This window comes from Pezoporus flaviventris, unplaced genomic scaffold (genome assembly GCF_033815535.1).
Source record: "Pezoporus flaviventris isolate CSIRO_AGI_PZ_B2104156 unplaced genomic scaffold, CSIRO_AGI_Pfla_v1 ptg000145l, whole genome shotgun sequence".
Lineage (NCBI taxonomy): Eukaryota > Metazoa > Chordata > Aves > Psittaciformes > Psittacidae > Pezoporus > Pezoporus flaviventris.
Window position 1 is genome coordinate 1881 of NW_026892693.1, and position 122210 is coordinate 124090.

A 122210-nucleotide genomic window follows, 5' to 3' on the forward strand; every position below is an offset into this window, starting at 1 on the left:
GATGGGATGCCAATGGGGTTGGGGATGGAGTGGGGTGCTAATGGGGTTTGGGGTGGGATGGGATGCCAATGGGGTTGGGGATGGAGTGGGGTGCTAATGGGGTTTGGGGTGGGATGGGATGCCAATGGGGTTGGGGATGGAGTGGGGTGCTAATGGGGTTTGGGGTGGGATGGGATGCCAATGGGGTTGGGGATGGAGTGGGGTGCTAATGGGGTTTGGGGTGGGGTAGGGTGCCAATGGGGTTGGGGATGGAGTGGGGTGCTAATGGGGTTTGGGGTGGGGTAGGGTGCCAATGGGGTTGGGGATGGAGTGGGGTGCTAATGGGGTTTGGGATGGGGTAGGGTGCCAATGGGGTTGGGGATGGAGTGGGGTGCTAATGAGGTTTGGGATGGGGTAGGGTGCCAATGGGGTTGGGGATGGAGTGGGGTGCTAATGGGGTTTGGGATGGGGTAGGGTGCCAATGGGGTTGGGATGGAGTGGGGTGCTAATGGGGTTTGGGGTGGGGTAGGGTACCAATGGGATTGGGGATGGAGTGGGGTGCTAATGGGGTTTGGGATGGGGTAGGGTGCCAATGGGGTTGGGGATGGAGTGGGGTGCTAATGGGGTTTGGGGTGGGGTAGGGTGCCAATGGGGTTGGGGATGGAGTGGGGTGCTAATGGGGTTTGGGATGGGGTAGGGTGCCAGTAGGATTGGGGACAGAGTGGGGTGCTAATGGGGTTTGGGATGGGGTAGGGTGCCAATGGGGTTTGGGAGGCGATGCCAGTGGGATTTGGGTTGTGTTTGAGATGCCAATGGGGTTTGGGATGGGCTGGCATGCAATGGTATTTGGGATGGGATGTCAATGGGATTTGGGATAAGGTGGGATCCAGTGGGGTTGGGGATGGAATGCCGGGGGGGGGGGGGGGGGGGTGTTGGATGGAGTAGGATTCCAATGGGGTAGGGTTCCAACGGGATTTAGGATTAAATGCCAATGGGATTTGGGATGCGGTGGGATCCAGTGGGGTTAGGGATGGAATGCCAATGGGATTTGGGATGAGGTGGAATCCAATGGTGTATGGGATGGAATGCCACTGAGGTTTGGGATGGGGTAGGGTTCCAGTGGGGTCAGGGCTGGAATGCCGATGGGATTTGGGGTGGGGGACTGCTGCTGGGGGACATGGGGCCCCCCTTTGCATGCCCCCCCTCTCCCCACAGAGCCGGCCAAGCAGATCCTGCAGCACCTGGGTGCGCAAGGTGAGCAGCCCGGGCGCCGGCACCCCTGGGTGCAGGCAGTGGGGCAGGGGGTGCTCTTTGGGTCCTGCCCCCCAACCCCCCCCCCCCAACTTCCCCTTTGCTCTCTCTTGCAGGCCTCAAGGTAAGGCTGCAGTGGGGGGGTGCTTGGGGTGCGCGGTGCCCCCCAGCCTTGGCGCACCGGGGCCGTGGTGCTGAGCCCGGTGCTCCCCCCCCAACCCCGGTAGCACGCGGGCAGCGATGGGGCTCTGCTGGCAATGGGGGAGCCCCCCCAGCACCCCCGGGCCTGGGCAGCGCCTGAGGGGCTGGTGGAGGAGGAAGAGGAGCAGGAGGAAGAGGAGGACGTGGGCAGGGACGGTCCCGAGGAGCTGCCTGGGGCCCAGGAGCTGCTGGGGGAGCCCCATGAGGAGCAGGTACCCCAAAACCCAAGGGGGGGGGGGGCACCCACTGGGAGCGGTACCACAGGGCACCCATATCACTCCCAGAGCACCCCATGTCACTCCTGGGGCACCCCATGGTGTCCCTAGGGCACCCAGCATCAGCCCTGTAGCACCCAGCATCACTCCTGGGGCACCCCATGTTGTTCCTAGGGCACCCAGCATCAGCCCTGTAGCACTCAGCATCACTCCTGGGCACCCCACATCAGTCCTGGGGCACCCAGCATCAGTCCTAGGACAACCCATGTTGTTCCCAGGGCACCCACATCATTCCTGGAGCATCCCCCGTTGCTCTGCGGAGCATCCTGTATCACTTCTGGGGTACCCAGCATCGCTTCCAGAGCGCCCTGCATCGCTCTTGGGGCACCCCAAGCGCACTCTGGGGTCCTCAGCCATGGTTTGGCTGTGACTGATCCCCCCCCCCCCCCCCCCCAATTTGTTGTCCCCAGGCCGGGGAGCACCCACCGGTACCGGAGCCACCCAAGCGCCCCAGCAGCTGGGGCCCGGGGAGCCGCGAGAAGGTGGGTGCAGCCCCACAGCCCCGTGCCGGGGGTCCCGATGGGCCCAGCACCCACCCCGTGCCCCCTCGGCAGGCCGGCAGCGCCGGGGAGCCCCCCCACCCCGAGGTGTCGGGGGCACCCAAAGCCCCATCCTCGATGGGGACCCCGGCGCCGCCGCGGGGTGCAGAGGATTTGCAGGTGCTGAGCAGCGAGGAAGAGGAGGAGGAGGAAGAGGAGGAGGAGGATGGGGGCCCGGGCAGCATCCTGCCGCCCTCGGTGCTGGACCAGGCCAGCATCATCGCCGAGCGCTTCGGAGGCGGAGGGAGCCTGTCCCGGCGGAGCAGCGTGGCCATGGAGGGGCCGTTGGCGCGGCCGGGCAGCCCCGGCGGCAGCGGCCTCGGCCCGGATGGATGCGGACCCCCCCCCATTGAAAGCGGGGAGCCCGGGGGGGGCTCCCCCAGGGCCGTGCCTTCCCCAGAGCCCTTGCCCGGAGCCCGCCGGGCCTCGCTGCTCTCCAACCGGGACCGTTTGCTCCTGGATAAGATCCGCGCTTACTACGGCAGCGCCGAGCACCGCGACGGCGGCGGCTTCAGCGTCCGGCGCAGGGAGAGCCTGTCCTTCATCCCCAAGGGGCTGGTGAGGAGCTCCGTGTCCCGCTTCAACAGCCTCCCGCTGCCCCCCGGCAGCCCGGAGCCCCCCAAGCATCCGGTGCCGCTGTGGGCCGTGGTGGGCCCGGGGGAGCTGTGCCACGAGAATGGGGTCCAGAGCCCCAGGACTGGGAGGCAGAGCCCTGAAAATAGGGTGCAGAGCCCTGAGCGTGGGGTCCGGAGCCCCAGAAATGAGATCCAGACCCCCAAGAACGGGATGCAGACGCTGGGGAGCAGGATCCAGACCTATGAAAACAGCATCCAGAGCCCTGAGCGTGGGGTCCAGACCCCCAAAAATGGGATGCAGACGCTGGAGAACAGGATCCAGACCCCCAGGAATGGGATCCAGACCCCTGAGAACAGGATCCAGAGCCCTGAGCATGGGATCCAGACCCCCAGGAATGGGATCCAGACCCCTGAGAACAGGATCCAGAGCCCTGAGCATGGGGTCCAGACCCCCAGGAATGGGATCCAGACCCCTGAGAACAGGATCCAGAGCCCTGAGCATGGGGTCCAGAGCCCCAGGAATGGGATCCAGACCCCTGAGAACAGGATCCAGAGCCATGAAAACAGGATCCAGAGCCCCGAGCATGGGGTCCAGAGCCCCAGGAATGGGATGCAGCCCCCTGAGAGCGGGATGCAGACCCCTGAGCATGGGGTCCAGAGCCCCAAGAATGGGATGCAGAACCCCAGGAATGGGATGCAGATGCTGGAGAACAGGATTCAGAGCCCCGGGAATGGGATGCAGAGCCCCAGGAGCGGGATGCAGCCCCCTGAGAGCGGGATGCAGACCCCTGAGCATGGGGTCCAGAGCCCCAGGAATGGGACCCAGAGCCCCAGGAGTGGGATGCGGCCCCCTGAGAGTGGGATGCAGACGCTGGAGAACAGGATGCAGCCCCCCGAGAGCGGGATGCAGAGCCCCAGGAGCGGGATGCAGACCCCTGAGCATGGGGTCCAGAGCCCCAGGAGCGGGATGCAGCCCCCGGAGCCGCTCCTCATCCTGGAGGACGATGACTTGGCCCCGGGGGCTGTGCCCCCCGCCCGGCCGGCCGGCACCAGGGTGTACCGGCTGGCTCGGCAGTACAGCCTCCGCATCAAGAGCCGCCGCTGCGGGCCCCACCGCTCCCCGCTGCCCCCGTCCCCGGACGGCGCCGGCTCCTCCGAGCCTTTCCCTTGGCCGGACGTGCGGGAGCTCCGCGCCCGCTTCGGTGCCGCTCGGCCGCCGCCCGTAACCCGGAGCCGCTCCGCACCGGAGGGGCCGGACCGGGCCGGGCGCCCGGCAGCGAAGGAGCGCGGAGGCGGCGGCCGCAGCCGCAGCGCCGAAGCCGGGGAGGGACCCAGCGCCCACGGCGGCCGTGGGGCCCTGTGGGTGGCGGCGGAGGCGGCGCTCGGGGCCGGGCAGCGGGTGCTGGTGCTGGAGAAGGGGCCGGCGCCCCACGCCGAGCCCCACAGCTACGTGCAGATCCGGTCCCCCACCACCAGGGAGAAGATCTGCCTGAAGGCCGTGGTGGAGCGGTGTAAAGCGTACCAGGGCTCCCAGGAGTACCGGCGGCGCTGCGCTGAGTCCCACGGAGCGGCTCGGAACCCGGGAGCAGCACAGACCCATGGAGCAGCACAGACCCATGGAGCAGCACAGACCCACGGAGCAGAACAGCCCCATGGAGCAGCACAGCCCCATGGAGCAGCACAGCCCCATGGAGCAGCACAGCCCCATGGAGCAGCACAGCCCCATGGAGCAGCACAGACCCATGGAGCAGCACAGACCCATGGAGCAGAACAGACCCATGGAGCAGCACAGACCCATGGAGCAGCACAGACCCATGGAGCAGCACAGACCCATGGAGCAGCACAGACCCATGGAGCAGCACAGACCCATGGAGCAGCACAGACCCATGGAGCAGAACAGACCCATGGAGCAGCACAGACCCATGGAGCAGCACAGACCCATGGAGCAGCACAGACCCATGGAGCAGCACAGCCCCATGGAGCAGAACAGCCCCACGGAGCAGCACAGCCCCATGGAGCAGCACAGACCCATGGAGCAGCACAGACCCATGGAGCAGCACAGACCCATGGAGCAGCACAGACCCATGGAGCAGAACAGCCTGCTGGAGCATCACCTCCTCCTGGAGCATCACTGCCCCATGGAGCATCACCTCCTCCTGGAGCATCACTGCCCCATGGAGCATCACTGCATCCTGGAGCATCACTGCCCCATGGAGCATCACTGCCTCCTGGAGCATCACTGCCCTCCGGAGTATCTCAGCCCCACGGAGCATCACAGCCCTCCGGAGCATCACAGCCTGCTGGAACATCACTGCCCCATGGAGCAGCACAGCCCTCCGGAGTATCTCAGACCCATAGAGCATCACAGCCTGCTGAAGCATCACTGCCCCATGGAGCTTCACAGCCCTCTGGAGTATCTCAGCCCCATGGAGCATCACAGCCCCCCGGTGCCCCGCAGCCCCCCAGGCATGGCCTTGTCAGGGACCTAAGGCAGAAGTTTCAGAGCCTCGACGCCGCCAGCTAAGGGGAGGAAAAGGGGAGATGGGGAGAAACGTGGACCGGAGGGAAGGGGCGCCCAGCAATGGATGCTCAGGGGAGCCCCATGGACCTGTAACGTACGTGGCAGAAGGGGGACCCCATGGAGGTGCAGCTCAGCAAGGAAAAGGGATGCCCTATGGACCTCCATCCTACCTGGAAGAAGGGGCACCCCATGGACCCCAGCCTGCCCAGGAGAAGGGGGACCCCGTGGACCCTGAGCTCACCTAGGGGAAACAGCATCCTATGGACCCCCAACCTGCCCAGGAGAAGGGGGACCCCATGGACCTCCAACCTATGTGGAAAAGGGGGTACCCCATGGATCCCCGACTTGCCCAGGAGCAGGGGCACCCCATGGACCCCCAACCTACCTGGAAAAAGGGACCCCCAGGTTACCCAGGAGAAGGAGCACCCCATGGACCCCCAACCCAGCAAGGACAAGGGGCAGCCAATGGACCCCCAGATTGCTTGGGGGAAGCAGGACCCCCAGGGAGTGGGGTCACCCCATGTCCCCCATCCCCCCCCTCAGCGCTGCACCCCCGCTCGCTTTCACATCTTTATTATCAAAAATCCAACAAAAAAACCCAAATCTGAACCAAAAGTTCCTCTCTGGTCACCCCCATCCCCTCGGGGTGCTGGGAGGGGGGGGTCCCCATACCCCAATGGGGGGGGGGGGGAGAAGACACGGGGAGGTGGGGTGATGGTGAGCGGTGCCCCCCATGCCGATGCTCTTTGGTTGGTGCCCATGGGTGCCCCCTCTGCACCCATGCAGTGTGTGTGTGGGGGGGTATGGCTTGAGGGGGCACCCATGGGAGCCCCCCAAGTGGGTGCTGGGGGGGGGGGGGGGGCATGGCCGTGGGTGCTCCTGCATGCGGGGACACGCGTGTGTGCATGCAGGGACACGTGTGCAATGGAGGGGGGGTGTGGGGGGCACACGCGTGTGCCTGCCGTCAAGCATGTCGAGGAGGAGAGATGGAAACGCCTGTATACACGCGTGTGCGCGGACGCGTGTTGCACGCACACGCGTGTGCTGCTGTACATGGAGGGAACCCGCACACGTGTGTGCTGCTGTACATGTAGGGAGCCCGCACACGCGTGTGCTGCTGTACATGGAGGGAGCCCGCACACGCGTGTGCTGCTGTACATGGAGGGAGCCCGCACACGCGTGTGCTGCTGTACATGGAGGGGGGGAGCCCACACACGCGTGTGCTGCTGTACATGGAGGGAGCCCGCACACGCGTGTGCTGCTGTACATGGAGGGAGCCCACACACGTGTGTGCTGCTGTACATGGAGGGGGGGAGCCCACACACACGTGTGCTGCTGTACATGGAGGGAGCCCGCACACGTGTGTGCTGCTGTACATGGAGGGGGGGAGCCCACACACACGTGTGTGCTGCTGTACATGGAGGGAGCCCACACACACGTGTGCTGCTGTACATGGAGGGAGCCCGCACACGCGTGTGCACCGAGCGCCGGGGCTGCAGGAGCACTTGGGCTGTCCCCAGGGATGCGGCCGCAGGGATAACGCGCGTGTCCCCATCACACGCGTGTCCGTGCCCACGCGTGTCCCCATCACACGCGTGTGGGTCCGTGTTCCCCCCCCGGGGATGGGGGGGGTCATTTCTTCTTGGGGAAGAAGCTGAAGCGTTTCTCCTTGTCCCTGCGGGGCAGGGGGCCCGCGGGGGGAGCCGCGGCCGGGGGCAGGCTCTGAGCCTTGCCCCGCCAGCCCTGGCACTCGCCGATGGCCGCGCTCAGCCCCTGCAGCCAGGCCTGCAGCTCCTCCTGGGGGCACGGGCACCGCGTTAAAGGGGGGGGGGGTCCGGCTGCCCCACAGCTCCCACAGACACCCCATGGGTACCACCAGCCCCACACCACATCCTGATGGCGTCCTTGGTTACCCATGGTTCCCTGGGTACCACCAGCCCCACACCGCATCCTGACGGCATCCTTGGTTCCCCCATGGTTCCCTGGGTACCACCAGCCACCTGTGTCCTCCCAAGCATCACCAGCCCCACACCATGTCCTGATGGCAGCTACTGACACCCCATGGCCCCTGGGTACCACCAGCCCCACACTGTATCCTGATGGCATCTTTGGTTACCCCATGGTTCCCTGGGTACCACCAGCCCCACACCGCTTCCTGACGGCATCCTTGGTTCCCCATGGTTCCCTGGGTACCACCAGCCCCACACCGCTTCCTGACGGCATCCTTGGTTCCCCATGGTTCCCTGGGTACCACCAGCCACCTGTGTCCTCCCAAGCATCACCAGCCCCTTCCACGTCTTTATGGCACCCCCGGCCACCCCATGTTCCCCTGGGTACCACCAGCCCCACACCACATCCTGATGGCATCCTTGGTTCCCCATGGTTCCCTGGGTGCCACCAGCCCCACACCGCATCCTGACGGCATCCTTGGTTCCCCCATGGTTCCCTGGGTACCACCAGCCCCACACCGTGGCCTGATGGCATCCTTGGTTCCCCATGGCCCCTGGGTACCACCAGCCACCTGTGTCCTCCCAAGCATCACCAGCCCCTTCCACATCTTTATGGCACCCCCGGCCACCCCATGTTCCCCTGGGTACCACCAGCCCCACACCACATCCTGATGGCATCCTTGGTTCCCCATGGTTCCCTGGGTACCACCAGCCCCACACCGTGGCCTGATGGCATCCTTGGTTCCCCATGGCCCCTGGGTACCACCAGCCACCTGTGTCCTCCCAAGCATCACCAGCCCCACACCATGTCCTGATGGCAGCTACTGACACCCCATGGCCCCTGGGTACCACCAGCCCCACACCATGTCCTGATGGCATCTTTGGTTACCCCATGGTTCCCTGGGTACCACCAGCCCCACACCGCTTCCTGACGGCATCCTTGGTTCCCCATGGTTCCCTGGGTACCACCAGCCCCACACCACATCCTGATGGCATCCTTGGTTTCCCATGGTTCCCTGGGTACCACCAGCCCCACACCGTGGCCTGATGGCATCCTTGGTTCCCCATGGCCCCTGGGTACCACCAACCCCACACCATGTCCTGATGACATCCTTGGTTACCCCATGGCCCCTGGGTACCACCAGCCCCACACCATATCCTGATGACATCCTTGGTTACCCCATGGCCCCTGGGTACCACCAGCCCCACACCATATCCTGATGGCATCCCTGGTTACCCCTTGGCCCCTGGGTACCACCAGTGTCCCCTGGGGACCACCCCCCCCCCCATATCCCCCTGGGCACCACCGGACCCCTCTGCATGCCCCAGCTCAGCACCGAGCACCCCGTGTGCCCCGGGTACCCCTCACCTCATCCTTGCCATGGAAGAGCCACTCGCTGCCATTGCTGAGCCTGGGGACAGAGCACAGTGTGTGCCACCCCACAGCACCCCAGAACAGCCCAGAGCACCCCTTAACACCCTGTACCACTCCGTAACAGCCCATAACAGCCCTTACCACCCCATAACATCCCATAGCACCCTATAACACCCCATAACACCCCATAGCACCCCATAACACCCCATAACACCCCATAACACCCCATAGCGCTCCATACCACAACACTCCATTTCACCTCATACCACCCCGTAACACCCCGTAGCACCCCATACCACCCAATACCGCCCCATAACACCCCATACCATGCCATAGCACCCCGTACCATCCCATACCACCCTGTACTCCCCCATAGCACCCCATACCACCCCATAACACCCCATACCACCCCATAACATCCCATAGCAACCCATACCACCCCATACCATCCCATAGCAACCCATACCACCCCATAAAACCCCATACCACCCCATAACATCCCATAGTAACCCGTACCACCCCATACCACCCCATAACATCCCATAGTAACCCATACCACCCCATACCACCCCATACCATCCCATACACCCCATACCACCCCGTACACCCCATTCCACCCCATACCACCCATATGACCCCATACCACCCCATAGCACCCCATAACGTCCCATAGCAACCCATACCACCCCATACCATCCCATACACCCCATACCACCCCGTACCACCCTGTACCACCCATACGACCCCATACCACCCCATAGCACTCCATAACACATCATAACAGCCCATAGCACCCCATAACACCCCATAACAGCCCATACCACCCCATACCATCCCATACACCCCATACCACCCATACGACCCCATACGACCCCATACCACCCCATAACGTCCCATAGCAACCCATACCACCCTATACCATCCCATACACACCATACCACCCCGTACCACCCCGTACCACCCATACGACCCCATACCACCCCATAGCTCTCCATAACACATCATAACAGCCCATAGCACCCCATAACGTCCCATAGCAACCCATACCACCCCATACCACCCAGTACCATCCCATACACCCCATAGCACCCCCTGCACCCCACCCCACAGCACCCGGGCTGTACCTGAGCTTGAAGACGTGCTTCTTCTTCTTGTAGCCGGCGGCCACCTGGCAGGAGGCGTCCTGCAGCCCCAGGGGCTCCTCGCCGTGGCAGGGCAGCCCCAGCGCCCGGCTCTTGGCATCCTTGAAGAAGGCGAGCTGCCCCCCCCGCAGCACGCAGTACCGCGTGTTCCAGGACCTGCGCCACGGCGCTCCGTCACCGCCATTGCCATCAACGCCATCAACACCATCATCATCATCATCAACACCATCGCCATCATCACCATCATCAGCACCATCATCAACACCATCATCACCACCATCACCATCATCGTCACCATCAACACCATCGCCATCATCAACGCCATCACCACCATCACCATCATCATCACCATCACCACCATCACCATCATCATCACCATCAACATCATCACCATCATCAACACCATCACCATCATCATCATCACCATAAACACCATCACCACCATCATCATCACCATCATCAACACCATCGTCGTCATCATCACCATCATCAACACCATCACCATCATCAACATCATCACCATCATCACCATCATCATCATCATCACCATCAACACCATCACCATCATCAACACCATCACCATCATCATCATCACCATAAACACCATCACCAACATCATCATCACCATTATCAACACCATCGCCATCATCACCATCATCATCATCATCAACACCATCACCATCATCACCATCATCATCATCACCATCATCATCATCATCAACACCATCGCCACCATCACCATCATCATCATCACCATCATCAACACCATCACCACCATCACCATCATCAACATCATCAACATCAACACCATCACCATCAACACCATCACCATCATCAGCACCATCACCATCATCACCATCATCACCATCATCATCATCGTCACCATCAACACCATCATCATCATCATCATCACCATCATCAACACTATCACCACCATCACCATCATCAACATCATCAACATCAACACCATCACCATCAACACCATCACCATCATCAGCACCATCACCATCATCACCATCATCACCATCATCATCATCGTCACCATCAACACCATCACCATCATCATCATCACCATTGTCACCATCACCATCATCATCACCATCATCATCACCATCATCACCATCATCACCATCATCAACATCATCACCACCATCCCCATCCCCACCACCACCATCCCTACCGGTTGGACGCCCGCTTGGTGGCTGCCTCCAGGTCGTGCTTGCGCCCGAGGTACCCCTCCAGCTGGACGTTGCTGGCGCGGGCCGGGAGCGTCGCCGGCTCCTCCGGCCCTTCCCGCCGCGGCGATGCCGGCTCCTCATCGCCCACCGGCCCCGCCAGCTGCCGCCAAGCAACAGCCCCATCACCACCACCACCACCACCAGCAGCAGCAGCAGCCGCGGCGGCGCCGTGCATGCCGCCCTTGGACCCAACACGATGGGTGCCGGGTGGTGGCGATGGGCACCCATTGGCTCTGGTGTTCACCGCTGACATGGGGCACAGTGGAGCCATGGGACAAGGAGCACCCTGGGGCCAGGGACCCCCCAGCTGCGCGGTGATGGGGCTGAGCCCCCGCGGTGCTGAGCACTCCCCAGGGGGCTGGGGCACAGCAGGGGATGGCAGTGAGCGATGGAAGGGCTCAGGGATGCCGAGGTGCCCTCGGGCACCCATGGGTGGGCACGTGTCTGCCGTGCGGGGATGGGAGCAGGGGCAGTGCCCCCAGGCAGGCAGGGAAGGAAGGATGGTGTCCCCAGGGAAAGGGACACGTCAACAGGCAGGCAGAGGGGAGCCTGTCCCCATGGAGCCAGAGGGTGCCCACGTCCCCATGGAGCCAGAGGATGCCCACGTCCCCATGGAGCCAGAGGATGCCCATGTCCCCATGGAGCCAGAGGATGCCCATGTCCCCATGGAGCCAGAGGGTGCCCATGTCCCCATGGAGCCAGAGGGTGCCCATGTCCCCATGGAGCCAGAGGATGCCCATGTCCCCATGGAGCCAGAGGGTGCCCATGTCCCCAAAAAGGCAGAGGGTGCCCATGTCCCCATGGAGCCAGAGGATGCCCATGTCCCCAAGCAGGCAGAGAGGACCCTGTCCCCATGGAGCCCGAGGATGCCCATGTCCCCATGGAGCCAGAGGATGCCCATGTCCCCATGGAGCCCGAGGATGCCCACGTCCCCATGGAGCCAGAGGATGCCCATGTCCCCATGGAGCCCGAGGATGCCCATGTCCCCATGGAGCCCGAGGATGCCCATGTCCCCATGGAGTCTAAGGATGCCCATGTCCCCATGGAGCCCGAGGGTGCCCATGTCCCCATGGAGCCAGAGGATGCCCATGTCCCCATGGAGTCTAAGGATGCCCATGTCCCCATGGAGCCAGAGGATGCCCACGTCCCCATGGAGCCAGAGGATGCCCATGTCCCCAAGCAGGCAGGAGGAGCAGAAGAGGTTCCTGTCCCCAGGCAGGCAGAGCAGCCCGAAGCAATGCGGTCCCCAAGCAGGCAGGAGGAGCAGATGCCCATGGCCCCAAGCAGGCAGAGCAGGCAGGAGTGGAGCGGGTGGCAGCAAGCACAAGGTTGGTTGGCACATGGGGGTGACGGTGCCCTGATGGTGGCAGTGCCCTGTTGGGTGCTGATTCCATGTGGGGTAGTGATGCCCTACGGGTTGTTGAGGTCCTATAGGGTGACAATGGCTTGCAGGTTGACAATGCCCCATACAGTGATGCTGCTCCTCGGTGTGATGATGCCTCACAGGGTGACATCCCCATGGGGTGACCATGTCTATACAGTGATGATGCTCATTGGTGTGATGATGCCTCCCAGAGTGACATCCCCATGGGGTGACCATGGCCCTATACAGCGATGATGCTCATTGGTGTGATGATGCCTCACAAGGTGACATCCCCATGGGGTGACCATGGCCCTATACAGTGATGATGCTCATTGGTGTGATGATGCCTCCCAGAGTGACATCCCCATGGGGTGACCATGGCCCTATACAGCGATGATGCTCATTGGTGTGATGATGCCTCACAAGGTGACATCCCCATGGGGTGACCATGGCCCTATACGGTGATGATGCTCATTGGTGTGATGATGCCTCACAAGGTGACATCCCCATGGGGTGACCATGGCCCTATACAGCGATGATGCTCATTGGTGTGATGATGCCTCACAGGGTGACATCCCCATGGGGTGACCATGGCCCTATACAGTGATGATGCTCATTGGTGTGATGATGCCTCACAGGGTGACATCCCCATGGGGTGACCATGGCCCTATACAGTGATGATGCTCATTGGTGTGATGATGCCTCCCAGAGTGACATCCCCATGGGGTGACCATGTCTATACAGCGATGATGCTCATTGGCGTGATGATGCCTCACAAGGTGACATCCCCATGGGGTGACCATGGCCCTATACAGCGATGATGCTCATTGGTGTGATGATGCCTCACAGGGTGACATCCCCATGGGGTGACCATGGCCCTATACAGTGATGATGCTCATTGGTGTGATGATGCCTCCCAGAGTGACATCCCCATGGGGTGACCATGGCCCTATACAGCGATGATGCTCATTGGTGTGATGATGCCTCACAAGGTGACATCCCCATGGGGTGACCATGGCCCTATACGGTGATGATGCTCATTGGTGTGATGATGCCTCACAAGGTGACATCCCCATGGGGTGACCATGGCCCTATACAGTGATGATGCTCATTGGTGTGATGATGCCTCACAAGGTGACATCCCCATGGGGTGACCATGGCCCTATACGGTGATGATGCTCATTGGTGTGATGATGCCTCACAGGGTGACATCCCCATGGGGTGATGATGCCCAAGGAGTGACAACACCCCCGGTGCCACAAGCCATGACGTGAGCCAGAAGCCCCAGTGCTGTGTGCCCAATGCCTGCTGTCCCCCCCATGCCAGGGTGCCACAGACCCATGGGGTGTCCCCATGGGCCTCTCCAGGGGTGCACACCAACAGCAGGGGATGGTGACCGGGATCTGCCCGCCCCGTGCGGGTAACCCACGGATGCCAGCCTCCCACAGCCTCGTCCCGAAGAGGAGTGATGGGAAGGGAAGGGGAAGGTGCAGCACCCATGGGTGCAGCACCCACGGGCCCAGCCGGCCTTTGTGGGGTGATTTCTAGCATTTATTCAACTCAAGGCAAGGAACAAGGTGAGGACGAGGGGGGTGCAGGAGCCGTCGGCACGACACGGTGATGGGTTTGCCCGGAGCCGATGGGACATGCGGGGAGACCTTTCCATGCTGCCGGGGAAGGAGGGAGCTAAAGGTGAGAACTGACCGGCTCTGGTCCGTCGGCGGCGGGCGCGGAGGTGTCCTGCGTGCTCGTGTCCTTCCTCTTCTCCTCATCCTCCTCTTCCTCAGACCTGCAGCAGGGAGGAAGGGGCTTGGAGCAGCCTGGGCTAACGGCAGCGGGTTGGAACCGGATGGGCTTTAAGGTCCCTTCCAACCCAAACCCTTCCATGGATCGATATCCCCATCCCAGCCAGGGCCCCACCGAGGCCTGGAAGCACCGGAATGCTGCCACCCAGCCTTCCCCTTTCCCCTTTCCCCGTGCTGCTTCACCGCTCCCAGGCCAAACCCTTGCAGAAGAGGGATGCTGCACATGGTACCCGCGTGCCTGCCCGAGGCGCTGCCGCATCCCCCCCAGTGACAATGCCGGCGCCTCTTACCCGGGCTCCAGCTCCCCATCCAGATCCAGGCGGTATTCCGGAGCCTCGGAATGCGCTGTCCCATCCCGCGCCAGCCCCTTCCCCAGGAGCTCCAGCTGCCGGAGAAGGGGACAGGGGCGTTAAGGGGGCGATGGGGACGCGGGACGGGGACCGCGCTCGGTGCCGAGCCGCGCTCACCGTGGTCAGCTTCCGCAGGGCGGCGATGCGCTCCTCCCACGTGGCCGAGGACTTCTCGAAGGCCTCGTGGCGCTTGAGCAGCTTCTCCACGGCGTCCACCGTGTGCCCGTAGTCGCTGCTGGCCAGGTAGGGCTCCTGCGCCATGAGCCACGACTCGGCCACCGAGGCGTCGCGGGAGAACTGGCACACCTCCAGCACTGCGGCGGCGGTGGGAGCGCTTAGACCTTGCCACCAGCCCCAGCACCGTCAGCACCGTCACCACCCATCACCACCATCACCGTCACCACCCATCATCACCACCACCCATCATCGTCACCAACCATCACCACTCATCTCATCACCATCACCACACGTCATCATCACCACCACCCATCATCACCACTCTCATGACCATCACCACTCATCATCATCACCAACCATCAGCATCATCACCACCCATCATCATCGCCACCATCACCATCATCACCATCACCACCCATCATCATCACCACCATCGCCACTCATCTCATCACCATCACCACACGTCATCATCACCACCATCACCATCATTACCATCACCCATCATCACCACTCATCATCATCACCAACCATCAACCATCATCATCGCCACCATCACCCTCACCATCATCACCACCCACTGTCATCACCACTCATCATCATCACCTCCATCAGGACTCATCGTCATCTCCAACCATCACCATCATCATCACCATAATCACCACCCATTGTCATCACCACCATCACCACCCATTGTCATCACCACCATCACCACCCATCGTCATCACCAACCATCACCATCATCATCACCACCCATCATCAGCATCATCATCACCACCCATCATCATCACCAACCCTCATCACTATGACCCGGGAGAACTGGCACACCTCCAGCACTTCAGGTGGGGATGCAAGGGCTTAGACCCTGCCACCACCAGCACCACCACCAACCACCACCAGCATCATCACCACCATCAGCACCACCAACAGAGAACTGGGAGAACTGGCACACCCCCAGCACTGCGGGCAGGGAGAGCAGTGCTCAGACCCTGCCACCACCACCATCATCACCAGCAGCATCGTGACCATCATCACCACCTCCCTATCACCACCACCACCCAGGAGAGCTGGGGTGCAGGCCTGCACTGCAACAGGGTTGGCAATGCTCAGACCCTGCCACCACCATCACATCACCACCACCACCACCATCACCATCATCATCACCACCCATCATCATCACCAACCATCACCATCATCACCATCATCATCACCACCACCACCTGAGAGAGTGGTGGTGGGAGAGCACAGCGAGCTCAGTGCTCCACCCTTGCTGACCACAGGAACCCTTTTACCTCCCATTTCACCCCGTTACTGCACGAGCAGGATGGAGCCCTGCGTGCGACACTCGACCCATCACTGGCACAGGACAGAACCTTTCCTCTCCTAGGTTCCAGCCATCCAACAACCGAATTTGCGCCACGAAACTTTAAAAAGGTTCATTTTTCATGGTGATCGCTCAGTTACACACGGTCACTTGGACCTGTCTCTCACAGGGGCTGCCTGAGCAGCCGGCAGATCAGTTTTGCTCTGCCCATGGCTGGTTGCTGGATTCTATAAGCAATCTTTCAGTCAGTTTGGGCAGTATTTCGGTGTTTTGGCACACCTGACAGTGCTCAGCCCCACCGTCATCACCATCATCAACCATCATTACCATCACAACTACCATCAATATTTTCCCAACACCACCACATCCCCATCACCACCACCATCACATCGCCATCACCACCACCATCACATCCTCATCACCACCACCATCACATCCCCATCACCACCACATCTCCATCACCACCACAATCACATCTCCATCACCATCCCCATCACCATCACATCTCCATCACCACCACATCTCCATCACCACCACCATCACATCTCCATCACCACCACATCTCCATCACCACCACCATCACATCCCCATCACCATCCCCATCACCATCACATCTCCATCACCACCACATCTCCATCACCACCACCATCACATCCCCATCATCACCACCACATCCCCATTACCACATCTCCACCACAATCACCACATCCCCATCACAACCACCCCATCCCCACCACCCCATCCCCATCCCCATCACATCCCCATCACCACCACATCTCTGTCACCACATCTCCATCACCATCACATCCCCATCACAACCGCCCCATCCCCATCACCACCATCACATCTCCATCACCACCTCATCCCCATCACCACCTCATCCCATCACCACCTCATCCCCATCACCACTGCATCCCCATCACTACCACGTCTTCACCACCACTGCATCTTCATCACCACCACCAAATCCATATCACAACCACCCAGTCCCCAGTGCCACCAGCCCATGCCCATCACCACCACATCCCCATCACCACCAGATCTCCATCATCACCTCATCTCCATCACCACCACCCAGTCCCCAGTGCCACCGCCCCATCCGCATCACCACCCCATCCCCATCACCACCACATCCCCATCACCACCAGATCTCCATCACCACCACCCCATCCCCATCACCACCACCACCACATCCCTATCCCCATCCCCACCACATCTCCATTGCCACCACATCCCCATTGCCACCACATCCCCACCACCACCACATCCCCACCACCACCACATCCCCACCACCACCACATCCCCACCACATCTCCATCGCCACCACATCTCCATCGCCACCACATCCCCACCACCACCACATCCCCACCACCACCACCACATCTCCACCACATCCCCACCACCACCACATCCCCACCACCACCACATCTCCACCACTATCACATCTCCACCACTATCACTCCACCCACCACCACCACTCACACAACAGCAGCTGGTCCCGGCGCTGCTCCCACATTTCCATCATGGTTTTCCTCTTCTCCACCAGCTCCACCAGCTTCGCTTTGATCTGCGGGGGGACACAGTCAGGGGCGGCCCCGGTGGCACCGACCCTACTGAACCCCACAACCAAGGTTGGCCTCACCTCGGGTGACTCCTGGTGCTTGCGCTGCAGCAGCTTCTTGCCCAGCTCCATGCAGGCGCTGAAGCTCTTGTCCCGGGTGTCCACCTCGGCCTTGATGCCCTGGTGGTATTTAATGAGCAGCTCCACTGAGGAGACGTCCCTGGGGACACAGAGGTGATGGTGTTGGTGATGGGGCACAGAGGCATGGGATGGGGGGAGCTTAAAGCTCATCCAGGTCCAACCCCGACACCTGCCACTGGAGCAGCTTGCTCCAAGCCCCTGTGTCCAACCTGGCCTTCACAGGGAAGAGCTTCTGCCTAAGAGCTCAGCTCAGTCTCCCCTCGGGCAGGTTCAAGCCATTCCCCTTGGCCTGTCCCTACATCCCTTGTCCCAAGCCCCTCTCCAGGTTTCCTGCAGCCCCTTCAGGCACTGGAGCTGCTCTCAGGTCTCCCCTTCAGGAGCCTTCTCCTCTCTCTCTGCCCCAGCCCCGCTCTCACCCCATTTCCCCACCGAGCAGCCCCAGGACCGCGCTGGCCGCAGCCGTACCGGGGTTTCTCTTGGGTCTCCATCTGCCGCACGATGCTCTCCATCCAGCACAGCAGGTCCCGGGCCGTGCTGAAGAACCGGTGCCTGTCGGCCGTGTCCTCCAGCCGTGCCCGGCGCCCGCTGCACGCCTCCAGCAGCTCCCGCAGCGCTCGGGCCACCTCCTGCTCCTGCTCCTGGATGCTGCTCGCCTGCTCCCCGGCATAGGCGGTCTGCAGGCGCGCGGCTGTGTCCTGGAACTGCTGCACCTGCACGGCGGAGACAGCGGGGAGCCAACCGGGTTGGGAAAGAGCCTCAAGCACATCCAGTCCAACCATTGCCCGGCACTGCCATGGCCATCACTGACCCACGGCACCAAGAGCCACATCCGCACATCCTCTAAGCACCCCCAGGGATGGTGGCTCCAGCACTGCCCTGGGCAGCCTGTTCCAGTGCCTGAGCACCCTCTGGGGCAGGAATTGTTCCTCAGCTCCATCTAAACCTGCCCTGGGGCAGCTCAAGGCCGTTTCCTCTCGTCCCATCCCTTGTTCCTTGGGAGCAGAGCCCAGCCCCTCCTGGCTCCATCCTCCTCTCAGGCACTTGGAGGCAGCCATCAGGTCCCCCCTGAGCCTTCTCTTCTCCACACTGAACCCCCCAGCTCCCTCAGCCCTTCCCCATCACACTTGGGCTCCAGGCCCTTCCCCAGCTCCGTTCCCTTCTCTGGCCCCGCTCCAGCACCTCAAGGTCTCTCTTGCAGTGAGGGGCCCAGAGCTGAGCACAGGACTCGAGGTGCTCAATCCCTGCCCTGTCCCCGCTGCCGCAGCGGTGCTGGTCCAAGAGGATGCTCTTGGCTCCCGGTGGCCCAGCACCGCCCTCCCCTCCGCAGCCTCACCTGCGTCTCCAGCAGCCGCAGGTCGCGCTCGAAGGCGCTGTGCATGCGGTGGAAAGCCTCCACCGAGCTGGGGTCCTCGCCCAGGTCCTGCGGCAGCTCCTGGCGCCGGGCGCCGATGAGGGCCAGCAGCTCGGCACCATCATAGAAGTACTTGTGCAGGTCGTAGGAGGCGGCCAGGAGCTGCATGCGGGTGTCGATCAGCTCCAGGAGGTCAGCCCAGCTCTCGTTCAGCCCGTCCTTCCACTCCGCCATGGTGGCCGCCTCCGTGTGGCCCGCGTCGATGAGGTCCTCGATGGTCAGGTTCACCCGGTCCACGCGCTCCTGCCCCACGCCGCCCGTGTCGCGGGCGAACTCCCGAAACTTCTCCCTTAGGAGCTGCGCAAAGGAGTCCAGTTCATCCCCCCCCACGAAACCTCCCGGCGGCAGCATCGCCGCACCCGGCCCTGCATCCTCACCGTGACGTGGTCCAGGTCCTGCCCCATCTCCTGCGAGGAGGCCGCCACGTCGCGCTCCGCGATCCATTGCTCCAGGTCTTCCACCTCCCGCTTCAGCTGGAAGAGGTGGGCCATGTGCTCCAGGCGCCGGCGCCGCTCCTCGCCCGCCTCCTTCAGCCCCGCGTAGTGCTTGTCCACCTGGCCCTGCAGCCGGATGATCTGCTCCCTGCACGGCCCCGCACACAGACAGCGCCGTTCGCACCCGGGAGGGCAAACGGGGGGGGTTTGGGGGTGAAGGACCCATGGTAACCCCCCTCCCCGCAGCCCTCTGCCGCCACCGCCCCGCTGCAGCCACGGGGTGAGCAATGGCACCGGCGCTCCAGCCAGAGCACCCATCCCCGGTGCTGAGGGCGCCCTGGGGACACCCTCGGGGCAGGGGACAGCACCTACCCCTCGGGGTGGCCGGCGGAAAGCAGCTGCTGCGCCCTCGCCGCCAGCTCCTTGATGGTGACGCCGTAGTCCTCGATGGACCGCTGCTGCCGCACGTGCCTCTTGAGCATCACCAAGCTGCTCTCCTCGTCCTGTGGCGTGACAGACAGCAGCACCCATCAGTCCAGCCCCAGCACCCAATGCTGTGGGTGCGCTATCCAGCGCGGCCAGGAGCTCAGGAGGGCACGGCCGTGGTGTGGGTTGGTGTGCAATGGGCATGGCTTGGAAAAGGATGGGACGGCAGGAAATGGGTTAGCATGGGATAGGCGACAATGGCCAACAATGGTATGGCATGGGACGACCTGTGACGGAATGCCATAGGGTGGCACGGATGGCACGGCACGAGACGGATGACATGTAATGGCACAGCGCGGCACCGGACGCTCCAAGGTCTCCCCTTCGGGAGCCTTCTCTTGTCCAGGCTGCCCCAGCCCCTCTCTCTCAGCCCCTCCATAGATGAGGGATGCTCATGGCGCTGCGCTCCGGTTTGCCACGGGATGCCCCCAAGGCACGGGAGCGCCGCATGGAGCCCCCCCTCCTCACCTTGGGCTTCTCCTCTTCACCCATGAAGAGCTCCTGCTCGCTGATCCAAGCCTCGGCCTCCGCAGCATCCACGTAGTAGAGCTGGGCCTCCCCGGCCTCCCGCAGCCGCTGCTGCCGCGCCGACACCTCCTCCTGCAGCCTGTCCCACTGCTCCCGCAGCGCCCGCGCCCGCGCCTCCAGCTCCGGCCTCGGCTCCTCTCCTGCCGTGGCCTCCTCAGCCCTGCTCAGCACCTCGGCCAGGCGCGGGCCGTGGCCCCGCAGCTCCTTCCGCAGCGTCTGCAGCGGGGAGGGCGGCGATGGCGATGCCGTGGCGGGGACGAGGAGGGCTCCAGCCATGGGATGCGCGATCCCACGGGATCCCAATTGGTGACGGGGGCTTTCCCTCACCTCGTTCCTCTTGGCCAACCGCTGCACGCTGGGCAGGTCGGTGCCGTGCTCCGTTGACCTGGCCAGGGGCAGCCGCTCTTGCACCCAAAGCTGGAGGTGACAGCACCCAATGAGCACCGCATGGCACCCATGGGTGCCCACCCCCCACCTCAGCACGCCGGACCCCTCCGTGGTGACGATGCTCACCGTCTCGTCCTCCAGGTCCCTCTCGAGCTGGTACGTGGCCTTAGCGGTCTCCAGCTCCTTCCTCCTCCTCTGCAGTGGCTCCAGCAGCTCAAGGCACCGCTGCCGGAGCCTCTGGTCGTGCCTGTCACCATCCGGCACATCCCCGGCAGGGGATGGACCCTGCAATCCCAGCTCCTCCAGCTCCTTCATCCACGCTCCCACTTGCTCTTCCAACCTCTGATAGAACCGTTTGGGTTGGAGAGGACCCCAAGACCACCCAGGTCCAACCCCCTGCCATGGGCAGGGACGCCAAGCTCCAAACCGCATCACCCATGGCTCCATCCAACCCGGCCTTGAGCCCCACCAGGGGATGGGGCAGGGGATCAGAACAAGGACGGGGACCAATGGGCTCCGTATGGGGACCCCCTCCCATCACCCCCTTTCACCCCATAGACGGCAGCGCCCCCCCGACCCACCGTCAGCCTCTTGAGCAGCGCCCTGGTGGCGGGCAGGTCCTTGGCGCGCTCGGTGCCGCGCAGCTCCTGCTCGGCGCGGCTCAGCCACGTCTCCAGCTCCCCGTAGCTGCGTGCGTACAGCGCCGCGCGGTCGGCCTCGAAGAGCTGCCGGCCCTTGGCTTGGGCCGCCCCGCAGAGCCCGGCCCAGCGCCGCCGCAGCTCCTCCAGGCGCCGCGTCACCGCCTCCCCGTGCCGGGGCTTGCGCCGCGCCAGCTCCTGCCCCTCCTGCGGCGCCGATGGGTTGGTGGTGAGCGCAGGGACGCTTGGTGAGGGCACAGGGACCTCCCGCCCGGCCCATCGGCACTCACCGCCTCCGTCTTCTCCAACCAGCCCCTGTTGGCCTCCAGCTCGGCCATGAACGCCTGGTGCTTCTGCCACCGACCGTGGAGACCGCGGGCGTCGCCGTAGGACGCGTCCTGCGCCGTCAGCATCTTCTCGTCCATCCAGGCTTCAAGCTGTGGATAAGGAAGGGGGGGGGTGTGTGTCAGGGCTCGGCCGGTGGGACCCCCCCGGCACCACCGGCAGTGCCATGTGCCTACCTCGCGGCAGCTCTGCAGGAAGCTCTGCAGCTCGTGGTTGTCCTGCAGCAGCTCTGCTGCCTCCTCCGCCTTGGCCACGACGGCTCCGTGCCTGGCGGGGCAACCGGAGATGGGCGTGGGGTCAATGATGCTCATGGCACGATCCCCACCACCACGAAGCCCATGACGCCCGCCGAGCCCAGGCCGGACTCACCGCTCCTGGAGGCTTTGGCACTTCTCAGCGATCTTCTCAGCAAAGATATTGCCCTCGGCCACCAGCATGGTGCCGCCAGTCACCGCCTTGGGGACCTTCTCAGCGTTGCTCTCCATGCCGGCACGGAACTCCTGGAACCGGCGCAGCGCGGTGGCCGAGCCCTCCGGCGTGCCGGGCAGCTCGAGGTGTGCCAAGGTGTACTCCTGGTGAGGACACCCCGTAGGGTCAACACCTCGCCATGCCCCTCAGCCAGGAAACCTCCCCTAGCACCCGCTTCCTCTCCCACCTGGTTGGTGAGGAGGATCTCCGCCTGCTTGGCATCGTGCAGGAACTCTTGGAAGCCGCGGCACTGGGTGAGGAAGCGCTGCCGAGCCTCGGCCATCCTGCCCAGGGCAGCCCAGCCGTCCTCCACGCCGCGCAGGCGCTGCCGCAGCCCCTCGTACTGCGGGTCCGCCTGCTCCCCGACCACCCTCCGCCCGGCCTCCATCAGCGCGCCGAAGGCGGGCTCGTGCTCCTCCGCGTCCCTGCGCGCGGCCTCGTGCCGCCGCAGCAGCTCCTCGGCCTCCGGCAGCGACGCCGGCACCTCGTCGGTGGCCGCCACGGCTTTCTGAGCCCCGAACAGCCACGCTTGGAAGTCATCCAGGTCCTGCAGGAAGCGCCGCAGCTGCCCCGCTTCCCCCAGGGACGCTGCCTGCTCGCCCAGGGCTGCCTGGAGCTCGTCCCAAGCGGCCACCGCCGCTTCCAGCCGCTCCGACACCTCCGGGGCCACCTCGGGCTGCTCCTGGGCTACTTGGTCGGCCTCGGAGCGCAGCGCGGCCAAGCGCTCCTTGGTGAGCGCCAGCTCGCGCTCGATGCCGTAGAGCTTGCGTTGCGTGGCCAAGACGCCGGCCAGGTCCCGACCCAGCTCGGCGGTGGCCTGAACGACCTGGGTCTTGCTCTGCAGCCATTCCCGGGTCTCCTGGCACTCCAGGCGGTAGTTGAGGATGCGCAAGGCTGAGCCCACGGCTCGGCGGCGCTCGGACACCAGCGCCCGGAACCGGTCCCACCTGCGGGGAGATGGCGGTGACGGAGGGGACCGGCCTCATGGAGACACGGGATGGGTTGGGATGAAGGGAGCTTAGAGCGCATCCAGGTCCAACCCCAACCCCTTCCACCGGAGCAGCTTGCTCCAAGCCCCTGTGTCCAACCTGGCCTTGAGCACTGCCAGGGATGGGGCAGCCACAGCTTCTCTGGGCACCCTGTGCCAGCGCCTCAGGACCCTCATAGTGGCGAATTCCTTCCTTCCATCCAATCTGGATCCCCCCTGTTCCAGTCTGAACCCATCACCCCTTGTCCTGTCACTGCAGCCCCTGATGAAGAGCCCCTCTCCAGCATCCTTGTAGCCCCTTTAGGCACTGGAGCTGCTCTAAGGTCTCCCTGAAGCCTTCTATCCTCCAGGCTGATCAAGCCCAGCTCTGTCAGCCTGGCTCCATACGGGAGCTGCTCCAGCCCCTGAGCATCCTCGTGTCCTCCTCTGGCCTTGCTCCAACAGCTCCATGGCCTTATACTGAGGACGCCAGCACCGCACACAGTTGCCCACCGCTCACCCCGGTGTCACCCATGACCATACCTCTCGTTGAGCTGCTCCTGGCACTGCCGGACCTGGGGGCTGCGCGGGTGCCCACTTGCCAGCAAACCATCGGCTGCTTGGTTGACGGCAGCGATTTGGGAAGCCACCGAGGCCATCTCCTGCTCCAGCCCATCCAGCCTGCAGAGACACCACAGAACGGGTTGGGTTGGAAGGGAGCTTAAAGCTCACCCAGCTCCAAGCCCAACCCCTTCCACTGGAGCAGCTTGCTCCAAGCCCCTGTGTCCAACCTGGCCTTGAACACTGCCAGGGATGGGGCAGCCACAGCTTCTCTGGGCACCCTGTGCCAGCGCCTCAGCACCCTCCCAGGGAAGAGCTTCTGCCTAAGAGCTCATCTCAGTCTCCCCTCGGGCAGGTTCAAGCCATTCCCCTTGGCCTGTCCCTACATCCCTTGTCCCAAGCCCCTCTCCAGGTTTCCTGCAGCCTCTTCAGGCACCGGAGCTGCTCTCAGGTCTCCTCTTCAGGATCCTTGTCCTGCCCACCCGCAGCTCCCCAGGCTGACACCGGCAGCAGCTCAGCACCCATCACGGCCCCCCTTACCTGTGCTGCGCCACATCCAGGTCCTCCAGCGCCTGGGGCACCTCCAGCTGCCCCAGCCAGGTCTCCTTCGCCCCCATCCACAGCTGGCAGGCATCGCTCTCCCCGAACACCGTGTAGAGGTCGAGCGCATCCCTCAGCCGCCTGCCCCTGCCCTCGGCCAGCGCGGCCGCCTCGGCGAGCAGCTCCCGCAGCGCCAGGAGCCGGCTCTGCGCCTCGGGGCCGGCTCGGAGCTCGGCCGGGAACCCCTCCGCTCGCTGGCCCAGCGCCTCCAGCTGCCGCCGCGCTCCCTCCAGCTCCTCCAGCAGCTCCTGGTGCTGCCGCAGCAGGGCGCGGGTGCGGGACTCATCCTGCCCCAGCTCCTCCGCGCCCGCCCTGCGCCGCGCATCCCGCAGCGCCTCCGCCAGCTCCTCCGCGTCCACCTGGAACTGGAAGAAGCCCTCGGCCTGGCCCAGCCCGCGCCGTCGGAACGCGGCCAACTCCTCCAGCTGCGCCCACAGCGCCCGCACCGCCGAGCCCCGCTCCCGCAGCCGCCCCGCCGCCGGCCCCGACAGCCCCTCGCCGGCCGCCAGCGCCCGCTCCAGCCGAGCCCCGCGGCTCCGCAGCTCCGCCTCGAAGGCTTCGTGGCGGCGGCGGAGCAGCAGCACCCCCGGCAGGTCCTTGCCGAAGTCCAGCGAGGAGTAAAGCTGCTCCTGCTCCTTGATCCAGCCCTCGGCCTCGTCCAGCTCCCACAGGCACAGCCACAGGGAGCGGGACTGCTCCAGGGCGGCTCTGCGGCGGGCTGCCAGCGCCTGCAGCTCCCGACGGCACAGCTCCAAGTGGCTCACTCGATCACGGATCACTTTGGGGTCGCAGGGGCGGTAGCCTGGAAGGGAACGGGGTGGGTGCTCGTCACGAGGGTGCATCCGTCCCGGCGTGCCGCGGTCCCGGAGCAGCCCGGTTTTCCTACCCTCGGCGTCAGCGAAGCGGAGGGCGGCGGCGCTGATGGCCCGAGTCTTCTCCGCCTGCAGGGCCATGTCGGTCTCCAGCATGCGGTGGGTCTGCAGCAGCTCCTCGGCCTCCAGAAGGTGCTTCCCAGATTCTGGTGATGCCAACTGCACCTATGGGAGAGCTCGGGGTGTCACCCACTGCCAGGGCCAGCAGCTGCACCCAGCATCGCGTCCGCATCCCAAGGTGAGTCCCACCAACGCCCTGCCTGGCTGGACCAAGGGATACAACCCATGGCGGCATCCAGCCCTTAATGGCACTCAGCCCATGATGGCATCCAACCCATGGTGGCATCCAGCCCATGGTGGCATCCAGCTCATGGCAGCACCCAACCCACAGTGGCACCCAACCCATGGTGGCATCCAGCCCTTGATGGCACCCAACCCATGGTGGCACCCAACCCAAGGTGGCATCCAGCCCATGGTGGCATCCAACCCATAGTGGCATCCAACCCATGGTGGCATCCAACCCATGGTGGCATCCAACATGGTGGCACCCAGCCCATGGTGACATCCAGCCCTTGATGGCACCCAGCCCATGGTGGCATTCAGCCCATGGTGGCACCCAACCCAAGGTGGCATCCAGCCCATGGTGGCATCCAGCTCATGGCAGCACCCAATCCACAGTGGCACCCAACCCACAGTGGCACCCAACCCATGGTGGCATCCAGCCCTTGATGGCACCCAACCCATAGTGGCACCCAACCCATGGTGGCATCCAAGCCACAGTGGCACCCAAGCCACAGTGGCATCCAACATGGTGGCACCCAACCCATTGTGGCTCCCAACCCATAGTGGCATCCAATCCACAATGGTACCCAACCCATGGTGGCACCCAGCCCATGGCAGCTCCCAACCCAGTGGCACCCAGCCCATCGTGGCACCCATGGTGATACCCAACCCACGGAGGCACCCAGCCCTCCGTGGTACCCAACCCTCGGTGACTCACCTTGACCTCATCCATCCAGTCAATGCAATGGAGCATCTCCTGGAAGAGGTGCTGCAGGGTGAGGTTCATCTCCAGGCGCTGCCGCCGGGCAGCCAGAAGCTCCTGGAGCTGCTCCCAGAGCCGCAGGATGTTGTCCTTGCGCTTGTTGATACGCTGGATGTCGTGGTACCCCTCTGCCTCCAGCTCCTTGGCCACCGCCTCGATGGCCTGCACCCTCTCCTTGTAGGCGGCCGTGTCCGTCTCGATGGCCTCATGCTTCTTCTTGGCCGCCTCCACGGCGGGCAGGTCGTGGCCGAAGTTGTCCTGCCCATCACAAAGCCCGTGGTGAGGCTCCGGTTGGGTGTCCCGCTCCCCGTCCCCCCCTCCCCAGCCTTACCTGGGCCACCAGGCGCTGGTTCTCGCTCAACCAGGCCTCCCTCATGGCTGCCTTGCGGTCGAAGCGCCGCGCCAGCTGCTCCAGCTTCTCCTGCCGGATGAGCTCGTTGCGCAGCGCCAGCTCCCGCTCGTGTTCCGCCTTCTCCAGCTGCTCCCAGGCCTGGGGATAGGGACGGCACCGGTGTCCTGCCATGGCCCTACACCCACCCATGTGGCTTGTTCTGCTGGGGAGCCCCAGAGGGGCGCATGGGTGCTGGGGCGCAACCCGTCCTGGGATGGACCGGACTGCACCAGGGTGGACCGAATGGGTCCTGCGATGGACTTGAGCTGCTCTGGGATGGACTCAGCTTGACCCAAGGGATGGACACAAGCTGCCTTGAAACCCATTCTGTGATGGACCCGAACTGCTCTGGGATGGACCCAGACTGCCCCCAGGAGATGGGCCCAAACTGCCTTGGGATCCATCCTAAGATGGACCTGAGCTGCTCTGGGATGGACCTAGATTGGTCCAGGAGGTGGATCCAGTCTGCCCCCAAGAGACAGATCCAACCTGCCTTGGGACCCGTCCTTGGATGAACTTGAATTGCTCTGGGATGGGCCTGAACTGCTCTAGGAATGACACAGCTTGACCTAGGAGATGGACCCAACAAGCCTTTGGACCCATCCTAAGATGGACTTGAATTGCTCTGGGGTGGACCCAGCTTGACCCAAGAGATGGACCCAACCTGCCCTGGGCTAGCCGGGAGAGCAAAATCACCATGGATACCAGGGCAAGAACTGTCCCCGGGTCATAGGGTGCCATGGGAGCAGCCACATGTCCCCATGGCAGCAGGACGTCCCCGTACCCGGTTGATGTCGGACACCAGGCGCCCCTCGTGCGGGGTGTAGACGCGCTGGTTGTTGGCTCTCATCCGCGACTGGATGGTGAAGAGCAGCACCTCCAGGTTCCCCTTCTCCTGAAACCTGCCCGGAGCAGATAGCTGAGCCTGGGGCACCCATGGGTGCTCCACACCAACACACGGGCACGGTGGGGCTGGGGGACACTCACTTGGGGGGCTTCTCCACGGTGCGGTAGGTGCTGAAGGCCTGGAGCTGGTGCTGAACCCCAGCCAATGAGTTGGCGAAGCTGCGGCTGTTGAGGGAGGCGATAGTCTGCTCGATCCAGGTGAGAAGGTCCGAAGCCAGCCCCCCATAGCCCTCAATCATCCTCTCGGTCTCCTTGGCGTGCTCAATGACCTGTGGTGGGGATGGCGGTGAGCATGGCTCGATGCCGGTACCATAGAAGAACCCGTCCCACCTCAATGCCATCCTTTTACCTTGCCCAAGCGCCTGCCCTCCACTTCCAGCACCTTCATCTTGGAGAAGTAGTGGTAGAAAGCCACCACGTAGGTGATGATGGACTTCTCATCGGGGTTCTCCGTGAACACATCTGCTCGGCAAGGGCGAGAAGCATCAAGCGTGACCCAACGTCAATGGGCCGCATGAGGTCCCTCACTTCTTGCTCCCATCCAGACCCTCCTTCCATAGGATCGGGAGCCTGTCCCCAGGCTGTGATGGGGGAACCGAGGCAGGAGGGGCAGCAGGAGGAGCTCACCTTCAGGGTCAAGCAGTGGGGTGATGCCAAGGTGCCGCTCGGCCACGCTGAACGCGTGCTCCAGGTTGTGCCGCGCGTTGGATTTGGTCAGGTTTTGGAAGTCAACCAGCTCAGGCCTGGGGACAACGGGGGTGGGATGCACCCATGGGACACCCCCCGGGGATATCGAACCATAGAACGGGTTGGGTTGGAAAGGACCTTGAGCTCATCCAGTTCCAGCATCCCGGTGCCCACCTACCTGTGCTTGTGGATGAGGGCGTTGAAGGCCAGCCCGTCCTTCCAGCTCGAGGTGAAGTTGGTGACGTTCACATGGGGGTACCTGTGATGGGGACAGGACGTCACCGTCACCCTCCGGCCACCCCACGTGCCCAGCACGGAGGGGTGCGTGCCCCACCACTCACCCCGCTGTCTTCATCTGGCACCAGAGCAGCAGCGCGTCCCGTGCAGAGCGCGTCTCCCGGCCCTCCTGCGTCTCCACTATGATGTCCTGGATCTGGGGGGGGCAGAAGGACACCTCGGGGTCAGACGTGGATGTCCGTAGAGGAGGGATCCCTCTTGGGGTGCTGAGCTGGGACGTGCCCCACCTGGAAGCGCAGGATGATGGTCCAGATGAGGCCGAGGACCAGGCGGTGGTTGCCATCCACGATGTCATGCGAGCCCATGTTCTCCAAGTGCACCCTCTGCTCCTTCAGGAACTGCAGCGCCTTGTCCACGTTCTCCAGGCAGTGGATCCGCATCCGGCCTTTGGTGGGCTTGGGCTGGGACACGACGGAGCTCAGCACCCTCCCTTCTGTGCCAGGCACCCCGTTCCCTACCCCGGGACACCCCTGCACCCTGGCTACCACCCTGATGGAACCTTGGTCAACGGCAAGGTCAACAGGCTTGATGGGGCATGGGATGGGGTGGGGTGGGATGGGATGAGATGGGATGGGATGAGATGGGATGGGATGAGATGGGATGAGATGGGATGGAATGGGATGCAATGGGATGAGATGGGATGCAATGGGATGGGATGCAATGGAATGGGATGGGATGGGATGGGATGAGACGGGATGGGATGGGATGAGATGGGATGGGATGAGATGGGATGAGATGGGATGGAATGGGATGCAATGGGATGCAATGGGATGGGATGCAATGGAATGGGATGGGATGGGATGGGATGAGATGGGATGGGATGGGATGAGATGGGATGGGATGGGATGGGATGAGATGGGATGGGATGGGATGGGATGGGATGGGATGGGATGGGATGGGATGAGATGGGATGGGATGGGATGAGATGGGATGGGATGAGATGGGATGGGATGGGATGGGATGGGATGCGATGGGATGGGATGGGATGGGATGGGATGGGATGGGATGCGATGGAATGGGATGGGATGGGATGAGATGGGATGGGATGGGATGGGATGCAATGGAATGGGATGGGATGGGATGAGATGGGATGGGATGGGATGGGATGGGATGGGATGGGATGGGATGGGATGGGATGCGATGTGATGGGATGGGATGCGATGGGATGCGATGGGATGCGATGAGATGCGATGTGATGGATCCTGGGGTCTCCATTTGCGTAAGATTCCTACCAGAAGCTCTCCCGACAGCACCTCCAGCAGCTTGATGAGCACTCGCCCGTCCCGGAGGTCCATGTAGAGGTCCGAGATGCGGCAGGTCACCCGAGCCAAGTGCGAGTTCACCCACTTGGTGAAGGTTTTCTTCTGCACGGCCTCCCTCTCGTCTGCAAAGGGGAACGGAGGCGGTGGCAAAGGGCAGCGGGGCCAAGCCGAGCAGGACCCAGAGGGCCCCGTCACGGACCTGCCAGGGCCTTGATGCGGGAGCGCTCGAAGAGGCGCGCGGAGCTGTTGTCGTTGTCCAGCTCGTCATCGGAGGCGTCCCAGCGCACGTTGATGCGGCCGTAGGGCTGCTGCTGCACCTCGTAGTCGGTCACCGACGTCATGGTCCCTCCTCGGGCCCCCGGCCGGGGGGGCCGTCGGCTGCCGGCGAGAGGCCCCTGGCACAGAGCGGGAGCCGGGGCCATCACCGTCGGCCTCGCCGCCGGCTCGCGGGGATTTGGGGCTTAGCCGCCGCTTAAGCTGCTCAAAGGGATTTAACCGCGGCCCCGTAGAGGTGTTGGGGGCACCTGGGCGCTGAGGGCTCGGGGGGAGCAATGATGGCACACCCAGCATCCATCCCAACCCGGGTCCCTGTGGGTGTCTCTTCATCCTTGGGTGCCCCGGGGACATGGGTGCTGTTGCACCCATCCTGACACTGAGCTATGGAGGAGGTGGCACAAAGTGGGTGACAAGGGCACCCAGCATCCATCCCAACCCGGGTCCCTGTGGGTGTCTCTTCATCCTTGGGTGCCCCGGGGACATGGGTGCTGTTGCACCCATCCTGACACTGAGCTATGGAGGTGGTGGCACAAAGTGGGTGACAAGAGCACCCAGCATCCCAACCCAGGTCCTCGTGGGTGTCCCCTCATCCTTGGGTGCCCCAGGGACATGGGTGCTGTTGCACCCACCCTGACACTGAGCTATGGAGGGGGTGGCACAAAGTGGGTGACAAGGGCACCCAGCATCCATCCCAACCCGGGTCCCTGTGGATGTCCCCTCATCCTTGGGTGCCCCGGGGACATGGGTGCTGGTGCACCCATCCTGACACTGCACCACGGAGGAGGTGGCACAAAGTGGTTGACAAGGGAACCCAGCATCCCAAACTGGATCCTCATGGGTGTCCCCTCACCCTTGGGTACCCCAGGGACACAGGTGTTGCACCCATCCTGACACTGAGCTATGGAGGGGGTGGCACAAAGTGGGTGACAAGGGCACCCAGCATCCATCCCAACCCGGGTCCCCATGGGTGTCCCCTCACCCTCGGGTACCCCAGGGACATGGGCGCTGCTCGCACACCAGCACTGTGCCCTGAAAGCAGTTCCCCAGCACTGGTGGCACAAAGTGGGTGACAATCACACCCAGTGCCCCAGCCCAGACCCCCATGGGTGTCCCGTCACTCCTGGCACCCCCAAGCACATGGGTGCCGATTGCACCCCAACACCAGTGCTAGGGAGGGAGTTCACAATCACCGGTGGCACAAGGTGGTGACAATCACACCCAGCACCATAGGCCAGGTCCCCATGGGTATCCCCTCACCCCTGGGTACCCCAGGGACGTGGGTGCTGTCGCACCCATCCCAGCACTGCACTATGGAGGGGGTTCACTGGCACCGGTGCCATGAAGCGGGTGACAATGGCCCCCAACCCAGCTCCCCATTGGTGTCCCCTCACCCCTGGGTACCCCCAAGGACATGGGTGCTCTTGCACCCATCCATCACTGCACCATGGAGGGGTCACCACCATCACCAGTGGCACAGAGCAGGTGACAGTCACATCCAGTACCACGGCCGTGGTACCCCCATGGACACGGATGCATCACTGCCCCATGGAGGGGTCACCGGTGGCACAGAGCGGGTGACAATCACCCCCAGTGCCACAGCCCTGGTACCCCCGTGGACACGGCTGCTGTTGAGGGGTCACCACCATCACTGGTGGCACAGAGCTGGTGACAGTCACATCCAGTACCACAGCCCTGGTACCCCCATGGACACGGCTGCTGTTGAGGGGTCACCACCATCACTGGTGGCACAGAGCTGGTGACAGTCACATCCAGTACCACAGCCCTGGTACCCCCATGGACACGGCTGCTGTTGAGGGGTCACCACCATCACCAGTGGCACAGAGCAGGTGACAATCACATCCAGTGCCACAGCCCTGATACCCCCATGGACACGGCTGCTGTTGCACCCACCCCATAGAGGGGTCACCACCATCATCGGTGGCACAGAGCGGGTGACAATCACCCCCAGTGCCACAGCCCTGGTACCCCCATGGACACGGCTGCTGTTGAGGGGTCACCACCATCACCAGTGGCACAGAGCAGGTGACAATCACCCCCAGTGCCACAGCCCTGGTACCCCCATGGGCACGGCTGCTGTTGAGGGGTCACCACCATCACCAGTGGCACAGAGCAGGTGACAATCACACCCAGTACCACAGCCCTGGTACCCCCATGGGCACGGCTGCTGTTGAGGGGTCACCACCATCACCGGTGGCACAGAGCAGGTGACAGTCACCCCCAGTGCCACATCCCAGGTACCCCCATGGACACGGCTGCTGTTGAGGGGTCACCACCATCACCGGTGGCACAGAGCGGGTGACAGCTGCCGGTGCCGGTCCCCCCGCCCCGGGGACATTTGAGACCCGGTCGGGACTCGGTTGGTGTCTATAAATGCCTCTGAGCAGCTGGCGGTGGGGCGGGAGGGGGGGGGTGCCGCTGGGGCCCCACAGGGGAGCAGGAGGCAGCACCCGGCCGGGATCCCCCCCCCAAGCCCGGCCATGGGTGTCCCCGGACCCCCCGGGGCACCGGCACGGGGCGTTATCGGTGCCGGCAGCGCTGGGCCGGGCCCGGCTCCGTGCCGTAATCGTGGCCCCGCAGGCAGGGATTTGGCTCCGGGGCCGGGCTGGGGTTGGACGGGGAGCAGGGATGTGGGTGAGTGTGATAGAGCGTGGGCATGGGGGGGAGCAGGGGAGGAGGGGGCACGTGTGAGCAGGGACATGCAGGAGTGTGCCAGAGCGTGTGCATGGGAGCAAGGACATGGAAAAGCATGCCAGAGGATGTATGTGTGAGCAAGGACATGCAGGAGTGTGCCAGAGCGTGTACATGGGAGCAAGCACATGCAGGAGTGTGCCAGAGCATGTACGTGTGAGCAAAGACATGGAAAAGCATGCCAGAGCATGTATGTGTGAGCAAGGACATGCAGGAGTGTGCCAGAGCGTGTGCATGGGAGCAAGGACATGGAAAAGCATGCCAGAGGATGTACGTGTGAGCAAGGACATGCAGGAGTGTGCCAGAGCATGTGCATGGGAGCAAGGACATGGAAAAGCATGCCAGAGGATGTACGGGTGAGCAAAGACATGGAAAAGCATGCCAGAGGATGTATGTGTGAGCAAGGACATGCAGGAGTGTGCCAGAGCGTGTACATGGGAGCAAGGACATGGAAAAGCATGCCAGAGCATGCACAAGTGAGCAAGGACATGCAAGAGTGTGCTAGAGCATGGTCATGGGAGCAAGGACATGGAAAAGCATGCCAGAGCATGCACAAGTGAGCAAGGACATGCAAGAGTGTGCCAGAGTGTGCACATGGGAACAAGGACATGGAAAAGCATGCCAGAGAATACACAAGGGAGCAAAGATGTGTAGAAGCGTGCTCGAGTGCGTAAGGGCATGTATGTATGAGCAAAGCCATGCAAGAGCGCGGCAGAATGTGCCCGCACAAGCAAGGACCTGGAGAAGCCTGCCAGAGCATGTAAAAACACACACGTGTGAGCAAGGACACGCAGGAGCTTGCACACGCAAGCAGCAAGGACCTGGAGAAGCGTGCCAGAGCGTGCAGGAGCATGCACATGTGAGCAAGGACCTGGAGAAGCGTGCCAGAGCATGCAGGAGCATGCACATGTGAGCAAGGACCCGGAGAAGCGTGCCAGAGCATGTAAAAACACACACGTGTGAGCAAGGACATGCAGGAGCTTGCACACGCAAGCAGCAAGGACCTGGATAAGTGTGCCAGAGCATGCAGGAGCATGCACATGTGAGCAAGGACCTGGAGAAGCGTGCCAGAGCACGTAAAAACACACGCGTGTCAGAGCACACCCGTGCGAGCAAGGCCACGGGAGCGCACGCAAGGACACGCAATGAGCCCAGGGGAGCGCTCAAGGCCCTGGAAGCGCTCAGGTCCTGCAGCAGAACCCCCGGGGAAGGCCAGATGTGGGCACATCCCCCAAGCCCAACGCCAATCCCAAAGGAGCTGCAGGCCTGGGATGCGCTGCACCGAGCGTGCCGGGTCTCTGCCGCGCCGGTCCTGGCTGGGCCTTTCCCACACCATCACCAGCGCTGCAGCGAGGGCTGCATCCGAGCGAGCATCCGAGGAGGAGGAGGAGGAGGAGGAGGAAGAGGAGGAGATGGGACCCAAGGGAGCTGCCAGCGTGCAGCAGGCGCGGGCGCTCCCGCAGCCTTTAAATCTCCCTCTGCCTCCCCAGTGCCTCCCCCAGGGCCGCGCTCGCAAAGCCCCCGGCATTCCCACCCCTTGGAATTCCGGGGCGCCGTCGCCAGCACCAGCATCCTGCGGCCGGAGCCAGGGCAGCGCCGTGAATCAGCACTTCCCGGTGAGGGGCTGGCACCGTGCCGCTGCCGGTGTCCCCCCCACGTCGGGCCTGGGTGGCGGGGTGACACTCCCCACCCCCCTGCACCCCAATGGTGGCCGGGGCACCCCCGGCTCACCCTTCACCATCGCAACGTGCTGCCGAAACACTGCCTGCTGCTGCCTGAGCGCTCATGGGGACCCCAAAACACCCCGAAATCACCCCAAAACAGCCACTCCGTCACCTCCATAGTGGGACTGGGGAGTCCCGGTGTGAGCCAGGGTCACCCCGGCTGCTTCACCTCACCGTTAACACTTCCAGCTTCCCCTCCATCAACCTCCATCTCCAGCCCCGTTGGGAAGAGGCAGGAATTGAGGGGTATTCCCACATCCCCCCCCTCATCCTCCTGCATCCCAAGCGCATGGGAAGGGCCTGGAGCAGATGGTCCCGCTGGGCACGGCGCAGCCCTTTGGCACGGCACGGCACGGCTCCTGCCGGCAGCGCTGGGCCTCGCTGCCCTCCCCACCCATGGGTGAGGGTTTGGGTTTCCCTAGGGCTGGAACGGGCGCGGGTCGGATGCCGGCCGTGCCAGGGCTGTCCCATGTCCCCTAACGCGGGCGCGCTGACACGCACACGTGCTGACGCTCCACACACATTTCTGGCTATAAATAGGCCTCCCCTTGGCTCCCTTCTTAGGAGCTGCCCCCCCACCCCGCCCCAAAAGCACTTCCATGGGGCCCGAAAACCACCCCATAGCGACAAAACGCACCCTGGGGGGAGGCTGGGCCAGCACCCACTGGGTTGGGGGGGGGGCTCCTTTCCTTATATCCCATTGGGAGAAGCCAACGGGGAAACAGCTCCGCAATTCCCTGACTCCAGGAGCCGATTTACAAAGGCAAAAGGTGCCTTGAAACAGGAATCTGGCTTATGGGGGGGGGAACCCTTCATCCCAACACCCATCCCTGAGCATCCTCCTGCTGCCGGGACAAGGTGGGGGGGACACACAAGGACACAGGAGGTGGGGAACTCCTCCCAGTAACTCCAGTTTGCCCCAGTGGCTACGAGCAGGCTGGGGGGGACGCATCCCACCGGAGCCCGCTGTCCCACCGCGATGCTCGCGGAGCCCCCCAGGACCCCTCTCCTTGTTGTTGTTGTTGCTGTGTCCCCGTCGTCCCCCCCCCCCCCCCCTCCATAGGGACAGCGTCCCCAGGCTGTCCCCACAAAGTCACCGCCGCTCGCCCGCCCCGTCCTTCCCGTCCCCGTTGGGACCCCCGGTGACACCGGCGAGGGGGATAACGGCGAGCGCTGAACTTTACCCGGTACCCGCAGCCCCCGCGGCGCTGCTCCGCGTCCCGGTACCCCCCCGCTACCACGTTCCTCCCTCTCCATCCCCATCCCCGCATCCCGGCTCTCACCTGCGCGGGGCTGCGGGCGGACGAGCGGCGGCGGCGGCAGCGGGCCCGGGGCCGGAGCCGGGACCGGAGCGGGGCGGGGGGAGCGGAGCCGCCGTGTGCCGCGATATAAATAACATTATCTGTGCGCGCAGGGACATTCCTGCCCGGGGCCACGGCGCTGCCCGGCCCCGATAGCCCCGCTCCCCCCCGGGAGGGCCGGGCCGAGGCGGGCGGGGACGAGCCGCCCGCCCCGCAATGCAGCACAGCGGCCCCCCCCGGCCGCCGCCACCACCACCGGCTCCTACCGGGCACGGAGCGGCGCAGAGCCCCCATGAACCCCCCCCCGGCTCCGGGTACCCCGTTAGGTCCGGGGGGGGGGTAACAGGGACACGAGTAGCCCTGGGTGGCCCCAACCGGTGCTGGGTGCCATGTGGGAGGGGGGGTAACGGGGGTAGTGCACCCCCCGAGGGAGGCATGGGTGTCCCCCAACCAGCCCTGGGTCCCCCAGCGAGCCCCGGGCACTCCTGGACAGCCCTGGGGGTCTCTCCGTTAGCCCCAAGCACCCCCCCACTGGCCCTGGGTCTCCCCCACTAGCCCTGCGGGTCCCCTAGCTGGTCCCAGCGCTTCCTCAGCTAGCCCTAGGGTTCCCCCGCTAGCCCTAGGGCACTCCCGGCTAGCCATGGGGGTCACTCCGTCCCAGGCACCCCTCGGCTAGCCCTGGCTGTCCCCCACTAGTCCTGGCCATCCATCCCTCAGTCCCATTATCCCCGTTATCCCTGCTTGTTCCCCAGCGAGCCCCAGGCTCTCCTGGCCACCTCTGGGAGGCTCTCAGCTGGTCCCAGCGCTCCCCCAGCTGGCCCTAGGGGTACCCTCGCTAGCCCAGAGTGGCGGCCCCCAGCTCGACCCGAGTAGCTCTGCCTGGCCCCGGGCACTGCTGGCTACCCATGGGGGTCACCCAGGTAGTCCCAGGCACCCCTCGCTAGCCCTGGGTGTCTCCCACCCACCAGCCCTGGGGCTCCCGTAGCTGGCCCCAGGGGTCCCTTTACTAGCCCGAGGTGTCGCTCAGGTAGCCCTGAGTGCCCCCCAGCCAGCCCTGGTGCTCCTGGGGGTACCCTGGCTAACCCCAGGCACCCCCATCCAGTCCTGAGGGTGCCCCACTGGCCCTGGGGCTCCCTCAGGTAGCCCCAGGCACTCCCCAAAGCACTCAGATGACCCCCATCTAGCCCTGACCCCCCCACACCAGCCCAGCTTGCCCCAGGCACCCCTCGCTAGCCCTGGGTATCTCCCACCCACCAGCCCTGGGGCTCCCGTAGCTGGCCCCATGGGTCCCTTTACTAGCCCGAGGTGTCGCTCAGGTAGCCCTGGGTCCCCCCAGCCAGCCCTGGTGCTCTTGGGGGTACCCTGGCTAACCCCAGGCACCCCCATCCAGTCCTGAGGGTCCCCAAAGCGCTCCGGTGACCCCCATCTCGCCCTGACCCCCTCCAGCCAACGGCGCTAGGACCCCGCAGCCCAGCGCAGCGGCTCCGGTTGGGGGGGGGGGTGATCCCGCTTGGCCACGCCCCCTTCCACAAACCACGCCCATATAGCAACAGACCCCCGCCGCCTTGTAGGCGGGGCTAAGAGGCTTGACCACGCCTCCCTTGAGCTAAGCTCCGCCCCCCCCTCGGCGGAAGTCTCGCGAGAGCTGCGGCGGGATGTGCGGCGGCTGTGTGGGCACCGAGTACCCGGAGCGGGTAGGCCGGAGCGGGTAGGCCGGGGCGGGCCGGGCGGGCCCGGTGCCGGTACCGGTACCGGTGCCGGTACCGACCGTGTGCGGGTGCCGTAGGGCACCACGTGCCTGGAGGGAGGCTCCTTCCTGCTCAACTTCGTGGGGTGCGCGCAGTGCGGCCGCCGGGACCTGGTGCTGCTGAGCAACCGCGCGGCGGGGCTGCACGGAGGGGAGGAGATCGTCACCTACGACCGTGAGAGGGGACCGGGATGGGGGGGGGAGCATTTGGGGATGGGGGGACCTTTTGGAGTCTGGGGGGGGGACATTTGGGGCTATGGCGGGGTGCCTGTGGGGGTGGGGGGGACCTTTTGGAGTCTGAGGGGGGGGGACCCTTTGGGGTCTGGGGGGGGGACGGGACATTTGGGGCTATGGGGGGGACCTTTGGGGATGGGGGGACGCTTTGGGGTCTGGGGGGGCATTTGGGGCTATGGGGGGTGCCTGTGGGGATGGGGGGACCCTTTGGGGTCTGGGGGGGGGACGGCATTTGGGGCTATGGGGGGGTGCCTGTGGGGATGGGGGAACCCTTTGGGGTCTGAGGGGGGGGACGACATTTGGGGCTGTGAGGGGGGGCTTTGGGGATGCGGGGACACTTTGGGGTCTGAGGGGGGGGGAACATTTGGGGCTACGGGGGGGGCCTTTGGGGATGGGGGGACCCTTTGGGCTCTGGGGTTGGGGGAGCCTTTAGGGCTATGGGGGGGTCCTTAGGGCTGAGCAGGGCCTTTGGGGATTGGGGGGTGTCTGTGGGGATGGGGGGACCCTTTGGGGTCTAGGACTGGGGGGGGCTTTTAGGGCTATGGGGGAGACCCTTTGGGGTCTGAGGGTGGGGGGGGCTTTAGGGCTGAGTGGGGTCTTTGGGGCCGGGGGGGGGCCTGTGGGGATGGGGAGGACCCTTTGGGGTCTGAGGTTGTGGGGGGTCTTTAGGGCTATGGGGGGCCTTTGGGGATGGGGGGACTCTTTGGGATTTAAGGTTGGGGGAGATCTTTAGGGCTATGGGGGGCCTTTGGGGATGGGGAGACCCTTTGGGGTCTAGGGTTGGGTGGGGCTTTTAGGGCTGAGGGGGCCTTTGGGGATGGGGGAGACCCTTTGGGGTCTGAGGTTGGGGAGGTCTTTAGGGCTGAGGGGGTCTTTGTTGTTTGGGTCTCGGGGGGGCCCTTTGGGGTCTCATGCTCTGGGGTTTGGGGCTTGAGGGGACCTTTGGGGGCTGGTGGGGGGGCTTTAGGGTCTGGGGACGTGGGAAACCTTTGGGGCTTGGAGGGGGGGGGATAGTTTGAGTCCTATGGAGCTGAGGGAGGGTTTATTTTGGGGTCTGATGCTAAGGGGGGCTGGGGGTGATGCTTTTGGGGGGGTCACGGGCTGGGGAAGTGATGCTTAAGGGGGGGGATCTCAAGGTTTGGGGTTGGGGGTGTCAGGGAGCTGATGGCTGGGAAGGGGTTTAGGTGCTGGGGGGGGGTCATCCCTTTGCCCCCAAGGGGCTCAGGGCATCGGGATGGGAATGGCCAGGGTTGGGAGCAGCCACATCCCTTTATCCCGGTGTCCTCTCCCCCCCCAGACCTGTGCCGGAGCTGCCACCACCTCATTGCTCGCCACGAGTACACCTTCAGCGTGGTGGACGACTACCAGGTACCCCCCGCACCCCGCTTTGTGCCCCCCCCCAGCCCCACAGCAATGGGGACACCCCACTGATGGTCCAGGCTCTCCCTGTGCTTCCAGAAGCCATCCGGATGCTTGCGCTGGGCCCGGCTCCCCAGCTCACCTCGTGCTTGCCGGTGGGGCTGTGGGTGCAGGCAGGCATGGCTCTGCCCTCCTCCTCCCTGGCACGTTCCCTGGGCAGCACTGAAGGCTGGAAAACGGGGGGGGGGGGGGGAGCTGAGCTGGAAACAGGATCCTGCTGGAGGATCCGATTGCAGTCGGGGATCGGGTGGTGGAGCCGGGTTGGGTTTCCCTGCGGGAGAGCAGAGGAGCTGCAGTGGCAGCCCCCCCTCTGTGTCCCACCAGGAATACACCCCCCTGTGCTCATCCCTCTGTATCCCATCAGGAATACACCCCCCTGTGCTCATCCCTCTCTATCCCACCAGGAATACACCCCCCTGTGCTCATCCCTCTGTATCCCATCAGGAATACACCCCCCTGTGCTCATCCCTCTCTATCCCACCAGGAATACACCCCCCTGTGCTCATCCCTCTCTATCCCACCAGGAATACACCATGCTGTGCCTGCTCTGTGGCCGGGCTGAGGACTCCATCAGCATCCTCCCTGATGACCCCAGGCAGATGACTCCTCTCTTCTGAAGCCAGTTTGGATCCCACTCTGAATCCTTGGGTGTCCCAGGACCTCCCTTCCCACTCCCCATCAGCACCAGGAGATCCCTGGCATCGGGATCCCTATGGATAACGTGGTCCTTTACCTGATTCCTCTCCAACCTTCCAGCCTGGATGTGGTGGATGCCGAATGCTTCCATGCTCCCATACCCGCATCCCAGCTCCAGGAAGAGGCAGGAGCACCACAACTGAGCCTCCCCCCATGTGCTGAAAACATGAAGGGGTCCCCAGCTTGTTATCACCCCACAAAGGGGTCCCAAAGGGTGCTCACCCCACCTCAGGAACCCACATGTGTGGGGCAATAAACGTGACGTGTTACAGCCTTCACCCCCATGGGCCCCCATAGCTGCCTGGGGGGCTTTTCCTTCCTGTGAGGCTATGGGATTCCTTCCCTTTGAGTGGATCCAGCCCTTCCCAGCACCTCAGCCCCCATCCTGCTCTCCCAAACCCTGCTGAGAAGCTACATGGGATCCTTTGGGATCACTGCACCCCCCAGGGCCTGTTTCCTTGGGTTGTGTCACCCAATGACACCCCAAAATCCCTCCCTGGGGTGCAGTGGTACCCTTGGCACCCAATGACACCCCAAATCACTCCCTGGGGTGCAGTGCTCCCTTGGCACCCAATGACACCCAAAATCAGTCCTTGGGGTGCGATGCTGCCCTTGGCACCCAATGACACCCAAAATCAGTCCTTGGGGTGCGATGCTGCCCTTGGCACCCAATGACACCCAAAATCACTCCTTGGGATGCAATGCTGCCCTTGGCACCCAATGGCACCCAAAATCACTCCTTAGGGTGCAATGCTGTCCTTGGCCCCAATGACACCCAAAATCACTCCTTGGGATGCGATGCTGCCCTTGGCCCCCATGACCCCCAAAATCAGTCCTTGGGGTGCGATGCTGCCCTTGGCACCCATGACCCCCAAAATCAGTCCATGGGATGCAATGCTGCCCTTGGCCCCCCATGACCCCCCTAGGGAGCCGGGCACCGCTCCATCCACCACCCCATCCAGCATGCAGGTGCTTTACCCCCTGCTCCCCGTTGCCCCAGCCCCACCACACCAGGCACACTTTGGGGTTCGCTCCCTCCTCCTTTATTGCCCCCCAACCCGCAGCCCCACGGTGCCTCCCGCTCTCTGCCCCCATCCAGCCCCCTCCCCGCGGCCGTTTCGGAGGGGACCGTCACCCTGCGGAGAGCCGGGAGCGTGCCGGGGACCGCGGCGCCTGGGCCCCGGCTCCTACTTGGCCAGCTTGAGGAGGCGCTGGATGTCGGGCTCCAGCTGCGCCGTGGCCGTGCGGGGGCTGTAGCGCCGGAACGGTTCCCCCTCGGGGCCCACCAGGAACTTCTCGAAGTTCCAGGAGACGTCGGAGCGCCGCACGGGGCTCCAGGCCAAGAAGCGCGGCTCCACCATGAGGGTCCCCGCCTCGTCGGCCGGCGCGGGGAGATGGAGCTTCAGGTAGGCGAAGACCGGGTGCGTGTCGGCGCCGTTCACCTGGCACTTCTGGAACAGGGTGAAGTTGGGCTCGAAGCCGCCGCCCGGCCGCACGTGCTTCAGGATGCTGAGGATCTCCTCGTTGGTGCCGTTCTCCTGGAAGCAGGAGCCCCCCATCAAGGACAACGCTCACCGACGGGTTGGGGATCGGCAGCACCGGCGAGCATCCGCGCTCCCGTCCCGCCCGGCGCTCTTACCTGGCAGCCGAACTGGTTGCAGGGGAAGCCCAGCACCACCAGCCGCCGCGGGTAGCGGGCCTGCAGCTGGTTGAGCTGGGTGTAATCCCGCACCGTGGAGCCTCAGAGCGACGCCACGTTCTCGATGAGCACCACGCGGCCCCGGAACACGTTGAAATCCACCCTCTCCCCTTGCAAGGAGGTGGCGCTCAGGTCGTAGAAGGACTTGGCGATGGGGATGCTCATGGCTGCGGGGTGCTGCTGCCTCGCCTTGCCCCCCGCGCCCGCCGGCAGCCTTAAGGGCTTCGCGGGGCCCCACGTGATGGGCTGGAAGCCGGAGCCGTGCCGCTGGAAACCGGAGCCGTCCGCCCCGGCGCGGGCAGGGAGCGGTGGCGCGGGGCCAGGGCCGCGGATGCTCCAACCCAGCTCAATAATTGATGGCGCGGATGCTGTTCCCTGTGCCCGGGGGGGGGGGGGTTCAGACCCACATGGGGTGGGGAATGGGGGGCGCGGTGTGGATCCCACCCCGAGGCTGCCTTGGCATCGCCTGCGGGCTGCCGGTGTTCGCCGTCCCGGTGCCTGCTGCCTGCCCACCAGCGCTGGTGCCCACTGGTCCCAGGGCCGGTGTTCACCCTGGCATCCATCTGCTTTGGGCCCAGCACCGTCCTGGTGCCCATCCATGTCAATGCCCACCCAGCCCAGTGCCCATCACCAGCCCAGTGCCCACCAGGATCCCAGTGCCCATCCATGCCAATGCCCACCACCATCCAATGCCAATCATCATCCTGCTGCCCACCCAGCCCAGTGCCCATCCATGCCAATGCCCACTAGCATCCCAGTACCCATCACCATCCCAGTGCCCATCCATTCTGATGCCCACCAGGATCCTGGTACCCATCATCATCCCAGTGCCCATCACCATCCCAGTGCCCATCCATTCTGATGCCCACCAGGATCCTGGTACCCATCATCATCCCAGTGCCCATCACCATCCCAGTGCCCATCCATTCTGATGCCCACCAGGATGCTGGTACCCATCACCATCCCAGTGCCCATCACCATCCCAGTATCCATCCATGCCGATGCCCACCAGGATCTGGTACCCATCACCATCCCAGTGCCCATCACCATCCCAGTATCCATCCATGCCGATGCCCACCAGGATCTGGTACCCATCACCATCCCAGTGCCCATCACCATCCCAGTATCCATCCATGCCGATGCCCACCAGGATCTGGTACCCATCACCATCCCTGTGCCCATCACCATCCCAGTACCCATCCATGCCGATGCCCACCAGGATCCAATGCCAACCATCATCCTGCTGCCCACCCTTCCCAGTGCCCATCACCGAGCTGTCTGACAACAACATCCCTGTCCATGCCAGGGCCAGCTCCTGCATCCCTCTGGGGATGCTCCCACAGCTGGGGCTGAGCTGGCAGTGGTGATGGGCACAGCACCCATAGACCCAGCACCCCATGGGCACAGCATCCATAGACCCAGCACCCCATGGGCACAGTACCTCATGGACCCAGCACCCCATAGACATAGCACCCCATGGGCACAGCACCCCATGGACACAGCACACCATGGACACAGCACCTCATGGACACAGCACTCCATGGGCACAGCACCCCATGGGCACAGCACCCCATAGACACAGCACCCCATGGGCACAGCACCCCATAGACCCAGCACCCATAGACCCAGCACCCCACATCCCCATCCCCTGGCCTGGAAAGAAGACACCAGCCCCGGCACAGCCTCAATTATTGATACCCGCTCATGTTGCCGTGCCCTGGCCCTGCCCCATGCCCGGTGCCAGGGGCTCCAATGGGGCACAGCCACCCATAGACCCCCCCCACCTCCCCGGGCCCCATGGAGCACCCCCAGCAGCACCGAGCCCCGGCCACCTCCAGCATCACCTTTATTGTACGTGTTTAAAACGGGGGGGGGAGTGTCCATGGGCATGGGGGAGGTCACCAGCACCCATCGCCCCCCCCCCCCCATAGGCGCTGTGTGGGCTCACCCCATCTGTCCCCATCACCCCCCTCCATGGGGCTGCCCCATCCCGCACCCCCAGCACAGCCCAGGGATGGGGGGGGGGGGATCCAAAGAGGGGTCCATGGGGGGTGGGGGTGTCCATGCTTCAACACCAGCAGGTTTGGGGGTGTCCTCGCTGCACAGGGGCTGCTGCTCGGCCTCCTCCAAGCGGGCCAAGGGGGGGGTGCGGGGGGGGGCCCGCAGCCCCTCCAGCTCCTTGCGGTGCGCCTGCAGCACCAGCTCCGTCAGCCGTGTGAAGGACTGCGAACGGGGGTGAGAATGGGGGACCCCCCGAACCCCCTTTTATTGACCCCCCCTTTTATTGACCCCCCTGAACCCCCTTTTTATTGACCCCCCCTTTTATTGACCCCCGACCATCCTTTTATTGACCCCCCTGAACCCCCTTTTATTGACTCTCCTGAACCCCTTTTATTGACCCCCTTTTATTGACCCCCCGACCATCCTTTTATTGACCCCCCTGAACCCCCTTTTATTGACTCTCCTGAACCCCCTTTTATTGACCCCCCTTTTATTGACCCCCCGACCATCCTTTTATTGACCCCCCTGAACCCCCTTTTATTGACTCTCCTGACCCCCCTTTTATTGACCCCCCTTTTATTGACCCCCGACCATCCTTTTATTGACCCCCCGAACCCCCTTTTATTGACCCCCCTGAACCCCCTTTTATTGACCCCCCTTTTATTGACCCCCCGACCATCCTTTTATTGACCCCCCCGAACCCCCTTTTATTTGACCCCCCGAACCCCTTTTATTGACCCCCCTTTTATTGACCCCCGACCATCCTTTTATTGACCCCCCTGAACCCCCTTTTATTGACCTCCCCTTAAGCCCCTTTTATTGACCCCCCCTGAACCCCCTTTATATTGACCTCCCCTTAAGCCCCTTTTATTGACCCCCCCGAACCCCCTTTATATTGACCTCCCCTTAAGCCCCTTTTTATTGACCCCCCCTGAACCCCCTTTATATTGACCCCCCGAGCCCTCTTTATTGACCCCCCGACCCCCCTTTATTGACCCTCCTGAACCCCCTTTTATTGACCTCCCCTTAAGCCCCTTTTATTGACCCCCCTGAACCCCCTTTATATTGACCCCCCGAGCCCTCTTTATTGACCCCCCGACCCCCCTTTATTGACCCTCCTGAACCCCCTTTTATTGACCCCCTCTGACCCCCCTTTTATTGACCACCCGAGCCCCCTTTTATTGACCCCCCGAATCCCCTTTTATTGACCCTCCTGAACCCCCTCTTATTGCCCCCCCGAGCCCCCTTTTATTGTCCCCCCTGACCCCCCCTTTTATTGACCCCCCGAACCCCCTTTTATTGACCCCCCTGAATCCCCTTTTATTGACCCTCCTGAACCCCCTCTTATTGCCCCCCCGAGCCCCCTTTTATTGTCCCCCTGACACCCCTTTTATTGACCCCCCCTTTTATTGACCCTCCTGACCCCTTTTATTGCCCCCCCCCAATACCTCCTTGATGTTGAGGTTGCTGCAGGCGCTGGTCTCATAGAAATCCATCCCATACTCCCTGGCCAGCTGCAGGCGAGGGGTTGGGGGGGCACCAGCACCCCCAATGTGTCCCCCCCCTCCCCCCCCCCCCCCCCCCAGGGCACATGGAGGGGCTGTGCTGGCTATGGGGGGGGGGGGGGGGGGGGCTGCAATAGGGGCACCCAGTGGGGCTGGGCAATGGGAGCAAGGGGGACTCGGGGGGGGTCTGGGTGCTTTGGGGGTGGCAGGGGCTATGTTGGGGTGCAGGGGGTGGTTGGGGTTATGGGGGGGGCACAGGGACGTGTAAGAGTGGTCCTTTGGGGTGCGCAGGCACTGGGGGGGGGTGGCTTGAGTATGATGGGGGGGACTGGCAATGCTGGAGAGGGGGAAATGACACAAATAGGGGTGCAGGAGGGTTATTGGGGTCCCTATGGAGTACGGGGAGGGCTCATGGGGGGCTCTGTCTATATGGGGGTGCAGGGGGAGGATTTGGGGTCACACTGGGGGGGGTCCTTTGTCATGCTGTTGGGGGGGGTATGGACACACATAGGGCTGCAGGCAGGCTGCTGGGGTCCCTATGAGGTACAGGGGGGCCCATGGGGGGCTCTGTCTATATGGGAGTGCAGGGGGAGGATTTGGGGTCACACTGGGGGGGGTCCCTGGTCATGCTGTTGGTATGGACACACATAGGGCTGCTGGGGTCCCTATGGAGTACAGGGGGGCCCATGGGGGGCTTGTCCATGTGGGGGTGCAGCGGGGGGATTTGGGGTCACACTGGGGGGGGCAATGAGGGTCCCTGGTCATGCTGTTGGGGGGGGTATGGACACACATAGGGCTGCAGGAAGGGCTGCTGGGGTCCCTATGGGGTAACAGAGGGGGGCTCATGGGGTGCTCTGTCCATGTCGGGGTGCAGGGGGGAGGATTTGGGGTCACACTTGGGGGGGGCCCTGGTCATGCTGTTGGGGGAGTATGGACACACATAGGGCTGCTGGGGTCCCTATGGAGTACAGGGGGGCCCATGGGGTGCTCTGTCCATGTCGGGGTGCAGGGGGGAGGATTTGGGGTCACACTTGGGGGGGGCCCTGGTCATGCTGTTGGGGGGGTATGGACACACATAGGGCTGCTGGGGTCCCTATGAGGTACAGGGGGGCCCATGGGGGCTCTGTCCATGTGGGGGGTGCAGCAGGGGGATTTGGGGTCACACTGGGGGGGGGCAATGAGGGGGTCCCTGGTCATGCTGTTGGGGGGGTATGGACACACATAGGGCTGCAGGAGGGCTGCTGGGGTCCCTGTGGATGCAGGGGGACTCCGTCCATGCCGGGGTGCAGGGGGGGGGGGGGCACCCCACAGCCCCCGCTCACCTGCAGCCCTTGCTCTTTGGCCACTTGCCTCTTGTGCTCCTCGTCCGCCTTGTTCCCAATGAGGATCTTCTGGACACCATCGGGGGCGTACTGATGGGGTGGGGTAGGGGGGAGCAACGTGAGGACCCCCCCATTCCATCGAGGGGAACCCCCCCCTTCCGCCCCAGACCTCATCCACGTCGCTGGCCCACTTCACAATGTGCTGGTAGGAGCGCTCGCTGCTGATGTCGTACCCAGGAAGATGCCCTATGGAATATGGGGTGTGTGTGGGGATGGATGTGGCCATTTAACCCCCCCCCCGTGCCTCAGTTTCCCCTCTCCTCTGTGCCCCCCCATCCCCTTGCCCGTACCTGTGCCCGCCGGTAGTACTGCTTGGTGATGGTCTGGTACCGCTCCTGCCCTGCCGTGTCCCTGCACCGGGGCCGAGGGCTCAGCACCCATGGCCTGAGCCGTGCCCGGTCCTCAGCCCCCCCCCCCCTCCCCGTTTTGAGGGGGGTAGGACCCGGGTTCACCCCCCCCCCCCCTGCACTCACCAGATCTGGATCCGCACCTTGATGCCGTCCACCTCGATGGTTTTCATCTTGAAGTCAACGCCTGCGATGGGGGGGGGGGGTTATGGGGGTCTCTCGGGGTCGTCCCCCCCCTGCACACACACCGGGAGTACCGGCACCCGGGGTCCCCCTGCCCTGCTCCTCCCACCCCGTCCCGGTCCCTCTCCAGGCCCGTTGTGAAGCCAAACCGGGTCCCGGGGCTCCCCCGTACCCACACCCGGTACCAGCCCCTGGGGATGCTCCCGGTTCCCGGCTCCCGGTGCTGCAGCCCCCGTGTTTCCGTTCCAGGTGCCCCCATCTCCGCCTTCCCCGGTGCTGCGGCTCCCCAGCGCTCCGGTGCCCGCGGTTCCCGGTGCTTCCTCCCCTGCATCCCCGCTGTGTTCCCGGGACATCCCCGGTGCCCACGGCTTCCCGTTTCCCCCGCTGCTCCCGGTGCCCACCGGGCCCCCGGTGCCAGCGGTTTCCCGTTCCCCGGTGCCTTGGATCCCCGTTGCTCCCGGTTCCCCAGGCCCGCAGCTCCCCCGGTGTCCCCCGTTCCCCGGTGCCTCTGCTCCCCGTCGCTCCCGGTTCCCCAGGCCCGCAGCTCTCCCGGTGTCCCCGCTTCCCTGGTGCCTTGGCTCCCCCGTCTCCCGGTTTCCCGATGCTCCTGTTCCCCGGTGTCCCCGGTCCCCCGTTCCCCGGTGCCTTGTCTCCCCCGTCGCCCAGTGCTCCCGGTTCCCCCTTCCCTTGTCTCCCCAGAGCTCCTGGCTCCCCGGTTCCCCGTTCCCTAGCGCCGCTTCTCTTCCACCTCTCCCGGTTCCCCGGTGCCGCTGCTTCCCGGGTGCTCCGCTTCCCGTTCCCCGGTGCCTTGTCCCCCTGGTTCCCCATCTCCCCGCTGCTCCCGGTTCCCCGGTGCTCAGGGCTCCCCGTTCCCCCGTTCCGTGGCTCCCGCTTCCCCGGTGCGGCCGGTACCGATGGTGGAGATGTGCGCGGGGTGGAACTGGTTGTCGGTGAAGCGGCAGAGCAGGCAGGTCTTGCCCACGCCCGAGTCTCCCAGCAGCAGCAGCCGGAACAACACGTCGTACTGCTTGGCCATGGCCGCACCGGGGCCGCCGCCGCCGGTAACCGGGGCCGGGAGCGCTGCGCCGCCGCACCGCCACCGCGCCGGGCTGGCACCGGGGCGGGGCGAGGGCTGGGGGCGGGTGCAAGAGGGGATGTGGGGGGAGACACCGGGGATGGAGCGGGGATGGAACGGGGATGGACCGAGGGATGCAGGGATGGAGCGGGGATGGAGCGGGGATGGAACGGGGATGGAACGGGGATGGAGCGGGGATGGAACGGGGATGGAGCGGGGATGGAACAGGGGATGCAGGGAAGGAGCGGGGATGGAACGGGGATGAGCGGGGATGGAACGGGGATGGAACGGGGATGGAGCGGGGATGGAACGGGGAATGCAGGGAAGGAGCGGGGATGGAACGGGGATGGAGCGGGGATGGAACGGGGGATGCAGGGATGGAGCGGGGATGGAGGCGGGATGGAGCGAGGATGGACCGGAGAGACGTAGGGATGGAGCGGGAATGGAACGGGGATGGAACAGGGATGGACCGAGAGATGCAGGGATGGAACGGGGATGGAGCGGGGATGCAGGGATGGAGCGGGGATGGAACGGGATGGAACAGGGATGGACCGAGAGATGCAGGGATGGAGCGGGGATGGAACGGGGATGGAGCGGGGGATGGAGTGGGGATGGAGCGGGGGATGCAGGGGATGGAGCGGGGATGGAGCGGGGATGGAGCGGGGGATGCAGGGATGGAGCGGGGATGGAGCAGGGATGCAGGGATGGAGCCGGGGATACAGGGGATGGACCGGAGATGACGGGGGATGCAGGGATGGAGCCGGGATGGACCGAGGGATGCAGGGATGGAGCGGGGGATTGCGGGTGATGGAGCGGGGATGGACCGAGGGATGCAGGGATGGAGCGGAGGATGTAGGGGATGAAGCAGGAATAGACCGCGGGAAAACCGGGGGATGCAGGGGAGGGAGGACCAGGGATGCACCGGGGGAATGGGGAGTGACACTGGGGAGGGACCGGCGGATGTAGAAGAGAAAGCACCGGGGATGGTGTGGGGAATGATGGGGCGAGACAGCGGGAATGGACCGGGGGAACCCTGGGAATGGAGTGTTGAATGATGGGGGGAAAGCACGGGGATGGACCGGGGAACGCTTTGGAGAACAGGGGGAGCGATACCGGGGGTGGACCGGGGGACGGACCAGGAGGGAGAACAGGGGGATGCAGGGGAGGGAGCACCGGGGATGCACCGTGGGTGCCACCCACGGGAGGATGCTGTGGGGAGCGAGGTGGAAAACCGGGGGATCCAGGGGACACCGGGGATGCACCTGGAGATGCTTTGGGAAACGGAGGGGAGCGACAGACAGTGGGGATGGACCGGGGGATACAGGGGATGGTCTGGGGGTACGGGGAGGGGGATACCGGGGATGCACCGCGAGAGCACCGGGAATACCGGGGGATGCAGGGGGAAGAACATGGGGAGGGGACGGGGGATACACCGGGAGGGACACCGGGAATGGTCTGGGACGGCGGGTACCGGGGATGGACCGGGATGCAGGGGAGGGAGCACCAGGGATGCTCCAGGCACACGGGGGATGCGCAGGGGGACAGGAGGGGTCGCACCGGGAGATGCAGGAAGGTACCGGGGATGCTGTGGGGCACGGGGGGGGGGGGGGGGAGACTCGGGGGGTGCAAGGGGGAATGTGGGGAGGGGCCACTCGGGGACCCCCCAGGACCCCCCTGTCCTGGGTTCAGCACCCAGGGAGCAAGGGAGACAGAGGGGAAGGGCCGGGGGTGCAGCGGGAACAGGGGGTGACCCACGGGGCTGCACCGGGGAGACCCGCGGAGGGACCGGGGGGGGTGCTGGGTGCAGTGATGGGTGCTGGGTGCAGTGATGGGTGCTGGGTGCAGTGATGGGTGCTGGGTGCAGGATGGGTGCTGGGTGCAGGATGGGTGTTGGGTGCATGATGGGTGCTGGGTGCAGTGATGGGTGCTGGGTGCAGTGATGGGTGCTGGGTGCAGGATGGGTGTTGGGTGCAGGATGGGTGCTGGGTTCATGATGAGTGTTGGGTACAGGATGGATGTTGGGTGCATGATGGGTGCTGAGTGCATGATGGGTGGTGGGTATAGGATGGGTGCTGGGTGCAGTGATGGGTGCAACGATGGGTGCAGCATTGAATGTTGGGTGCAGTTTTGGGTCCTGGGTGCAGTCATGGGTGCAGTATTGGATGTTGGTACAGTGCTGGGTGCTGGATGCAGGTTGGGTGCAGTGTTGGTTGCTGGGTGAAGTAATAGGTTCTGGGTACTGGGGTGCAGTGATGGGTGTTGGGTACTAGGGTGCAGTGCTGGGTGCTGGGTGCAGTGATGGGTGCTGGGTACTGGGGTGCAGTGCTGGGCGCTGGGTGCAGTGATGGGTGCTGGGTACTGGGGTGCAGTGCTGGGCGCTGGGTGCAACGCTAGGCGCTGGGTGCAGTGCTGGGTGCTGGATACAGTGTTGGGTGCTGGGGTGCAGTGCCAGGTGCTGGATGCAGTGCTGGGTGCTGAGTGCAGTGCTGGCTACTGGGGTGTAGTGCTGGGTGCTGGGTGCAGTGCTGGGTGCTGGATGTAGTACTGGGGTGTAGTGCTGGGTACTGGGGTGTAGTGTGGTGCTGGATGCAGTGCTGGGTGCTGGATGCAGTCCTGGGTCCTGAGGTGCAGTGCTGGGTACTGGGCTGCAGTGCTGGGTGCAGGTTGGGTGCCAGTGACACACAGCCTGTTGCTGGTGGGTGCTGGCACTCAAGCCCTGCTCATTAAAGGTTATGGATTGCCCCTCTGTGTGTGCACACGGATTTCCTATCCTGTGTATTCCCGACATTGGGAATGGGCTCCTCGGGATAAACGCCCTGCTCCCATCTGTGCGTGTCCCAACACGGCTGAGGATGCTCTGGGTGCGCTGGAGCCACCAGGGATGAACGGCAGGGAAGGAATTCCCCCCTTCCGCACCAGGAGCACAGGAGATTCCTGTTGGGAATGGCGCTGGAGCCGGGCTGAGGGGGGCTTCCACAACGGGAGACCTGAGGGCAGCTCCAGAGCTGAAGGGGCTGCAGGGAACATGGAGAGGGGCTTTGGGATATAGGGAAATAGGGATATAGGGATATAAGGGATATAGGGATATAGGGATATAAGGGACATAGGGATATAATGGATATAGGGATATAGGGATAGAGGGATATAAGGGATATAGGGATATAGGGATATAAAGGATATAGGGATATAACAGATATAGGGATAGAGGGATATAGGGATATAGGGATATAAGGGATATAAGGGATATAGGGATATAGGTATATAGGGATATAGGGATTTAAGGGGTATAAGGGATATAGGGATATAAGGGATATAGGGATATAAAGGATATAAGGGATATAGGGATGCAGGGTTGCAGGGATGGATGCAGGGTTGCAGGGATGCATGCAGGGATGCAGGGATGGATGCAGGGATGGATACAGGGATGGATGCAGGGATGGATAAAGGGATGGATGCAGGGATGGATGTGGGGATGGATGTGGGGTTGGGTACAAGGATGGATGCGGGGATGGATGCAGGGATGGATGCGGGGATGGATGCGGGGATGGATGAGGGGATAGATGCGGGTATGGATGCAGGGATGGATGCAGGGATGGATGCAGGGATGGATGCAGGGATGGATGCAGGGATGGATGGAGGGATGAAGGGAGGGATGGATGCAGGGATGGATGTGGAGATGAATACAGGGATGGATGCGGGGATGAATGCGGGGATGGATGGAGGGATGAAGGGAGGGATGGATGCAGGAATGGATGCGGGGATGGATGCGGGAATGGAGCGGGGATGGAACGGGTGATGCAGGGAAGGAGCGGGGATGGAACGGGGATGGAGTGGGGATGGAGCGGGGACGGAACGGGGATGGACCGAGGGATGTGGGGATGGAACCGGGATGGAGAGGGGATGGAACGGGGATGGAGCGGGGATGGAACGGGGGATGCAGGGATGGAATGGGGATGGAGCGGGGATGGAATGGGGATGGAGCGGGGATGGAACGGGGATGGATGCGGGGATGGATGCAGGGATAGATGTGGGGATGGGTACAGGGATGGATGCAGGGATGGGTACAGGGATGGATGCAGGGATGGATGTGGGGATGGATGCGGGGATGGGTACAGGGATGGACGCGGGGATGGATGCGGGGATGGATGCAGGGTTGGATACAGGGATGGATGCAGGGATGGGTACAGGGATGGATGCAGGGATGGATGCAGGGGTGGATGCAGGGATGGGTACAGGGATGGATGCAGGGATGGATGCAGGGATGGGTACAGGGATGGACGCGGGGATGGATGCAGGGATGGGTACAGGGATGGACGCGGGGATGGATGCAGGATGGATGCAGGGTTGGATACAGGGATGGATGAAGGGATGGGTACAGGGATGGATGCAGGGATGGATGCAGGGGTGGATGCAGGGATGGGTACAGGGATGGATGCAGGGATGGATGCAGGGATGGATGCAGGGATGGGTACAGGGATGGATGCAGGGATGGATGCAGGGATGGGTACAGGGATGGATGCAGGGATGGGTACAGGGATGGGTACAGGGATGGATGCAGGGATGGGTACAGGGATGGGTACAGGGATGGATGCAGGGATGGGTACAGGGATGGGTACAGGGATGGAAGCAGGGATGGGTACAGGGATGGGTACAGGGATGGATGCAGGGATTGGGTACAGGGATGGGTACAGGGATGGATGCAGGGTTCGGTACAGGGATGGATGCAGGGATGGATGCAGGGATGGGTACAGGGATGGGTACAGGGATGGATGCAGGGTTCGGTACAGGGATGGATGCAGGGATGGATGCAGGGATGGGTACAGGGATGGGTACAGGGATGGATGCAGGGATGGATGCAGGGATGGGTACAGGGATGGGTACAGGGATGGATGCAGGGATGGATGCAGGGATGGGTACAGGGATGGGTACAGGGATGGATGCAGGGATGGATGCAGGGTTCGGTACAGGGATGGACGCGGGTTTGGACGCAGGGCTCGGTACCGGCCAAGTGAACGCCTTGAACCCGCCCCGGGGCCCCCATCCGGGCCCACCCCGAGCGGGAAGGCGGTGACGTCAGAGGGCGCGGTGACGCGGCGCGCCCCCTGGCGGGCGGCGCGGCGGCGCGCGGGGCGGGGCGCGGGGCGGGGTCACGTGTCCCCGCCCGCAGCATGGCGGGAGCGGCCCCATCCCCGCGCGGGTCCCCCGGCGGGAGGAGGAGGCTGCGGGACGATGGGGTCCGGACAGCGACCTCCGCCGAGCAGGTGTGGGGCTGGGGGAGCTCTGGGTGCCATGGGGAGCTCTGGGTGCTATGGGGAGCTCTGGGTGCCATGGGGAGCTCTGGGTGCCATGGGGAGCTCTGGGTGCTATGGGGAGCTATGGGTGCCATGGGGAGCTGTGGGTGCCATGGGGAGCTGTGGGTGCCATGGGGAGCTGTGGGTGCTATGGGGAGCTGTGGGTGCTATGGGGTTGGGCTGTGGGTGCCATGGGGAGCTATGGGTGCTATGGGGTTGGGCTGTGGGTGCTATGGGGAGCTATGGGTGCTATGGGGAGCTATGGGTGCTATGGGGAGCTATGGGTGCCATGGGGAGCTATGGGTGCTATGGGGAGCTGTGGGTGCCATGGGGTTGGGCTGTGGGTGCTATGGGGAGCTATGGGTGCTGTGGGTGCCATGAAGCTGGGCTGTGGGTGCTATGGGGAGCTATGGGTGCTATGGGTGCCATGGGGTTGGGCTGTGGGTGCTATGGGGAGCTATGGGTGCTATGGGTGCCATGGAGCTGGGCTGTGGGTGCTATGGGGAGCTATGGGTGCTATGGGGCTGGGCTGTGGGTGCTCTGGGGAGCTATGGGTGCTATGGGTGCCATGGAGCTGGGCTGTGGGTGCTAGGGGGAGCTATGGGTGCTATGGGGCTGGGCTGTGGGTGCCGTGGGGCTGGGCTTTGGGTGCTATGGGGAGCTATGGGTGCTATGGGGAGCTATGGGGCTGGGCTGTGGGTGCTATGGGGAGCTATGCGTGCTATGGGTGCCATGGAGCTGGGCTGTGGGTGCTAGGGGGAGCTATGGGTGCTATGGGGCTGGGCTGTGGGTGCCGTGGGGCTCGGCTTTGGGTGCCATGGGGAGCTATGGGTGCCATGGGGAGCTATGGGTGCTATGGGGAGCTATCGGTGCTATGGGCCTGGGCTGTGGGTGCCATGGGGCTGGGCTGTGGGAGCTGTGGGGAGCTACGGGTGCCATGGGGCTGGGCTGTGGGTGCCATGGGGCTGGGCTATGGGTGTCATGGACTATGGGTGTCATGGGGCTGGCTCTGGGGCTGCCCTAGAGCCATGCTATGGGGTGCTCTGTGGCCGGACTGGGGAATGCCATGGGGCTGGCTCTGAGGCTGCCGGGCTGCTGTGGACCTGGGCTATGGGGTGCTATAGGGTCATGGTGCCCTGGGGCTGGCTTTGAGGGTGCTGTGGGGCTGGCTTTGAAGCTGCCCTGGGGCCAGGCTGCTTTAAGGCCCGGCTCTGAGGTGCTATGGGGCTGGCCCTGAGGGTGCTGTAAGGCTAGGCTGTGTGGCTGGATTGGAGGGTGCTATGGGGCAGAACTGTGGGGTGCTGTAGGGTCATGGTGCCCTGGGGCTGGCTTTGAGGGTGCTGTGGGGCTGGGCTATGGGTGCCATTGGGCTGGCTGCTGTAGGGCCGGGCTATAGGGTGCTCTGAAGCTTGCCCTGAGGGTGCTGTGGGGCCGGGCTATGGGTGCCATTGGGCTGGCTGCTGTAGGGCCGGGCTATAGGGTGCTCTGAAGCTTGCCCTGAGGGTGCTATGGGGTGCCATGGGGCTGGGTGATCCCTGCCCCACTTCCTCCCCGTGGCAGCACCCGGGGCACCCATGGGTGGGGGGCTGTGACGGGTCCCCCCATTCCCAGCTTGCGGTGGGTGCGGAGGTTCCCTCTGCTCCCTGTGGATCTGATCCAGCCCGGGGCGCTGGGATGGGCCCCAGTGGTACAAAGGCAGGGCTGTGTTTCCCAATCCATGCGGCATTCCCGCTCATCCCGTGGCCCCACGGATGGGGGGGGGGGGTGGTCCCGGTGCTGCCTGCCCTCCCCCTGCTGTTTTCCATCGGGATTATCCCGGTTCCCGGCTTTTCCAGAGGGATGCGCCCTGCTCCATCCTTACGCCTGGGGCAAACAGCCCCGTGGGGCGCGATTCCCTTGGGATCCCGGCTCGGCTCCTGCCCGAGCCTCCCCATGGGATCCCCTTGGATAAAACCCTCGGGAATGGGGCAGGAGCTTCCCGGCCTCACGGGGGCTCTGCTTCCCCTTGCATGCCGGATGCAGGCCAAGGTGGAGGACATCGTGCAGGAGGTGTTTGATGCCTACAAGGCCAACCACCGCGTCCCACAGTGAGTTCCTATGGGAGCGGCGCTCCGGTGGGATGCGGCCCCAAGCCTTGGGTGCGGTGGCCTCAGCTCCCCGTCCCTGCCTCCCGTCCCAGGTTCATCCTGCACCGGGAGAAGCACTTCCATTACCTGAAGAGAGGCCTCCGGCAGCTCACGGAAGCCTATGAGGTACCTGAGCTGCTGCCCCGTTGGGATGGGTTTGGGATGAAGGCTCCTGAAACCCCGTTCCGACGCCGATGCTCTTCCGTTAGAGCAGGGCGCCCCGAGCCCCATCCAAGCCGGCCTTGATCAGCGGGGATGGGGCCGCCGCAGCTGCCCTGTGCTCAGCACCCCCAAAGGGAAGGATTCCATCCTTACCCCCAATGGGGATCCCGACCCATCACCCCTTTGCCCTGATGAAGAGCCCGTGTGGGAGCTGCTCCAGCTCCTGAGCATCCTTTGGCCCCCTTTAGACCCCATAAGCAGGGGGGTGTCGTGGAGCAGGATGCTCCCTGCAGCCCCACATCCTCCTCGGTCCCCCCCCTTATCCCGCAGTGCCTGGATGCCAGCCGCCCTTGGCTCTGCTACTGGATCCTGCACAGCCTGGAGCTGCTGGAGGAGCCCATTCCCCACTCGGTCGCCTCTGAGTAGGTACCAGCAGCATCCCATAGCCCACCCTATGGTGGCGGCTTGGGGACCCTCACCCCGCGTCCTGCCTGCAGCCGCGGCCCCATGTGATGCCGGAGGTGCCAGCTCCTGCTGCCCCCGCACCAAAGGAGCTTTGTTCCTCCCTTTGGCACCATCAATGGGGCCTTTCTTGCTGCCAGCACCTCGTGATGGGGGGGGGGAGAGGGATGAGATAACCCCAGCCTTGACCTTATTGGGGGGGGGCACACACGCAGGACACCCTTGTGTGTTATGGGGTGTCCCCATGGCCTCCGTGGCTCACTGCCACCCCTCCTTTAGTGTCTGCCAGTTCCTGAGCCGCTGCCAGAGCCCCCAAGGGGGTTTTGGGGGGGTCCAGGCCAGCACCCCCACCTCGCCCCCACCTACGCCGCGGTCAACGCGCTCTGCATCATCGGCACGGAGGAGGCCTTCGGGGTCATTGACAGGTGGGGATGGTGTTGGGGTACGGGGTTGGGGGGGCACAGGACACGTGTGTGTGTGTGTGTGTGGTGTGTGCCCCCCCACCTCCTGCAGCACAATGGCTCCGGCAGGCAGAAGCTGCTGCAGTACCTGCACTCGCTGAAGCAGCCCGATGGCTCCTTCCTCATGCACGTCGGGGGCGAGGTGGATGTGAGGTGGGTGAAGGGGGGGCTGCCCTGGGTACCAGCGTGGGGCTGGGCTCCCCTCCCTGACCCCCCCCCCCTCCATCCCGTATCCCATAGGAGCGCCTATTGCGCTGCATCCGTGGCCTCCCTGACCAACATCCTGACCCCCGCGCTCTTCGCTGGCACGGCCGAGTGGATCGCGAGGTGTGGGGTGGGGATGGGGCAGGGATGGGGATGGGAGCGTGGGGTGGGGTGGGAGGCACCAACCCCTTCCACTGGAGCAGCTTGCTCCAAGCCCCTGTGTCCAACCTGGCCTTGAGCACTGCCAGGGATGGGGCAGCCACAGCTTCTCTGGGCACCCTGTGCCAGCGCCTCAGCACCCTCCCAGGGAAGAGCTTCTGCCTAAGAGCTCATCTCAGTCTCCCCTCAGGCAGGTTCAAGCCATTCCCCTTGGCCTGTCCCTACATCCCTTGTCCCAAGCCCCTCTCCAGCTTCCCTGCAGCCCCTTCAGGCACTGGAGCTGCTCTCAGGCCTCCCCAGGCTGCCCCAGCCCAGCTCTCTCAGCCTGGCTCCCTCGCAGCATCCCCATGGTCCCAATCCAGCAGCTCCCCATCCCGATGTCAGGACCTCGCTCCCCATCCCACCCTCTCCTCCCTCCCCGTGCAGGTGCCAGAACTGGGAGGGCGGCATGGGCGGCGTGCCGGGGATGGAAGCTCACGGCGGTTACACCTTCTGTGGCGTGGCCGCCTTGGTCATCCTCAAGCAGGAGCAGCTCCTCAACCTGCGGAGCTTGCTGGTGAGCACCTCCAGCCCCTTCCTCCTTGGGATTATGGGGGGGGGGTTCCTCCCCATGGCCTCATCCTGCTCTGTCCTGCCCAGCACTGGGTGACCAGCCGGCAGATGCGCTTCGAGGGCGGCTTCCAAGGCCGCTGCAACAAGCTGGTGGATGGCTGCTATTCCTTCTGGCAAGCTGGGCTCCTGCCCCTGCTGCACCGAGCCCTCCACATCAAGGGTGAGTTGGCTTTTGGGGGGGGGGCTCGATGCTGCCTTCCTCTGCCCCCCAAAACAGCATCTACATGAAGGCGTCATGGGAAGGGAATGAACGCGGTGATTCCGTGTCCCCGTTCCCGGTGGGAGCTGCTGCGTCGGGGAGGCTCCTGAGGCTTTGGTGGTGTGGAGGGAGCCCCGAGGAAGGGGCAGTTCCCACATTCCTGCCCCCTCCATCCCCATGGATTTCACCCCCTTCTTTCCCCTTCCAGGCGACCCAGCCCTGAGCATGACCCATTGGATGTTCGACCAGTCGGCGCTGCAGGAATACATCCTGCTGTGCTGCCAGTGCCCGGCCGGGGGGCTGCTGGACAAGCCTGGCAAGTGAGTACCAGGGCTTATGGGGCTGGGAGGGGGGCGCTGCCTGGTGTGCTGCACCCCAACACCCCCTTCCCCATCGCCAGATCCCGGGATTTCTACCACACCTGCTACTGCCTGAGCGGCCTGGCCATAGCGCAGCACTTCGGCAGCGGCGACCTCCACCACGAAGTGGTCCTGGGCGCCCCTGAGAACCGCCTGGTAGGTGCTGAGCATCAACCGCTGAGCTCCCGTGGTGTGTGTGTGGGGGGGGAATCCTCCCCAGCCCCACAAGCAGGCTCCGAGCCCCCTTTCTCCTCTCGCTTGCCCCACAGCAGGCCACGCACCCCGTGTACAACATCACCCCGGACAAGGTGGGGCGGGCGGTGATGCACTTCCTACGGCAGCCCGTGCCCAGCCTGGAGCCAGCAGCTGAGTGATTGGGGTAGCCCTGCTGCCCCCCCACCCCAAACCCCGTACCCCCCACCCTAGACTGTGTGCAAGCAGCCCTGCCCCGGGTGCTCTGGTGCAGAGCGAGGTCCTCAGGGTGCTAGCAATACCAAAAGGGTGCTCCCGTGGCCACCAGCTCCTGCCGCCGTTCCCGGTGGGAGCTGGGAATTCATTATTGGAATGAATAAAGCCCCAAAAGGATGAGCTGCACCCCCCCCCCCAACAACCCCAACCCCAACCCCGTGTCGTGTGCGTGCAGTGGGGCAGAGCTGCCGCCCCCCTCCGTGCCGCGCTTTGGGGCCGGGAGGTGATGCTTGGGCTCCGATCCCAAGGGAACATCGGGAAGTGGAAATCAGGCTGCTTTTTCTATGTCCCGTTTTATTCTTTAGAGTCTTATAGTAAAGGGGAAGCCTCAACTTGCAAGACAACTCCGGGCAGTATGTACAACATACCTTAGATCCATGGAATGAATTGGCATCAAAATGGGAATGGGGCGGGGGGGGGTACCTATGGGGCACGGAGGGGATGCTAGAGATCAGAGAATGCCATAGAGGTGGGGAAGGTGACAGAGGAAAAGGAAGGGGGGGGAGGACACGGGACAGGATGCACACAGAGAGCACCCAGCCTGGCTCTGTGCTGTGGAAAGAGGGGGTGCAGGCGTTGTGTGTGTGTTGTCCCCCCCCCATAGCTCCCACAGGCATCGGGGGCAGTTGGAATTGCACACGCAGAGAATAAATAGCAAGACCCCCCCCCACTTTTCCTTCCAGTGCTTGCCTGATGGGGGGGGGGGGTCAGGAGCAGCTCCCCTGTGTGAGGCCTGGCCTTTTGGGGGGGGCACACACACACACACACACACAGAGTGGAGTTGGGGGGGGGGCTGCACAGCCTCCCCCTTCAGCTCAGGACTGCTGTGGTCCCCGGGTATAAATAGAAACGCTCATATAAAACCAGAAAGGAGGAGGGCGAGGGGCTCGCTGGGGAGGGGGGGCAATGGGGACGGTGCCTCCTTGGAGACACTTCCCCCCCCCAAGTCTGTCGGGGGCCCTGCCTGGCCGGCTCCCCCCTCGGGGCCGGTGCGGTTGGAGCGGGGAAAGGGCCGGGATGGGCTTTGGGAAGCTGCAGTCCGAGAGCCTCTACGAGAGAAGGGAAAGAGTCCTTACACGGCCGAGGGCGGTGGGGGGGCCGGGGGGGGCCCTAACTGGCCTCCATGCGCAGCTTCTTCCTGTTCTGAGGCTCCTCGGGCTCCGAGTCGGAGCTGGAATCGGATCCGCCGTCGAAGGCGGAGATGGTGCTGCCCTTGGCGTTGGTGTAGAGGCTGCTGCCGTCCGTCGAGGGGTAGCTGGCCTGAAGCTGAGCGCTCGACCTGGCCTTCTCCAGCGCCCGCACTGCAAGGCAGAGCCAACACCTGGAGCCCCTGTGCCTTATCCCACCTGTATCCCACCACATGGATCCCCCCCTGCATCCCACCACCTGGAGCCCCTGTGCCTTATCCCACCTGCATCCCGCCTGTGCCTTATCCCACCTGCATCCCACCTGGATCCCCCCTGTGCTTTATCCCACCTGCATTCCCCCCCCCCCCCCGGTGCCTTATCCCACCTGCACCCCTCCTGTGCCTTATCCCACCTGGATCCCCCCTGTGCCTTATCCCACCTGGATCCCTCCTGTGCCTTATCCCACCTGGATCCGCCCTGGATCCCCCCCTGCACCTTATCCCACCTGTATCCCACCACCTGCATCCCCGCTGTGCCTTATCCCACCTGGATCCCTCCTGTGCCTTATCCCACCTGGATCCCTCCTGTGCCTTATCCCACCTGCATCCCTGCTGTGCCTTATCCCACCTGCATCCCCCCTGGATCCCCCCCTGCACCTTATCCCACCTGTATCCCACCACCTGGATCCCCTATGCCTTATCCCACCTAGATCCCACCACCTGCATCCCCGCTGTGCCTTATCCCACCTGGATCCCTCCTGTGCCTTATCCCACCTGGAGCCCCTGTGCCTTATCCCACCTGTATCCCACCACCTGGATCCCCTATGCCTTATCCCACCTGGATCCCATGGGATTCCCTTCGCCCCCTCACCTTGCTGCTCTAGGAGCGCGTTCTGGCGCTTGAGGTCGTCGATGTCCTGCTGGTGCGTGTGGTTTTTCCGGCGCATGTACTGGATGTACTCTGTGGCTTTGTCCAGGATTTGCGCCCGGGATGCCTGTTGCAATAGTGGGAAAAGGCAGACGAGGCGAGATAAAGACCTAGGCCACGGAGGAGCCCATGGGATTCTGTCCGCCCCATCCCACCCGCGGCGCAGCACCAGGGGGGAGTGCGCGGTGCCGATGGCACCGGAGCCCAGCTCTTGGCTTGGGGACCCCCGTGGGGAGGGCTGGGATGACTGTGACCTCCTGGTGGTGCTGGGTTAGGCTGAGAACTGAACCATGGAATCAGGGAATGGGGTGGGATGAAGGGAGCTTAAAGCTCACCCAGTTCCAACCCCAACCCCTTCCACTGGAGCAGCTTGCTCCAAGCCCCTGTGGCCTTGAACACTGCCAGGGATGGGGCAGCCACAGCTTCTCTGGGCACCCTGTGCCAGCGCCTCAGCACCCTCCCAGGGAAGAGCTTCTGCCTAAGAGCTCAGCTCAGTCTCCCCTCGGGCAGGTTCAAGCCATTCCCCTTGGCCTGTCCCTACAGGCGCTTGTCCCAAGCCCCTCTCCAGGTTTCCTGCAGCCCCTTCAGGCACTGGAGCTGCTCTCAGATCTCCCCTTCTCTTGTCCAGGCTGCCCCAGCCCAGCTCTCTCAGCCTGGCCCCAGAGCAGAGCTGCTCCAGGTCCCTTTTACCCCCATGGCCTCCTTCAAACTCCTTCCATCCCCATCCCCCTTTCATTTGGGCTCCCACAACATCACAGAATGGGTTGGGATGAAGGCGCCATTCCCCTTGGCCTGTCCCTACAGGCCCTTGTCCCAAGCCCCTCTCCAGCTTTCCTGCAGCCCCTTTATGAGCTGCTCCATGTTCTCCCCTTCCCACCCGCACCACCCTGGGTTCCCCAAGCACCTCCAAGGGGCCGGACCCGCACAGCGGGGGGAGCCCAGCACCCAGCACGCTCCCCAACCTCACCTTCTCCCCCTGCAGGGAGGGCACGGAGTCCCGCAGGCTGTGGAAGCTGTCCTTGATGTGGTCCCTGCGCTTGCGCTCCAGCGCGTTGTGGTGGGCGCGTTTGTCTGCCTTGGGGGTGGACGGGGGGGGCAAAGGGAGGTGAGGGTGGCACTGGGGCGGTGGTGGTGGTGGGGGGATCCATGCCCTGCTCCCCAGCACCGCTCTGGGGCAGCCCTTTGGGGATGGATGCATGGGAAGAGCCTCGGCACCCATGGGGAAGGATGCGGCTCTGGGGGCTTTGGGTTCCTGGGCCACCCCCCCCCCCATATGCCCTAGGGTACCCTCACCAGCAGGCACGGCCCCCATGGGTTACACCCCACATCCGGCCCCATAGGACACGTGAGCCCCAAACCTCAGTGCCCCACACCAAGAGTCCCAGCCCCACAAAGCTCACACCCCCCCCCACCCCATCTCCCTCCGGATTCACAACCCCAGAAGTGGGCTCCTATCCCCAGCCCCACAGGTCCCCTTCTAAGAAGCCCCGCAAGCCCATGAGTGCCCCCTCCCCACAAGCCCCAGCCCCACAGATCTCCCTCCTGCAAGACCCCCAACCCCACATATGCCCCCTCTCGGCCCCACACGTCCCCCCCCCAAGACCCCCTTGCCCCATAGGCATTCCCATAAGGACCCCACCCCCAAAGGAACCCTTACGCAGATCCCCCCCAGGAGACCCCAGCCCCACAGATCCCCCCTCCCAGGAGATCCCAGCTTCACAGATTCCCACCCCCCAGGAGACCCCCAACCTGTGCCCCCTCACAGCCCCCCCCCCCCCCCCCCCCCAAGATCCCCTGCCCTGGGGGCATTCCCATAAAGACCCCATCCCCAAAGGAACTCTTATGCAGACCCCACCCAGGAGATCCCAGCCCCACAGATCCCCCCCTCCCCAGGAGATCCCAGCCCCACAGATCTCCCCCTGCTTAGGAGACCCCAGCCCCACAGATGGCCCCCTCTCAGGAGACTCCAGCTCCACAGATCTCCCCCATCCCCACAGATTCCCCCCCCCTCCAGGAGACCCCATCCCCACAGATGCTCTCCCCCCAGGAGACCCCAGCCCCACAGATGCCAGCCCCCCAGGAGACCCCATCCCCACAGATCCCCCCCATCCCAACAGATCCCCCCCAAGAGACCCCAGCCCCACAGATCCCTCCAGCCCCACAGATGCCACCCCCCCAGGAGACCCCATCCCCACAGATCCCCCCCATCCCCACAGATCCCCTCCCCAGGAGACCCCATCCCCACAGATCCCCCCCAGGAGACCCCATCCCCACAGATCCCCCCCATCCCCACAGATCCTCTCCCCAGCAGACCCCATCCCCACAGATCCCCCCCCATCCCCACAGATTCCCCCCCCCCAGCAGACCCCATCCCCACAGATCCCCCCCATCCCCACAGATCCCCTCCCCAGCAGACCCCATCCCCACAGATCCCCTCCCCAGCAGACCCCAGCCCCACAGATCCATCCTCCCCGGGACACCCCCAGCCCCACAGCTTCCCCTCCCCCCCCCCAATGACCCCATCCCCATTCGACACCCCCAAAACCCCATTCCCCCCCCCCTCCCCCCCACGTGCTCGGGTCCCGGCGCTTACCGCGGACTGGAACCGCGGCTGCTCCTCCTGATGGGGCCCGGTTGTGGGGGAAGGGGCACGAACGGGACGAGGAGGAGGAAGAGGAGGAGGAAGGCACCAGGAAGGAAACGGCGCCGCGATGAGGAAGAGGGAACAGAAACCAAACGTTACCGGTGCTACCCCGCTCCCGCGGCCCATAGGGAAGCGATAGCGTGGGGGTACAAAGGGGGAGGAGGGGGGGGGGGCGTTCCTATCGCGCTGTCGCGACAGCGGGGCCCGACTCACGTCGCTCTCCACCTCGATGTCATCGTTGTCGCTCATCGCTACCGGCCGGGCCGCGCCGCCACAACAACAGCCCGCAGCGCGCAGGCGCGGGGTGGGAGGCGCACGTGACAGCGCACACCCCTTGCCGGCGCGGGGGATTGTGGGGGTTGTAGTTCGAGGGAGGGAAGATGTACAGCGCCATCTTGGGGCGGGGACTACAGCTCCCGGCGTGCACCGCGCCGTGGCGCGGTGCACGCCGGGAGCTGTAGTCCCCGCCTCAGCGTCGTGCTTGGTGCTTGCTGCCCCTCATGGAGGGAGGAGAAGCCGCGGCGAGGCGAAGAGCGGAGATGGAAGAGGCTTTATTGAGGTATAGGGGGGTGGAAAGGGGCGGGGTGGGCTGGTAAGGGGGTGGTGTGGGGCTGTAGGCCTGGCTTGCTGTGGGGCTGGCCTGAGGGGCTTTAGGCTTGGTTAGGGGGTCTGTAGGCCCGCGTCAGGGGGGGCTATGGGGCTGCAGGCCTGCCTGGGGGCGGCTGTGGGGCTGGCCTGAGGGGCTTTAGGCTTGGTTAGGGGGTCTGCAGGCCTGCCTGGAGGCGGCTGTGGGGCTGCAGGTCTGGCCTGAGTGGCTGTGGGGCTGGCCTGAGGGGCTTTAGGCTTGGTTAGGGGGGTCTGCAGGCCTGCCTGGAGGCGGCTCTGGGGCTGGCTCTGGGGCTGCAGGTCTGGTCTGGGGGCTGTGGGGCTGGCTATGGGGCTGCAGGTCTGGCCTGGGGGCTGTGGGGCTGGCCTGAGGGGCTTTAGGCTTGGTTAGGGGCTCTGCAGGCCTGCCTGGGGGGGGGCTATGGGGCTGGTGGCCTGCCTGGGGGAGGGGGGGGGGTATGGGGCTGGCGGCCTGCCTGGGGGGAAGGGGGGGGGGCTATGGGGCTGCAGGCCTGTCTGGGGGAGCTGTGGGGCTGGCTATGGGGCTGCAGGCCTGCCTGGGGGGGGGCTATGGGGCTGGCTATGGGGCTGCAGGCCTGGCCTGAGGGGCTTTAGGCTTGGTTAGGGGCTCTGCAGGCCTGCCTGGGGGGGGCGCTATGGGGCTGGCTATGGGGCTGCAGGCCTGGCCTGAGGGCTTTGGGGTCCTTTTGGGGGCTGCATTGCTTCGCAACGGGGTCTTTAGGCCTGGCCTGGGGTTGCTGCAGAGGGGACCTCTGGAAGCTTGAGCCTGCTCAGGAGTCTTTGGGTAGCTCCAGGGTGGGTTCAGCCCCCCACTTTTTACTGTAGAGAACAAGGTGGGGGCCGCCTCCCAGGGCTGGAACGGGCCGGGCGGCTCTAACCCCGCTGCTCCTCATCCCCTGTGGGCAGCTCCTCGCGGCTGGAGGCCGGTGCTGGGCGCTCCTCCTGCTCCTCCTCGCCGTCCCCATCGCCCTCGGAGCCCGTCTGGTCCGAGGCGTCCTCCTCCAGGTAGCGGTAGCCGCGCATGCGGTGGCGCGGGCGCGGGATGCGGGGCAGGCGGTACTCCACGTGCTGCCCCAGCCGCTGCTCCATCCGCACGTAGGCCCCCACCGCCGCCACCAGCGTCGCCAGCAGGATGGAGAGCTTGGCCTGCAGCGGGGCCAAGAGGGGCTGAGCGTGGGGCTGCAGCCCCCTCAGCTCCCACGTCCATAGAACCATAGAATCGTTAGGGTAGGGAAGGAGCTGCAGATCATCCAGTTCCAACCCCTGCCATGGGCAGGGACACCTCACACTAAACCATGGCACCCAAGGCTCTGTCCAACCTGGCCTTGAACACTGCCAGGGATGGAGCATTCACAACCTCCCTGGGCAACCCATTCCAGTGCCTCAGCACCCTCACAGGAAAGAATTTCCTCCTTAGATCCAATCTAAACTTCCCCTGTTTCAGTTTGAACCCGTTACCCCTTGTCCTGTCACTGCAGTCCCTAATGAAGAGTCCCTCCCCAGCATCCCTATAAGCCCCCTTCAGACACTGGAAGCTGCTCTGAGGTCTCCCCCAGCCTTCTCTTCTCCAGGCTGAACAGCCCCAACTTTCTCAGCCTGTCTTCATCCAGGAGGTGCTCCAGCCCCTGAGCATCCTCGTGGTCTCCTCTGGCCTTGTTCCAACAGTTCCATGTCCTTTTTATGTTGAGGTTCTGCCCACCCCACCGCGGTCACCTTCATGGGTAGTTCTGACCACAGGTAGACGGTGAAGATGGCCAGGGCTTGCCACCAGTGGTAGATGGTGAAGATGAAGTCCTGGCGCTCCTTGTTCTTGTACAACATGCCCAGGAGGACTGTGAGGGAGGAGAGCTGCTGTCAGGGTCCCCCTGTGGGGGCACCGTGGGTCTGTCCTGCTCCTTGTCAGCGTGTCCAAGGAGCAGGTTGTGGCACGAGGAGGAAGCGGGGGGGGGGGACGACAAGAGAGGCTGCGCTGGGGACCTTCCCGCTACTCACTGCTGATGCTGGTCTTGTTGAGGGCGCTCCCCGTGCCCCAGAGCGCGGCGATGGCGTAGAGCAGAGGAGCCTGGCCCACGAGCCGGGGCTCCGGTGCCCAGCAGAACAGCGTCACCAGGAGGGCAGCGTGGATGAAGGCTCCAGCCAGCAGCGGGATGTGCCGCTGCAGGCGCAGCATGCCCAGGGCCAGGCTGGAGCAGGCCGAGGCGGACAGCCCGTAGGCCATGAGGAGATAGGCCAGCTTCTCCAGCCCCAGGGCGCACACCCCATAGTTCTGCAGGGAAGAACGGGCTCAGCATCACTTGGGTTGTCCCTGCTTTGTCACCTCCCCTCTGTCCCCATCCATCCCTACCAGGGAGAAGCCGGTGCAGACAAAGAGCACCTCGAAGCCGCTGTAGATGAAGATGGGGAAGAGGTGGCGCAGGCGATAGTCCCTCATGTGCTTGAAGGGCAGCTGGAAGATGTTCCCCCAGCCGATGCTGCGCAGGTCGATCTCCTCCGTGGGTCGATAGGCTGCACCGCAGAGCACCAGGACCTGCGTGTGGGGAAGGGCACGGAGCACCGCATCCCAAGCGAGAGGGTTTGGCTTGCAAAGGACCTTAGGATCACCCGGTTGCAACCCTTCTGCCGGGGATGGCAAAGCACGTGCAGGACAACAAGGGGATCAACACAGTCAGCACCAGAAGGGCAGGTCCTGCTTGACCAACCTCATCTCCTCCTGCAACAATTGACCTGCCTGGTGAATGAGGGAAAGGCTGTGGACATTGCCCCTCTGGACCTTAGCAAAGCATCGATGCGGTGTCCCGCAGTGTTCTCCTGGAGACACTGCCTGCTCATGGCCCCGGGTGGGTGGATTCTTTGCTGGGTAAAAGACTGGCTGGCTGGCAGAGCCTAGAGAGTGCTGGTGAATGGTGTCACGTCTAGATGGTGACAGGTCACTGGTGGTGGCCCTCAGGGCTTGGGGTTGGGGCCAGTGCTGTTTGCTATCTTCGTTGATGATCTGGATGAGGGCATGGAGGGCACCCTGAGTCACTTCACATGACACCAAGGGCGGGAGTTGATCTGCTGGAGGGAGGATAGGGAGGCTCTGCAAGAAGGATCCGGCCAGGCTGGATCCCTGCGTTGTGGTCACTGGTGTGAGATCCAACCAGGCTCGGTGCTGGGTCCTCACCCTGGGCCACAGCAGCCCCATGGAACGCTCCAGGCTGGAAAGGAGCTGCTGGAGCTGAGCAGGAGCAGCTTGTGCCCAGGCAGCCAAGAAGCCCCCAGCATCCTGGTACTGCACCAGCACCAGTGCGGCAGCAGGAGCAGGGCAGGGATTGGGCCCCTGTGCTGGGCACTGGGGAGGCTGCACCTCGAATCCTGTGCTCAGCTCTGTGCCCCTCACTGCAAGAGAGACCTTGAGGTGCTGGAGCGGGGCCAGAGAAGGGAACGGAGCTGGAGCAGGGCCTGGAGCCCAAGTGTGATGGGGAAGGGCTGAGGGACCTGGGGGGGTTCAGTGTGGAGAAGAGAAGGCTCAGGGGGGACCTGATGGCTGCCTCCAAGTGCCTGAGAGGAGGATGGAGCCAGGAGGGGCTGGGCTCTGCTCCCAAGGAACAAGGGATGGGACAAGAGGAAACGGCCTCAAGCTGCCCCAGGGCAGGTTTAGATGGAGCTGAGGAACAATTCCTGCCCCAGAGGGTGCTCAGGCATTGGAACAGGCTGCCCAGGGCAGGGCTGCAGGCACCGGCCCTGGGAGTGCTTAGAGGATGTGTGGATGTGGCTCTTGGGGACGTGAGCCTTGGCAGTGCTGGGCAATGGTTGCGCTGGATGATCTTAAAGCTTTTCCAACCCGGTTGATTCCATGATTCCATAGGGATGATGTTGGCCCTGCTGGAGCCCTGTGCCCAGCTCACTCACCACCAGCATGGCGAGGAAGGCAGCCGCCATCAGCACGCTGTCCACCACGATGAGGTTGACGCTGCGGGGCAGGCTCTGTAGCACCGTGGTGTTGAAGCCGGGCAGGGTGCCGTGGCTCAGGGTCCCTGTTGGGGGGGCACACACCGTGGTTCCTGCCCACCCGGAGGTCCCCCTGCCACCCCACCGCACCACCCCGTCCTCACCGCAGTGCTTGACCCCGAAGAGCGTGTGGTTGAGCTGGTAGAGGTAGTCGTTGAGGAAGAAGAGCATGGGCATCTGGGCGCAGACGAAGCTCAACTGCAGCACGGAGAGCAGGAGGTGCTCAGCACCACGTTGCCCACCCCATCCCATTCCCTGGGCCAGCACTCACGTGGAAGAAGGCATAGAAGATGGTCTGGAAGACGATGATGTAGGCATCACTGGCCCCTCGTGGTGCCCGCTGCTCCTCCTTGTAGTTGACGTGCTCGTGGTACTTCTGGGCCATCCTGCATGGCACCGTGGGTCAGTTGGGTGTCACCCAGGACCTCACACCCACCCCACCCCTGGCCTACCTGGTGATGTAGTTGCCCAGGGAAGCCCAGAGGGGCACGATGGCCACCCCGATGGCCACGGCGGAAGGCACCAACGTGTAGTAGCGCTCCCAGTAGTTGCTGGAGACGAAGAAGGCGTAGATACCCACGGCGAGGAACATGGCCCACTTGATGCCAAAGAACCTGCCAGGGATTGGAGAGGGAAGCACGGATTCCCGTTGGGAAGGCTGTTGGGCAGCATGGAGAGTGCTGTACCTGATGAGGACGGGGGTATAGAGCAGCGCCGCGATGGGGGTGACGTTGATGCCCATCAACACCTTGCGGTCGATGTCCTCCAGTTGGATGTTGCTGTACTTCACCTCCCGGTACGTCTCGTCGTAGTGCAGGATCAGCTGCATCTGCAGCAGGCCTGAGGAAGGGGGGGGGTCCAGAGCCGGTCACACCCCCCCCCCCCCAAACCACACTGGGGGCCCCTGAGGAGCAGCAGGACCATACCCAGGTACACCCCATAGGTGAGGGTCCCGGCCAGGCTGGCGGCCAACACGTTCTTGATGACCCCCAGGCGCTTGCGGCGGAAGAACTTGTGCTCCTCCTCCTCCTCGTTGTAGTCGGGGTGAGCACCCACAAAGTCATCCAGCTGTTGGGGTGGGGGGGACAGTGGCTGTCAGCCCCCGGCGTGGGGGGGGAGCACCACTGGGACCCTATGGGGGGCACCCATAGGGACCTCACCTGTGTCTCTGTCCCCTCAGCACCCAGCCTGTCACCCGCCACTGCCGTGGCTGCATCCTGGTACACGCTGGAATCCTTCTGCATCCTGCCTCCGGGGGGGGGCTGCATGGGGCGGGGAAGGGGTTGGGGTGCTGTTGGCAACCCCCAAGCGCTGCACCCATGCGCTTTGCACCCATGGACGCTGCACCCAGCGCCCCCAGACCTGCACCCATGCACTTTGCACCCCTGCACCTGTGGACCCTGTGCCCAGCACCCCCAACCCTTGCACCTCTGCACCGTTGTGCCCAGCACCCCCAGATCCAGCACCCTCATCCCTTGCACCCATGTGCTTTGCACCCACAGACCTGAGCCCAGCACCCACAGACCTGCACCCATGCACTTTGCCCCCCCCCCCAGACCCTGCACCCGTGTCTTGCCCCCCCAACCCTTCACCTCAGCATCCAGCACCCCCAGCCCCGCACCCAGCACCCCCAGCCCCGCACCCAACACTCCCAGCACCCCCGGTATCCGCTCCCCTACCGGAGCCCGGGGCGGGGCGGGCGCCGCTTCCTCTTTCGGATGGGGCGGGACGGGGACGGGGACGCTTAAAGGGGCCGATCCTGCACCCCCAGCACCCTGACCCCTGCACAGCACCCATTGAACCCCCCCAGCACCCTGACCCCTGCACAGCACCCATTGAACCCCCCCAGCACCCATTGAACCCTTGAAACCCCCCAGCACCCTGACCCCTGCACAGCACCCATTGAACCCCCCCAGCACCCTGACCCCTGCACAGCACCCATTGAACCCCCCAGCACCCTGACCCCTGCACAGCACCCATTGAACCCCCCCAGCACCCTGACCCCTGCACAGCACCCATTGAACCCCCCCAGCACCCTGACCCCTGCACAGCACCCATTGAACCCCCCCAGCACCCTGACCCCTGCACAGCACCCATTAAACCCCCCAGCACCCTGACCCCTGCACAGCACCCATTGAACCCTTGAACCCCCCCAGCACCCTGACCCCATCCCCATCCCAGCAGCCCTCGCACCAGGCCCCGGTGTGGGTGCTCCAGCCCTGGGTGCTGGGTGCTACCAGGTCCCTCTGCTCTCGCTTCCCCTTCCCAACCCTGGGCCGTTTGTGGGTGCGGGGCCGGTTTGGGGGTGACCGGACACGTGCGGGTCCCTGCGGCACCCGATCCCGGTGCTGGGAGCACCCATGGGTGCGTGGCCAGGCGGGGGTGCCCGGGGGCAGGGAGGGCCCGAAGGTGACGTCCTGGCATGGTCACGGGACCGGAGCAGGATCCGGCCCGGCCGGTACTGGGGGATGCCTGGGGTGAGGAGAAGGAGCCACCAGTGCTGGGGGGGGTTCAGTGGGTGCTGTGCAGGGGTCAGGGTGCTGGGGGGGGTTCAATGGGTGCTGTGCAGGGGTCAGGGTGCTGGGAGTTCAGTGGGTGCTGTGCAGGGGTCAGGGTGCTGGGGGGAGTCAATAGGTGCTGTGCAGGGGTCAGGGTGCTGGGGGGAGTCAATAGGTGCTGTGCAGGGGTCAGGGTGCTGGGGGGGTTCAGTGGGTGCTGTGCAGGGGTCAGGGTGCTGGGGGGAGTCAATAGGTGCTGTGCAGGGGTCAGGGTGCTGGGGGGAGTCAATAGGTGCTGTGCAGGGGTCAGGGTGCTGGGGGGGGTTCAATGGGTGCTGTGCAGGGGTCAGAGTGCCTGGGGGTCACTGGCTGCTGTGCAGGGGTCAGGGTGCTTGGGGGGGGGTTCAGTGGGTGCTGTGCAGGGGTCAGGGTGCTGGGGGGGGGTCAGTGGGTGAAGTGCAGGGGGGTCAGGGTGCTGGGAGTTCAGTGGGTGCTGTGCAGGTGTCAGGGTGCTGGGAGTTCAGTGGGTGCTGTGCAGGGGTCAGGGTGCTGGGGGGGGGGGTGTAGTATAATGGGGCTCCCCCCATGATCCCATTCCAGTCTCTGATCCCTGCTGTCCCTTTAGGTCTCCGGTGACGTGAGGCATCCTCCATGGGGACAGCGGCTGCTTGGGGACAGCTGCGTCACCCTCTTTGGGTGCTGCCATGGGGGTGCTGTGGGTGAGCCCCATGGTGCTGGGGATGTGGGGCAGGGCACCTGGGGGGTGCCTATGGGGTGCCCTTTGGTCAGGGTGGCCCTGGATACCAGCTCCATGGGTGCTTATGGGTTCCCCGTGGTTCATGGTGGTGCTGGGGCCCACAGGAGAACCCCCAGGACCACTGTCCATGGAGGGGAGGTCCCAGCCCAGGCCTTGGCCCCATTGCCGGCCCCACGGAGGCGGGGCCCAGCCCTGCCCATCGCTGGCCATGGGGCCTGGCCACCAGCCCCACAGCATTTAGGGGCATCCCCCTGAGCATCAGCAGCACCTCCAGCTCCTCTGGCCACCGTTCAGCCCCACAGGTGAGCCCTTTGGGGTCCCACGGCGGCTGTGGGGCACCCCTCTGGGTGGGTTCCCTTGAGGGAAGGTGGGTTCATTGGGGCACGGAGAGGGGCAGCTATGGGGCTGCAGCTCTGCCCCACAGCTCCTGGCGCGCTGGCGGACCCAAGCGGGCTGTGGAAGTCCCAGTGCTGGCCCCCACTGAGATCCTTGAGGGGGCTCCGTGTGGGTCCTTGAGGTCCCCATGGGGTGACCCCACAGCAGCAGCAGGTGGTGGTGGCGATCCCGGGAATGCCAGGCATGTCCCGCCGGGATGAGTCAGGCCGGGACAGCCCCAAGCAGCACAGCTTCACCCTCCAGAGGTGCCACAGGCAGCCCTGGGACACGGGTGACTCCTGCTGGGATCCGGCACTTCCAGCTCCGGCATTCCGGCACTTCCATCCCAGCAGCTCCTTCCGAGGCCTTGGCATGCAGCAAGCCCTTGAGCTCCCCGGGCAGCAGCCAGGGAAGTGCATCCCTGTGGCCAGCGATCCCGGGAATGCCGCCGGCTGCTGTGGAGGCGGTGGGAGCAGCAGCGGGAGCGTGGGGAAGGGGCCCGTGATGTGCACTGCTGGATGGTGAGAGCGAGGGGCTGGGGGGGGGGAGAAGGGAGACACAGGGTGATGGGGTCCCCATGGTGCTAATGAAGGGGGGACAGGTTTTGGGGTCCAGGGGCTGCCGCATCCCAGCAGCTCCCGGGGCTGGGAACGCTCCTGAGGAGGATGAGGGTGGTGATGGGAAGGGGAGCATGGATGGTGATGGGAGAGCGTGAGGCTGGGATGAATGGGAGTGGGAGGGGTCTGGGTGCTCTGCCCTCACCCCGGGGTGCTGTTTGGTGCTGGGTTGGGGTGATGAGGAGCTGGGTGCTGATGAAGGGTGCTGGGGGACAGGTTTGGGGTCCATGGACCAAGGGATGAGAGAAGGGAACGCTGGGATCAATGCCATGGAGGGGGCACAGGAGGGACTCCCTGCCCCATCCCTGGGGTCTGTGGGGCTCCCGTTTGGGGCGCTGTGGGGGGACGACACATGGGGCTGCGATGGGCTCGGGGTCCCTCTGACAGCCCCGTGCGTGCAGCGGGAACCCCTATGCGGGGCTGGTGGCCCTGCTGCGGGCAGCCTGGCTCTCGGGGAAGACGCGGCCCATGGAGTACCGGGTGGCGCAGCTGGAGGCCCTGGGCCGCTTCCTGGAGGACAAGAAGCAGGAGATCCTGGAGGCCACGGCCCTGGACGTGGGCAAGGTGAGGGGAAGGGGGGAGCCGGGTGCTGGGCGCACCTTTGGGACCGTTCATAGCCCTTCCTCTGGGTCTCGCGTGTGTGTGGGGCTCTGTGGGCATCCTCCCTGGGGTCCTGCGTCCCCCTTGCTGTGCTTCAGGGCTGCCGTGGGGCACCCATAGGTGCTGCCTCGCCACAGAGCTCTCTGGATATAGGGACCGTGTTCCCATCCCTGGAGCATTCAACCAAGGCCCCATTGGCCGATGCAAGGGGGGGACCCCGGGGATCACCGAGCTTTGCCCCACACGTGGAGTCAGGGGTGGCTTCAGGTGCCCTCCGCAGCGGTGATGTCTTGGGGTGCCCCTCAGCGGCACGGTGGCACCCGGGATTACCGGCGGTGTTGTGCAACGTGCTGGGGTTGCACATTCCTGCCGGGGACTGGTTCCACTGGGATGTGCATCCGGGTCCCTCCTGGATGCGGCCCTGCGTGTTGCAGCGCGCTGCCACGGCAGCAGCATCCCCACCGTGGCTCTGCCTTGTGCTTTGAGCTCGTCTCCTCTCCATGTGGGTGCTTCAGGGCCCTTTTCCCCTCCCGGAGGTGTGCTGCTTCCCTCCTGGACCACCGGGAGATGCTCTCAGAGGGGTAACTGCCCTTATCACGCCGTGGGATCACTCAGCCCTAAAGGCCTTGCATCCAGGGGTGTATCCGAGCCGGCTTTCAACATCCTGCCCTCTCCCAGCCTTTGTAATTGCCTTGTTTGTGTGAGGGGAGGCCCTTCTCCTCCAGCATCAGATGGGCAGCAGAGCTCCAAGTGCGTCCTTCGCCTCTCCTAATTGCCTGTAATTAGTTCCTGTTGTCCACTCACGCGTTTGTTATGCAGTTGGACCTTCATAGTTAGATGGACAATTCACCTGCTCTTGCGTATCTGAGGTGGGTGCCTCACCTGCTCCCCACTGATCTTGGAAGGCACTTGGATGAGCTCAGCTGGAATATCCCATCTCCTAACCTTGATGTCTCCTTGGAACCCTTAATCTGCAGCGGCAGTTTCCTCATCCTTGCAGTGATGCAACTCCCAAAGACGGGGCTGAGAGCATCCCCGGTGCTTCACCGGCCACCTCCTGGCCTTGCTGAGCCCTCCCGTGCAGCTCAGCCTCCTGGCAGTGACACATCCAGTGGCACTGGGCACCTGAAGGTCTCTCCTGCGGGGGCTTTGGTGGTGGAACATCAGAAGTTGCTGCCTCCGAGCCCCCCAACCCCAAAGTGGTGATGGAGGAAGGCTCCCACCCTTTGGGTGGGTTGGAGGAGTCCGAAGGATGTTGGGATGTGCTTTGCAGCGCAGGAGCTTTGCTCTTCCTGCTCTCCAGGCCTTTGGAAGGGCTTTCCTGGGCCTGCTCACTATCTTCTTGTGTCTTCCCACTGCTCCTGCAAGGACATCCTGAGCTGTGCTTCGTGCTTACAGCAGCGGAGAGGACCCACTGTGGGCAGGATGGGCCTTGGAAGCCGCTGTGGTCCCGGCTCTGGTGTCCCAGCACCGTTCCCCATCACTGGCCATGTGGGCGTTGTGTCCGTTGCCCATTGGGATGGCTTATGTTGGGTTCAATTCCCAAACGGAGGCCTCTCGCCCCACCTGCCTTTCCTGTGTCACTGCAGGAGCACCAGGAGCTGTGGGGGTTTCTGTCTCTTCTGGGGGTCAGGACATGGGCCCAGCAGTGGGAGCATGGTCCCATCCGCTGTCTGCAGCATGGAGACACCAGCACCGGCTTGTCTGGAGCTCCTGGGGCCATTGCTTGGTCCCCCCTTGGCTCAGGGCTCCTGCCCCATCAAGCAGGTCACAGATGGGGTCTCAGGAGAAGGATAAATGTTGTGGAGATGTTAAAGGGGCTGCAGGAAACCTGTAGGGCCAGGCCAAGGGGAATGGCTTTAACCCGCCAGAGGGAGATCAAGACGAGTGGAAGGTGTCCCTGCCCATGGCAGGGGGGTGGGACTGGCTGGGCTTTAAGGTCCCTTCCAGCACAAACCTTCTCTGGTTGTGCTTAATAGCTTCTACTTAATGTCTTCTGCTCCTCTTCATGGGCAGAAGAGGGGGAGATGCGTCCTGTGGAGGGGGAGATGACAGGGTCGGTGTTGGGGTGATGTCTGTCCTGATGATCCATGATGATGTCTGTCCTGATGATCCATGATGATGTCTGTCCCCAGCCATCCTTCGAGGCTTATCTCATTGAGATCCTCCTGTGCAAGAACGAGCTCAACAACACCCTGAACAACCTGTGCCACTGGATGAAGGACGAGCACGTGGGCAAGAACCTGGTGAGGCAGGAGCTCTGCGTTGGGAAGGGAAGAGGGGGACACTCATGGGGCAGAGCAGCTCAGGGAGGGGACAGCCCTGAGGTCATGGTCTCATTGCAGATGACACAGCTGGACTCTGCCTTCATCCGCAAGGACCCCTATGGCGTGGTGCTCATCATTGGGCCTTGGAACTACCCCATCCACCTCATCCTGGGGCCTCTCATTGGGGCCATCGCTGCTGGTGAGCTGAGCATCCAGGCTGGGGGGCCCCAAGGGCTGGTTGGCCCCCGGTCACTGCGATGATGTCCTCTCCATCTCCTCCCAGGTAACTGTGTTGTCATCAAGCCCTCCGAGAAGGCCAAGAACACTGGGAGGCTCCTTGCTGAATCGCTGGGCTGCTACCTGGACAGTGTGAGGAGCAATTCCTGCCCTTATCCCCATCCCTGCCCCACGGCCATGGTGTTCCCAACCCTGCCTTGCCCTCACCAGCACTGCTCTGAGGTGCTGCTGTACCTCCTTCCTCTGGTGTCCACGTGCCTGGGATGCTGTTGGTGGGGATGGGGACACAGCAGACATGGGTGATGCTGACCGTGGGGGACCCTTCCTCTTGCACTGCAGGACTGCTTTGCCGTGGTGACCGCTGGTGCTCAGGAGACCAGCAGGCTGCTGGAGAACAAGTTTGACTACATCTTCTTCACTGGTATGTCCAGAGCAGAGCCTGCTGTGGGGTTGGTGCAATGCGGGAAGAGGGATACCCCACTGTTCCTTACGCCTGCGCTTGCCTGCCCTCTAAGAAGTCAGAGCTCATTGTGCTGGAGATGTGGTCTCAGGATGTGTTGGAGGCTCCAGGATGTTGTAATGGGGGGGAGCACAGGAGCCTGTAGGGCCAGGCCAAGGGGAATGGCTTTAACCCGCCCGAGGGGAGAATGAGATGAGCTCTTAGGCAGAAGCTCTTCCCTGGGAGGGTGCTGAGGCGCTGGCACAGGGTGCCCAGAGAAGCTGTGGCTGCCCCATCCCTGGCAGTGCTCAAGGCCAGGTTGGACACAGGGGCTTGGAGCAAGCTGCTCCGGTGGAAGGGGTTGGGGTTTGAGCTGGGTGAGCTTTAAGCTCCCTTCCATCCCAACGCATTCCATAGCTCTACGCTTGTATCTGAGGGTTGGTGGGACCTGGCTCCCCAGCGCACTCCCTCCCAGAGCTGGCCTGTACCTGGTGTGTTCCCAGCCCTGACTCCGCTCTTCCCTTGCCCGCAGGCAGCCCCTCCGTGGGGAGGGTGGTGATGGCAGCCGCTGCCCAGCACCTCACCCCGGTGACGCTGGAGCTGGGGGGCAAGAACCCCTGTTACGTGTCGGAGCCGTGCGACGTGCGCAGCGTGGCCCGGCGGGTGGCCTGGGGCCGCTTCTTCAACGCGGGGCAGACCTGCGTGGCCCCCGACTACGTGCTCTGCACCCTGGAGCTGCAGGAGAAGCTGCTGCCCGCCCTGCGCGAGGCCATCACCGAGTTCTATGGCTCCAACCCTCGGGAATCGCCCGACTTCGGGCGCATCGTGGACGAGAAGGAATTCCAGCGGCTGCGGGCGCTGCTGCGCAGCGGGAGGGTGGCCATCGGCGGGCAGGCGGAGGAGGAGGACCTGTACATCGGTGAGGACGTGGGGCTGGGCGATGCTGGGAGCCCCTGTGCTGGGGCACCGGGTGATGTGGTGCCGTAACCCTTCTCCACAGCTCCCACGGTGCTGGCGGACGTGCTGCCCTCGGATCCCATCATGCAGGAGGAGATCTTCGGGCCCGTCCTGCCCATCGTCGTCGTGGCCAGCATGGATGAAGCCATTGACTTCATCAACGAGAGGCCGCGGCCGTTGGCCGTCTACGCCTTCTCCAGTGATTGCAAGGTGTGTGGAGGGCATGGAACAGGAAAGGGGGGGTGAGGAAGTAGGGCGTTAGGGCTTGTGCCCACCTCACTGAAGCCCCAGGGCATGCTCTGAGGGGGCTTTTGAGCCCTGCTCTGAGCACATGAGACTGGTGGATGAGGTGGGTGATGATCAGGTGAGACCCCCACTCTGGAGCGCTGTGTTCAGCTCTGGGGCAGCAGCACAAGAAGGATGTGGAGCTGTTGGAGAGGGGCCAGAGGTATCCATGGGGATGCTGAGAGGGCTGGAGCAGCTCTGCTCTGGAGCCAGGCTGAGAGAGCTGGGCTGGGGCAGCCTGGACAAGAGAAGGCTCCTGAAGGGGAGACCTGAGAGCAGCTCCAGTGCCTGAAGGGGCTGCAGGGAACCTGGAGAGGGGCTTGGGACAAGGGCCTGTAAGGACAGGCCAAGGGGAATGGCTTGAACCTGCCCGAGGGGAGACTGAGCTGAGCTCTTAGGCAGAAGCTCTTCCCTGGGAGGGTGCTGAGGCGCTGGCACAGGGTGCCCAGAGAAGCTGTGGCTGCCCCATCCCTGGCAGTGCTCAAGGCCAGGTTGGACACAGGGGCTTGGAGCAAGCTGCTCCAGTGGAAGGGGTTGGGGCTGGAGCCGGAGGAGCTTTAAGGTCCAAGCGTTGCCGGTGGAACCAAGGTGTGAGACCCACGTCCGCCTCCTCTGCCCCCCTCCCAGGTGGTGGCCCAGGTCCTGGAGCGCACGAGCAGCGGAGGCTTCTGTGGCAATGACACCCTGACACACATGACACTGACCTCGCTGCCCTTCGGTGGCATCGGTAGGTGCAAACCCCAACCCTGCCTGTCCCTGGCCACCGGGAGCCTGAACCGCGCTAGTGAGGAAGGGTCCTGGTGGCCCCAGAGGTCCGTGGTGTGCAGGAAACCCCTTCTGCACCTCTAGGAGTTCACCAGCAGCCCTTGGCTTCACTGCACAAGGGCTGAGCTCTCTGGCTTTGCACTGTGAGCTTCTCCTCTCCATGTTTGCTGTCCCAGCCACCACATTCCCTGTGTGTGTGCAGATGTTCCGTATAAAAGGTTGGGAATTCTCTACCCCTTGGTTGTTTCCCTGCTATTTCTGAGCAGTGTGGGGCACTGTGGGTGAGTTTTGTGCCAGGGTTGGGCTCCTGCCTTGCTCAAGTGAGAGGGAAGCGTTGCTCCTTTTGGTCTAGCCTCACTATGGAGCACATCAGCTCGTTGTGCTCTTGGATAGGTGATGGCTAAGTGGATGGCTCTTCCTCCTCCAGCCATCCTGGTGCTGGATTGGGGCCCTCAGCATCCCTCAGGAGCAGACTTGTGCCTTCATTCTGCCTTTTAGGACTAAACAGTGCGGGCAAAACTCTTGTAACCATCTGGAGAACCTTCTTATGGTGCCTTGGGGATGGGCAAGACAAAGAGTTTGTGGTCTCCAGGGGCAACAACAGTTGTATTCTCAGGTGAAACGTGAGGTCTGCTCTGCCCTGGGCCCTGCCTGGTGCATTATCCCCGGAAAACAGGAATCCTCTCCCAAAACTTTCCCAACCTCCTGGTCTCCAGAGTGTCCTCACCTCAGTCTGCTGCTGCCTGTGCTCAGCAGCTTGCATCAGACATAATGGGACACCACAAAGGCCAGCCACAATTAATTCCTCACCTGCCTGTGGCTCAGGAACAATCCTTGGTGGTTCCCGTTCCAGAACTTATCTTTATGGAAGTGATTCAGCCAAACTACCTGGGATGAGGAGGTGAAGCCATTCCATAGCAGGGCCTGAGCTCATCACCCGGCTGAGATGGCATTTGTCAAAGCTTCCACACCACAGCAGTCATTGGGCTTTTAACCACCCTGTGCAGCCTCAGGATGAAACCAGCCCCGGCAACTGGGAGAACTGGTGGTGATAACGGGGGCTCCCAGTTGGAAGTACTCTGGGAAGAAGCTGAGCTTCATAGGGGCCACACTGGTAGCTCCTCACCATGGGTAGAGAGAGGAGATTGAGAGCAGCCCAAGGAGAAGGACTTGGGGGTGTTGGTTGATGAGAAAATGAACATGAGCCGGTTTCAGTGTGAGCTCACAGCCCAGAAACCAACCGTGTCCTGGGCTGCATCCAAAGCAGCGTGACCAGCAGGTCCAAGGAGGTGATCCTGCCCCTCTGCTCTGCTCTCGTGAGACCTCACCTGGAGCATTGTGTGCAGTTCTGGGGTCCTCAACATAAAAAGGACATGGAACTGTTGGAACAAGTCCAGAGGAGGCCACGAGGATGCTCAGGGGCTGGAGCACCTCCTGTATGGAGACAGGCTGAGGAAGCTGGGGCTGTTCAGCCTGGAGAAGAGAAGGCTGCGGGGAGACCTCAGAGCAGCTTCCAGTGTCTGAAGGGGGCCTATAGGGATGCTGGGGAGGGACTCTTCATTAGGGACTGCAGTGACAGGACAAGGGGTAACGGGTTCAAACTGAAACAGGGGAAGTTTAGGTTGGATCTAAGGAGGAAATTCTTTCCTGTGAGGGTGGTGAGGCACTGGAATGGGTTGCCCAGGGAGGTTGTGAATGCTCCATCCCTGGCAGTGTTCAAGGCCAGGTTGGACAGAGCCTTGGGTGCCATGGTTTAGTGTGAGGTGTCCCTGCCCATGGCAGGGGGTTGGAACTGGATGATCTTAAGGTCCTTCCCAACCCAACCCGTTCCTTGATTCTATGATTGAGGAGCTGTAGAGCTGGAAAAGGCCAAGGGAAAGGCGAGGTCTCCATCGCCACATCCCCGCTTCCAGGAGCAAAGCTTTCCCTGCGTCGCGCTTGGAGCAGGCAGGAGCAGAGCCCCGGGGCAGGTCTGGACCTGTGCTCTGTGTTCCAGGCTGCAGCGGGCTGGGCAAGTACCACGGCAAGTTCACCTTCGACACCTTCAGCCACCAGCGCGGGTGCCTGCACCGCAACATGGGCCTGGAGGCCCTCAACGCCCTGCGCTACCCCCCCTACAGCCAGCAGAAGCTGGGCTTCCTCACGGCCGCCTTCGAGGTGAAGCGCAAGGGCACCTGCACCCTGCTCTGAGGCTGCTCTGCACCCTCCTGCGGTCAGGATGGGGACGCCTCGCGGCGCCGCCGGTGTCCTCCTCTCCTCCCTTTCCACCTCCTTGGCCTTGGGCAGCGGGATGGGCGCCTCGTCCTGCACCCGGCGGGCCTCCACGGTGGACTCTGCTCTGCATCCTCGGCGTGGACACGTGATGGAGGGGCCAAAAGGTCTTCTTTTGAGCCCAAACGTCCCTTCCCAGGAAGGAAATGGTCCCCAGGAGGATGAGGACCAGCAGTTCACCCCATCCCCTCTTGGACGGGCCTCTCCTGGATGGACCTCTCAGGAGGATGAGGACCAGCAGTTCACCCCATCCCCTCTTGGACGGGCCTCTCCTGGATGGACCTCTCGGGAGAATGAGGACCAGCAGTTCACCCCATCCCCTCTTGGACGGGCCTCTCCTGGATGGACCTCTCGGGAGGATGAGGACCAGCAGTTCACCCCATCCCCTCTTGGACGGGCCTCTCCTGGATGCACCTCTCGGGAGGATGAGGACCAGCAGTTCACCCCATCCCCTCTTGGACGGGCCTCTCCTGGATCAACCTCTCTCTGCCTTCTCTCAGGGCTGGCTGCTGCTTTCCTGCTCTGTGTAACCTTGCCTGTAGTAAAGGCAAGTCTTTACCTTGCCTGTAGTAAAGACTTTGCATTGAGCTCTGCTGCCTGGCCTCCCCTTGCTTCATCACCCAGCTTTGGGGCAGGAATCCATCAGCTGAGCCCCAGAGATGGGTGCTCAGAGCCCCAGTGTCCCCATCCATCACACAGACACCCGCAGGCACAGCATCGCACCCTGCTGAGCTCCATCAGCCCCTGTGCTGGGCACTGGGGAGGCTGCACCTCGAATCCTGTGCTCAGCTCTGGGCCCCTCACTGCAAGAGAGACCTTGAGGTGCTGGAGCGGGGCCAGAGAAGGGAACGGAGCTGGAGCAGGGCCTGGAGCCCAAGTGTGATGGGGAAGGGCTGAGGGAGCTGGGGGGTTCAGTGTGGAGAAGAGAAGGCTCAGGGGGGACCTGATGGCTGCCTCCAAGTGCCTGAGAGGAGGATGGAGCCAGGAGGGGCTGGGCTCTGCTCCCAAGGAACAAGGGATGGGACAAGAGGAAACGGCCTCAAGCTGCACCAGGGCAGGTTTAGATGGAGCTGAGGAACAATTCCTGCCCCAGAGGGTGCTCAGGCATTGGAACAGGCTGCCCAGGGCAGGGCTGCAGGCACCGGCCCTGGGGGTGCTTAGAGGATGTGTGGATGTGGCTCTTGGGGCCATGGGTCAGTGGTGGCCTTGGCAGCGCTGGGCAGTGGTTGGACTGGATGATCCTAAAGCTCTTTCCCAACGTGGCTGACTCCATGGCTCCACGACCATCCCATACCCACTGTGGTGGCTGCTGTCGGGGTGCTCCAGGGATGGATCTGGGGGCACGGTTTGCATGCCAAGTGCTTGGGGCTGGAGCGGAGCCAGCGCTGAGGTGCGGTGGGGCAGAGGAGGAAGCGGGCAGCCTCTCTCCGCAGGCTGTACCAGCCCCCAAGGCAGCAGCCAGCCTGCCCCACACCTCAGCAGGGTCCTGGCACCCCTCCTCCGGGCAGAGCACCCCGTTAGTTACCTGCGGTGGGGAGCTTGTGCTTTCCATCCCTTGGAATCCTTCGCTGTGAAGCTCCAGCCCCGTCCTGCTCCCTTGGGATCATGGAAACCAGGAGCATCTTCCCAGAGCCTGGCACCCAGCAGCTCCCGGGCAGTGGCACTGGGAATGCTCCTGAGGATGAGGATGGTGGTGATGGGAAGGGGAGCATCGATGGCAATGGCGTGAGGTAAGAGAATGAGGCTGGCATGGAGGGGAGGCTGACGGTGCTTGGTGCTCTGCCATCACCCCAGGGTGCTGTTTGGTGCTGCTGTGGGGTGATGCGGAGCTGGGTGCTGATGAAGGGTGCTGGGGGACAGGTTTGGGGTCCAGGGGCCACCCCATCCCAGCAGCTCCCGGGGCTGGGAATGTTCCTGAGGAGGATGAGGGTGGTGATGGGAAGGGGAGCATGGATGGTGATGGGAGAGCGTGAGGCTGGGATGAATGGGAGTGGGAGGGGTCTGGGTGCTCTGCCCTCACCCCGGGGTGCTGTTTGGTGCTGGGTTGGGGTGATGAGGAGCTGGGTGCTGATGAAGGGTGCTGGGGGACAGGTTTGGGGTCCATGGACCAAGGGATGAGAGAAGGGAACGCTGGGATCAGTGCCATGGAGGGGGCACAGGGGGGACTCCCTGCCCCATCCCTGGGGTCTGTGGGGCTCCCGTTTGGGGCGCTGTGGGGGGACGACACATGGGGCTGCGATGGGCTCGGGGTCCCTCTGACAGCCCCGTGCGTGCAGCGGGAACCCCTATGCGGGGCTGGTGGCCCTGCTGCGGGCAGCCTGGCTCTCGGGGAAGACGCGGCCCATGGAGTACCGGGTGGCGCAGCTGGAGGCCCTGGGCCGCTTCCTGGAGGACAAGAAGCAGGAGATCCTGGAGGCCACGGCCCTGGACGTGGGCAAGGTGAGGGGAAGGGGGGAGCCGGGAATGGGGGACCAGAGGCTGGAGGTGCCGCGGGGCTGCGGGCGGGCAGGGGGTGGGATGGGGCTTGGAGCATCCTGCTCCGGTGGAAGGTGTCCGGGCGCACGCAGGGGTTGGAGCTGGAGGAGCTTTAAGCTCCCTTCATGCCCAAGCCCCTGTGGGTCTGGCGGGAGCATCCCCCTGCCTGTGCTCCTCCACCCCGTTCCTTCCTGGGCACCATTGGATGCCCCCTGCAGGCTCCCGGGCCGCTGGGCTCTGCTTCCTCTTCTTTGCACCCTGCCGTGAGCTCCCGGGCGCCTCCGCTCTGCTTCCCCTTGGAAAGCCCCGTGTGGGCTCTGCCTTGGCTTGGTTGGCATCGCCTGCCCCATCCACCTGCAGTGGTGATGGATGTCAGCAGTGGTGATGGATGTCAGCAGTGGTGATGGATGTCACCAGTGGTGATGGATGTCAGCAGTGGTGATGGATGTCACTGCAGTGGTGATGGATGTCAGCAGTGGTGATGGATGTCAGCAGTGCTGATGGATGTCAGTGCAGTGGTGATGGATGTCAGCAGTGGTGATGGATGTCAGCAGTGGTGATGGATGTCAGTGCAGTGGTGATGGATGTCACCAGTGGTGATGGATGTCAGCAGTGCTGATGGATGTCACTGCAGTGGTGATGGATGTCAGCAGTGGTGATGGATGTCAGCAGTGGTGATGGATGTCACTGCAGGGGTGATGGATGTCAGCAGTGGTGATGGATGTCAGCAGTGGTGATGGATGTCACTGCAGGGGTGATGGATGTCAGCAGTGGTGATGGATGTCAGCAGTGGTGATGGATGTCACTGCAGGGGTGATGGATGTCAGCAATGGTGATGGATGTCAGCAGTGGTGATGGATGTCAGCAGTGGTGATGGATGTCAGCAGTGGTGATGGATGTCACTGCAGTGCTGATGGATGTCAGCAGTGGTGATGGATGTCACTGCAGTGCTGATGGATGTCAGCAGTGGTGATGGATGTCAGTGCAGTGGTGATGGATGTCAGCAGTGGTGATGGATGTCACCAGTGGTGATGGATGTCAGCAGTGGTGATGGATGTCAGCAGTGGTGATGGATGTCAGCAGTGGTGATGGATGTCAGCAGTGGTGATGGATGTCACCAGTGGTGATGGATGTCAGCAGTGGTGATGGATGTCAGCAGGGGTGATGGATGTCAGCAGGGGTGATGGATGTCAGCAGGGGTGATGGATGTCACCAGTGGTGATGGATGTCAGCAGTGGTGATGGATGTCAGCAGGGGTGATGGATGTCACCAGTGGTGATGGATGTCAGCAGTGGTGATGGATGTCACTGCAGTGGTGATGGATGTCAGCAGTGGTGATGGATGTCAGCAGGGGTGATGGATGTCAGCAGGGGTGATGGATGTCACCAGTGGTGATGGATGTCAGCAGTGGTGATGGATGTCAGCAGGGGTGATGGATGTCACCAGTGGTGATGGATGTCACCAGTGGTGATGGATGTCAGCAGTGGTGATGGATGTCACCAGTGGTGATGGATGTCAGCAGTGGTGATGGATGTCACTGCAGTGGTGATGGATGTCAGCAGTGGTGATGGATGTCAGCAGTGGTGATGGATGTCAGTGCAGTGGTGATGGATGTCAGCAGTGGTGATGGATGTCAGCAGTGGTGATGGATGTCAGCAGTGGTGATGGATGTCAGTGCAGTGGTGATGGATGTCACCAGTGGTGATGGATGTCACCAGTGGTGATGGATGCCCTTCACATCAGCCGCAGTGCTTCCCCCTCGGCCCCAGGTTCCCTTTTCCTTGGAAGAGGCACCACCGTGCTGTTCCCCTCCTGCTGCCTCCCCCCCGGAGTAGCCGCCCTGCTTCTTCCACCTCCCTCCTCCTGATGCTGAGCCATGGTCCTGCTCTGCTCCCCAGCTCCTCCTTCCTGCAGGCTCCCCCTCCACAAGGCAGGGGTTGGAGCTGGGTGAGCTTTGAGGCCCCTTCCACCCCAAACCAGTCCACGATTCCATGAGCATCCCTTGCGCAGGCGTCCTTTGCTTCCTGCGCTCCCTCCTGCAGCCTCAGCTGTGGATCTTCTCCGGGCTTCCTCAGCTCCCTCTGCCCAAACGCCTACGGAACAGGCCCCAAAAGCTGGCTATTCCCTTTGCCACCCCGTTTCCTCCCAAGTCGTGCCTCCTGGGTGGTGGGTATCCCTCGGGACCGGCTGGTTTGAGCCTTCAGGGGTGTATATAGGGATCATGTGTATATAGGGATCATGTGTATATAGGGATCATGTGTATATAGGGATAAGGCGTATATACGGGTAAGGTGTATATGGGGATAAGGCGTATATAGGGAAAAGGTGTATGTAGGGATAAGGTATATATGGGGATAATGTGTATATAGGGATAAGGTATATATGGGGATACGGTGTATATAGGGAAAAAGTATATATGGGGGGGATAAGGGGGTAAGGTCTATATAAGGTCTATATAGGGATAAGGTCTATATAGGGTTAAGGTGTATATAGGGATAAGGTCTGTATATGGATAAGGTGTATATAGGGATAAGGACTATTTAGGGATAAGGTGTATATAGGGATAAGGTATATATATAGGGATAAGGTGTATATAGGGATAAGGTGTATATAGGGAAAAGGTATATATAGGGATAAGGTGTATATAGGGATAAGGTCTATATAGGGTTAAAGTGTATATGAGGATAAGGTCTATATAGGGATAAGGTACATATATAGGGATAAGGTGTATATAGGGATAAGGTCTATATAGGGTTAACGTGTATATGGGGATAAGGTCTATATAGGGATAAGGTCTATATAGGGATTAGGTATATATATAGGGATAAGGTGTATATAGGGAAAAAGTATATATAGGAGTAAGGTGTATATAAGGATAAGGTCTATATAGGGTTAATGTGTATATAGGGATAAGGTGTATATAGGGATAAGGTCTATATAGGGATAAGGTGTATATAGGGAAAAGGTATATATAGGGGTAAGGTGTATATAGGGATAAGGTCTATATAGGGTTAAAGTGTATATAGGGATAAGGTCTATATAGGGTTAAAGTGTTTATAGGGATAAAGTCTATATAGGGATAAGGTATATATATAGGGATAAGGTGTATATAGGGAAAAAGTATGTATAGGGATAAGGTGTTTATAGGGATAAGGTGTATATAGGGATAAGGTGTATATAGGGATAAAGTGTATATAGGAATAAGGTGTATATAGGGATAAGGTCTATATAGGGATAAGGTATATATATAGGGATAAGGTGTATGTAGGGAAAAATTATGTATAGGGATAAAGTGTATACAGGGATAAGGTGTATATAGGGATAAGGTGCATATAGGGATAAGGTGTATATATAGGGATAAGGTATGTATATAGGGATACGGTCTATATAGGGATAAGGTATGTATATAGGGATAAGGTATATATGGGGATAAGGTCTATATAGGGATAATGGCTCCTTGTCCTCAGCCCCCCTTCGAAGCCGAACTGGCCGAGATCCTCCTGTGCAAGAACGAGCTGCACGCGACCCTGAACAACCTGAGCCAGTGGATGAAGGACGAGCCCGTGGAGAGGAACCTGGTGAGAGCAGGGCGAGGATGGGGCCAGGACCCGCGCCCTGCGCAGAGCTGGGTGCAATGGGGCGCGGGGACAGGGGCCCGCAGCGAGGAGATGGGGCCCTCACGGGGTGGCTGTCCCCCAGGCCACGCGGCTGGACTCTGCCTTCATCCGCAAGGAGCCCTATGGCGTGGTGCTCATCATGGGGCCGTGGTGCTGCCCCGTCAGCTTCCTCCTGGGGCCTCTCATTGGGGCCGTCGCTGCTGGTGAGCTGAGCATCCAGGCTGGGGTCCCCAAGGGCTGGTTGGCACCCGGTCACTGCAGTGATGTCCTCTCCATCTCCTCCCAGGTAACTGTGTTGTCCTCAAGCCCTCCGAGATGACCAAGAATGTTGAGAAACTCATGGTTGAGGTGCTGCCCGGTTACCTGGATAGAGTAAGGAGCAGTTCCTGCCCTTATCCCCATCCCTGCCCCTCGGCCATGGTGTTCCCAACCCTGCCTTGCCCTCACCAGCGCTGCTCTGAGGTGCTGCTGTACCTCCTTCCTCTGGTGTCCACGTGCCTGGGATGCTGTTGGTGGGGATGGGGACACAGCAGACATGGGTGATGCTGACCGTGGGGGACCCTTCCTCTTGCGCTGCAGGACTGCTTTGCCGTGGTGACCGCTGGTGCTCAGGAGACCAGCAGGCTGCTGGAGAACAAGTTTGACTACATCTTCTTCACTGGTATGTCCAGAGCAGAGCCTGCTGTGGGGTTGGTGCAACGTGGGATGGAGTTCCCACTGAACCCCTTGCTGGTCCTCACCTTTCCCATCCATCTGAGTTGCTGGGCAGCATCCCCTTACAGGTCCGCTGTGAAGATAGGGCTCATTGTGTTGGGGATGTGGTGTCAGGATGTCCGAGCATCTCATAGCCATAACTGGGGTTCGTAATGGTTGAACTGGGGGGATGCCACGGTGGGGATGGAGGTGAGGGCTCAGCATCCACCGAGGTGGGTGCAGGACAGGAGTGGGGCTCGATACGGCCCTCCCGGCTCCTCATCGAATGGTTTGGGTTGGAAAGGACCTTGGGCTCATCCCTTCCCAAGGAAGTGAAGGCCATGGCTTGGGCTGTAGCACAGAACCACGGAACCCACCGGGCTGGAAAAGACCTTTGAGACCACCACGTCCAAGCTTACCCCAGCACTGCCAAGGCCACCCCTAACCCACGGCACTGAGGACACGGCTTGGGGACGCTGGGTTTGTGCCCATGCTGGGCTCCCACCTCAATCCCTGCCCGCAGGCAGCCCCTCCGTGGGGAGGGTGGTGATGGCAGCCGCTGCCCAGCACCTCACCCCGGTGACGCTGGAGCTGGGGGGCAAGAACCCCTGTTACGTGTCGGAGCCGTGCGACGTGCGCAGCGTGGCCCGGCGGGTGGCCTGGGGCCGCTTCTTCAACGCGGGGCAGACCTGCGTGGCCCCCGACTACGTGCTCTGCACCCTGGAGCTGCAGGAGAAGCTGCTGCCCGCCCTGCGCGAGGCCATCACCGAGTTCTATGGCTCCAACCCTCGGGAATCGCCCGACTTCGGGCGCATCGTGGACGAGAAGGAATTCCAGCGGCTGCGGGCGCTGCTGCGCAGCGGGAGGGTGGCCATCGGCGGGCAGGCGGAGGAGGAGGAGCGGTACATCGGTGAGGGCTCCGTCTGCACCCGTGTGCTTGGGTCCTGGGGAGGGTCCCGTCAGTGATGGACGGAGGGGACACTCCGGGAAGGCTCCCATGGGAGTCCTGGAGCTGGACGCGTCGGCCTTCCGCAGAGGAGCGATGGGGTTTGGGAGAGGAGCAAGGCGTCCCCTCCAACCTCTGCTGCCTTGGGGTGGTTCCTCCGCAGCTCCGACCGTCCTGGCGGACGTGCAGCCCTCGGATCCCGTCATGCAGGAGATCATCCTCGGCCCCATCCTGCCCATCGTCGGCGTGGCCGGTGTGGATGAAGCCATTGACTTCATCAACAGCCGCGAGCGGCCGCTGGCCGTCTATGTCTTCTCCTCTGATGACAAGGTATGGCCCAGGGGCTGTGCTCGCCCCATGCGTGCAGGTCGGACCTGCTGCCCCTTGTCCAACCTGGTGGATTCTATGGTGTTAAAGCAGGCTCCTCCTGCAAAGCTTTGGTTCGGAGCAGCCAGGCCGGGTGGTGGGGAAGGGTTGGGGCTGGAAGCAGGCTCCGAGCCTCACCTCCACCTCCTCTGCTCCCCTCCCAGGTGGTGGCCCAGGTCCTGGAGCGCACGAGCAGCGGTGGCTTCTGCAGCAACGACACCCTCATGCACATGATCCTGACCTCGCTGCCCTTCGGTGGCATCGGTAGGTGCAAACCCCGTCCATCCCTGCTCGCTGCGGGCTGAGCCTCAGAGCATCCCTGGCACTGCTCAAGGCCAGGTTGGACACAGGGGCTTGGAGCAAGCTGCTCCAGTGGAAGGGGTCCCTGCCCGTGGCAGGGGGTTGGAGCTGGACGGGCTTGAAGCTCCCTTCCAACCCAACCCATTCCATGATTCCACTTGGGCATCCATGTAGACCACCTCCATGGTCCTCTTCAAATCACTCCCTCGGGAAGCTCGGCCACGGCCAGCGCTCCCCACGATGCTGGTGTTAGAAAGCAGCTGGATGAAGACGTGGTGCCAGGCACAAGTCTCCATCACCGGCTGCCCCGAGAGGGGAGCTTAAGTATCATAGAATCCCAAAGTGGTTTGGGCTGGAAGGGACCTTAAAGCTCATCCCATCCCATTCCAACCCCGACCCCTTCCACCGGAGCAGCTTGCTCCAAGCCCCTGTGTCCAACCTGGCCTTGAACACTGCCAGGGATGGGGCAGCCACAGCTTCTCTGGGCACCCTGTGCCAGCGCCTCAGCACCCTCACAGAGGGTCTTGTACCAGCTGGTGGTGAAGGGGACGGGATGAAGGATGCCCCCATCCAGCCGCCTGGAGCCCTGTGCTCTGTGTTCCAGGCTGCAGCGGGCTGGGCAAGTACCACGGCAAGTTCACCTTCGACACCTTCAGCCACCAGCGCGGGTGCCTGCACCGCAACATGGGCCTGGAGGCCCTCAACGCCCTGCGCTACCCCCCCTACAGCCAGCACAGGTTGGGCATCGTCTGCGCTGCCTCCGGGGTGAAGCACAAGGGCTCCTGCACCCTGCTCTGAGCATCCCCTATCCAGTCTCCTCCCTCCATGCTGGGACTGGTGCCCATGGGCCATGAAAGGTGTTGCCTTCCATCCGGTGAGGCCTGTGTGCTCCCATCCCATCCCATCCCATCCCATCCCATCCCATCCCATTCAATCCCATCCCATTCCATTCAATCCCATTCCATCCTGTCCCGTTCCACCCCATCCCATCCCATTCCATCTGATCCCATTAAAACTCATTCCATCCCATCTCATCCCATTCCATCCTATCCCATTCCATCCTATCCTATCCCACTCCATCAGCCTATGGGATGGAGATGGGGGTCAGGAAGAGGGAAGAACTGGGAGGGTGCACTGGGAGCTGGCGGGGTTGCAGGAGGGACTGGAGGGGTCCCACAGGTCCCCGTTTCCATCACTGCCGGCCGTGGCAGAGGGGCAGGAGGGCTCTGGGTGATGCCCTTTGCCAGTTCACCCTTTGGGAAGGTCCACAGCAACGTTCTGCTCCCAAAGCCTGGAGCTGGGCTCATCCCAGTCCCCTTTGCCCCCTGTCTCGCATGGATTGGGCAGGTTCAAGCCATTCCCCTTGGCCTGTGCCTACAGGCCCTTGTCCCAAGCCCCTCTCCAGGTTTCCTGCAGCCCCTTTAGGCACTGGAAGACCGGACCTAAAGGGGTTTCTTTATCCCTACATCCCAGAGGGATGCTCCTGTCCCATCCCATCCTTTCCACGGCACCAGCAGAGCCATGGGGCTGCCCCTGTGAGCCCGATATTGATTCCTGGCGTGGTTTTGACCATGTTGGGCTCATGCTGCCATGGGGCAGCACCTCTATGGGGAGCATCACGGTGCCAGCATGCCCAGCAGAGCACAAGAACCCCTGTGACGGGCAGAATATGGCCCGGGTGCTGCTGGAGATGCAATGGGATAACCCCAGCATCTGGGAGGGGAGGGATCTTCAGGCGCATCCTCAGTGTCCACCACCTCCATCTGCAGCCAGGAGCTGGGTCCTGTCCTCCTGCAGAGCTGGGCTGGCAGCAGCAGCAGCAGCACCCTCAGGTCCCATCCTGCAGGGAGGTTTAAGTCCGATCCAAGCACTCCCTTCCCAATGGTGGGATGGGAAGGAGAATGGGAAAACCAAGGGATGAGAGAACAGGTTAGTGAAGGAGCACGGTAAATAGAGGGATAAAAGGGAATGGGGAAACACAGCAAGGGATGCACAGCACCCGAGCAGCTCCCAGCCAATCCCCGGCCCCCATTTCTACCCTGGGCATGGCATGTATGGAGTATCCAGTATGGAATATCCCTTGGCATAGCTCAGGGCAGGTTCCTGTCTCTGCTCCCACCTCCCTGGCAGAGCAGGAGGGGCTGGAACCTCCTCGATCAGGGCTCAGTGCTGCTGAGCACCACCCAGTGACAAAGTCTGTTATCGGAGCGGTTCTGAGCCTGAAGCCAAAGCCCAGCCCTGCGCTGATGCTGGGATCATGGAACCATGGCATGGGCTGGGATGGGATGAAGGCAGTGTTGGGATGGGGCAGCCACAGCTTCTCTGGGCACCCTGTGCCAGCGCCTCAGCACCCTCACAGTGACGAATTCCTGCCTTACATCCAATCTGATCCCCCCTGTTTCAGCCTGAACCCATCACCCCTTGTCCCATCACTCCCGTCCCTGATGCAGAGCCCTCTCCAGCATCCCTGTAGCCCCCTTCAGACACTGAAGCTGCTCTGAGCTCTCCACGCACCCCAATGGTCCCATCCTGGCTCCATCCAGGAGCTGCTCCAGCCCCCGAGCATCCTCGTGGCTCCCCTGCGCAGCACCTCCGGGTCCTTGCACTGGGGGCATCGGGACCCTGCCGGGGGCTCCACCGCCACCCTAGGGCCGGTCCCGGGGGTACCGGTGCCCCCGACCCCCCTCCAAGGGCTGCAGCGGGGCAGCGCTCGGTGCCCTCCCCCGGACCTCCGGTCCCCGGTATCGAACCCGCGACCCCGGCACCCACCGCCACCGCCGCCGCCATCAAGCCCCGCCCCAGGCTTAGCCCCGCCCCTCCTCACCCCCCACAACCAATCACCGCTTCCCCCCAGCCGCCTCGCAGCCCAATCCACGGCTCCCTCCTCCTACCCCTCCCTTTGAGCGGCGGGGCTCAGCCAATGGGAAGCGAGCTTAGCCCCGCCCAATGTCCTTCGCCGCCGCTCCGCGCTTGCGCAGTGCGGCCCGGGGGCGGCCGGGGTCAGGACGGCGGGGTCCTTGCGGGAGGTGAGCGGGGGGGCACCGGGACCGGGAGCTCATGGAGCCCCCCCGGTGTCCATGGAGGGCTATGGAGGTCCATGGAGGTCCATGGAGGTCCATGGAGGTCCATGGAGGTCTATGGAAGGCCCCGGAACCCTCTTAGGGCAGGGGACACACGGCCTTGGGCCTGGTCCCAGCGGGGGGTGGCGGCTGGGCCTTGTGGTGCTGTGGGGCAGGGGAGGCTGAATGGGGGCGTTAAAGGGGTACGGGGGGGGGGGACGACGACACACGTCCGGGGCCTTTATAGAACATGGAGGGAGTCAGGACCTGTGGCGGGGGGGGGGGGGGGGGGAAAGACCGCAGGGTCCCTTTGGGGTGGGTGTCGGGGTCCTTGGGTTCATTGGGAGGGGGTGGGGGGGGGTGGGGTGACAGTGCCTGAGTCCTTTATGGGGGGGGGAGCAGGACCCCCGTGTCCCTTGGGGAGGGTTTGGGGGGGGTGACAGTGCCCTGAGTCCCTTGGGTGGGGGGCAGAACGCCTGGGTTCGTTAAGGGCGGGTGTTGGGACCTCTGGGGGGGGGGTATCTTATTGTCTTGTATGGGGAGAAGACCCCTGGGTTGCCTGGGGGGTGTTAGGACCCCTGTGTCCTTTGTTGGGGGGTCCACGACCCATGGGTCCCTTTGGGGGGGTGTCAGGACCCCTGGGGGTGGGTGGTGGGGTACCCCAGTCCCTTATGGGGGGGCAGGACCCCTGGGTCCCTTGAGGGGAGGGTACTGGGAGCCCTGGGTGCTGGAGGGGGTGTGTGTGAATATCTTGGTTCCTTATGGGGGCTGAGAACCCCTGGGTGCCATGGGGAGGGTGGGAGGGGAACAAGCACTCTGGGTCTCGGGGGGGGGGGGGGGATAAGCCTGGTTCTCTTATGGGGGGGCCGGGGGGAGGACCCGTGGGTCCCTTATGGGAACTGGGGTCGGGGTGGGGGGGTCACAGTCGGTGGTGAGCACCAGGCCAGGCCCCTCTGTGGCTGCAGGACCGGACATGGCTGCGCTGCGCTTGGTGTCCCGGGCTGCCCGCCCAGGTGAGGCCACACCGGGACCCCCATCACCCCCCCATCAACCCCCTTGTCCCCACCAACTGCCCTTGACCTTTGTCTCTTCCCCCCCCCCCCCCCCCCCCCAGGCCCTACAGCCCCTCTGGGCTACCTGCGCCTGCTCGGGACCACCCCCCCTAGGAGCTGCTACAGTGAGTAAGGGACAGGCTGCCCCATCCCTGCCCCACTGCAGCCCCTCCGTGGGGTGGGCACAGCTCCCTTCTCCCCACAGAGTACGTCAACATCCAGGAGCCAGCCATGGACATGCGCTCCATCACCGACCGCGCGGCACAGACCCTGCTCTGGACCGAGCTCATCCGAGGTGAGGCCTGGAGCTGCCTCGGCAGGGAACAGAACTGTCGGAGCCTCGGCACTGGGGAGCAGATCCAGAGGAGGCTCAGGGGCTGGAGCAGCTCCTGGATGGAGCCAGGCTGGGGGCACTGGAGGAGAGAAGGCTGCATGGAGGCATTGACCCTATGGAAACCAAGTTTCCGTCTCCCCTTTGAGGGCAGCTGGGGATGGACGTTGTGTCTGCAGCACGTCTTCAGCTGCTCTCCTACAGCAGCATCGAGAGCTGGCCATAGCCAAGCTTCCCAAGGAAGTGCTCTGAAACGGAGCCTTGAGATGGTCCGGGTGGATGCCCAATGGAATCATAGGCATGGAATGGTTTGGGATGAAGGGACCTTGAAGCTCATTCAGTTCCAACCCCGACCCCTTCCACTGGAGCAGCTTGCTCCAAGCCCCTGTGTCCAACCTGGCCTTGAACACTGCCAGGGATGGGGCAGCCACAGCTTCTCTGGGCACCCTGTGCCAGCGCCTCAGCACCCTCCCAGGGAAGAGCTTCTGCCTAAGAGCTCAGCTCAGTCTCCTCTGACAGGTTAAAGCCTTCATGGGGGTTGTGGGGAACCTCCTTCTACAGCCAAACATGAAAGGAAAGTGCATGTCACACAGATTCCCACCAGAGATCAGCCAGATCCCCTACAGGCCCTTGTCCAAGCCCCTCTCCAGGTTCCCTGCAGCCCCTTCAGGCACTGGAGCTGCTCCAAGGTCTCTCCTTCAGGAGCCTTCTCTTCTCCAGGCTGACCAGATGATGCTTGAGTGATGTTTCCATGAAGCTCTATGCACCCCCCCCACCATGGGCCACCAGCCCCCACCCCGTGCATGCCATAACCCATCTCCTCCTCTCCCAGGCCTGTCCATGACCCTGAGTTACCTGTTCCGGGAGCCAGCCACCATCAACTACCCCTTTGAGAAGGGCCCCCTGAGCCCCCGCTTCCGGGGGGAGCACGCTCTGCGCCGCTACCCCTCCGGGGAGGAGAGGTGCATCGCCTGCAAGCTCTGCGAGGCCATCTGCCCGGCACAGGTCCAGCCTTCCTCCTCCTCCTCCCCATGGGGCGCTGGGTCCCCCTTCAGGGGTGACACCGGGCCCCCCTCATCCACCACAGGCCATCACCATCGAGGCCGAGCCCCGCGCTGACGGCAGCCGCCGCACCACCCGCTACGACATTGACATGACCAAGTGCATCTACTGCGGGTTCTGCCAGGAGGCCTGTCCTGTGGATGCCATCGTGGAGGTGAGGACGGGGGTCTGGGGGTCGGGCTGGGGGGCATCAGAGCCAGCATCTCCTTGGAGCAGCTCCAGTGCCTAAAGGGGCTGCAGGAAACCTGGAGAGGGGCTTTGGGCAAGGGCCTGTAGGGACAGGCCAAGGGGAATGGCTTGAACCTGCCCGAGGGGAGACTGAGCTGAGCTCTTAGGCAGAAGCTCTTCCCTGGGAGGGTGCTGAGGTGCTGGTACAGGGTGCCCAGAGAAGCTGTGGCTGCCCCATCCCTGGCAGTGTTCAAGGGCAGGTTGGACACAGGGGCTTGGAGCAAGCTGCTCCAGTGGAAGGGGTCGGGGTTGGACCTGGAGGAGCTTTAAGCTCCCTTCATCCCATCCCATTCCATGATCTCCCACCCTGGCAGGGTCCCAACTTCGAGTTCTCCACGGAGACCCACGAGGAGCTGCTCTACAACAAGGAGAAGCTGCTCAACAACGGCGACAAGTGGGAGGCCGAGATCGCTGCCAACATCCAGGCTGATTATCTGTACCGGTGACATCCGGGCCTCCCTGCTCCCCAATAAAGGGTCTGGGGGGGGATCTGCCACCCCCCCACCCCCAGCACTGGGGCCACCAGCCCCTTCCTAACCCAGAGCTCTGGTTTCCTCCATTCATTCCCAGCGCTGGAGCAGGGAATGGGGGGAACCTCTCGGCCACATAGAGCGGATCAGGACCTCCCAGGGGTCCTGGGCATCACTGCTGGAGCAGGGCCTGGAGCCCGAGTGTGATGGGGAAGGGCTGAGGGACCGGGGGGTTCAGTGCGGAGAAGAGAAGGCTCAGGGGGGACCTGATGGCTGCCTGCAAGTGCCTGAGAGGAGGATGGAGCCAGGAGGGGCTGGGCTCTGCTCCCAAGGAACAAGGGATGGGACAAGAGGAAACGGCCTCAAGCTGCCCCAGGGCAGGTTTAGATGGAGCTGAGGAACAATTCCTGCCCCAGAGGGTGCTCAGGCATTGGAACAGGCTGCCCAGGGCAGGGCTGCAGGCACCGGCCCTGGGGGTGCTTAGAGGATGTGTGGATGTGGCTCTTGGGGCCATGGGTTAGGGGTGGCCCTGATGACCTTAAAGGCCCTTTAAACCCGGTTGGTTCTGTGGTCCCCCACCTCGTGCTGGGGCTTAGGGATGGAGGGGAGGAAGAGGCGCGGGACGGGGCGGGCTCAGTGGGAGGGGACGCCCCTGCCTGCACCCGGCCTTGTTCCCAACCCTCTCCTTCCCGAGGGAGGGTTCCCCCGCTCCGCAGCGGGGCCCGGGTCCTAGTTCCGTGCCCCCGGGGCTCCCGGCTCCGACCGGTCCCGCTCTTGTGGGGGGGCTTCCCCCACCTCCGGGTCCGGTCCCTCCCCACGGCCGGGCCCTTCCTGGGGAAGAGGAAGTGCGGGGCCCGCTGCTGCCCCGCGCTGCCGGGTAGGGGCGGGCGGGCGGCTCCGCTCCGGCTCCGGGTGAGGGGGGTCCCGTCGGGGAGGGGAGGGGAAGAGGGGGGGGTTCGGTCCCCGTGGCCGTGACTCAGTGGGGCCGGGGCGGGGGGACGGGAATGGGAAGGGTTTTGCAGTGCGGAGCCGCGCCTGTCCCAGCGCTTCCCGAGGGATCCGCGCCGGGACGGCTCCGCTCTGCGATCCCAGACCCTGCCGGTACCCGGTTAACGTCCAACCCTGCCGGTACCCCGTTAACATCCAACCCTGCTGATCCCCCGTTAACATCCAACCCTGCTGATCCCCCGTTAACATCCAACCCTGCTGATCCCCCGTTAACATCCAACCCTGCTGATCCCCCGTTAACATCCAGCCCTGCTGGTACCCTGTTAACATCCAGCCCTGCTGATCCCCCGTTAACATCCAACCCTGCCGGTACCCTGTTAACATCCAGCCCTGCTGATCCCCCGTTAACATCCAACCCTGCTGGTACCCTGTTAACATCCAACCCTGCTGATACCCCGTTAACATCCAACCCTGCTGATCCCCCGTTAACATCCAACCCTGCCGGTACCCCGTTAACATCCAACCCTGCCGGTACCCTGTTAACATCCAACCCTGCCGGTACCCCGTTAACATCCAACCCTGCTGGTACCCCGTTAACATCCAACCCTGCTGATCCCCCATTAACATCCAACCCTGCCGGTACCCCGTTAACATCCAACCCTGCTGATCCCCCATTAACATCCAACCCTGCCGGTACCCCGTTAACATCCAACCCTGCTGGTACCCCGTTAACATCCAACCCTGCTGGTACCCCGTTAACATCCAACCCTGCCGGTACCCCGTTAACATCCAACCCTGCTGATCCCCCGTTAACATCCAACCCTGCCGGTACCCCGTTAACATCCAGCCCTGCTGGTACCCCGTTAACATCCAACCCTGCCGGTACCCCGTTAACATCCAGCCCTGCCGGTACCCCGTTAACATCCAACCCTGCCAGTACCTGGTTAACATCCAGCCCTGCCGGTACCCCGTTAACATCCAACCCTGCTGGTACCCCGTTAACATCCAGCCCTGCTGATCCCCCGTTAACATCCAACCCTGCCGGTACCCGGTTAACATCCAACCCTGCCGGTACGCCGTTAACATCCAACCCTGCCGGTACCCCCTTAACATCCAACCCTGCTGATCCCCCGTTAACATCCAACCCTGCCGGTACCCCGTTAACATCCAACCCTGCTGATCCCCTGTTAACATCCAACCCTGCTGATCCCCCGTTAACATCCAACCCTGCTGATCCCCCATTAACATCCAACCCTGCCGGTACCTGGTTAACGTCGAACCCTGCCGGTACCCTGTTAACATGCAACCCTGCCGGGGTACCCCATTAACATCCAGCCCTGCTGATCCCCCGTTAACATCCAACCCTGCCGGTACCCCCTTAACATCCAACCCTGCTGATCCCCTGTTAACATCCAACCCTGCCGGTACCCCGTTAACGTCGAACCCTGCTGATCCCCCGTTAACATCCAGCCCTGCTGGAACCCCCTTAACATCCAACCCTGCTGATCCCCCGTTAACATCCAACCCTGCTGGTACCCCGTTAACATCCAGCCCTGCTGGAACCCCGTTAACATCCAGCCCTGCTGGAACCCCCTTAACATCCAACCCTGCTGATCCCCCTTTAACATCCAACCCTGCTGATCCCCTGTTAACATCCAACCCTGCCGGTACCCCGTTAACATCCAGCCCTGCTGGAACCCCCTTAACATCCAACCCTGCTGATACCCCGTTAACATCCAACCCTGCCGGTACCCCGTTAACATCCAACCCTGCTGATCCCCCGTTAACTTCCAACCCTGCCGGTACCCCGTTAATATCCAACCCTGCCGGTACCCCGTTAACATCCAACCCTGCTGATACCCCGTTAACATCCAACCCTGCCGGTACCCCGTTAACATCCAACCCTGCTGATACCCCGTTAACATCCAACCCTGCCGGTACCCCGTTAACATCCAACCCTGCTGATACCTCATTAACATCCAACCCTGCCGGTACCCCGTTAACATCCAACCCTGCCGGTACCCCGTTAACATCCCACCCCATCTCCATTCCTGCTGTCCTGTCCCCCCTTACACCCCAACCCTCACCCATCTCCATCCCTCTGCACTCCCCCGCTTAGTCCTGACCCCACTGCTGCCCCCCGCAGGCGGGAGCCGTGTCCGGTCTCAGCGCAGCCCCGCTGCCGGCTGTGGGGCCGCCATGGGGTCCCTGTTCCGCAGCGAGGAGGTCTGCCTGGCCCAGCTCTTCCTCCAGTCCGCCTCGGCCTACAGCTGCGTCAGCGAGCTGGGCGAGCGGGGGCTGCTCGAGTTCAGGGATGTGAGTGCGGCAAGGGGCTCATGGCGGGGGGGTTGGGGTGCCTGGGGTGCAGTGGGGCTGGTTGGGGTGGTTTGGGATGCTCTGGGTGCAGTGGGGTTGGTTGGGGTGGTTTGGGATGCCCTGGGTGCAGTGGGGTTGGTTGGGGTGGTTTGGGATGCTCTGGGTGCAGTGGGGTTGGTTGGGGTGGTTTGGGGTGCCCTGGGTGCAGTGGGTTTGGTTTAGGGGTGCCCTGGGTGCAGTGGGTTTGGTTTGGGGTGCCCTGGGTGCAGTGGGGTTGGTTGGGATGGTTTGGGATGCTCTGGGTGCAGTGGGGTTGGTTTGGGGTGTCCTGGGTGCAGTGGGGTTGGTTGGGGTGGTTTGGGATACCCTGGGTGCAGTGGGTTTGGTTTGGGGTGTCCTGGGTGCAGTGGGGTTGGTTGGGGTGGTTTGGGGTGTCCTGGGTGCAGTGGTTTTGGTTTGGGGTGCCCTGGGTGCAGTGGGGTTGGTTGGGGTGGTTTGGGGTGCCCTGGGTGCAGTGAGGTTGGGCTGTGTGGTTTGGATGCCATGGATGCGGGGACAGCAGGGTTCATACTTTGGGGTGCCCTGTGTGCAAGGGGCTGTTTGGGTGCCCTGGGGTGCCAGAGGTCCTGCAGGCAGCAGCACAGCCCTGGGCCAGGGGTGCTGGTGCCATCAGCCCCTCTGTGTCCCCTTGGGGCCATGCCGTGACCGTGTCCCCACAGCTGAACCCCCATGTGAGCCCCTTCCAGCGCCGCTTCGTGGGCGAGGTGCGGCGCTGCGAGGAGATGGAGAAGACCTTCAGTGAGTGATGGGGATGCTGCATGGGGGGGGGAGTGTGACCCAAACCCCATCCAACCCCATGGGGTCATGGGATGGGTTGGAATGAAGGGAATCTAAAGCTCACCCAGCTCCAACCCTGACCCCTTCCACTGGAGCAGCTTGCTCCAAGCCCCTGTGTCCAACCTGCCCTTGAACACTGCCAGGGATGGGGCAGCCACAGCTTCTCTGGGCACCCTGTGCCAGCGCCTCAGCACCCTCCCAGGGAAGAGCTTCTGCCCAAGAGCTCATCTCAGTCTCCCCTCGGGCAGGTTCAAGCCATTCCCCTTGGCCTGTCCCTACAGGCCCTTGTCCCAAGCCCCACTTCAGGTTTCCTGCAGCCCCTTCAGGCACTGGAGCTGCTCTCAGGTCTCCCCTTCAGGAGCCTTCTCTTCTCCAGGCTGCCCCAGTCCAGCTCTCTCAGAGCAGAGCTGCTCCAGCTCCCTTTTATCCCCATGGCCTCCTTCAATCTCCCTCCAACCCCTCCAGCCGCATCCCCCTTACACTGGGGGTCCCCCAGAATGGGTTGGGATGCAGGGACCTTAAAGCCCATCCCATCCCATCCCATCCCATCCCATCCCATCCCATCCCATCCCATCCCATCCCAACCCATCCCATCCCATCCCAACCCATCCTATCCCAACCCATCCCATCCCATCCCAACCCATCCCATCCCATCCCATCCCATCCCATCCCATCCCATCCCATCCCATCCCAACCCATCCCATCCCATCCCATCCCATCCCATCCCATCCCATCCCATCCCATCCCAACCCATCCCATCCCATCCCATCCCATCCCAACCCATCCCATCCCATCCCATCCCATCCCAACCCCTTCCCCTAGAGCACCTTGCTCCAAGCCCCTGTGTCCGCCCTGCCCTTGAGCCCTGCCAGTGTCGGGGCAGCCGCAGCGCCCTCAGCAGCGCCCCCTCCCGTCCCGCAGCGTTCCTGCGCCAGGAGCTGCTCGGTGCGGGCCGGGAGCCGGGCCCGGTGCGGGGCTCGCCGCGGGCGCCGCTGTCGCGGGAGGCGCTGGGGCTGCAGGAGGAGGCGGAGCGGCTGGCGCGGGAGCTGCGCGAGGGCTCCCGCAACCGCGAGTCCCTGCGGGGCCGCCTGCGGGACCTGCGCCGCTTCCTGCACGTGCTGCGGGAGGGGCAGCGCCTCACCGGGCCCGCGGTGAGTGCGGGGAACGGGGGGGTCATGGGGGGTGCGGCGTCATGGGGGGTGCTGCGGGGATGCGGGGTCATGGGGGGTGCTGAGGGGTGCTGGGGGGATGCTGGGGGGGGTGCGGGGTCATGGAGGGGTGCGGGGTCATGGGGGGTGCAGAGTCATGGGGGGGTCATGGGGGGTGCTGGGGGGATGCTGGGGGGGGTGCGGGGTCATGGGGGGTGCTGGGGGGATGCTGGGGGGGGTGCGGGGTCATGGGGGGTGCTGCGGGGATGCGGGGTCATGGGGGGTGCTGAGGGGTGCTGGGGGGATGCTGGGGGGGGTGCGGGGTCATGGAGGGGTGCGGGGTCATGGAGGGGTGCGGGGTCATGGGGGGTGCAGAGTCATGGGGGGGTCATGGGGGGTGCTGGGGGGATGCTGGGGGGATGCTGGGGGGGGTGCGGGGTCATGGAGGGGTGCGGGGTCATGGAGGGGTGCGGGGTCATGGGGGGTGCAGAGTCATGGGGGGGTCATGGGGGGTGCTGGGGGGATGCTGGGGGGATGCTGGGGGGGGTGCGGGGTCATGGAGGGGTGCGGGGTCATGGGGGGTGCAGAGTCATGGGGGGGTCATGGGGGGTGCTGGGGGGATGCTGGGGGGGGTGCGGGGTCATGGGGGGTGCTGGGGGGGGTGTGGGGTCATGAGGGGGTGCGGGGTCATGGGGGGGACGCTGAGGGGTGCTAGGGGTACTGGGGGGGTGTGGGGTCATGGAGGGTGCGGGGTCATGGGGGAGTCATGGGGGGTGCTGGGGGCTGCGGGGTCATGGGGAATGCTGGGGGGTACTGGGGGGCGTGCGGGGTCATGAGGGGGGCTGGGGGGATGTGGGGTCATGGGGGGGTGTGGGGTCATGGGGGGTCATGGGGGGTGCTGGGGGGATTCTGGGGGGCTGCAGGGTCATGGGGAATGCTGGGGGGTACTGGGGGGGTGCAGGGTTATGAGGGGGGCTGGGGGGTACTGGGGGGGGTGCAGGGTTATGAGGGGGGCTGGGTGGATGTGGGGTCATGGGGGGGTGTGGGGTCATGGGGAGTGCTGGGGGGATTGAGGTCATGGGGGTGTTGGGGGTGGTGGGGAGTGGTGGGGTCATGGAGGGTGCTGGGGGATTGCGGGGTCATGGGGGGTGCTGGGGGGCGTGCAGGGTCATGGGGGGTGCTGGGGGATGCTGAGGGTGTTCTGGGGGTGTTGGGGTGGTCCTGGAGGTGCTGGGTGGTGCTTAGGGGATTCTGGGGGTGCTGGGGGATGCTGAGGTGGGTCCTGGGTGTACTGCAGAGTCCTGGGGGGTCCTGGGGTGTCCTGCAAGTGCTGGGGGGTCCTGTGGGGTGCTGAGGGTGTCGTAGGGGGTCCTGGTGGGTGCTGGGAAGCACCTGGGGGTGCTGTGTTGGGTCTCTCTCCCCCTGCCCCACGGGCTCAGCTCCCTGGTGCCCATCACCACAGGCAGCCCTGGGCTCGCCGGCGCGGCCGCGGGCACTCTCGGAGCATGAGCCCATCCTTGACCCCTCGGTGCACCAGCACCTGGAGCGTAAGATCAGGTAAGAGGGGGTGTGGGGCAATGGGTATGGCTGTAGGGTAAGGGTTGGAGATGAGCCATGGGGCAGTGGGTATGGCTGTAGGGTAAGGGTTGGAGATGAGCCATGGGGCAATGGGTATGGCTGTAGGGTAAGGGTTGGAGATGAGCCATGGGGCAATGGGTATGGCTGTAGGGTAAGGGTTGGAGATGAGCCATGGGGCAATGGGTATGGCTGTAGGGTAAGGGGATAAGGGTTGGAGATGAGCCATGGGGCAATGGGTATGGCTGTAGGGTAAGGGTTGGAGATGAGCCATGGGGCAGTGGGTATGGCTGTAGGGTAAGGGTTGGAGATGAGCCATGGGGCAGTGGGTATGGCTGTAGGGTAAGGGTTGGAGATGAGCCATGGGGCAATGGGTATGGCTGTAGGGTAAGGGCTGGAGATGGGCCATTGGGCAATGGGTATGGCTGTAGGGTAAGGGCTGGAGATGGGCCATTGGGCAATGGGTATGGCTGTAGGGTAAGGGTTGGTGATGAGCCATTGGGCAATGGGTATGGCTGTAGGGTAAGGGTTGGTGATGGGCCATGGGGCAATGGGTATGGCTGTAGGGTAAGGGCTGGAGATGGGCCATGGGGCAGTGGGTATGGCTGTAGGGTAAGGGTTGGTGATGGGCCACGGGGCAGTGGGTATGGCTGTAGGGTAAGGGTTGGTGATGGGCCACGGGGCAATGGGTATGGCTGTAGGGTAAGGGTTGGAGATGAGCCATGGGGCAATGGGTATGGCTGTAGGGTAAGGGCTGGAGATGGGCCATTGGGCAATGGGTATGGCTGTAGGGTAAGGGTTGGTGATGAGCCATTGGGCAATGGGTATGGCTGTAGGGTAAGGGCTGGAGATGGGCCATGGGGCAGTGGGTATGGCTGTAGGGTAAGGGCTGGAGATGGGCCATGGGGCAGTGGGTATGGCTGTAGGGTAAGGGTTGGTGATGGGCCACTGGGCAATGGGTATGGCTGTAGGGTAAGGGTTGGAGATGGGCCATGGGGCAATGGCTTAGCAATGGGGTAATTGGAAAGCTGTGGGATCAGGGTTGGAGATGGGCCATTGGGCAGTGGGTATGGCTGTAGGGTAAGGGTTGGAGATGGGCCATTGGGCAATGGGTATGGCTGTAGGGTCAGGGTTGCAGATGGGCCATGGGGCAGGATCCTGAGCACGGGGCAGGAGCCGCAGCAGAGCCGTGCCCACCCCAACCCTCCCCGTGTCCCCGCAGCTTCGTGACCGGCGTCATCCACCCGTGGCGGGTGAGCGCCTTCGAGCGGCTGCTGTGGCGCGCGTGCCGCGGGTACCTGGTGGTCACCTTCGTGGAGATGCCCGAGCCCATGGAGGACCCGGCCACGGTGATTTGGGGGGGGGGAGAGAATAGGGACACTGTGGGTGCCGGGGGCTGGCACAGGCCGGGGTGACCGGGACTGTGCTGTCCCCAGGGCGAGAGCATCACCTGGGTCATCTTCCTCATCTCCTACTGGGGCGAGCAGATCGGGCAGAAGATCCGCAAGATCTCAGACTGGTGAGGCAGCATCCGGTCACACACGGGTTTATTTAGCCCCATGGACCCCCCCACAATGGGGCCGTGCTGGTCCCCCCCCCCCCCCCAACCCGTTGGTGTCCCTCTGTCCCAGCTTCCACTGCCACGTGTATCCCTACCCGGAGAGCGAAGCCAGCCGCATGGACACCATGAGTGGGCTGCAGAGCCAGATCCAGGACCTCAGCGTGGTGAGCTTGGCCCCGGGGTGGGTACCGGGGGTACCGCGGTGGGACCCCCATCCCTGACCCACGCGGGGACCCGTAGGTGCTGGAGGAGACGGAGCAGTACCTGGCGCAGGTGCTGGACAAGGTGGTGCTGGCGCTGCCTACCTGGCAGGTCCAGGTCCAGAAGATGAAGGCCATCTACCTCGTGCTCAACCAGTGCAGCTTCGATGTCACCGAGAAGTGCCTCATTGCTGAGGTCTGGTGTCCCGTGAGGGACCTCGCCCAAGTGCAGGATGCGCTGCGCCAGGGATCGGTGCGTTGATTGGTGTCCCCAGGTCCTTGGGTTGGGCTTTGCTTGATGTCCACATGTCCTTGTGCTGAAGTTTGCTTGGTGTCCCCAGGTCCTTGTGTTGAGGTACTTGGTGTTCTCAGGTCCTTGTGTTGGGGTACTTGATGTCCCCATGTCCTTGTGTTGGGGTGCTTGGTGTCTCCATGTCCTTGTGTTGAGGTACTTGGTGTTCTCAGGTCCTTGTGTTGGGGTACTTGATGTCCCCATGTCCTTGTGTTGGGGTACTTGATGTCCCCATGTCCTTGTGTTGGGGTGCTTGGTGTCCCCATGTCCTTGTGTTGAGGTGCTTGATGTCCCCATGTCCTTGTGTTGAGGTACTTGGTGTCCCCATGTCCTTGTGTTGGGGTTTGCTTGATGTCCCCATGTCCTTGTGTTGAGGTACTTGGTGTCCCCAGGTCCTTGTGTTGAGGTACTTGGTGTCCCCATGTCCTTGTGTTGGGGTGCTTGGTGTCCCCATGTCCTTGTGTTGAGGTACTTGGTGTCCCCATGTCCTTGTGTTGAGGTACTTGGTGTTCTCAGGTCCTTGTGTTGGGGTTTGCTTGATGTCCCCATGTCCTTGTGTTGAGGTACTTGGTGTCCCCATGTCCTTGTGTTGGGGTGCTTGGTGTCCCCAGGTCCTTGTGTTGAGGTACTTGGTGTCCCCATGTCCTTGTGTTGGGGTACTTGGTGTCCCCATGTCTCTTGCTGGAGTTCACTTGGTGTCCCCATGTCCTTGTGTTGGGGTTGGTTGTTGTCCCCATGTCCTTGTGTTGGGGTTGGTTGTTGTCCCCATGTCCTTGTGTTGGGGTTGGTTGTTGTCCCCATGTCCTTGTGTTGGGGTTGGTTGTTGTCCCCATGTCCTTGTGTTGGGGTACTTGATGTCCCCATGTCTCTTGCTGGAGCTTGCTTGGTGTCCCCATGTGCTTGTGTTGGGGTTGGTTGTTGTCCCCATGTCCTCATGCCAGGGGATGCTCGGTGTCCCTGTATCTCCATTCCAGACGTGTCCCCATGTCTTTGTGTTGGGGTCCTTGGTGTCCCCATGTCTTGTGCTGGAGTTCACTTGGTGTCCCCATGTCCTTGTGTTGGGGTTGGTTGTTGTCCCCATGTCCTCATGCCAGGGGATGCTTGGTGTCCCCGTATCTCCATTGCAGAGGCGTCCCCATGTCCCACGCTGGTTGGGGTGGGTTCCAACCGGGGGGGGGAGGGTGCTGTGGGTCATGCCCTGGGTGCTCTCCCCACAGTACAAGAGCGGCTCGAGCGTGGAGTGCTTCGTGCAGCGCATCCCCACCACCGAGAGTCCCCCCACCCTCATCCGCACCAACAAGTTCACCGCCGGCTTCCAGAGCATCGTGGATGCCTATGGAGTGGCCAGTTACCAGGAGGTGAACCCCGGTAAGCCCCGCTCCCTGTCCCCCTGTCCCCTGTATGGGCCAGGTTTGGATGATGGGGCCCTATGAGGCCCATATGACACGTTCCCTGTGCGCCACAGCGCCCTACGCCATCATCACCTTCCCCTTCATCTTCGCCATCATGTTTGGGGACGTGGGGCACGGGCTCATCATGTTCCTCTTCGCTCTCTGGATGGTGCTGTACGAGAACAGCCCCAGCCTGCGGCAGGCCAGCAACGAGGTCAGTGGCACCCGATGGGGGGGCCAGGCTTGGAAGTATGGGATGAGCTTGGAGGTGTGGGATGGGCTTGGAGGCATAGGATGGGCTTGGAGGTGCAGGACATGGCTGGGGGCATGGGGTGGGATTGGAGGCATGGGATGGGCTTGGAGGTGTAGGACACGGTTGGGAGCATGGGGTGGGATTGAAGGTATAGGATGGGCTTGGAGATGTAGGACATGGTTAGGGGCATGGGCTGGGACTGGAGGCATGGGATGGGCTTGGAGGTGCAGAACATGGCTGGGGGCATGGGGTGGGATTGGTGGTGTGGGCCATGGTGGTATGGGATGGGGTTGGTGGTATGGGATGGCCTTGCAGGTGTAGGACATGGTTGGGGCATGGGATGGGATTGGTGGTGTGGGACATGGTGGTATGGGATGGGGTTGGTGGTATGGGATGGGCTTGCAGGTGTAGGACATGATTGGGGCATGGGATGGGATTGGTGGTGTGGGACATGGTGGTATGGGATGGGGTTGGTGGTATGGGATGGGCTTGCAGGTGTAGGACACGGTTGGGAGCATGGGGTGGGATTGGTGGTGTGGGACATGGTGGTATGGGATGGGGTTGGTGGTATGGGATGGGCTTGGAGACATGGGATGATGGTGGTGCTGTGGGATGGGGTTGGTGGTATGGGAAATGCTTGGAGACATGGGATGAAGTTGGTGGTATGGGATGGACTTACAGGTGCAGGACATGGTTGGGGGCATGGGATGGGATTGTTAGTGTGGGACATAGTGGTATGGGACGGAGTTGATGGTATGGGATGTGCTTGGAGACCTGGGATGAAGTTGGTGGTATGGGATGGGGCTTGGATGCATGGGATGGGGTTGAAGGCATAGGATGGGCTCTAGGGGCATGGGATGGGGTGTTGGTGGTATGGGACAGGGATGGTGTGGGGCAGGGTTGCTGTTACGGGACACCGGCGCCACGTTTCCCCCACCAGATCTGGCTGACGTTCTTCGAGGGCCGCTACCTCATCCTGCTCATGGGGGCCTTCTCCATCTACACCGGCTTCATCTACAACGAGTGCTTCAGCAAAGCCACCGTCATCTTCCCCTCCGCCTGGAGCGTGGCCACCATGGCCAACCACTCCTCCTGGAGGTGGGACCCCAAAGCCCGCTGTGAGCCCTGCTGGGGTCCTGCCTCCACTGACCCCCCCCTGCCCCTGCTCTGCCCACAGCTCTGCCTACCTCGCCACCCACCCGCTCCTCACCCTGGACCCCAACATCACCGGCGTCTTCCAAGGGCCTTATCCCTTTGGGATAGACCCAGTGAGTGTCCCGTGGGGGAGAGGATGGGGTGGAACCCTCGGTGGGGTGGCCCCGGAGTCTCACCCACCTCATCCATGATAGATCTGGAGTTTGGCCACCAACCACCTCAACTTCCTCAACTCCTTCAAGATGAAGATGTCCGTGGTGCTGGGCATCGTGCACATGGGCTTCGGTGTCCTGCTGGGGGTCTTCAACCATCTGTGAGTCCTCATGGCTGCACCCATGGGTGCTGGCCGCCCACGGTCATGCTTAGGGTGCTGGGTGAGTGCATGGGGCCATCTGGCTCCAGAGCAGAGCTGCTCCAGCCCTCGCAGCATCTCTGTGTCCTGTATCCCCACACTGGGAGCCCAGGACCCGTGATGCTGAGCGTGGGTCACGTCCCCCTGCCCAGGCACTTCAAGCAGCGGCACCGGCTGGTGCTGGAGCTCCTGCCCGAGATGATTTTCCTCCTGGCTCTCTTTGGCTACCTCGTCTTCCTCATCTTCTACAAGTGGATCAAGTTCAGCGCCGCCGACTCCCTGGTGGCCCCCAGCATCCTCATCCACTTCATCGACATGTTCCTCTTCACCTCCAACGCCGAGAACCTCCCGCTCTACCCAGGACAGGTAACAGAGATGGGGCACCACCGCCCCCCCGTACCCATCCCCTTCCCCACGCTGGGGGCAATATGGGTCTGGCCTGGCTGGGACCCTAAAGCCGTGTCCCGTGTGCCGCAGGTGCCGGTGCAGACCGTGCTGGTGGTGCTGGCGTTGGCGTCGGTGCCCGTCCTGCTCCTGGGGACCCCGCTCTACCTGTGGTGCCGGCGGCGCAAGCCAAGGACGGGGCACCCCGCGGTGAGGCCGGGGCCACGGTGAGGGGCTCAGCGGGGTGGGCGCTGCGGGGTCTCACCACCGGTGCTGTCCTGGGGCAGGCGGTGGGCACCGGCGAGCAGGAGCCGCTGCTGGAGGGGCAGGAGGCCGGGAACTCCGTCAACGTCACCGTGGAGGATGTGGAGAGCGGCGGGCACAGCCCTGACGCTGAGGTGAGGGGCACCTTGGTGGGGTCAGGTGGTGGGGTTGGGTGGCCGCGTCCCTCACTCATGTCCTGCATCCTCCTCCTTGTCCCGTGTCCTTCACCGGTGGTCGGTCGGTCATGCCCCGTGTCACTCACCGCCGTCCGGTCTCTTCACTGATGCCCTGTGTCCCTTGGTGATGCCCCACAGCCCTCGCTGCTGTGACGTGTCCCACGTCCCTTACCGTTGGTCCCTCACTGATGTCCCGTGTCCCTCACTGATGTCCCATGTCCCTCACTGATGTCCCATGTCCCTCATTGATGTCCCATGTCCCTCACTGATGTCCCATGTCCCTCATTGATGTCCCATGTCCCTCACTGATATCCCACATCCCTTACCATTGGTCCCTCATTGACGTCCCATGTCCCTCATTGACGTCCCATGTCCCTCATTGATGTCCCATGTCCCTCACTGATATCCCACATCCCTTACCATTGGTCCCTCATTGATGTCCCATGTCCCTCACTGATGTCCCGTGTCCCTCACTGATGTCCCATGTCCTTCCTTGGTGTCCCATGTCCCTCACTGATATCCCACATCCCTCGCTGATATCCCATGTCCTCACCTTCATCCCGTGTCCCCTCCCTCCCTGCAGCACCTGGACTTCGCCGAGCTCTTCATGCACCAGGCCATCCACACCATCGAGTACTGCCTGGGCTGCGTCTCCAACACCGCATCCTACCTGCGGCTCTGGGCGCTCAGCCTGGCCCATGCCCGTGAGTGTCCCCGTGTCCCCCGAGCCTCAGACACCCCCCCCATCCCTCCTCACCCCCTCTGTGCCCCACAGAGCTCTCGGAGGTGCTGTGGACCATGGTGATGCGCAACGGCTTCGTGCGCCTGAGCTACGCCGGCGGCGCCGTGCTGGTACCCGTCTTCGCCGCCTTCGCCGTGCTGACCGTGGCCATCCTGCTGGTGATGGAGGGGCTCTCTGCCTTCCTCCACGCCCTGCGCCTGCACTGGTGAGCCCGGTGACGGGGGGGGTGCTGCTGGGATGGGGTCCCCCCAGCGCTGCTCCTCACCCGGCCCCTCTCCTCGGCAGGGTGGAATTCCAGAACAAGTTCTATGTGGGTGCTGGGTACAAGCTCTGCCCCTTCGCCTTCGCTCCCGGCTCTTGGGAATAGCCGTGTGGATGCTGGAGGTTTGGAGCCAAAGCCCTGCCCCACTGATGGGAGCTCAGATGGGGGGTGCCCTCCAAAACCCCAGGGTTGGGGGGGGGGGGGGCAGTTGAGGGTCTGGCTGCAGCCTCCCATCCCTTGCTTGCAGTGAATAAAGCCCCGTGGCTTGTCCCCAGCTCGGCATCTCCGTTCCTTCTGCTGTGCTGGGGGTCCCAAGGGGTTTGGGGGGTGCCCCCCATCACTGCTGCCCATAGCCAAAGGTGGGGGCCGCGGTGGTGCTGTAGGTGCTGAGCAAAGGGTAGGGCAGAGCGTGGGGCTTGGACCCCACAAGGACACTTGGGGGGCAGGCAAGGGGCTGGAAGGGGGGCACGGGCAGCTCAGGGAAGCCGGGGGCAGGCACTGTTGGGGCTGGCTGTGGGGGTCCAGCAGTGGCCAGAGCCCCACGGCCATGGGGAGCCCCTGGAGGGGGCAGAGACAGCACCAGAGGCTCAGCCCCTTCTCTTCCCCCCCTACCTTTGTCCTGCTTCTCGGGGTGGGAGGGCAACAACGTGGCCCGGGCACGGGGTCCCATTGCACCCAACAGGGACCCTGCTGGCACCCCACACCTGCAAGAGAGATGCGGGGCTCAGGGGGGTGCCATGGGGCCCCTCATCGTGGCGCCGGGGTTGGGTCTTACCATGGCTCAGGATCCCCATCCCGAAAGCCCTTGGCGAAGGGGTTGCTGGCGATCTTCAACTGGGTGATCTATGGATTGGGATTGGGGTCACTGGGGGTCCCTGGGTGGTGGTGGTGGGGGGGTTACCCCGATGTCGTGTCCCCCCCCTGCCCCGGGGCTCACCCGGTGGTTCTGATAAGCCGTCACCGCCATGAACTGGGTTTCGGGGAAGCTGAAGGACTTGAAGTTCTGGTGGGCGAAGCGCTCGCTGTCCCGGCGCGGGTCCACCAGCACCACGTGGAAGCGGGGCTGGTAGCGGTGCATGGAGTTGAGGATGATCTAGGGAGGGGGAACACAGAGAGGGGAGATGGGCAGGACCCCCCCCCTCCCCATGGAGGGACGCGTTCCCCACCCCAGGACCGGGTCCTCACGTGGCCGTTGTCATCCAAGAGGTTGTTGGTCAACTTGAGCTTGTCGAAGGAGACGATCTGCCGCATCCACTGCGTGCCCTTGGCTGGGGAATCGGGGTGGAAGTGGACCCGGCCGGGTGCTGCCGGCTCTGCCCGTCCTGCTGCCAGCCAGGAGGAGCTGTGGAAGGCGTATCTGAAGGGATGGGGGGGTCAGACCCAGCCCCACAGCATCCCCATCGCCCCGTCATCCCCACCTGTATCTCTTGTCATCCAGCGGGATGAAGTCCATGAGCAGGACGTAGTCGGAGAGCGGGTCCAGCCCCGACAGCTTCACTTGGAAGGTGGGGAACATCCTCCTGCGAGGACAGGGGATGGGAAGGGGGTGCCCCCCCCCATTGATGGTGCCCTCCTGCCCCCTTTGCCTCATTGTGCTCCCCACCTCCCCGCCTTGGTGACGATCATCTCGGTGCCCAGGCGGTTGAACTCCTCCCAGAGGCTGCCCATCTCCAGCCGTGCCGTGGCCTGGGACACGCGCCGGTTCTTGCCGCCGCTCCCCGGCCCCTCCGCTGCCCACCCCAGGCTGGGGGTGCACAGGGGCCCCTCGCCCGGACCCCCCAGGAAGGCTGTGGAGGGATAAAGGGGGGTGTTGATGGATCCTCATCCTGCACCTCACGTACGGGAGCAGAGCCCATGCACCACCACCTCCCCCCCCAAATCGCCATCCATTCCACAGTGGGGTTTATCCCTCTCCCCATTCCTGCCCTGTTATCGTGGGGCTGGAGGACCTCCCCGCACCCCAAAACCACTCTGGGGGACACAGGGGAGCATGGCCACGGGTGGGTTTTACCTGCCATGGGCGCAGCATCCGCGTCTCCATCCCTTGGCATGGTGGCAGTGGGGACCCCAATGGAGCAAGGCAGCTTCAGCTCTGGGCTGGTCCCTGCATCCTGCCAGGGGTTTTATGCCCCAGTTTGGGGGTGGAGACAGCGCAGTGGTCCCCAGGGGCTGGAGCACGGCCCCTTCCCCACCTGCCTGCGTGCCTTGATGTGAGGGTGATGATGGACGGGAGGTGAGCGGTGGCCATGGGACTGCTGGGACCACTGCTGGTCCTCAGATGGATCTCGGGGTACATTGGGCAGGGAAGGGTCAACTCTTGGGGTCTCCTTCATGTCATCCATCTGATTGAAGAGACATAGGGGTTGCTGTGACTCTGGTCAAAGCCCCTCCGGGTACCATCAGCTCAGCCATCAACACCTCATATTAAAAAGCACAGGGAAGCGTTGCAGCATCCACAGTGTCGTGGCTGCTCGTGCAGAGCCTCTGCAGCTCTGGAATAGGGAAATGTGGAAAGTGGTCCCCTGTCCCCTGGCACACATCTCAAATGCTGGTCCTGTCTCTGTGCTGGCACCCGGAACCTCACCATCTTGTCCCACACCTCCCATCTCCGTGCTCAATCCCAGCCTGACAGCAGGAGATGGATGGGGAGAAGCCATGGCCGTGGGGACAAGGGACGTGTGCAGGGAGGTCACTGACACAGGGATAAAGGCTGGAGGGGGCAGAGAGCAAAAGGGCTCCTCCATAGTCCCCTTCAAACTGCAAACTGCAGCACCTCACTGCACACCATGGGGCAGGATGAAGGATGCTGGGGCTCTGCAGGAAACAAGGGACATTCTCCTATGGATGCTGATGGCTTCTGCCCCTGGTGGTGCCCTGGTGATGGAGGCACTGGGCAAGGGCTGAAATCCCTCCCTGCTCTGCATGGAGCTGGATCCAAACTGGGACTCAGTTTTCACTTCTTTGGGGTCAGTGCTTAAATCTTTCCTATGTCCATCATAGCGGGGAGGAGAGCCTCTGCCCTCCATGTGCTGCAGGGTGGCTACAGGGGCTGTGTGAGCAGTGAGAGGATTTGGGACCAGGACTGATGCAAAGCAAGGAGGGACCATATCCGTGCACATCCCCCTATGTCCATCACATCCCTACACATCCATACACATATCCCATGCCCTGCGGAGCAGGCTCGGCCCCATCCATCTCTCGCTGTCAGCCAGGCTGTGGCTGTGGGGCTGGTATTGAACAGGGAGATGAGGAGGTGCGAGAGGCAGAGCTGACAGCAGGAGGAGGATGGAGGGGGCTCATCCGCAGCATTGCACCGTGTCCTGCAGCTCCTATGAATGGTTTTACTGCTGGAGAGAGAAGGAAAGGGGAGGATGTGGCTCTGGAAGGGGTTAGAACCCCAAATGATGCCCAGATTGTGGGGGTTTGCTCCCAGTGTTTGGCTGTAGAAGGAGGTTCCCCACAACCCCCATGAAGGCTTTAACCTGTCAGAGGGGAGACTGAGCTGAGCTCTGAGGCAGAAGCTCTTCCCTGGGAGGGTGCTGAGGCGCTGGCACAGGGTGCCCAGAGAAGCTGTGGCTGCCCCATCCCTGGCAGTGCTCAAGGGCAGGTTGGACACAGGGGCTTGGAGCAAGCTGCTCCAGTGGAAGGGGTCCCTGCCTGTGGCAGGGGTTGGAGCTGGAGGAGCTTTAAGGTCCCTTCCAACGCAAACCAGGCTGGGATTCTGTGATGGGCTTGGGAGCATCCATCAGAGTCACCAGCGACAGGGGCAACCCTAAAGCACCCTTCAGAAGGGCCCTTTTCCCCTGGTGCTGCCCATTTCAGTCCTTTACCACACTCCTCACTGTTCCTCCCCATCTCCTTCCTTCCACTTTCCGGCACTGCTCCCTCAGGCTCTCCTTTGTCTCTTGTGCTTCCAGCCCAATGCGTGGAAGAAGGTGAACGTCATCATCGGGGAGAGCACAAGGACTGGGGCTGCCTCAGGCCCACTGAGGTTAACATCCAAATTCCCCAGGAAGGCCTCTCCAGGCAGAGGAAGGACAGGAGGGTGACCATGAGCAGCCAGCACAGAGGTACCAAGGAAAAGTCACGCCTGACCAGCCTGGTGCCTTGGGTGATGTGAGCATTGATGTTTGCATGGACAAGAAGCAGAGGACAGCATTTACCTTGCTATTAGCAAGGTCACCACGATCTTCTCTTAGCTCTCTGCAAGTCAAACTTGTGAGCTATGGTTTGAGTAAAAGGAATTGAAGGTGGTTGGAAAGCTTGTTCATTGTACATGATGCCTGACATTGCTGATGGACACTGGTACCAGCTCCTATTGGTGAGGTCTATGTCACCTCCCTGCCATGATAATGTCAACCATGGCCCTTGTGAAGCTGTAACTGCCTCAGAAATGCTCCAAAAGTGGATGTCAAAGCTGGGCTTGTTCTGTGCTTTGCTCTAAGAGAGCCCAAAGCCCTGTTGCTTGCTCAAGCTGAGGTCATCTCCTCTGGGTACACTTCTCCTCCTCCAAACTAATCAGCACAGAGAAGAGATAATGACCTGCTTTGGGCTTTGTCACCTCCTGGGGACCAAAGAGATTCACAGTCCCACATCCCCACATCACTTGAAATAGGAAGGGGGTTTGCTGATGCTGGTTCATTCCCAGGCTCCCTGCACAGCTCCAGGCACGTTCATCTTCACATCCATCTCCGAGAGCATCAGGAGGGCAGCAGAGACAGAGCTGAGATGTAAGTGAGGGGCAGCATCTTCCAGCCCATCTTTCTCCTGTGCTTCTCTCTTGCCAACAAGCAGCAGCTCCTGTCTTCATGTCCTGCCCTACTGCAGGGTCCTGGGCTTCTTGATGATGCTCTGGACTTCCCAGGGAGCTGCTTGTGCTGTGTGCTCCCCATGCTGCTGCTGAGAAGGCAGGTTTGGAGATCACCCTGGTGGAGAGCACCCTCAGGAGGCTTCCTCACCTCTGAGCACAGATGTTTCCTGGATGAGCACCAGGAGCTTTCCTGTACAGGACATTCAGGGTGCTCCCCATTGCTGAGATGAGGCAGCTCCAAAAGATGACTTTTTTCCCCCAAAACATGTGTGCAAGTAGGGATTTCTGAGCTCTGGGGATTGCCCATTTCTATTGGAGACTCAAGGAACAGGTTAAAGAACCATGAAAAGGTTTTAGATCTGACAGAGTGTGTCAGGAGGGAGGGGAAACGGATATTAACCCCTGTGTAAGGTTGCATAGGAGCATTGTATGTTGGAAGAGACCTTAAATCTCACTCGGTTCCAACTGCCTGTGATGGCCAGGGACACCTTCCACTAGAGCAGGTTGCCCTGTCCAACCTGTACTTTCCATAGGTCAGGAATTCGTTCCAGTTAGGAAGAAACCCAAGCAGAGAGGGAAGGAGCGGGTGGTTGGGAAATGCCCACGAGAGGATGAAGGATTAACTCTGCACTGTGAAAGCACCACGTTTCTCTGTGTTCCAGGTTGAGCCGGATGGTCTCCAAGCCCCAGGCTGAGCACTAAAGCAGGCGATGAGGTGCAGCACTAAGGTAAAGTTACTCAGGTGAGTGGAACCTCACCTTTCCACAGAGGTCATTGCTCAACATCTCAAGGTGAGCCAGAGGAGCACGCACCACGTTGTGCCATGGTGTTTAACTGCTTGAGCACCCCTTTGTTCTACCTGTGCTGGCACAGGACTTTCACCAACCTGTTCCTCATTGAGCTGTGCCTGAACTCTCCCTTTCCATCCTGCAGGACTGTCTCTGAGCAGCTCCCACCACACAGAGGCTTTTCCACCTGGGACATCCCTGCCTCTTGGAGAAGAAACCTCCAGCCAGGAGCTCACCCACAAAGCACCATCCAGCCCATGGCACAAAGCAATTGCACCCAAGTGACCCAGTTCAGCCTGGCGGGGTTCACAGAGGACCCGGTGACTCAGCTCAACTTGTTCCTGCTCTTCCTGCTCACCTACCTTGTCACCATCATGGGCAACTTGGGCATCATCATCTTAACCAGGGCCAGCCCCCACCTCCACTCCCCCATGTATTATTTCCTGAGCAACCTGGCCTTTGTAGACCTCTGGATTTCCACCATCGTCAACCCCAAGTTGTTGGTTGACTTGATGTCAGAGAAGAAGAGCATTGCTTATGCTGTCTGCGTGGCTCAGGTCTTCCTCTTTCAGCTTTTTGGGGTAACTGAATGCTTCCTGCTGGCTTCGATGGCCTATGACCGTTACGTGGCCATTTGCCATCCCCTGCTGTACCCCCTTGTCATGTCCCCAAAGTGCTGTTCCCAGCTGGTGACTGGCTCGTACCTCGTGGGGCTGACCAATGGTGTGGGACAGACCATCAGCATGTCCACCCTGTCCTTCTGCAGCTCCAGCACCATCGACCTCTTCTTCTGTGACATTTCCGCTCTCATCTCCCTCTCCACCTCTGACACCACCCTCAGCCACATCATCCTGACCACTGCAGCATCTCTCTTTGGTGTGTCCAGCAGCCTGGTTATCCTGCTCTCCTACGTGGCCATCATCGCCACCATCCTGAGCATCAATTCAGCCGAGGGCAAGCGCAAAGCCTTCTCCACCTGCACCTCCCACCTCACCACTGTCGGCATCCTCTATGGGGCATGCTTTTTTATGTATTTATTCCCCAGCTCAAACAGCTCAAGAGCAGCAGATAAATGGGCTGTGGTGATCTACACCGTGGTGACTCCCATGATGAACCCCTTGATCTACAGCCTGAGGAATGAGGAGGTGAAGGAGGCTTTGAGGAGACTCTTGAAAATAAAATGATCTTGAATTCTCCCAGTATAGGACCAGATAGAATGGAGATGTGGAGGGTAGATGCTCAGCTTTTGGTTAAGTATGGATAACATGTTGGGGGTCATCTGCACCCAGCCTTATGTGATGCACAGGTTGATGTGATTGAGAATACAAATTATTTCATACTCTAAACTTTGATAAATATATTTAGTAGTTAATTTCACCTAATTGATTAATTAGTCATTTATTTCACCTAATGAAGACACAAGTAGATAACTACAAGCGTGCACTTCTCTTCATCTTAGGGTAAGGGGGACCTTACTGCCCTCTACGCCTGCCTGACGGGAGGATGGAGCCAGGAGGGGCTGGGCTCTGCTCCCAAGGAACAAGGGATGGGACAAGAGGAAACGGCCTCAAGCTGCCCCAGGGCAGGTTTAGATGGAGCTGAGGAACAATTCCTGCCCCAGAGGGTGCTCAGGCATTGGAACAGGCTGCCCAGGGCAGGGCTGCAGGCACCGGCCCTGCAAGTGTTCACAAACCCTATAGAGAAGGCCCTCAGTGCCATGGGTTAGGGGTGGCCTTGGCACTGCTGGGGAACGCTTGAACTTGATGAGCTTAAAGCTCTTTTCCTTTTTGCTCTCCCTTTTGCTTGGCAAATGAGAATAAACAGAGAATGAATTCTACCGTTCCACTGGATCAAACTCCATTTCTAGACAGTGCTGTTAAAGTCATTGAGGGCCTTAAGAAAAGGACAAAAACACCTTTGGCAAGAGGAATAGAGATGAGAGCAAATAAGTGTGATGCCATGCAGGCAGTATTTTTAGGTTTTGATGTACAAACCTCATTCAATGATTTCCAGCACCATTCACCTCATTTTATTTCAGACAGCAAAGAATTTAAGTGAACTATGGCACTTGTGTGACCTCTGGTACGAATGAAGGTGCTTTGAAAGCGTTTTAAGACGTGATAGTGATGAATCCACACCAAAGGGCAGAAACAATCGTGGAACACCTGTCCCCTGGTCCACACCTTTGCTTTCCATTCCCCTGTTGGCAGCAATAGAAGCCATGATCTCCATGGCAGCCTGACCACAACAGAGCACAGGAGCTGTGGTGTTGCTCAGCAGCCTTCAGACCTCCTGTGTGTAAGCCCATGGCAGCCTGGAGCAATGGCATTGCCTGCCCTGATGTCTCTCTTGTTGCTTTCCTGCGCAGAGAGCTGATGGGTGATGGACACACGTTTCATACACAAACCACCCCAAAATACTCCACTGTGTGCATTACCTCAGCCCATAGAGCTGCAGCCTCTGCCAGGACCATGGTGAAACCTGGAGCCATCGCTGAGCTTTAGGGCTATCCTAGACACACATAATAACCTAGGCTGGAGGGAGAAGCTCCATGGCTGGATTCAGTTAAGCCAGGATCAATGTGGTTTGGTGATTCCTTAACAACACACAACTCACAGGCACCCAGGGTCAATCAGCTGAATCCTGCTTTGTTCCCAAAGCTTCCTGATAACTCCCTGGTTATTATTTAACCCAGATGACTGCTGTTGTCCTCCTGAGCCTTGGGGACAAGCAGGGGCAGAGGTTTCACACCCTCCCTGGCCCCTATGTCAGCGTTTGGCTGCTTTTACAGTGGGGTTTTCTCTCTCCCTCTGTTTCTAACTGGAATTTCCCATGCTGCACATTCACAATAGGAAATCTCAGATTTACCCTCATCTGCAAGATAAAGCACATGGAGAACTTGCAGGAGGCATCAAGTCAAAAAGAATGGAACACCATTAATTCTTGCAGGAATCCTTTCTCTGTCCCTGAAATCATCGAATCATGGAATAGGTTGGGTTGGAAAGGAGCTTAGAGCCCATCCAGTTCCAACCCCTGCCACGGGCAGGGACCCTTTCCACTGGAGCAGCTTGCTCCAAGCCCCCGTGTCCAACCTGGCCTTGAGCACTGCCAGGGATGGGGCAGCCACAGCTTCTCTGGGCACCCTGTGCCAGCGCCTCAGCACCCTCCCAGGGAAGAGCTTCTGCCTAAGAGCTCAGCTCAGTCTCCCCTCAGGCAGGTTCAAGCCATTCCCCTTGGCCTGTTCCTTGTCCCAAGCCCCTCTCCAGCTTTCCTGTAGTACCCTTAATGTACTGATAGGCCACAATAAGATCTCTCTGGTGCCTTCTACAACAATATTCAATGACTTTATGTCCAGCTGCTCTCTCCTTCACCATCACCAAGTGTTTAAACAGGAACATGAGCTCTTAGTGTCTTGAAAACACAAGTCTGTGGCTACAACCCTATCGCTCTGCTCATTGTGGCTTCACATTGGAGCTGCTGCCATCAAAACCAAAAGCTTTTTGCTCCTTGTTGTGTGTGTTTAAGGAAACCAGTGTTTTGCTGTGTCTAACGGCTGCCACTGCCTTCAATGGGGTTATCATCTGACCAGGAGAGCAGAGCAAACACCAGGTGAGGTTCTAGGAAGCAGAAGCAGCAGCCAGCATTGCAATGCATCTTCCTGCTGGGTCATGATGAGCAGGCAATGAGGTGCCTGGCTTCTGGCATTCCTGCTGATGAGCTCCTAATGGCTTTAGCTCCCCACTCTCAGCTGGAGCTGCTTTCATTGTAGTTAAATCTGGTTTAAAGGCAGCTGAGCAATTGCTGGGTAGGAGCTACCTCCCCTTCTTTGGGTACTTAGTGACTGGATTTAGGAATCACCTCAAATGTCCTTAGGGAAGCACTTACTTCCTTACATTGGAATGCACCATGTCACCTCTATGTGTTTACTGGGTCCATCAGCTCCCTTTAGTGTTGAGGGAGATTTGGTGGGGTTCATGCCCCTCACTGCAAGGCAGACACCTCCATTGCTCCAGGTGAAGAGATCTGAATGAGCTCTGCTGATTGCATTGGCCTGAGTCTCATCAGCTGTAATGGGACCTTGGCTCATAAATAGGTAAGGAGATGCACTCATTTTTGGCTCTTAGTATTAGCTGTAGCTCGAGCTGGGTGAAACAAATATTCTGATAGGTTAATAAAGGCCCAGAAGCAAGCGAATTATGGGTTTACCCTTTGGTTGAAAAGGTTTTGAAGATTAGGGCTTCAAATGAGTAGATCCTGCACTGAGGTTGGGATGCCCCTGTTGTGTAAATTCATGTATGGGAAGAACCAGGAACATTGAGTGCTGTTTTCTTGTCTCCAGGTTAGCTGGAAATGGAGCTGTCTTGGTTTGGTCTTACTCCCTTTGAATTTGGTGGCTAGGGTATTTCTCTTATTTTGGGTTTTTTTTGTGGGTTTTTCTTTTTTTTTTTTTTTTTTTTTTTAATGAGAATTGAGAGAGATGAGAATGGTTTCTTTTAGTCACCATTTCTACCATGAAGGGAAGCAACCTTCTGAGGTTGTGGTGGAAGAAGCAAGGATATTTTCTTCAAACACTGGTGAGTTCATTTCTGTGTCTGCCTTTATCACTGTTCATGGCTTGGAAAGACATGGGGTGGATTGAGATGAGCTCTTAGGCAGAAGCTCTTCCCTGGGAGGGTGCTGAGGCGCTGGCACAGGGTGCCCAGAGAAGCTGTGGCTGCCCCATCCCTGGCAGTGTTCAAGGCCAGGTTGGACACAGGGGCTTGGAGCAAGCTGCTCCAGTGGAAGGGGTCCCTGCCCGTGGCAGGGGTTGGAGCTGGAGGAGCTTTAAGGTCCCTTCAAGCCAAACCGTTCTGTGATTCTGATTTATGATAGTTTGAACTCAAGAAAGAGCAATTTGCATATCCCAGATCTTGAGAAAGGGAAGGTTGGGTTGAGCAAGGAGAGACAAACCCGTAGGTGTTAAAGCTTTAGCAAAGCCCTGTCTGCTGTCAGCTGCTTCTCTCTCCAAGGAACAAGTCCCACTCTTGGTTTCATTTCCTCCTTTTGCAAGTGCCAAAGAGCCATCTCGAGGCATATAATGTGAAATAGCATTTCCAATGCAAAATTTGGGTCCAAAATGGGCAGGTGGAATCAGAGAGACTTCAAAAAGGGAAAATGCTGAGTCCTGCCCATGTGGAAGAGGTGCTCTAAGAACCAAGACAGACTTGGGGGGGCAGTTTATCAGAGAGGGACAAGGTGGTTGTGGTGTCCACTGAGTTGAAATGAGCCATCAATGTGTCCTTGCAGCAAAGGCACCCACCAGCAACATGAGAAGAGCACTGGGGGTGAGTCAAGGGACTTTGTGCAATGAACATCTGAGCCCAGGCTGGGGAATGGGGAAGTAAAAGCTGCTTTGGGAAGGGTGGAGGGAGAAGATGAATTGTGCTGAAGAGATGGTCATCTTGCTTGAAAAGGGGCTGATGGAAAGAAGGAAGTGGTAGGGGAAGGGGGAGGAATGCTCATTTCTCAACAGGCAATATGCGTATTTTAAGGTCGTCTCGTGTACACTCATATATACACACATGTTCTTTAAATATAAGCAAGAACAGAGGAAGAAATATATGCAAGAACAATTCAGATGAGAAGCGGCTGGTTTTTCCCTTGAAGCTACAAGTACATGGAATTGCATTCAGGGATTCTGGTCTCACCTTAATCAACTCAAACACCACTACAGAGTCAGAAAACCAATTTGATTTCTTATCTATTTAATGCAACACTAATCCATGTGGCAGATTAAGGCATGATATTGCTGTATTTACTTGTCCTTAAATAAGAACCCTCCCAAACAGGAAAGAAATCATCCCAAACAAGCCTCCTTGTTAAAAAGAATTTGGTTGCTCATGAGAAGATGCTTATGTTTTGCAGGACCAATTCTTTCCATAACAGGCCAGCCAGAGCTTTAGGATTTAAGCGTTAAGATTATTTTTTTTCCATATAGGAACTATTGCCTATTATTTTATCAAGGTATTATTTTTAATATATTATTTAGGACCTTCAACCATCATGGTTTTATCTCCCAGGAATTGGGTGCAGTCCTAAAGGAAACCCCAAATCCTGCATTAACCTCATGCACTGTGTGCCCCTATGAGCTGGGAGAAGTGATTCAACCTCTTCCCATGTTTCTTTGTCTCCTGCTGCCCAGAGAGTGGCTGGAGGAAAGCACTTGAGTGTGACCACGTTTGTCCTCTTGGGCTTCCCCAGTGTGTGGAAGCTGCTCTTTGTGCCTGTTTTACTCATCTCCATCAGCATGGTGGTGGGGAACCTTATGCAGACCAGCTCTCAGCTTCATGTGCCCATCTACTTCTTTCCTCATAGGAAATGTGCTTTTTTTCTTCCGTAGGATGTAGCTGGGCATTTTGCTCTTCTGGATGGGCCTGCTCCATGGGAAGCTGCCACCATGCTGACCTAGGAGCAAGGTGAAATATCATCCCCTGTGATAAGCAGTCACCCAACTTGGTGCAGGAACAGCCTTTCAAGGCACTGTCTGGGCAGTGTTGGCTTTTCCTTGGATGCCATCTGGAGCTGATGACACAGATGCTCCACGCTTCTGGCCATATGTTGTATGCCGACGTGCCCAACTTGTTTCATGGCTCAAAGACTCTCAGTGTTGTCCAGAACTACCCTATCTCTTCTTCATTTCCTTATCTTTGTCCATCCAGGCCAAGCTTATTTTCCATCCCAGCTGCAGCTTACTCATGATTTCTCATTCCAGGGTTTGAGGGTTGAGTCAAAGGTCAAAGGAGTGATAGTATGTAATGGTAGGTTTCCACATCTGAATTAGTCACAGAAGGTTCCTCTTATGGAGACAAGGATGCATGTGGGGGCTTTGATTCAGCTTGGATCTATTTTAAACATCCATATCAGGGGTTTCTTCTGGAAAAAGTGGATGGTTCTCTGCCCTTGCAGTGAAGGGTGCTGGGCAGACACAGCTACAATGTGGGTTGTGTTCAGAGCAGACAGAGGCCGTGGCCTTAAGAGTCAGTTTAAGCCTAATGGGAAGCATCAGCTCATTGTGCTGATGTGTTGGGGTCCTTGAGAAACCCCACTCAAAAGTGAGGAGGTGAAAGCAGCTTTTCATACAACCCTGGAATGGTTTGGGTTGGGTTGGAAGGGAGCTTAAAGCTCCTGAAATTCCAGCTCCCTGCCGCAGACAGGGACACCTTCCACTAGAGCAGGTTGCTGCAATCCCTATTTAATCTGTCTGCTATCAGTTCTATTGATCAGTAATTTCCAATGCATCAAGGCCTCAGTGCTCAGCATCCATAAAACATTTCCTGGACAGAATAGGAATACAAAATGAATGTAGGCAGTGTCCTGGCTGTGCGTTTTCTCTTATGAAGGTTGGTAATAGCAGATATTAACTTCCTGATGAGGGGTGTCTATTCTGCATCGATGGATAGGAAATTATTCCTCTAGGAAATATGAGTGTTGGTTTGCTCTTTTCAGAGCAATGAGATAGAAGCTATTCTCCATAAACCTGGCTGGGCCTGAAGGGGCTGAAAGAAAGCTGGAGAGCGGCTTTGGAGAAGGGCCTGTAGGGTCAGGACAAGGGGAATGGCTTTTTTTGGATGCAGGGGTTGGAGCTGGAGGAGCTTTAAGGTCCCTTCCAACACAAACCAGGCTGGGTTTCCATGATCCAGGCCCATGAAATTGTCCTTAATGCCAAAACATGCCAACACACTGACCCTCCAACTCCTTAGCTTTGGGCATGAGCCATCTCTGTCAACAAGGCAGCTGTAGAAGTGAACTTTGCTGTTAACAAAGAAGAAAGTTTCTTTCTTGTTATCCCCAGCTAATTAATCTCTGATGGCTTGTTATGAAGAGTGAGGGAAGTCACATCCAAGTCTTCTGAGAAGCTTTTGTGGTGATGAGGAAACTTCCTTGGT

At 62.0% G+C, this 122210-nt stretch overlaps 14 protein-coding genes across 18 annotated transcripts; 8 read left to right on the forward strand and 6 right to left on the reverse strand.

The window, feature by feature from the left end:
- Positions 1-1194: 1194 nt before the first annotated feature.
- PLEKHG3 (pleckstrin homology and RhoGEF domain containing G3) lies at positions 1195-5352 on the forward strand (the record flags this gene model as incomplete). Its single annotated transcript, XM_061479254.1, has 8 exons — positions 1195-1233; positions 1347-1354; positions 1458-1643; positions 2117-2188; positions 2261-2982; positions 3151-3374; positions 3795-4387; positions 5225-5352. Coding segments are annotated over 8 exons (1964 nt in total), but the record flags the coding sequence as incomplete, so codon positions are not given.
- Positions 5353-6971: 1619 nt separating this feature from the next.
- On the reverse strand, positions 6972-30390 carry SPTB (spectrin beta, erythrocytic). Its single transcript, XM_061479286.1, has 35 exons — positions 30248-30390; positions 30019-30170; positions 29014-29187; positions 28831-28922; positions 28668-28748; positions 28430-28545; positions 28152-28264; positions 27884-28071; positions 27681-27798; positions 26837-26995; positions 26461-26763; positions 25475-25625; positions 24529-25390; positions 23971-24108; positions 22648-23407; positions 22362-22564; positions 22169-22259; positions 21938-22084; positions 21591-21854; positions 21136-21351; positions 20950-21039; positions 20563-20838; positions 19981-20111; positions 19552-19756; positions 19097-19471; positions 18229-18473; positions 17704-17842; positions 17544-17628; positions 14681-14877; positions 14504-14598; positions 14113-14233; positions 10988-11145; positions 9790-9963; positions 8660-8702; positions 6972-7138 (listed from the first exon to the last, which is right to left on the reverse strand). Exons 1-35 carry the CDS (start codon positions 30387-30389, stop codon positions 6974-6976), a joined length of 6969 nt encoding a protein of 2322 aa, XP_061335270.1. The 5' UTR covers position 30390; the 3' UTR covers positions 6972-6973.
- Positions 30391-37677: 7287 nt separating this feature from the next.
- CHURC1 (churchill domain containing 1) lies at positions 37678-56446 on the forward strand. Of its 2 annotated transcripts, XM_061479244.1 has the most exons (6): positions 37678-37752; positions 37845-37980; positions 39337-39407; positions 39983-40092; positions 40215-40233; positions 56436-56446. In XM_061479244.1, exons 1-4 carry the CDS (start codon positions 37714-37716, stop codon positions 40073-40075), a joined length of 339 nt encoding a protein of 112 aa, XP_061335228.1. In that variant the 5' UTR covers positions 37678-37713; the 3' UTR covers positions 40076-40092; positions 40215-40233; positions 56436-56446. The 2 variants fall into 2 exon arrangements, with proteins under 2 accessions (XP_061335228.1, XP_061335227.1); XM_061479243.1 differs by lacking the exon at positions 56436-56446 and having other exon boundaries at positions 40215-40425.
- Positions 41192-42191, reverse strand: GPX2 (glutathione peroxidase 2). 2 transcript variants are annotated; one of them, XM_061479235.1, is made up of 2 exons: positions 41887-42191; positions 41192-41692 (listed from the first exon to the last, which is right to left on the reverse strand). In XM_061479235.1, the coding sequence occupies exons 1-2, from the start codon at positions 42016-42018 to the stop codon at positions 41342-41344; spliced, it is 483 nt and encodes a 160-aa protein (XP_061335219.1). In that variant the 5' UTR covers positions 42019-42191; the 3' UTR covers positions 41192-41341. The 2 variants fall into 2 exon arrangements, with proteins under 2 accessions (XP_061335219.1, XP_061335218.1); XM_061479234.1 differs by having other exon boundaries at positions 41193-41692; positions 41794-42187.
- Positions 43922-48385, reverse strand: RAB15 (RAB15, member RAS oncogene family). The gene is given in 9 exon segments (XM_061479227.1): positions 43922-43938; positions 43941-44076; positions 45303-45368; positions 46682-46771; positions 46851-46915; positions 46918-46927; positions 47032-47092; positions 47215-47275; positions 48184-48385. Coding segments are annotated over 9 exon segments (630 nt in total). The 5' UTR covers positions 48308-48385.
- On the forward strand, positions 53468-58778 carry FNTB (farnesyltransferase, CAAX box, beta). Its single transcript, XM_061479242.1, is given in 13 exon segments — positions 53468-53607; positions 55660-55724; positions 55817-55889; positions 56256-56347; positions 56667-56710; positions 56713-56812; positions 56918-57001; positions 57089-57175; positions 57638-57767; positions 57851-57983; positions 58231-58342; positions 58423-58537; positions 58651-58778. Coding segments are annotated over 13 exon segments (1233 nt in total). The 5' UTR covers positions 53468-53514; the 3' UTR covers positions 58756-58778.
- A 571-nt stretch (positions 58779-59349) lies between these two features.
- MAX (MYC associated factor X) lies at positions 59350-63877 on the reverse strand. Its single transcript, XM_061479210.1, has 5 exons — positions 63761-63877; positions 63497-63523; positions 61871-61978; positions 60847-60970; positions 59350-60150 (listed from the first exon to the last, which is right to left on the reverse strand). The coding sequence occupies exons 1-5, from the start codon at positions 63794-63796 to the stop codon at positions 59960-59962; spliced, it is 486 nt and encodes a 161-aa protein (XP_061335194.1). The 5' UTR covers positions 63797-63877; the 3' UTR covers positions 59350-59959.
- A 1134-nt stretch (positions 63878-65011) lies between these two features.
- UNC93B1 (unc-93 homolog B1, TLR signaling regulator) lies at positions 65012-69466 on the reverse strand. Of its 2 annotated transcripts, XM_061479206.1 has the most exons (11): positions 69325-69466; positions 69091-69232; positions 68851-69004; positions 68617-68778; positions 68436-68550; positions 68269-68362; positions 68066-68190; positions 66519-66701; positions 66167-66440; positions 65888-66006; positions 65013-65320 (listed from the first exon to the last, which is right to left on the reverse strand). In XM_061479206.1, exons 1-11 carry the CDS (start codon positions 69430-69432, stop codon positions 65048-65050), a joined length of 1749 nt encoding a protein of 582 aa, XP_061335190.1. In that variant the 5' UTR covers positions 69433-69466; the 3' UTR covers positions 65013-65047. The 2 variants fall into 2 exon arrangements, with proteins under 2 accessions (XP_061335188.1, XP_061335190.1); XM_061479204.1 differs by having other exon boundaries at positions 65012-65320; positions 68617-69004.
- A 3324-nt stretch (positions 69467-72790) lies between these two features.
- On the forward strand, positions 72791-80191 carry ALDH3B1 (aldehyde dehydrogenase 3 family member B1). Its single transcript, XM_061479208.1, has 9 exons — positions 72791-72975; positions 75147-75257; positions 75357-75477; positions 75562-75647; positions 75855-75936; positions 76487-76873; positions 76955-77121; positions 77824-77923; positions 79958-80191. Exons 1-9 carry the CDS (start codon positions 72880-72882, stop codon positions 80149-80151), a joined length of 1344 nt encoding a protein of 447 aa, XP_061335192.1. The 5' UTR covers positions 72791-72879; the 3' UTR covers positions 80152-80191.
- A 1556-nt stretch (positions 80192-81747) lies between these two features.
- LOC133282862 (aldehyde dehydrogenase family 3 member B1-like) lies at positions 81748-89452 on the forward strand. The gene is made up of 10 exons (XM_061479207.1): positions 81748-81962; positions 82509-82671; positions 86175-86285; positions 86407-86527; positions 86611-86696; positions 86904-86985; positions 87541-87927; positions 88127-88293; positions 88494-88593; positions 89234-89452. The coding sequence occupies exons 1-10, from the start codon at positions 81838-81840 to the stop codon at positions 89425-89427; spliced, it is 1536 nt and encodes a 511-aa protein (XP_061335191.1). The 5' UTR covers positions 81748-81837; the 3' UTR covers positions 89428-89452.
- A 2119-nt stretch (positions 89453-91571) lies between these two features.
- NDUFS8 (NADH:ubiquinone oxidoreductase core subunit S8) lies at positions 91572-94904 on the forward strand. 2 transcript variants are annotated; one of them, XM_061479307.1, is made up of 7 exons: positions 91572-91655; positions 92654-92701; positions 92803-92865; positions 92946-93035; positions 93904-94076; positions 94159-94287; positions 94676-94904. In XM_061479307.1, exons 2-7 carry the CDS (start codon positions 92662-92664, stop codon positions 94805-94807), a joined length of 627 nt encoding a protein of 208 aa, XP_061335291.1. In that variant the 5' UTR covers positions 91572-91655; positions 92654-92661; the 3' UTR covers positions 94808-94904. The 2 variants fall into 2 exon arrangements, with proteins under 2 accessions (XP_061335291.1, XP_061335292.1); XM_061479308.1 differs by having other exon boundaries at positions 91620-91655; positions 92631-92701.
- Positions 94905-97925: 3021 nt separating this feature from the next.
- Positions 97926-108961, forward strand: TCIRG1 (T cell immune regulator 1, ATPase H+ transporting V0 subunit a3). Its single transcript, XM_061479209.1, has 19 exons — positions 97926-98095; positions 98815-98893; positions 99854-100083; positions 101543-101637; positions 102878-103004; positions 103092-103174; positions 103287-103380; positions 103457-103669; positions 104926-105076; positions 105174-105313; positions 106293-106450; positions 106530-106620; positions 106702-106820; positions 107012-107225; positions 107337-107453; positions 107531-107641; positions 108267-108387; positions 108459-108630; positions 108711-108961. The coding sequence occupies exons 1-19, from the start codon at positions 97979-97981 to the stop codon at positions 108790-108792; spliced, it is 2514 nt and encodes an 837-aa protein (XP_061335193.1). The 5' UTR covers positions 97926-97978; the 3' UTR covers positions 108793-108961.
- Positions 108962-109024: 63 nt separating this feature from the next.
- Positions 109025-110738, reverse strand: TBX10 (T-box transcription factor 10). The gene is made up of 8 exons (XM_061479256.1): positions 110699-110738; positions 110291-110474; positions 110106-110207; positions 109873-110044; positions 109625-109780; positions 109463-109530; positions 109300-109391; positions 109025-109245 (listed from the first exon to the last, which is right to left on the reverse strand). The coding sequence occupies exons 1-8, from the start codon at positions 110736-110738 to the stop codon at positions 109025-109027; spliced, it is 1035 nt and encodes a 344-aa protein (XP_061335240.1).
- Positions 110739-114542: 3804 nt separating this feature from the next.
- On the forward strand, positions 114543-115469 carry LOC133282922 (olfactory receptor 5G25-like). The gene has a single exon (XM_061479284.1). The coding sequence runs from the start codon at positions 114543-114545 to the stop codon at positions 115467-115469; it is 927 nt and encodes a 308-aa protein (XP_061335268.1).
- Positions 115470-122210: the final 6741 nt, after the last annotated feature.

Bases quoted from the DNA above. Each gene is read 5' to 3' on its own strand.
- UNC93B1 (XM_061479204.1), bottom strand. From the start codon at position 69,432: ATGCAGCCCCCCCCCGGAGGCAGGATGCAGAAGGATTCCAGCGTGTAC. The intron at 69,233-69,324 runs GTGAGGTCCCTA...CCACCCCAACAG, and splicing joins CTGAGGGGACAGAGACACAG to CTGGATGACTTTGTGGGTGC. The intron at 68,363-68,435 runs GTGAGTGCTGGC...TCCGTGCTGCAG, and splicing joins TCTTCTATGCCTTCTTCCAC to TTGAGCTTCGTCTGCGCCCA.
- CHURC1 (XM_061479244.1), top strand. From the start codon at position 37,714: ATGTGCGGCGGCTGTGTGGGCACCGAGTACCCGGAGCGG. The intron at 37,753-37,844 runs GTAGGCCGGAGC...CGGGTGCCGTAG, and splicing joins GCACCGAGTACCCGGAGCGG to GGCACCACGTGCCTGGAGGG. The intron at 37,981-39,336 runs GTGAGAGGGGAC...CTCCCCCCCCAG, and splicing joins GGAGATCGTCACCTACGACC to ACCTGTGCCGGAGCTGCCAC.
- NDUFS8 (XM_061479307.1), top strand. From the start codon at position 92,662: ATGGCTGCGCTGCGCTTGGTGTCCCGGGCTGCCCGCCCAG. The intron at 92,702-92,802 runs GTGAGGCCACAC...CCCCCCCCCCAG, and splicing joins GTCCCGGGCTGCCCGCCCAG to GCCCTACAGCCCCTCTGGGC. The intron at 94,077-94,158 runs GTCCAGCCTTCC...CATCCACCACAG, and splicing joins AGGCCATCTGCCCGGCACAG to GCCATCACCATCGAGGCCGA.
- MAX (XM_061479210.1), bottom strand. From the start codon at position 63,796: ATGAGCGACAACGATGACATCGAGGTGGAGAGCGAC. The intron at 61,979-63,496 runs GTAAGCGCCGGG...TCCACCCCCAAG, and splicing joins AGCCGCGGTTCCAGTCCGCG to GCAGACAAACGCGCCCACCA. The intron at 60,151-60,846 runs GTGAGGGGGCGA...TCTGCCTTGCAG, and splicing joins CGCGCTCCTAGAGCAGCAAG to TGCGGGCGCTGGAGAAGGCC.
- ALDH3B1 (XM_061479208.1), top strand. From the start codon at position 72,880: ATGGAGTACCGGGTGGCGCAGCTGGAGGCCCTGGGCCGCTTCCTGGAG. The intron at 76,874-76,954 runs GTGAGGACGTGG...CCTTCTCCACAG, and splicing joins GGAGGAGGACCTGTACATCG to CTCCCACGGTGCTGGCGGAC. The intron at 77,924-79,957 runs GTAGGTGCAAAC...TCTGTGTTCCAG, and splicing joins GCTGCCCTTCGGTGGCATCG to GCTGCAGCGGGCTGGGCAAG.
- TBX10 (XM_061479256.1), bottom strand. From the start codon at position 110,738: ATGCCAAGGGATGGAGACGCGGATGCTGCGCCCATGGCAG. The intron at 109,531-109,624 runs GTGAGCCCCGGG...CCCAATCCATAG, and splicing joins CGGCTTATCAGAACCACCGG to ATCACCCAGTTGAAGATCGC. The intron at 109,246-109,299 runs GTAGGGGGGGAA...TGCCCCCTCCAG, and splicing joins CCCCGAGAAGCAGGACAAAG to GGGCTCCCCATGGCCGTGGG.
- LOC133282862 (XM_061479207.1), top strand. From the start codon at position 81,838: ATGGAAACCAGGAGCATCTTCCCAGAGCCTGGCACCCAGCAGCTCCCG. The intron at 86,286-86,406 runs GTGAGAGCAGGG...GCTGTCCCCCAG, and splicing joins AGCCCGTGGAGAGGAACCTG to GCCACGCGGCTGGACTCTGC. The intron at 86,528-86,610 runs GTGAGCTGAGCA...ATCTCCTCCCAG, and splicing joins CATTGGGGCCGTCGCTGCTG to GTAACTGTGTTGTCCTCAAG.
- LOC133282922 (XM_061479284.1), top strand. From the start codon at position 114,543: ATGGCACAAAGCAATTGCACCCAAGTGACCCAGTTCAGCCTGGCGGGG.
- SPTB (XM_061479286.1), bottom strand. From the start codon at position 30,389: ATGACGTCGGTGACCGACTACGAGGTGCAGCAGCAGCCCTACGGCCGC. The intron at 20,112-20,562 runs GTGAGGAGGGGG...GTCACGCCACAG, and splicing joins GTGAAGAGGAGAAGCCCAAG to GACGAGGAGAGCAGCTTGGT. The intron at 9,964-10,987 runs GTAGGGATGGTG...GCCGTGGCGCAG, and splicing joins ACCAAGCGGGCGTCCAACCG to GTCCTGGAACACGCGGTACT.
- TCIRG1 (XM_061479209.1), top strand. From the start codon at position 97,979: ATGGGGTCCCTGTTCCGCAGCGAGGAGGTCTGCCTGGCCCAGCTCTTC. The intron at 98,096-98,814 runs GTGAGTGCGGCA...GTGTCCCCACAG, and splicing joins GGCTGCTCGAGTTCAGGGAT to CTGAACCCCCATGTGAGCCC. The intron at 105,077-105,173 runs GTAAGCCCCGCT...TGTGCGCCACAG, and splicing joins TTACCAGGAGGTGAACCCCG to CGCCCTACGCCATCATCACC.